Source organism: Canis lupus, chromosome 20 (genome assembly GCF_003254725.2).
Source record: "Canis lupus dingo isolate Sandy chromosome 20, ASM325472v2, whole genome shotgun sequence".
NCBI lineage: Eukaryota > Metazoa > Chordata > Mammalia > Carnivora > Canidae > Canis > Canis lupus.
The window spans coordinates 6,087,250-6,208,239 of NC_064262.1; the positions used below are offsets into that span (position 1 = coordinate 6,087,250).

A 120,990-nucleotide genomic window follows, 5' to 3' on the forward strand; every position below is an offset into this window, starting at 1 on the left:
CTGTTTCTCCCTCTGCCTGTGTCTCTACCTCTCTCTTGGTATCTCTCCTGAATAAATAAAATCTTTAAAAAAAATAAAAATAAATTAAATCTTTGAGTGGGTAAGGCCTTCACATGGTTCTGCAACTAAAAATTATTAAATGTTTAGGAAAAGGAAAAAAGAAAAAAGCTAAATGAATACAAATAAGATATAAAAATGTTTAAAAATTAAAAAGGAAAGAAAACAAAAGAAACAGAAAAGAAAAAAGTAAATAAAAATTATAAAAGGTAAGGCAATGCAAACTATTTTCCCCTCCTATACTCCATATGCCCAGCTTCCACCTTCCCCTTTTCCTGTGATCACCATTAGTAACATTTTGTGTGTCCTTCAGACTTAATTTAAGCAAATGTTTTCTTCCTTTTCCCAAAAAGTAGCATACTGTTCACACTGTTTTGTCCCTTGGTTGGTTTTCTTTTTTCCTTCAACAGTATTTCTTGGCTATCTTTCTGTATCAGTACAGAGAGAGTTCAGAAGAGTTCAGAGTACAGTAAGAGAGTTCATCTTTCACCTAACTGCATGACATTTCTTTGTTTAGATTGCAAGCAATGCAGCAAGGAATAACCTTGTACATACATCATCTCACACACAAGTGTATCTGGAGGATACATTCCCAGGAGACTTTCTTTGACAAAAAGTATACACATTTATAATTTTGATATTACGAACTTGACTTCCATAGAGATTGTTCCAGTGTGTAAGCCTTAAGTAATTTTTGAGAGAGCCCAGGTATTAATTTTGACTTAGTTTCCAAGATGACTGCACTAGTCTTTTCTGTATATGACACAACATGTATTCTGGTTGACACCCCACTAGCTAGCCCCTTAATCACTTCCCCACCTCCATTAAGGACTGCCTCATTATGGCTTAAGAGAGACTGACCCTACGGGAGGTGTCTTTTACCCCTCCAAACCTCCCCTTTACCATTCTCTTCTGCCTCCAACTGAGAACTGCTTGCTGTTTCCCAACTTTTCTGCAAAGTCACATCTCGATGCCTTTGCCCATGTTGTTCCCACCTCCTTCCCACCTTTCTCAGTCTGGAAAATTCTGACTCTTCCTTTAAGACTTAGCTGAAGTGTTGCCTCTGGGGAGGCCTCTGACAGACCAGTCACTCCCTCCCTTCTCTGGTGTGGTACCACATAACTCCGGTCAGCTTGCCCTTAGAGCACATTTGGATCACCAGGTGGGGTAACTGTTTGTTTACAAGGCTCTGTCTCTCCAAGCACCCAGCCCAGGTCAGGCCCACACTTCAAACTCCTCTGTAACTAAAATTAAACTCACTGGAGAGGCAGGGTGGCATGGAAAGACATGGAAGTTGTGGGAGTCAGACTGGGTATGACTCTGTCCTTTGTCCTCTTCCCACCTCGCCCTCCCTCATTCTCTGTGCTCTGACCACACTGGCCCACACTCCTTTCCCACTTGATGGTCTTTCACGTGCTCTTCATCTGGTTTTCTCATCCTTTATTGCCTAGCTTAAGTCTTACTCCCTAAGAGAGGCCTTCCATGGCTGCTGAGCCTAAAAGCACACCCTTTTCCTATTCTATCATTCTCTAATCATTTCCTGTTTTTTTTATTATTTATTATTTATTTATTTATTTATTTATTTATTTATTTATTTATTTATTAATTATAGACACAGAGAGAGGCAGAGACACAGGCGGAGGGAGAAGCAGGCTCCATGCAGGGAGGCCGACATGGGACTCAATCCCGGGTCTCCAGGATCAGGTCCTGGGCTGAAGGTGGCGCTAAACCGCTGAGCCACCAGGGCTGCTCTGATCCTAGTTCTTAAGTCAGTTTATCAGTTTGCCACATGTCCTCTCCCTCTAGACCTTCAAGTCATTGAGGGCAAAGACCTTGGATTATTCACTGCCATAGGTCCAGGGCTAATACAGGACCTGGCACATGTGAGGCACAACAGAAATCTTTATCAACTGAATGATGAATGAATGAACCAACGAACAAGTCCAAATCCCTTCTCCATCACTTCCCAGCTTTGTCCTTGGATTAATTACTCTCTCAGAAGGGTTCCTCATTTGAAGATCAGACATTTCAGGTAGTAATGTTTACTGGCAATTGTATAAAATGCCTGATAAATGAAAAGCCTCCATAAATGGTAGCTATCACTTTTTTTTTTCTTCACCTGAAAAATTAATCTTTTTTTGTCAGGTTTAAAGACTTATTATACATCTTTTGTTGTTGCTGTTTTTGTTTATTTTTTAAATGCATCTTTACAAAGAATTTTTTATTGAGGTGTAACAAATGTATAGAAAGAACACATATCAATTTCTACACACACACACACACACACACATATACACACCCAGGTAACCACCTCCTAAATTAAGTAGAACATTCCAACACCCAGGTAAGTTTCCATATTAGCCTCCCCCAACCAATGACTCCTATTCTTTCCTCTTCTGTTTGAGATCACGGCATGACCATTCTTCCTTCAAACTATTTCCTCTTTCTTTTCTAAAAATCTAGCTCTTTTGATCTTTCCTACCACCAAACCAGAGGTTTTTAGAAGACATAAAAGCCAGTGGGGTGCAAGATGATGCCTGCAATTCTACTCTTAGGTATATGCCTGAAAGAAAATGGGTACTCCAACAGTCTATGTATATGCACGCTCTCAGCAATACTATTATTCACAATAGTCTAAAGATGGAAACAGCCCAAATGCCCATCAACCAATTGTGGTATATACTTATGGTGGAATATTATTTAGTCATAAAAATGAAGTACTGATACATGCTGCCACATGGATGAACCTTGAAGACCTAAGCAAAAAGAACTAGACACAAATGGTCATATCTTGTATGATTCCATTTATATCAAATATCCAGAAAAGATAAATCCTCAGTTATAGAATGCATCTTCATGGTTCTCAGGGACTGGGTGGGAATGGGATGGGAAGAAACTGCTTAATGGGTAGTCGGTTTTACTTCAGAGTGATGGAAATATTTTGTAATTGGAAGCGATTAAATGCTACTGATTTGTTCACTTTAAAATGGTTATGTTTGTGTTTTGCCTTGACAAATTATTTTTGAAAAAATTGAAATAGCTACTCTTGTCAGCTGAGAGGTGTGAATGAAGCACAGGCTCCCTAAGCTTTCTCAGCTGTGAAGTGCTGGGCAAACACCAGCTGGGGGCTACTGAAGGAAAAAATGGCCCCAGGGGTCAGCAAGTGTGTGTGGTTTTGCTGCTCTACTCTACATAGTAATATTATGAGAAGAGATAGCTATAATAATTACAGCTAACACTTCTATGTTTAATATAAGCCAGGCACTGTTCCAAATGCCTTATATCTTAAACTCACAAAATCCTTGTAACTCTTAAGAGGTGGATACTATTATACTTTCTTTACAGATGTGAAAACTGAGGAACCAAGGTTTATTTTTCTAAAAATTTTTAAAAGATTCTATTTATTCATTCATGAGAGACACACAGAGAGAGAGGCAGAGACACAGGCAGAGGGAGAAGCAGGCTTCACGCAGGGAGCCGGATGCAGGACTCGATCCTAGGACTCCAGGATCATGTCCTGAGCCAAAGGCAGAGGGTCAACCACTGAGTGCCGCAGGCGCCCCAGGAACCGAGGTTTAAATCTGAGTCACAGATGGGGGAAGCAGCAGTCCAAATTCGAAACTAGGCAATCAGACTCCAGGTACTCAAGGTCTCATCCCCCTGGCTCTGGGCTCAGTGCTTTCCAAATTTTATTTCACTTAATCCTGTGAGGTAGACATATTACTCTTAAAAAAAAAAAAAAAACCAACCAACCAACCACTCTCATGGACCTTCTATATTCAATGCCCTCTGCTCTTTCCTCTGTATTTATTCTCCTGTCGGTCCTCACGGAGTTGTCTTTATCTCACATCGCTTCACCTTCATTTTTCTATACACTGCACGTTATTACTATTTGAATTTATTATTTTTACTTTCGGTCTCTGTTATAAACTAGAAGGTAGGGCTTCTGATTGTGGCTTTCCCAATACCCAGAACAATGTGTGGTATACAACAGGCTCTCATAGAACATTTAAACAAATGAACGTTGCACACGGCATTGGGTAGTTTCGTGTGCCTGTGTTGGAACGAGTAAGAACGTAGCATACAAAACGTTCTACTCACCAAAAAAAAAAAAAAAAAGTAATGTTTTGGATTAAAAAAAAAAAATCCGTGCATAGATCCTGCTCCTTCCTTTCTTTCATTTCTTTCTTTTTTCAGAGATTCATTTGAGAGAGAGCACAAGCTGGGGGAAGAGTCAGACTCCCGGCGGCGCAGGGCGCCCCAGGCGAGGCTCCATTCCGGGACTCCGGGATCCCGACCTGAGCCCGGGGCGGGGGGGGAGCGCCCCGCCCCACCCCCCGCCCCTGCCCCCCGCGCTGCGGACGTAGCGCTGCTTAGTTATTCCACTCAATTAACTCACATCTTTTCCAGTGTCGTGTCTAATGCAAACAATAGGGCAACACACACCTTAGCACATGCCTGCGTGTGCCATGGGTACACAGGTCTCTAAAATTAGTATCTTAGAAAAGCGAAGTTGCTAGAAACTGAGGCTCAGACAACTCCTCTGGTCGGGAGGCCTGGCGGGCTCCGAGCATGGGACTCCGGATCGCGGAGACTCGCGTTCGCCTCCCACGCAGGCTGTCGGGATTACTTACTTATATAAAGAAACTTAAAAAAAAAAAAAAAAAAAAAAAAAAGGGGGGGCCGTTCCTCTCGCCACGACGCCTCTCGCCCTCCGGGGAGTCCAAACCCCGGCTCTTCCCGGCCTCCTACCCCCTCTCCCGGGCGCCGGCCACCACCGCTCCCACCGCCCCCACGGCCCCGAAATGGCGACGGCGACAGCGCGAGGCCACGCCCCCCGGGAGGCGGGGCCCGCGTTCAGGCTAGAGTGATAGATGCCCGAGCCAAGTGTGCCGTCCGCGGCCAGGCCGGCTCGCGCAGAAGCAGAAAGCCGGTGGCGCCGCAGGTCGGGAGGAGGAGCGCCGAATGCAGGGCTTCTTTGCCGGGGCCGCCCGAGAGGCTCTTCGTCGCGGGCGTTGGGGCCGCCATCTTAGATGGCGGGAGTGAGACGAGGGCGAGCGTGAGACGGGAAGGCTCTCCTGCCGCTCTCCTTGGGCCCGGAAGAGGGCCAGCTGGCCCGGCTTTGGGGCGTGTGCCCCGAGGCGCGGAGCGCGAGTGCGACGATGCGGGGACTGCCCGGGGCCCCGTCCCCTGGGCTGGGGACGCGCCGAATGTGACCGCCTCCCGCTCCCTCACCCGCCGCGGGGAGGAGGAGCGGACCAGACGCCGCCGCCGGACGACGGGACACGGAGGCGGCTCGGCTCCTTCAGGTGGGCGGCAGGGCCGGGCCCTGGGTGCCGGGGGAGCCAGGCGGCGGGGCCGAGGGGGCAGAGTTCCGCGGCGTCCAGGCCTGGGCCGCGCTGATGGAGCTTCCCCGCGGCTGCCGGGGGAGCGCCGGGCCAGGCCGCTGTCACCCCGGGTGGCGCTGGGCGGGCGGGCGCCCTGGGGCCCGGTGTCATGGCCGGCGAGCCGACTTTCCACATCCCCACTCCAATTTCCTTGTGTTTCGGGGAGACGTGCTAGCGCCACCCTGTACTCGGTGCACATTCCTTATATTTTGGCCATGGGAGAAGTCCGCCCCAGAATTGCCCTGTTCTAGGTGTTGTCATTCGGAGGGACTAATTCCTTTTTCTTCTGGGCGCGGAGGGGGTCGCGGTCGCGCATCTGGTCCGAGGCCGTCCCTCAAGTGACACCCTTGCAGGGGGGACGAGAAGAATCGGGGACGAGAGGAGGAGGTGGGTCAGTGCCCCACCAACAAAGGCATAGGGGGCTTTGCCCTGGGTTTGGGGACTCTGTGGGTCACTGATGAAAGGTTTGGAATGCGTATCTTGAGGTTTGGCCCTGGGATGCTTTGGAACGAAGATCCAGCGCTGTCTTTTGTGTAAAGTGAGATCCGCCAGGGCGCTTCGGTTCTGCAGCTGCAGAGGTTTTGCAGAGCTAGTCGATGCCCAGAAAGAGTTTGGACATCAGGAGCGGAGAGGCGGCTGTGTTCATTCATTGTTCTCCTTCCAGGGCCCTGGGTGTGCCCTCTGGTATTCATTTCTCCGGTGGGAAGCGTGTTAGAAGCCCCTCTGTCTGCTTGGGATGTGACCGGGTTCTAGAGGGTCTAATCCAAGGGACGAATTCAGCTCACGTTCATGGAGTATTTCTGCTTGCCTCGTCCTCTGTGGGCTGAGTGGAGGGAACCTGCTCGTCTTTCTTTCCCAAGGCGTGAAAACAATGCACTGTGATAAGGATGGACTTACCGAGCGTAGTGGGAATTTGGAACTGCTAGTTTTGCCTGGGGGAGTCGAGGAAGCCTGAACACTGGAGGGAACTTTTGCGGCCAGTTTTGGACTGACTGATGAGTAAATGCTTACCAGGTGAGGAGGCGGGGAGCGCAGTCTAAGCTGAGGGAGCCGCTGGTACAGAGGCACAGACACGCAAGAGTTGGGATGACTTTGGGGCGCAGCAAGTCATCTAGGGCTCAGGAAGGAAGCGGTGAGGGAGGAGGGTCTAAAAGAAAGGTTGTAAAGGGTCTTTGTTGGAGAGAGTGAACTAGTTGATTTAATTTGGATTATTTTAAATGAATATTCTAATTTTTTCATGGTGATGACTCATTTTCCTCTTGTCTTGATGATGTTGAAGCTGGTAGAAATTGAAAAGATTTACTTTGTTAAACTCATTTAAGAACATTTTTGATAAGCGCTTTATGTCAGATGTTTTGCGCTTACACAGCGGTGAATCAACTGATCTTCATATTCTTAGGTGTTCTAGTAAAAGATTTTTCTAAGGTTTTACTTGCTCACCAAAATGTTGACTTTATGCATGTAGTGCACGCTGCTAATACTGTATTTTAAATGGCCGTTGGCAATAAAAACCACACTCCCCAGTCATGTAGGAATTGGGAGATTATGTGAAACAGTCGAAAGTATTTTTAATTTATTAAGTATGTTGTATATAGTAAACTTGCTTTGCAATGATTCCGTGGTTTCCAATTTTGTTATAAAGTCATTAGCTCTATAAGCATAATTTACCCCAAATCGTTGTATTGTTGTGATTAATGCATATGCTAAAGTGCATTTATTTTGGTCTTAACAGACTTCAGTTAGCAGTTCCTGAGTTTTTCTTGGGTTGTGATGATTATATGCCACTGAAGAACGCTAAAATACTTTTGGCTTGTCTTCATCCTTATCACTTCATGGGCTGTGCTGTTTAAAATGCAACAGAAACATTTGACCCAATTGAACACTGGATACTTGGGAAAATAAACCTGTTAGTGTTTCTGCTGGAAAAGCTTATCTTTTAGGTATGTGGTGTTTGTGATTAAAAATTGTAATGGGGTTGCTTAGCCTTGTTAAAACTTTTGTCAGTAGTTGAAAAGTGTAAGCTTTCAAAGTAGGCTTGAGTGAAATACATTTGAATATATTTTGTGGGATTTGGTTTAGCAGAAGAAAACAGGAAAACAGACTAAGCTGGTTATTTATGATGAAAAGTATCTAAAAGATGAAATGGAGAATGGAACATCACGTATTGTATTACAACTGCTCTGAAACTAGTTGTGTTTAGTTTAAAACATGCCATTTGTGAAATCCAAAGTAGATGGTTTGCTCAGAACATTAAACATCAACTTCTTGGAAGTTAAATTTGACTTTTCCAGAAGTACTAGGTTACTTATTAAATGGAAAATACAGTTAATAACTCTAAATTACTATTTCAGGTATTTTGTTAGTAGTAGATTATAGTATATTTTAATTTCAGATAAAACTGTTAGTAACCTGCCTAAAAATAGAAAAATGTTACATGAGGGAGGGCTTTTGTTTGCATGTTAGGAACATAATAGGCCATACATAATAATCCTGGTCTTGGGAGGAGCTTGTTAGCCAAACAGCATGCCTTAATGTTGACTTGCAGAAGAGAATTTTAAATATTGCTTTTGAAAGGCAGTGGACTGTGTGACAGTAGGGGGTTTATGAAACCACAAAATCAAGCTTGCAAAGGTTTTTTATTTTTCAGATTGAATAGGTCATGGAAGTCATTTCTTTAAAACTATAGTTGGAAAATTGTTCACCTTGACTAAATTAATTGGAAAACTAAGGAACAGTAGGTTTATTTAGGATAAAGTTATATAGAGTTTGAAGTTGTCATACTTTGTGTGTATGTGTTTATGTGTATGGACGGTTAAGAATTCCTATTTGCTAAACTGATTAGGTGCTAAATGTAACGCTGGATTTTTTTTTTTTTTTTAAAGATTTTATTTATTTATTCATGAGAGACACAGAGACAGAGACATAGGTAAAGACCTGCAGGGAACCTGATGTGGGACTGGATCCCAGGACCTGGGAGCCAAAGGCAGATGCTCAACCACTGAGCCACCCAGGTGTCCCAATACTAGATGTTTGTGTTACACTTTAGTTGGTATTTCTGGTGTAGGGCTTAACTACCTTGCCTGTCATCTCTCATTATGGTAATGGCTGGGTATTTTATCCTTGCCTTAAAAGGTGGAATAAAAATACCTTACTTTCATATTAAGATTTTCATCTTTTATTTTTCAATGGTTGAATCATTTCATCCCTCCATTTCTCCCAGAATACTTGTGTAGCTTTCAATGATTTTAGTGGGTAGCTTCAGATCTTTTAGCCTTTTTTCTAAAATTGCTTCTAAAATCTCAGTTTAACGGAGGAAAATGTCAAGTGGGTGTTGTTTCTTTGTTATTGGTTTTGGCCCAGGCTATCTGAAGTCTCTTTGGCAAATCACTCACAAAGTGTGTTAATTGCTTCACATTCCAATCAGTGTACATAGTTTTTCTTGAGGAACACTTGACACATAGTTTTATTTTTAGATCAGATTCTAAGGGATCTTAAGGGGTGAGGATTAACAATCCTAAAGCTAGTTTCGAATTTGAAAATCCTTGTGATTTTGAAATTGTTGGCATTTTTGGTTAATGAATGGGAAGCAGTAGGCAACAATAATCAATGTTTTAAGGGACCCAGTGTGTTTAAATGCTGGTGAGACCTTGTGGACTTTACTGGTGGACTTGCCTCACTTTTATCTGTTCCTCTTCTTTCTACCTGTTGGATTCCATTTATTGTCATATAGTAACAAGCATAAGTACATTTTTACTGTTGGAATCAAGGTCTTCTATTTTCTTCCATCCTGCTACAGAAAGCAAAAGTAGAAAAAAAAAAAAAAAAGAAAGCAAAAATAGTCTGATTTCTTTGAAGCTACTAGGCAACACATTTGGACAGTTTAGTTTTTTCCATCCGTGTACATTGCTGATGGAAGAGTCAGGCTAGTTAACATTTAACTATGTTAATATGTCTGTAAAATTATGAGTTTTTATTTCTCATTTCTTTCTTTTTTTTTTTTTTTAAGATTTTATTTATTCATGAGAGACACAGAGAGAGAGAGAGAGGCAGAGACACAGGCAGAGGGAGAAGCAGGCTGCATGCAGGGAGCCCGATGTGGGACTCGATTCCAGAACTCCAGATCACGCCCTGAGCCAAAGACAAATCCTCAACCACTGAGCCACCCAGGTGTCCCGTGAGCAGGTTACTTAAAGACACTAGCTGTGTATCTTTCAGTAAAGTCTTAGATGGCAAGTAGGTTCAGGCTAGTATGCTTGGTACAGGGTGAACGAAGCAAGTTCCTGCCTTCAAAGACCTTATCTAATGAGGAGAAATTGACACAATTTCCTTACTTTTATCTGTTCCTCTTTTAAGAGCTGTTTTGAACACTATCTTCTAAATATCATCTGATCTTTTTCTCCTTTTCTCATTATTTTGTTTCCTCCCTCGAGCCCCACCTTAAAGCTTCACTTTGCATTTATTTTTCGTATAGCCTTTATCATGTAATCATTTGTGAGTTTACCATCCTGTTGATTGTAAACTGAAATTAATGCTTTCTACTCCATATGCAGTTCCTTCCTATTTATTGATATTTGTAAAATACTTTCCCTTTGAGAGGCTGAGGGACCAGGCTTGTGTGCGTCAGTGAAAGTGTTGAGTCTATATTCCAACACTTAGTATTAAGACTAAGTTTTATAAGACCTTTTATTTAAACTTAAATGTTTTCTTTTTTGGTACTATGCACTATAGATTTTATATGTATATATTGTGATGCCTATTAAAGTATTTGTTTACTCCTTTTCCTAGAAGATTGTATCTTAGTCACTTTTGACTACCCAGAGTTTAGCATAATGGCTTACACCTGATTGCAGCCAAGCTGTTGAATGTAAGATGCTAAAGAGTATTTATTGAATTTAATTTTTTGTGTAGGTACCCTACAATTCTGGCTAGTTCCTTAAAAGTAGGGCATATCTTATTCTTGTTTATAAATCTCCAATTCTTAAAACTTTGTCTTGATTATATAACAATTATTAACTAACTGAATGAGTGGAGATTCAGAGGTTAATCACCTGTGGACTTAGTTCCTTCCTACTGTTCATCACAAATACACAGATGCTTACTATTAAGAGGATATGCTTACTAAGCACTTTGTTGTGTGTGTTTTTTAAAGATTTTATTTATTTATTCATGATAGACACACACAGAGGCAGAGACACAGGCAGAGGGAGAAGCAGGGTCCATGCAGGGAGCCTGATGCGGGACCCGATCCCGGGACCCCAGAATCATGCCCTGGGCCGAAGGCAGGTGTTAAACTGCTGAGCTACCCAGGGATACCCCAACTTAGAAGAACTTTGTAACTTAGGATATCTTTTGAACAAGTTATCTTGCTTAGCTTCCCCTTCTTTTTTTTTTTTTTTTTTAAGATTTATTTATTCATTCATTCAGAGAGCAAAGAGAGAGGCAGAGACACAGGCAGAGGGAGAAGCAGGCTCCATGCAGGGAGCCCGATGCGGGACTCGATCCTGGGTCTCCAGGATCACACCCCGGGCTGCAGGTGGCGCTAAACTGCTGCGCCACCGGGGCTGCCCTTAGCTTCCCCTTCTATAGGGCATTATTTGTAGACTGCTCTGGGTTCTCACTGCTAGCTCCTTGAGGACTTTTGCCTTCTTTAACAGCTCCCTGCTTCATTGGCTCAAGCACTCTTGTCATGCTGGCTATTTCCTTCTGCATTCATAGGCTTTATACATGGAAGAGAATTTTAACCAGAGAGAATGTGAGGGGATATGTGATATTCTACCTTCCTTCAAGTTAGTCTGGACTGGAATTAGAGTGCAATTGTGAATTCTGAATCGTGAGAGTAGAGATCATGACCTTCATGATTCGTATTTAGCTGACCATATGAAATGGGCCCCTTAGGCTTTTTGGGGGGAGTGTGGGCAGGTAAACTATACATAAAATTTACCATTTTAACAATATTTGAGTATACTGTTCATTGGCAGTAAGTACATTCACGGCATTGTGCAACCATCACCACTCTATTTCCGTAATATTTTCATCATCCCAGGCAGAATCCTGTACCCCTTGAATGGAACTCCAATCCTTCTCATTTATTTCTGGTAAATTGGGATCCCTGGGTGGCGCAGCGGTTTGGCGCCTGCCTTTGGCCCAGGGCGCGATCCTGGAGACCCAGGATCGAATCCCACATCAGGCTCCCGGTGCATGGAGCCTGCTTCTCCCTCTGCCTATGTCTCTGCCTCTCTCTCTCTCTCTGTGACTATCATAAATAAATAAAAATTAAAAAAAAAATTTATTTCTGGTAAATTCTACTTTCTCTCTATGAATTTGCCTATTCCAAGTACCTCACATAAGGGAAAATCATACAGAATTTGTGATATTGCATCGGGCTTATTTTACTTAATGTGTTTCCAAGGTCCATCCATTTTGTAACATATATCAAAACTTAATTCCTTTTTATGAATGAATAATATTCCTGTGGGTGTGAGTGTGTGTAAAATATTTTGTTTATCCATTCATCTGATGGATTTTTGGGTTGCTTCTACCTTTGGCTGTTGTGAATAGTTCTATGAATATTGGTTTACAAGTATCTTTTTGAGTCTCTACATTCAATTCTTGAGTGTATGCCTTGGCGTAGAATTGGTGTATCATATAATAAATTGGTTTTAACTCTTTGAGGAACTGCCAAACTATTTTCCACAGCAACTGCATCATTTTACATTTCCACCAATAATACATGAGGGTTCTAGTTTTTTCACATTCTTTTTTTTTTTAATTTTTATTTATTTATGATAGTCACAGAGAGAGAGAGAGAGAAAGAGAGAGAGAGGCAGAGACACAGGCAGAGGGAGAAGCAGGCTCCATGATCCCGGGTCTCTAGGATCGTGCCCTGGGCCACGCCAAACCGCTGCGCCACCCAGGGATCCCGTTTTTTCACATTCTTGTCAACACTTGCTATTTTCCATATTTTGATAACTATCCTAATGGATGTGAAGTGGTGCTAGGCTTTTTTCTTACTGCTAATTAAATCTAATGAGCAAACAAGAGACTTAAAAGTTGGCTATATTTGCATCTTTTTTTTTTTACCCTTATAAATGTATTTGTACATAATGTTCTTTAAATAGATATCACACAACTAGTGACTCATCTTTTTTTGAAAAGAATAAACCTTTTTTTAAAGATTTTATTTATTTATTCACGAGAGACACAAGAGAGAAGCAGAGACATAGGCAGAGGGAGAAGCAGACTCCCTGTGGGTAGCCTGATGGAGGACTCACAATCCCAGGACCCTGAGATCCTGCCCTGAGCCGAATACAGACGTTTAACTGCTGAGCCAACCAGGCGTCCTAGTGCAGTTACCTTCTTAATACCTTATATCCTTTAATCTAAAATGTTTTCTGTGAATCAGTGAAAGATGATTTCAGTTAATCCTGTGTGAAAAGATCTATTAAGTGGAAGAAAAAAATGGATACATATGTCCACAAATGTTGGCAAGGGCCATCTATAGGTTGTTATTTTTTGTATTTTTTCATATTTTTCAGACCCTCCCCCCCATGAACATGTATTATGTAAATAGTGAGGGTTTTTTTTTTATTTTTTTTTAGATTTATATATTTTTTAGAGCACTTATGTGTGAGCACAGGGTGGGAGGGGTAGAGGGAGAGAGAGAATCAGCAGCAGACTGCTTGCTGAGTACAGGGCCCCACGTGGCGCTCAATTCCAGGACTCTGAGATCATGACAGCCAAAAATCAGGGGTTGGCTGCTTAACAGACTGAGCCACGAGATGCCACTGTGATTAGTGTATCTTTTAAGAAACTAATTGGAAAATATAAATTGTCATTAAAAGAGTATGTATTATGTACATATGACATCTGTACAGGATTATAAGCATGAAGAAAATACCAATAATAATAGATTGTTAACATAGGTTACTTGGTGGGGTTAGATGGGGGAAGATAGGGAAGGGTAAAGCAAAGACGGGATTTTAAAAACATGTAGGTGCTATAGAAAAAAAAAAGAGTAAGAGTTTTAGAGGGTATTGAGAATGGGGAGGAGTGCTATTTATATAGTGTTTGCAAATCATTAAATATGAAGATTTAAAATGAAAAGTTGTATAAAAAGTAAAAGACTAGGGGATCCCTGGGTGGCTCAGCGGTTTAGCACCTGCCTTTTTGGCCCAGGGTGTGATCCTGGAGTCCCGGGTTCAAGTCCCACGTCGGGCTCCTGGCATGGAGCCTGCTTCTCTCTCTCCTCCTGTGTCTCTGCCCTCTCTCTCTCTCTCTCTCTCTCTCTCTCTCTATGTCTATCATAAATAAATAAATTAATTAAAAAAAAAAAAGTAAAAGACTACACTATTCTTCATCAGACTTGTTTCCAAGCTTTTCCTGTACTCTTATTCCCTGGATATGCTTTGGCTTTTGTTTTACCTCTGTATCCTCTGTTAAAATGTTACCCCTTCTAGTTCAAGTACTATAATGAAGTCATCCTTGACTGTCCACCTCTTTCTTCACTCAAGCTAGAAGTGACCTTTCCACACTTCAATTTCAGAATTTTCTTAAGGGGCACCTGGATAGCACAGTGGCTTGAGTGATCTGCTGTTGGTTTTGGCTTAGGTTGTGATCCTCAGGATCCTGAAATTGAGTTCAGAGAGGAGTCTGCTTCACATTCCCTCTCCCTCAGCCCCTCCTGCTCATGCTATCAAAGAAATCTTAAAAAAACAAAACAAAACAAGCTCACCCCCCTCCCAAAAGGCTGCCACATTTTGTTGTAGAGGAGTGCCTGTTACCCTGAAAGTTCTTAGCACAATGCCTAGCATATAGTCAGTCTTTGGTAAATGATGGTTCTTTTCTTCTACATTAAAAACTTCTGGAAGGCAAGGGGCAATGTCTTTCTGAATTTTATATTCTTCAAAGCTGCTAATAGTTGAAAGTAGATTCTTAGAAATTGTTGAATGAATAGTGCTCCTTATTCTTTTTTTTCTCTCAGTTCTGTACCTGGTTGCAGTATATAGAAGCATCTGATTCCTTCGATTATATATTAATATTTTTATTTGGTAGATGGTGATTTAGTAATCATGAAAAAGGGTTAGGATAAATATTGTAATTATATCTTTTCTCCATTAGTATTTTATTCAGATATTTGAACACCTAATTTTATGTAAGATGTACTATACTGGATGATGGAGTATGACAAGATGTAGCAAATACACATAGTTCTTTTCCTTAAGGCATTCATACTTTGGTATATAATTACATAGGTTACATTTTCACATTTTGTTTTTTTTAATCCTTGTTTTCCAAGTAGTTGGGTATAATTTAGAGCTTTAATGAATTAATGGTCTAATTACGGGGGAAACTTGTGCGCATGTCCTTTTTTTTTTTTTTAAGATTTTGTTTATTTTTTCATAAGAGACACACACAGAGAGAGGCACAGACACAAGCAGAGGGAGAAGCAGCAGGACTCGATCCTGGGTCCCCAGGACCACACCCTGGGCTGAAGGTGGCGCTAAACCCCTGGGCCACCCGGACTGCCCACATATCCTTGTTTTAAGAAAATTATTCTTGAAAAGTTGGTTTAAAATATACTGAAAAAAAAATACTATCAATTTTTACAGGTGCCGCCTTATAATTCTTTTTTTTTTAAATTTTTTAAATTTTTTAATTTATTTATGACAGTCACACACACAGAGAGAGAGAGAGAGAGGCAGAGACACAGGCAGAGGGAGAAGCAGACTCCATGCACCGGGAGCCCGACATGGGATTCAATCCCGGGTCTCTAGGATCGCGCCCTGGGCCAAAGGCAGGCGCCAAACCGCTGCGCCACCCAGGGATCCCCCACCTTATAATTCTTAAAAGCTCTTCAAGCAAGGAAGGTGGATACCTTTGGCAGTACCACTGAAGACTAAGGAAATCTTTATTATATGAGAGCCATTGACTCTGGAAGGAATTATAGGAGATTTGACTGACTCAGATGGTTACTTCTTGAAATTGTTCTGCCAAGTTGTAAACCTAAAGGAATACCTCCCATCTCCAGGACAAATTCCAGTGTCTGCCTGTGCCAGTTTGCAGAATAGTGGATTTATTTATTTTTTGTTTCATGTCTCTTTTTGAAAGATTTTATTTATTCATGAGAGAGAGAGGCAGAGACATAGGCAGAGGTAGAAGGAGGCTTCCTGCAGGGAGCCTGATGCAGGACTTGATTCCATGACCCGGGGATCACGACCTGAGCCAAAGGCAGATGGCTTTGATCTGAGCCACTGAGCCACTGATGCGTCCCTATATTTTATATCTTTATTCTTGAGGAAGGCAAAATGCTATCTTTTCAGTTACCTGTTGATTATGCAAGATTTGCCACTAAAATTCATGCTTTTTATGTGGACTATAGGGTTGCCTGGCTGGCTTGGTTGGTAGAGCATGCAACACTTGACCTTGGGGTTGTGCGTTAAGCCCCACATTGGGCATAGAGCTTCAATTTCAAAAAAATTATAAATAAATAATTTAGTGGTACAAGGTTAATTAAGTCTGTGTGTCCAGGTATTAGGGTAAAATATCTGGGTGCTTTTTGTTTCCCTTCCTTTCCCTTTGACTATGCAGCCATCTTATTACCTCATTATTACATGGCCATCAGAATGATCATCCTTAAACCAGATTTTATTTGTGCATTGTATATTTTGGTACTTTTGTTAATGGTGTACTTTGTAAATGAGTGTGTTCATTTTAGAATTAGCAGTCACTGTCTAAATAAAGAAAGTGACAGGTTTGGAGATGAGAAGTAAAACTTGGGCTTAAAAAGTGTTAAATACAAAGTGACTTAAATAAAAAATAATGAAAAACTGATTTGTAGCAAGAGTTAAAAATGAAATTGTTCCCAGAGGTCTTTTACTGTGGGGCTGATTGCTTTAACATATTGTTTTGAGCTAGCTGATTTTTAACTTGTATTTTTATCCCAATTACTTTTTAAAAAGTTAGAGTCCTTTCTAAATTTGGGCAGCCCTGGCTTGCTAACTTTTAGAAGGGTAAAGTGTCACATTTCCTCATGTGCCTTTATGCTGCCCAGTCATCTGATGAAGTTGCCAGTTTGTGGTCAGAAATTGAGAAAGAGGAGTGAGGAAACTCAAAATATTGACACACACACCACCTTGCAGTGCATCAAAGTGCCCTTTTGGACTGGTTGGAAAACTGTAACCTAAGCCTTTTCCAAACTAGACATATGATTATTTCCTAGCTTGGATGAGATGACATTTGAGTTTTTAAGTGTTTGAGCATGTCTGTCAGCAGAAACTTTGTGTGAGGGTGATTTTTTTTCAGCGTTGTGTGACCAATTGAATTAAAACAACACTCAAGGAAGCTTGGGGAAATCGTGAAAAAAAATTGATCACCTGATCTCTCAGGTGGAGCAAGACTGGACTGAAGAAAGGAGTGAACTTAAGGGAAAATGAATAGTGAAGTTGCGTTATAAGCACTTTAAAATATGAGTATTCAATTATGTTTTCACTCTGCCAAAAAAATTAAAAGTTTTTTTAATACTGCAGGCAATTTCAGCCACCATTACTCATACTGAGTATATGTTGTGAGATTTTGATTGCATTTGAAAAAAGTGTTCTATTCTTTTGTTATTTTCAATTCTCACAATCTTTTAGTTTGTGGTGCAGTAACTTTCTAAAGATACATTAAAAAAAAAAGCTATTATAAATAATAGCTTACCTTAGTAGGCTACTACCTGCTGTGTTCTTTTAAGAGCTGACCTTAATTCATTTAATCTTCCAACAGTCTGATGATATAGGTAAAATATGATCTTTATTTTAAAGAGGAAGAAAGACATGGAGTAAATACTCTAAATATAGGCCATCTACTTAAGGAGAGATTAAAGGGATTTTCTAGGGTAATTTTGATTCTATCCTAAACCCTCTTTTCACTCTAGAAATTAACCCCTATGTATGATGCAGACTTAGTGTTTTTGTTAGAATTCTGGGAATGCCTTCAACTTCATAATTTCCTTTATGATCCATGGTAGTTTTATTTCCTTCTTACAGGCCTTATACTATTGACCCCGCCTAATCCCCATATTTCTTTCTAAACTAAATTCTGAAGGTAACTGAAGGCAGGGATCCAAGTTTTTTGTTTTTTGTTTTTTTAATTTAAAGATCTTATTTATTTATTCATGAGAGACCTAGACAGAGACACACCCAGGCAGAGAGAGAACCAGGCTCCAGGCAGGGAGCCCGACAACAAGGCGGGACTCGATCCCAGGACTCCAGGACCACGCCCTGGGCTGAAGGCAGGCGCCAAACCGCTGAGCCACCCAGGGATCCCCTGGGATCCAAGTTTTAAACTGATTTGCCTCTCCCAAGCCCTCATTTTTCATAGAACCCTCAGAGATAGCCCCTTTGAAGAGTTTTTTTTTGATCAACTTTCAGTGACTTAAGTGGAAATACTTACTTCCATTATTTTTTTTTCTCTGTAAGATGATAGTCATTTGGTGTAATACTTTATATGTGAGAACTTTTCTTCAATATTTGATTTAGGGATTTAGTTTAATACTAAATCAAAAAATTCTTTCTAAAATGTTTTCACTAATCAATGTTTCATAAACTTTTAAGAAACATCGTTATCACTTGTTTATGTGTAAAGTGTATCCAGTATATGCAAGCACTTCAGGTGAGGATTGTGAGCCTACATGGAAGCCTTTAAAACTTGGAGTGATTAGAGGTACTCCCTTGATGTTTTATCTTAAACATTTAACATTTAATGGAGGGACTTCTCTTTTTGAAAGTTTTCTCTGCAAATTTTGCTAATTCTTATGAGAGTGTTTAGAATGCTTGGAATTTTAGAAGTGTCTGGGTGGCTCAGTCAGTTGAGTTTCTGACTCTTGATTTTAGCTCAGGTCATGATCTGAGGGTCAGGAGATGAAGATTGAGCCCCAGGTCAGCTTCCATGCTGGATGTGCAGACTGCTTCAGATTCTTCTCTCTCTCCTCCTGCCCTTCCCCCTGCTCGTACTCTCTTTCTCTCAATAAATAAATAAATGTATAAAATCTTAAAAAAAAAAGATGCTTGGAATTTTATATGATAGATAATGCTATTAGTCTTTAAAAATTATGAACTACTTTATTTCTTTGTTACCGTTTTTCCTACTTTAAATTCCCAGTCTATTTTCTTTCTTTTTTTTTTTTTTAAAGATTTTATTTATTTATTCATAGACAGAGAGAGGCAGAGACACAGGCAGAGGGAGAAGCAGGCTCCATGCAGGAAGCCGGATGTGGGACTCCATCCCTGGTCTCCAGGATCACACCCCAGGCTGTAGGCGGCGCCAAACCGCTGCACCACTGGGGCTGCCCCCCCCAGTCTATTTTCTAATTTTATGATTTATCAGAAATGATACTTAAGTGTTAGATACTTGAATTAGTTTACTAGTTAAAATATAAACTGACACATAGTGTTAATAGAGCTACTGTTACCCATATTTTACTTAAAGAGCAGTGAGTTAGGATATTTTATATTTTTCTTAAGCATTAAGTCACTATAAGTTATGCATGGCATTTGGCTTATTTTCTCTTTGATATTAAATCTTATTTGTCGTATCCTGGCAAAGAAAAAATAACCTTTTGAGGAAATGATAAATCGAAGCAGAGACTATTTTCCAATAAGTGGTATTGGTTAATTGTAAGTAATTTAGCAGTGTGTTGATGTCATGTACAAGTCCAAGATAGACTAATGGGTAAAGTATCCAGAATTGCCCCATGCAAGCTCTACATAGGATTTCTGGGAATATAGAGACATGTTGCAAAGCACAAATGAATAAGATAGTGTATAGTTAATGTTTTTTTTTTTTTTTAAGATTTTATTTATTTGAGAGAGTGATAGAGCAAGCATGAACAAGGTGTTTGGGGGATGGGCAGAGGGAGAGGGAGAAGCAGACTCCTCTTTGAGCAGGGAGGTGATGCAGGGCTTGATCCCAGGACCCTGGGATCATGACCTGAGCCAAAGGCAGATGCTTAACCACCTGAGCCACCCAGGCACCCCTATAGTTAATGTTATTCTAGTAACGTGAAAGCTAAACAAACCTTTCATAGTTAGTTGATCTGTACTTTGGACCTTGGGGTTTAATATTTGAGTACAGTATACCATAGTGGTTAAGAGCTTTAGGTTTTCAATTTAGAAAAACCTAGGCTGGAGGTTTAAAGGCTATTGGGCAGAGTTCTTGATTATTATAATCAGTAGAACCGCCATTGCTTGTATAATGAGTGATAATGGATAACATTTTCTATCTCAGGCTAACACTATGTGCTTCTCATATATTATTTAACATTAGCATGTTATAAAACATGCCAAGTAGAGGGGAAAGAAATACAAGTAAATCTTAAATTTAGATGTCAGTGAGTAACAGGCTATTTAAAAATATAGACATCTCAAAAAATAAATAAATAAATAAATAAATAAATAAATAAATAAATAAATAAATAAAGGTGGGACGCCTGGGTGGCTTGGTGTTTGAGCATCTGCCTTTGGCTCAGGGCGTTAAATTCTTTCAAAAAACCAATAAATAAATTGTGTTATATAAGGCATGGTATGTATTTTCCTGTCTTCCACATACAGATCTGATGTATTCTTTTTTATTTATGTATTTAAAGATTTCATTTATTTATTCATGAGAGACACAGAGAGAGAGGGAGAGTGAGAAGCAGGCTCCATGCAAGGAGCCTGATGTGGGACTTGATCCCGGAACTCCGGGATCATGCCCTGAGCCGAAGGCAGGCACTCAACTGCTGAGCCACCCACGCGTCCCTGATGCGTTCTTTATAAACAATATTTATTTCAAAGTAGTAGTATAGTAACATCAAGTATTTTTTTGATTTTATTTTTTTAATTTTTTAGAGATTTTATTTATTTGAGGGGGGCGGGGTCTGCGTCAAGGGTGTGTGCACCAAGAGTGTGTGCACATGAGTCGAGGAGGGGCGGAGGGAGAAGAAGGAGAAGGAGAAGCAGACTCCCTGCTGAGCAGGGAGCCCAACACAACACAGGGCTCAATCCCAGGACCTTGAGATAATGACCTGAGCTGAAGGTGGACACTTAACAGACTGAGAGCCACCCAGGCACCCCTAAGTATTTTTTATTTTTTAAGTCAGTGTATTGTAATAGAGATGTAATTTACAATCTGAGGATTTGCAGTTTTGTTTTGCTTCTTTTAATTGTGACTAAACCTTTTGAATTTCACATTTTCTTCATCTAAAAAAGAGATAGGAATAGTACCTGCCTTAGCCTAATTCGAACAATCCTGTGAGGTAATGGAGAGGAGAGCTGAATAAACCGTGAAGCTTATAAAATTTTAAGTTCTCTTTACTGAAAGAGACTTTCTGAAATCAGTCTCAACCATGTAGAATGCATTGCTGTATTCTCAGAAATTAGCTTTTAGATAAATTGCTAAGTTCTTAAAACCTTATTTAACACCAGCATGCTGGCTGCCTTGAGTATATTTGCTTTACCAATTTAATATTTTTAAGTGAAATGTAAGATAGTATTTGAAGAACTCAAAAATGAGATTTTTTCAGAGTGTCTGATTATGGAAGAATATTTAAAAACCGGTGAAGTTTTTACATTGTTTGGGGGTGTGTATGTGTTCTTAGAAAGGCAATAGTAAGATTTATTTGTCACATTGTCTTGGCTGAGGTAGGGAAAAGGTAAAACAAAGTCAGCCTTAACCCCAAGTTTGCCCAACTGCTTCTTGACCCTTAGGGAGAAGTTTAGGACTTTTTGACTTTTTTTAAAAAAAGATTTTATTTGGGCAGCCCCGGTGGCTCAGAGATAGCTCAGAGGTTTAGCGTGCCTTCAGTCCAGGGTGTGATCCTGGAGACCTGGGATCAAGTCCCATGTCGGGCTCCCTGCACCTGCATGGAGCCTGCTTCTCCCTCTGCCTGTGTCTCTGCACCCCCCCCCCCTTTTCTCTCATGAATAAATAAATAAAATCTTTAAAAAAAAAAAAAAGATTTGAGATAGAGCAAGAAAGAGTGAGCTGGGGGAGGGGCAGTGGGAGAGGGAGAAGCGGACTCCCCGCTGAGCAGAGCCCTACTGGATCTCAGGACCCTGGAATCCTGATTTGAGCCAAAGGCAGATGCTTAACCACCTGAGCCACCCAGGCACCCTGTCTTTTTGATTCTTGTATGCTGAATTCCTCAAAAGCTTCCTGGTTTAATCAGGATTGTTAAAATTTATTTTTCTTAACCATGGTTCGAAGGAATGTAACCCAATCTTTCAGGAGAGGAATTGTGATAAGATAATCAATGAGAGGTGTTCAGTGAGTGCTCTAGTTTCTATCTCCAGAAGTTGGTAGAGTAGCATTTCCAGACAAACATTTATGCCTCAGATTAAGCTTTAAGGTGGGAGATGGACCTTGAAGCAGAAGACTCAAAACACAATTATACCTGAAGTACTGGTAGTTGCATTTTCATAATTGTAGTCTTTTCATACTTGACTGTCCTGAGGCTACTTAAAAGTACTTAGTATGTGTGCTGCTTTCTGATAATCTTGTGCCTTAAACATAGTCTTGTTTTCAGAACATTTTTTATACCATTTGCTATACTCAAAATGCAAAAATGAGACTTCCCAGGGCTTTTGAACAGTTTATTTTGTTTTCTAACTTATGTTTTATTAATCTTTCACAATTTATTCATTTTTGGAAAAGCCTCTGAATGCAGCAATTCACTGAAATTATTGCTGGAGCTGGGCCACAGGGTGAGAAAGCTGAAATGAATGTGTTGAGTTTAAAATGCCTTTATCACAACCTGGTGTTCTCCTGAATTATGAGCATCAGAATGTATTATACAAATAGTTTTTCTAAGATCACTTCTCAACAGCTTATTAGGAGTTGTACTAGGAAATAATTTGATGTCTTTAACATTTTTCACATAGGTGGCCCTTAGATTTACTACTCTCTTATATTTTGTTTGATCCTTAACATGTTTACATATCCAGAATGTTTGTTACCTGCTGTAACCGGTTTCTCAGCTACATGGTGCTTTGATAGATTGAGGCATGAGGATTGTGGGAACGTTTCTCAGAATTCTGCAGACTCTCGGGACGCCTGGGTGCCTCAGTGGTTGAGTGTCTGCCTTCAGCTCAGGTCGTGATCCCGGGGTCCTAGGATCAAGTCCTGCATCAGGCTCCCTTTTGGGAGACTGCTTCTCCCTCTGCCTGTGTCTCTGCCTCTCTCTGTGTATCTCTCATGAATAAATAAGTAAAATCTAAAAAAACAAACAAACAAACTTAAAAAAACTCTGCCGACTCTCTGGAAATATAGTACTGCTTTTTGCCTTCCCCAACAAAACTGAAGAAGAGTGGGGGTTGAGTGGTATGTACTATGCTCTTAGTACCCATTTGATTTGTTGCTTGAGGACAGAAGTGCATGGGGAGAATTTATACCTCACCTTACCATTTAGATATTTAAAAAGTTAATCTTACTTTTGGAAAGTGTCAAGATAAAAATCATTGGGCAACCAAGAGAGGTTTCTGCTTGGCATATAGTAGAAAACCTATTGGCTGTACTGGTGTGTGTTCATGGAAATCCTCAGGAATGTATTCCTGATTAAAAAAAAAAATATGAATTTATTGTAAGAGTTGAGTTGTTCTTAATATTCCTGTATTTTTTTTTAACCATTCAGGAAGGAGTTTGAGAAAGTTATGTTGAGCCATAGAAATCAACTAGTTAGTTCTGGCTGATCAAACTGTTGATATTCAACAGTCCCTTGTTTTTATTCATTGAAAAATTGGTTTATCCTTTTACTAAAATGGAGAAGAATTATTCTTAGGGCTCCTATTATGGCCTATGGTATTTGAGCCATAGCAAATACAGAGAAAATAATGACTACTATCCAATTATAGAATCATTTGCAAGCATAATGTGAAAATGTAGCAGCTTCCTCAAACTTTAGCTTTTGCATGTTTTGGAAATTGTTTTTTTCTCCTTAATTTTACTGACCATCTAGGGGGATCCCTGGGTGGCTCAGCGGTTTAGCACCTGCCTTTGGCCCAGGGCATGGTCCTGGAGTCTTGGGATCAAGTCCCATATCAGGCTCCCTGCATGGAGCCTGCTTCTCCCTCTGCCTGTGTCTCTGCCTCTCTCCCTCGCTTTCTGAATAAATAAATAAAATCTTAAAAAAAAAAAATGTTTTTTTACTGACCATCTGGTTGGATTTGTGGTTGATAACATATATGAAGAACATGTTAACATCCAAGAATGTAAACTTTAACTAGTATTGTATGATTATGCTTAAGAAAGCATTCTTGTTTTGGGATATATACTCGGTATACTTGGGGATTGTCATATTTTTTTTTTAAGCTGAACTCTTCCCATTCCCTCATATGAAACCCTTCTCTTTCTAGACATTGTTGCATTCTACGTGATCTTATGCATGTTTAAAAACACATTTCTACATTTCTTTAGTAGGGGCACTGTGGTTTAACACCACTTTTTATTTTCAGTGGTGTATATTTAGGACAAATTGGATATGTGTGTAGGTGGAAAATGTTTATAGTTTGTGTGACGGAGCAGGTGAACAAGAATGGTACTTGGTTTAATTTTTAAAATAAAACAGCTGTGAAGGGAAATGCCAAACAACACTAGTAAATCAAACTTTGTAAATAACTCCAGCATTGTAGAATTCCATAATGGCTTCCATTGGGTGTTAACAGCTGGTTTGTCTATTTGGAATCTGTATGCTGAACTCTTATATGACTTTAGCTGACTGCCAGTCAGCGGTTGTACTGCGCATATCCTACAGTTGAAGAATTCCACAATTGCCAGTGTTCTAGTCCTAGAGTGTAGCCCCTCAGCATAGTGTGGTTCATAAATGACTGCACTGATGATTTCTTTGAGAACTCTGTACTTGGTTGGACTCAGTTGCCAGCATTTGTTACTCAGGAATTGAGGCCAGCAAAGTCTGTATAGGTCATCTCATTGTAGATGTAGAAACTTATTTATGGGCTGGGTTGCATAGTTTAGATTTAAACTCTGGTAAGGCAAAATTATGTAACTTATTTTATGGTTTTATCCTTAATTGAAACAAAGAACATCTTCCTTAGAACTATGTGGATTAAATGAAATAGTGGACACTTGTATACATGCTCGGGGCCTAATTCATAGTAGTTGCCTGGAGGATGCTGGATTTTGTTTTTCTTTATCAACTCTTTTTTATGTCTCATATTACACTTTTTGGAAATTTTGTTTCCCTGGTCCTCATGACAGATGTGTTCCAGAGAAGCAGCTGAACAAGAAAACTTCTGGTATTATGTCCCCTGCCTGGTCATGAGGCTTTAGTCTTCCATATATCATCCCCTGAGATTTGCTAGAGTACAGAGCCAACAAGGATTTAAGAAGATCCATGTTGCTTGCTTGTTTGTCATGGGTGGATGTTATATGAACAGTGGCAATATTTGAGAAGCTTGAAGTTAAATGTATTACCTGAATTTTGATTGTACCTTTTTTGTTTTTAAGATTTTGTTCATTTATTTGAGAGAGAGAGCGCGTCGGTGCACGAGTGAGCTTGTGCAGGCTCATGCCAGAGCATCAGCAGGGGGAGCGGCAGGAGGAGAGGGAGAAGCAGACTCCCTGCTGAGTAGGGAGCCTGATGTGGGGCTCAATCCCAGGACCCTGAGATCACAACCTGAGCCGAAGACAGATGCTTAACTGGCTGAGCCACCCAGGTGCCTCTTGGTTGTACCATTTAAGAGTATGCCCAGTAGGCTAATTTAAGGATTATTTCTCTAAGTTCCCTCCTTTAATCCCTTGATTTCAGTAATTGTCACCTGTAAACTACAGAAGTAGACACCTATTCGTCTCTATCCCCCTCCCCCTTCATGGTAACTGTATCTCATATTTTTCTGTGAGGAAACCCTAATTCCTTGTTACATAGCCATTCAGTTTGTTTTTATTTATTTTTTATTTATTTATGATAGAGAGAGAGAGAGAGAGAGAGAGAGAGAGAGGCAGAGACATAGGCAGAGGGAGAAGCAGGCTCCATGCACCGGGAGCCCGACGTGGGATTCGATCCCGGGTCTCCAGGATCGCGCCCTGGGCCAAAGGCAGGCACTAAACCACTGCGCCACCCAGGGATCCCAGTTAGTTTGTTTTTAAAGATTTATTTATTCATTTGAGAAAGAGAGCACACTCATTGCAAGAGTGTGCAAGTGGGGGGGAGGAGCAGAGGGGAGAGAATCTTGAGCAGACTCTGTGGAGTCTGATGCAGGACTCATCACCAGATACCATGACCTGAGCTGAAACCAAGAGTCCGATGGATGCTTTAACTGACTGAGGCACTCAGGTGTCCCACAGCCATTCAGTTTTAATGACATTGACCTTATCCTTTGCTTTTTAGAGGAGAGTTTGATTAGCTTAAAGCAATCAGTAAAGCCCCGCTATTTGGACATAATGATTTGCTCACAGTGACTCACTGAAGGTCAGTGAGATGTGAAGTCACGTTTGGGGGTTGCTTAATCCTAAGGGTTTCCCTTTTTTTTTTTTTTTTAAAGATTTTATTTATTCATGAGAGACACACAGAGAGGGAGAGAGAGAGAGAGAGAGAGAGGGGTGCAGAGACACAGGCAGAGGGAGAAGCAAGCTCCATGCAGAGAGCCTGACGTGAGACTCTATCCTGGATCTCCAGGATCACACTCTGGGCTGAAGGTGGCGCTAAACTGCTGAGCCACCTGGGCTGCTCCCCTAAGGGCTTCCTTGAGAAATGCTGTTTACCTCCCAGACTTAGATGAGAATGCATGTAGCTCTTAGAATCTGCTTGAAGTTACTAATACTTATGGCTTGGGTTGGGGGATTGCTAGCCTTAGAACAAAACAAACACCAAAGAAGGCAGAGAAGAGAAAGCAGAGGAAATCAGATCTTTAGTGTTATCATTGGGTCATTGGACCAAGCTTTCCTGAAGCCATTATACCTTTGGTCTTGTTATGTTAGTTAAATGACCCAGTAAGTTATTTTTATGTATCCAGTTTGAGTTAGTTTTCTATTACTTACAGCCTCAAAACTTTTATTTATTTTTTAAAGATTTTATTTATTCATGAGAGACAGAGAGAGAAAGAGAGGGAGAGGCAGAGACACAGGCAGAGGGAGAAGCAGGCTGATGTGGGACTTGATCCTGGGTCTCCAGGATCACACCCCGGGCTGAAGGCGGCGCTAAACTGCTAAGCCACCGGGGCTGCCCCCGCATCAAAACTTTTAAATAATAGCACCCAGCTTACTCCTAAACCACCTGTAATTCATTTCAAGTATCTGGGAGCCCATACTTAGGAAGGAGCATGGTGCCAGGTGAGTTAAATTTGTCAGCACATACTGGTTGAGCTGCTCATCCATTCATTCTGTTGTAAGTTTGAGTCCTACTCTGTGTCAGACCTCATGCAAGTTGAGGGAGCTGAAGATTCCCTGCCCTTAGGGAACTGGCAGTTTAGAAGAGGCAAGCCCTATAGGACATTCAGGTAATAAATGTCTTTTTCTTGAAATAAGCTTCTCCCAACCATTGTTTTAATTTTCTTTGTTTTAGATTATGCTACTTGGTCTCTTTTGTATCTCTTTATTGTAATATTTCTACCTTATAGTAGAGTGTATAGTTTTACTCCAGTTACTTAATAAATATGTATCCCCCATCTCATTTGTTAGTCTCCATAAAAATATAATGGGTAAATATACAAATGTACTTGAACTGTTAACGTGTTTACTGGCATATAAAACAGCAAATCAGAAATGAGCAAAGGAAGAGCTGGTCAGAGGGTTTCTAAATTGCTGCTAATCCTTATTCTGGTGATAACTCAGTTCCTTATGGATCATGCATTGCTTTCAAATGTCGATAGAAGCTAAGGATACTCCCTAGAAAGATGTAAATGCACACATGCACAAGATTCCGTATTCAGTTTTTGGGAGTTCTTGAATTCAATAAAACTCTCAGAAGTTGAAGGTCTCAGGTTAACCTCCATACCTGCCACTAAATGATGCTCTAGTTTTTTTGTTTTTTATTAAAGATTTTATTTATTCATTCGAGAGAGAGCGAGACAGAGAGGCTCCATGCAGGGAGCCCGATGTGGTACTCGATCCTGGGTCTCCAGGATCACACCCTGGGCCAAAGGCGGCGCTAAACTACTGAGCTGCCCGGGCTGCCCAGATGCTCTAGGTTTTTTTTTTGTTTTTTTTTTTAAAGATTTCACTTATTTATTCATGACAGGCAGAGAGGCAGAGACACAGGCAGAGGGAGAGAAGCAGGCTCCACCCAGGGAGCCTGACACGGGACTTGATCCCAGGTCCCCAGGATCACACCCCGGGCCAAAGGTGGCGCCAAACCGCTGGGTTACCAGGGCTGCCCAATGCTCTAGTTTTTAAGCTTGCTAGTGAGTATAATACATGAACTCCTTCCACCCCAACTAAGTTCAGCTTCCTACCTAAAAAATTTGTAATAGGAGAGTTCCACAATTTTTGCTCACTTTCAGAATTCTCTGTACTAGACACTAAGCTAGGTACTTTGCATACATTATCTTATTTATTCGTCACTGTGATTTGGTACTGTCTGTACTATTACTGTTTTAATTTTATAGCTGAGGAACTTGAGACCCAGGTAGTTTAAAAGTAAGTCGCTTAAGTTTAGACAAGCCTGTTAAGTAGTGAAGTTGGATTTCAAACCCAGTACCTTTCTTCTTTCCACTAACTGTACTGGTTCTTAAGTAATTGTTAGAAAGTGCTTAGTTTGGTCCCCAGAATGTAGTAAGCAATCAGGTGGTTGCTGCTGCTGCTGTTCATTTATTTAGCAAATATTTTTTTGGGTGACTGCTCTTCATATCTTTACTTCTTAAGGATAGAAATGGTTTTTTCTCAGGACTCTTAGATGCAAGGAACAGAAACCTTTTCAAATTAGATTAAATATAATAGTGAATCTTGTTGTGGGTGGATACTGATGTTTGGGGCAAGAAAAGTTGCAGGATGTGAGAGAGTGGAGTCAGGAAATAGAAAGTTCAGAAACCCATATGGTCCTTACTGAATTACTACAGACCTGCTTTTTTTGCTTTTTAGGTAACGGTTTTATTGAGGTATCATTCACTTACCATGTATTTCACCCATCTAAAGTATAAAATTGAGTGTTTTGGGGGGGTATATTAACAGAGTTGTACACTAATACCACAGTCAAATTTAGAACATTTCCATCACCCCCCAAAAAGAAAGTCCTTAGGTATAACCCTCCAAACCTTTCTATCTCAGCCAGCCCTAGACAACCACTAATCTACTTGGTATCTCTATAGGTTTACTTCTTCTGGGCATTCATAGGAGTGGAATTATGTATTATGGATTTTTGTGATTAGCGTATTTCATCATCCATGTTGAGACATGTATCAGTACTTCATTCCTTTTTATGACTAAGTGATATTGCATCATTTGGATATTCATTCCTCAGTTGATTGGGTGTTTTTGATATTAGGAATAATGCTTCTAATGAACGTTCTAGTATTCTAAGGTTCTAATAACCTACAAGTACAACCTAAAGGCCTGTAATACTAATCTGTAGAAAAGAGAGAAGCCTGATGTTTTTTATTGCTTTGGACAGTTTGGAAAGAATTTTATTAGGTTTTATTTGGAAATACTGAAAGTAACAGGATACTTTTTTTTTTTTTTTCTTTAAACATTGGAGTCCCCAGGGGTTGCGAGACTCTAAGCTAGGAGTAGAATTTACCTCATCTTAATATAAGATGAAATCACAAAGTCCAGGAAGTGTATGGGCTTCCCCAGTGCTTCCAGATTTAGTATCAGTGACTTTAATAGTTTTTTGATCTGTAATAATTAACATGCTATTTTTTTTTAAATGACAGTAGATTTAGGTAACTATAGACATTCTTTTCTTAAAAACAGTTTATCGTGAGGCACCTGGCTGGCTCAGTGGTTGAGCATCTGCCTTCGGTTCAGATCGTGATCCCACGGCTTTGGGATTGAGTAATGCATCAGACTCCTTGAGGAGAGCCTGCGTCTCCCTCTGCCTATGTCTCTGCTTCTCTCTGTCTCTTTCATGAATAAATAAAATCATAAAAAAACAAAAAACCTTTCTGTGGTAAAATATACGTTATGTAAATTTATTCCTTTAACCATTTTATGGCATTAAGTACTGTTTTGGACCTGCATGAACCAACATCATATCTTTTAGCTTCTGAGTTTACGTGTTTTCAGTTCAGAGGACCATTCATTCTATCTAGTCTCTCGATTTCATATCAACTCCCTAGCCTGGATTCTTGCTGCATTCAGTTGTAGTGTGGGATCTAGAGGGACAGGGTCATGAATATGAACATAGAAACATTGCTGCTCTGGGCTTATTCCTGTGGATGAAGGAAGTTCTCAAAAGAGGAGTGTGGGATTGTGAAACAACATGGAGTTGTCCAGCATGCTTTTCACTAATGGAGGCAGTAATTCAGGGTAGAAAAGCTGTGGAACACTTGTAAAATACAGTGAAATAGAGCCTTGCAGTATATCCATGGTTGAGGTAGGAGGAAGAATAGAAGCCAGCAAAACAGATGGAAGAGGTACAGTTGGAGACAGAAGAAATCCCTGGAAGTGCAGTATAATGGAAGTCTGTCTCTGCCTTTAAATTTTCTTTTTTTTATTGAAGTATAGTTGACATACAATCTTACCTTATTTTCAGGTGTACAGCATAGTGATTATATGTTTTGCTATGTTCAACACAAGTGTAGCTACCATCTGTCACCATACAATGCTATTAAAACACCATTGAGCATATTCCTGTGTTGTACCTTTTATCCTCATGACTTACTCATTTCACAACTGGAATGAAAGTCTCTTCAGGAGGAAGGCAGAAGGAGCATTAGGCTGAGAAAAACCTCCAGATGTGATTGCTAGGACTTTATTGATGATTAGACTTACTTAAAAGCCTGACAAAGGGGCACCTGAGTGGCTCAGTGGTTGAGCATCTGCCTTTGTCTCAGGTCTTGATCCCCAGGTTCTAGGATCGAGTCCCGTATCGGTCTCCCCGCAGGCAGCCTGCTTCTCCCTCTGCCTGTGTCTCCGCCTCTCTCTCTGTGTCTTTCATGAATAAATAAATAAAATCACTAAAAAAGCATGACAGATAAGTAATGGCAAAGTAAAGACTTGTTTATTTACAGAACACATTGCCTGTTTTAGACAAAGATGTTCAACAAAACTAATCAGAGAAATGTGAATCAAAACCACAATGAGATTATCACCCCACTGGCAGAATGGCTATTATCAAAAAGACATGAATTAACAAGTGTAGGTGAGGATCTGGAGAGAAGGGAGCCCTCATATATTGTTGGTGGGAATGTAAATTAGTACAGCCACTATGGAAACTAGTATGGAAGTTCTTTAAAAAAATTAAGATGGGGTGCCTGAGTGGCTCAGTCGATTGAGCATCTGCTTTTGGCTCAGGTCATGATCCTGGGGTCTTGGGATGAGTCCCTACCATAGAGTTCTCTGCTCAGTAGGGAGCTTTCTTTCTCTCTTCCTCTGCCCCTACCCACCTCCTCCCCTCCGTCGTTCTCTTTTGCTATCTCTCTCTCTCAAATAAGATCTTTAAAAAATTTTTTTAAAGTAAAGATAGAACTGCCAAATGATTCAGCAATACCTCTTCTGGGTATTTATCTGAAGAAAATGAAAACACTAATTTGAAAAGACCTGCTCTCCAATGTTTTAGCATTATTTACATAGTAGCTAAGATACGGAAGCAGTGTAAGTGTCCATCAGATTAATAGATAAAGATGTGGCAAATAGATGGAGGGGATTAAAAGGTACAAACTTCCAGTTATACATAAGACATGGGATATAATGTATGGCATAGGAAATATAGTTAGTGATATTGTAGAAACTATGGATGGTGACAGACTGTAAGTAGACTTACACAGTGATCATTTCATAATGTATATAAATAATTACTATGGTGTATACCTGAAATTAATATAATATTGTATGTCAAATATATTTCAATAAACAAAAAATGTATTGCCTTTGCTATTAGTGTTTTCACTGACTTCACTCAGGTACTACCTTCCTTTACTAGGACAGAGAATCACCTATTACTTAATATTTAAAAATATATATTTATTTATTCATGAGAGACAGAGGCTGAGGCAGAGACACAGGCAGAGGGAGAAGTAGGCTCCATGCAGGGAGCCCAATGTGGGACTGGATCCTGGGACCCTGGGCATATGCCCTGAGTAGAAGGCAGATGCTCAACTGCTGAGCCACCCAGGCGTACCACTTATTTAATATTTTATTTTAAATAGTTTATGTTTAAAAATTAAGTACATTTATTTACTTATTTATTTTAAGAAGATTTAATTTATTTATTCATGAGAGAAAGAGAGTGGCAGACATAGGCAGAGGGAGAAGCAGGCTCCCTGCAGGGAGCCTGATGTGGGACTTGATCCCAGAGACCTGAGCAAAAGCAGACACTCAACCACTGAGCCACTCAGGCGTCCCAGTATATTTATTTTTTAAAGGAAACTTTATTTTTTTTTTAAGATTTTAAAATTTATTCATTTGAGAAAGAGAGACGAGAGCACAGGGAGAGGGAGAAACAGACCCTGCTAAGCAGGGAGCCCCATGTGAGGCTTGATCCTAGGATCTGGAGATCATGACCTGAGCCGAAGACAGATGCTGGCCACCTGAGCCACCCAGGTGCTGCATTAAAGGAAACTTTAAAACATTATCATATGTAGAAAACCTGTATAGGTATTTCTGTCACAATGCGATAAATGTTCCTGAAAATCCACACATTTTGTTGAATCATACAACAAAAATAACAGGGCTCATGAGTAAAATGAGGACAGACTACTTATACTTAACATCTGTTCAGTTTAAGACTCCTAATATAATGTAATATAAATTCTAACATAAATATTAGTATAGTTCAAAAGAGTTTAAATTCTTAATAAATATATAACATAGTAAATATAGAACTTTGAATTTTTTTTAAAGATTTTATTAATTTATTCATGAGAGACACAGAGAGAGAAAGGCAGAGATGCAGGCAGAGCCAGAAGCAGGCTCCAAGCAGGGAGCCTGACGCGATCCCGGGTCTCCAGGATCAGGCCATGGGCTGAAGGTGGCACTAAACCGCTGAGCCCCCCAGGCTGCCCTGAAAGTATTTTTAAAAGAACTTTAACTTTTAAAAAGGTGAAAGTAGTTTGATACTGTTGAGTTACAGAGTTAAGGGCAGAATAATAATGTTATCCTGAAATGCGGAAGAAAAGCAGGTGCCAGCTTCTTTGCTGGAAATGTAGCGATGTATTGAGGGTGGATGGATGTGACTCAGTATGGCATGTTATTTCTTTTTTGCAAAAATGGAGAGAACCATGCTAAAATTCATGATTCAGGGGCTCCTGGGTGGCTCAGTTGATTAAGCCTCTGCCTTCGGCTCAGGTCATGATGGCTCAGGTCATGATCCTGGGGTTCTGGGACCCATCCAGCCTAGCCTTGCTGGCTTCCTCAACAGGGAGTCTGCTGCTCCCTCTGCCCCTCCCCACTGCGCACACTCGCACTTCTCTTTCTCTCCTCCCTTTCTCTTGCTGTCTCAAATACAAACATACATAAATAAAATCTTAAAAAAAAATACACGGTTCAAAATACATAGTTAAGATGAACCCAGAAGGAGCTGCCTGGAGAATAGGAATTACATGTAGTACTAGATTGCTTTGCTGCTGTTTTCGTGAGACAACACTATTAATTTTTAGTTAGATATTATGGTCTGTCAATGGCTTTGAGTTGAAAATCTTTTTTTTTAAATTCCTTTTTATTAAAAAAAAAGATTAGGAAGAAGTATTAAAGATAGCAAACTGAGACTTCTCCCTTAACATGATCTTTATCTGTGTTATTTTATGTCCTGTCCACAAATTTCCTAAAATTATTTTGTAAGCCAAGAATAATATATAGGCCATGCCTTGGGAAACCCTATGCTGTTAAGACCTTTTCATTGATATTGTTTAACTATATAGAGTATCGCAAGATCCAGCACAGGTCTCACTACTTTCTCTATAAGAGTATACTTAAAGGGGCATAGGATCATGTAAAACTTTAAAAATGTGAGCTTTCCTGCTACCTTCTCTATAAATTCTCCAAAGAAAAGAAAAAGCCATCCTATGGATAAGTGCTGTTGGTGGTAGTTAGAGGTTGCTAATCATGTAGTTATGGCTTTTTTGTCTTTGATGCAAAATTGTTATCTAGGGATTTCCCTCTGGTGGCCTCCTGGCAATTCTGTTTGCTTCTTTCCTGTGTGGATGCCATTTCCTAAGATCTCAACTTTTTCTCTTTGTTGGTTTACTTTTATTCATCTAACATTCCTTTTTTTTTTTTTAAACTTTATTTATTCATGAGAGACACACACAGAGAGAGAGAGGCAGAGACACAGCCAGAGGGAGAAGCAGGCTCCATGCAGGGAGCCTGATGTGGGACTGGATCCCCATCCTGGGTCTCCAGGATCAGGCCCTGGGCTGAAGGCGGTGCTAAACCGCTGAGCCACCTGGGCTGCGCCGCCCCCCCCCCCCCCCCCCCCGCTTTTTTAAAAGTCATCTAACAAATTCCTTGAGAAAAAGATTGTGAAGAGTAAACATTTTGTAATTTTGAATGTCTGAAAATAGCTCTCTTCTACCTTTTATTGGTAGTTTGCTGATTATTCTATGTTGGAAATCATTTTCCTTTAGAATTTAGAAGACTTTGCTATGTTATGTCTAATAGTGTTGGGAAATTTGAAGCCATTCTTTTTTTTTTTTTTTTTCTTTTTTTGAAAGATTTTATTTTTAGGGTGCTTTGGGTGGCTTTTTCTGTTAAGCATCTGCCTTCGGCTCAGGTCATGATCTTAGGGTCCTAGGATCCTGGGATTGGGGCCCCACATCAGGGAGCTTGCTTCTCCCTCTCCCTCTGCTGTTGCCCCTTCCTTTGCTGTCACACACTCTCTCTAGTAAATAAAGAAAATCTTTAAAAAAAAAAAAAAAAGTTTTATTTTTAAGTCTGCACTCAATGTGGGGGTCGAACCCACGATCCAAAAGATCATGAGTCACAGGCTCCACTGACTGAGCCAGCCAGGTGCTCCTGAAGTCATTCTTACTCCTGGTTCTTTGTATTTTTTTTCTCTAGAAGTTTATAGAATTCTCTGGTCTCCTATTGTAAAATTTAATGTAGTAGGCATTTAATAGGCTCTCTTCTGATAGCTCAAGTCATTCAGTTGTGTTTTTTTTTCTCTGTTTTGGTCCTTTTCATCAGTGGTAGAGGCTTTCCTGAAATGTCTGGTAATCCTTAGTAGTCCGTATTTTTACTTTTAAAAGGATAGGATTAAAGAGCTGATTGGAATCTTTGAGTACAATGGGTGGGCTCAAGGCTTTTTGACTTTGGGCTTTATTGTAAGGTAGGGAAACTCCTATCACTTTCATTGAGCCTGGTTGCCCAGCTCTGAAGAAGCTGTTGGTCTCTGCATTCAGTTAGCATTGTTTTTAGAATGGTGTGCATGCTTTTTCACCTGCACCTGGCTTTCTGTTTTACCTTTTCCAGGAATGAAGACCTGGGCCATCTTATTAGAAGGGTTTCAGAGAGCTCTTTGGGGACTAGGCTTTTGAGTTCTACTTCTCTTTGAAGGAGTATAAAAATCACAAAATAATCTCACTCAAAACTTAACTTGTTGATGGAAAGCTGACCTAGAATGAAATTCTTACAAATTGTACGCCTACTGATGTTGGCCTTTATCAGTCTGGATCTTTACCCTTTCTAAACTTTTAGAAGCTATTGTCACTTCTAAGAACTTGAAGTAGCATCACAACCCCCCTTTTCTGGGTTAAACCTCCCCCTACCAAAAATAAAAAAGAAAACAGAGTGGCCAGTTACTTCAGAAAATGAACCTATCTTAAAAACAAAGTCACTCAAGGCCAATTTTAAAATATTAAAAATATAACAGTAGCACCCTCATACGTAATTTTTTTTTACTGAGTAATTCCATGCCTAAGGTGTTAGGCAAGATGCCTCTTATCTGAAGGTGTTTATTTCATGTTCTCTGTTAGGACAAATCACACTGTTGTTTGTAATTTTGTAAGATGGGTTCTGATTTCAGAGATTTTAAAATTTGAAAAAATATGTGACTTAATAATAGTAAGAATTACATCCACAATGGAGTATCATTACAGAAATAATGATGGAATATTTAAAATTAAGTTGGAAAGAGAATAATGTAGCACAGAATTTGGATCGAAAATGCAGTTGTGCATATGGATGGATGAGGATTAAGACCCAACTAGCGAAGGCAACATTGCTAAATAGCAAAAGGTTCATAGCTCAGATAGCAGGGCTGCTGCCTTCATATGAATTAGGAGAATCCCCTTCCTCTAGATTGATGCTGAGTATTGGGCACATTGCTTATCAAATGAAGCATGCGCAGAATTTCTACTTTCATTTCCTATGCTGGGTGTGCTTGTGTAAGGCAGAAGCTATAAACAGTTATCACTTACTATCTGTAAGGTACAATGCTTAGTGCTTACAAACATTGGACAATTTTCATAACAACTCTGTGAAGTAAGTGTTGTTATCTTCTTTCGCAGTTAATTCTTCAGGTCAGGCATCTTCTGAACTCCATAATTATGTACCTGCTGCTTGTGTAGCTAATTTGCAGTATAGCAGCTAGAGTTAGTCCTTTTATTAACATCTAAGACAGATTGTGTGTCTTCTCTGCTCCGAAGGCTTCCCATTTCACTCAGGAAAAGGTAAAGTCTTGACAGTGACACACAAGGCAATATGTTATCTGCTTTGTCCCCCTCCCCTCAACTGTACTTTGACTTCACTGAATTTTATGATCTCTTTGCTGTTCTTTGTGCACAGGACACTCCTGCATTAGAGTTTTCTCTGGCTGTTCCTTGTGTCTTGAATGTTCTCTGAGCTATCTGCAAGTCAAACTCCCTGACTTCCAAGTCTTGGCTCAGCTGTTACCTCCTCATTGAGGCCGCTCTGACAATATAAATTGCAACTTCCCTTTATTCCCCCAGCAGCGATTATAACCCATTATCATATAATTTACCATGTGTGTTTCTGCTGGAAGATGTACTTCTAATACCAGGGATCTTTGTCTCTCATTCATGAGGTAACCTAAGCATCTAGAACAGCACTCTAGTTAGTAGTGAGTGTTCAGTAATGTTTATTGCATGAATGATTGAGTGAAAATGGTGTGGGAGAAGTTAAGCATTTTGGCAAAAGTCTGCATAGCTAATAAAGGTGGAGGTAGATTTTTAAAAAATTATTTATTTGAGAGAGTGAGCATGAGAGAGCACAAGCCTGGGGGAGGGGCAGAAAAGGAGAAGGGGAAGCCAGCATGGGGCTTGATCCCAGGACTCTGGGACCATGACCTGAGCTGAAGGCAGACACCCAACTGACTGAGCCACCCAGGCACCCCAGTGGAGGTAGATTTTGAAGTGGTATTTGTGTGTTGTGTTTCTACTGTTAGAAGATAATATCCAGGGCAGCCCCGGTGGCGCAGCGGTTTAGCGCCGCCTGCAGCCCTGGGTGTGATCCTGGAGACCCAGGATCGAGTCCCATGTTGGGCTCCCTGCGTGCAGCCTGCTTCTCTCTCTGCCTGTGTCTCTGCCTCTCTTTCGCTCTCTCTGAATAAATAAATAAATAAATCTTAAAAAAAAATAGAAGATAATATCCAAAGAGTGTGTGTTAAGATGAATAAGATTATGGATAACTTTTTTCTTTTATCCTCCCTCCCCAAATTTAATTTCTATTATGTCCTATTTTAAATGAAAGTATAATTAAAAAATAAGTTACCTGAGTAGAAGGAAAAAGCCAGCTATCAGGAAGCTAAGAGCAGGCAGCCACAAAGTTGAAATCTGGTACCACATCTGAGGAAGAGCTTGTCTCACAAATCCACTGATCTTATCTGCCTTAAGAATAAAGAATGATGGTGTGATAAAGTCCTGGTAAAAGTTGTGAGTGCTTTTGACCTTAGATATTTTGTGAGTAACCATAGACAATTTCATTTAACCTTTTTGGCCCTTCAAAATCAGGATAATAGTCTTGCTTAGAAGAGTTGTTGGGAGGATTAAATATGGTATGTGAAGAACTGATACTTATGTACATATTGATATGTAAAGAGCTCAATATTATTATACATAATTTCTCAGTAGTGTTGTACACACTGAAATGTAAAGAACTCAATAGCTATTAGCCAGTGTCATTATTATTTCTATTGCTGCTACTTATTTGGTACAGGATTTTTAGAAATTTTAGAAATATTTGATGTGTGTATCTTGTTGTCTAGTGAGTTTTGGCACATGGTAGAGAGCAAACTAATATTGTTCAGACAGCTATACAGGCTTTGTTAAACTTGCTTTTTGTGGATACTTGTTTGGGGTTCTAATTCTATATCTTAAAATTAGCCATTGTTTCCTTAATAATTTACATAAATTTTAGATTCTATAACTACCATCCATTGGTTTTGAAGTCTTGGTTGAGTAACTCCAGTGGGTCAGGTGTCCTACTAAGTTCTAGGAGAGCAAAGTAGAATTAAGAAGGCATGTACTGTATCTTTAAGGAGCTTACAGGTAGGGAGCTTGGGTGGCTTAGGGTTTGAGCCTCTGCCTTCACGCTCGGGGCGTGATCCTGGGGTCCTGGGATTGAGTCCCGCATCGGGCTCCCTGCATGGAGCCTGCTTTTTCTTCTGCCTGTGTCTCTGCCTCTCTCTCTGTGTCTCTCATGAATAAATAAATAAAATCGTTTTTTTTTTTTTTTAAAGGAGCTTACAGGTAGATATGTAGGCAGATAATGTAAGTAAGTATGATACAAGGTGGGAAGTGCTCTTAATACATATGTACATAATATGACTATGAAAAAGTAGAGAGTAGTAAATGCTTTATGAATAGGGAGCCAAGAAGGGAGGCTTTATGAGGGAGAATTTCAGGTGCTTTGCCTAAAGAACATTATAGAGGACCCAAAGCCTCAATAGGAGCATACACAATTCTACTGAGGACTGCCTTCAAAGAGACCTCTGGAAACCAAGCAGGGAGCCTGATGTGGGGCTCGATCCCAGGACCCTGAGATCATGACCTGTGTTGTGTCAAAGGCAGATGGCTTAACCCACTGAGCCACCCAGGTGCCTCAAGACTGCAATCTCTGAAACCATCCAGAAGAGACTTTTTTTTTAATTAAACTTGCAAGACTAAATGAGTATAATCTTTTGTTGTGTGCACTTTGGAGAAGGATATAAACTGGGGAAGGAATCTAAGTAAGTTCATTGAAATAGTTAACACCACACTCTCATTTGGTATTTTCTTTGAAAGCAGAAAAGAACATCATCTCAGCAGGCAGGAAATAGAAGGCCTCGTGGCAACAAAGATCGTTATAAGAAATGATCAGCGAGAAAGAGGAAGGCCTATTTTTAGAGAGAGATGAATATTAGAAATTTAATACTTAATTTAGTAAATAAGACTATATATAGTGTAAGAACCATGGGTATATACTTTCCATGCCTTAAAGATGGTGTATTATTGGGGGGCCTGAGTGGCTCAGTTGGTTAAATGCCTGAGTTGGTTTCCACTCAGATCATGATCCTAGGGTTGTGAAATTGAAGCCTGCATTGGGCTCCACTCTCAGCATGGAATCTGTTTGAGATTCTCTCTCCCTCTGCCCCTCTCCCCTCTAAAAAATGGCATATTAATTAAAATCTAGTAAACCATGTAACCCAGTTAGCATTGGAGAAGTCTCAGATTATTCAGTGTATACATTATTAAAGTAGATATCTTCATAGTAAATTTGAATGATAAATAATGACACAAAATAACTGTACCTGAGGAAAGATTGAGAGTTACATTACATAGCAATGTAATACAGGAATATGGGAAGAATTACATAAAGTAGGAGATACTACTATTTCTAAATGTAATGAAAGGTAGAATTAGCACACATAGAGAGTTCATTGGAAGGGCTAAGAAAGACACTTTAGGACTAGATGGATCCTTAAAAAAGTGATCATTCAAGTGTAAGAAGATGTATTTTGTATGGGTTACTGCATTTGGAAAGATTGATGTAAGGTCTCCTAGGGATTCTGAACTTTCAGACTTAGTGGTTTACACTAAACAGTACTTAAATTTTTTTTATTAAAGTAATTGCTGCACCCCACATGGAGCTTGAATGCACAACCCTGAGATCAAGAGTCACCCACTCCTCCGACTGAGCCAGCCAGGCACCCCAAAATGTACATTTTTAGAATGTGTGTGTATCTGAATCAAAGATTCTCAAAAATGTAAAAAAAAATGTAATACATTCTGTTCTATCTTATTTTTGAAGAAAGCTGGTTAAACTCACCAAAATGATTTCCTGACAACTAATGGAATATATCCCATAGTTTGAAAAAGTACTAAGTTATACTCTTGAAAGAAACGGACTTGAGTTTATGAGGTCTCTTTTCTGAACAGTCTGGCTGTTAAAGTGCTGATTTTTGGGGTGCCTGTCTGGGTCAGTCAGAGCATGTGACTTTTGATCTTGGGGTTGTGAGTTGGCTGTAGAGATTAGAGATTACTTAAAAAGTTAAAAAAAAAACACGATACTGATTCTGTCCCTTTTTGAAACCATATTGGCACTATATTAGTTATACCCCAAAAGGGGCTCAGCCTGCTTCACTAAACAAGTGTTTAAGGTCAGGGAACTTTTGTGATAAAAAAACTTCTATTTTGGGGATCCCTGGGTGGCTCAGTGGTCTAGCGCCTGCCTTTGTTCCAGACGTGGTCCTGGAGTCCTGGGATCAAGTCCCACATGGAGCCTGCTTCTCCCTCTGTCTCTGTCTCTGTCTCTCTGTCTCTCATGAATGAATAAATAAAATATTTAAAAAAAGAAAAAAGCTTCTATTTTGTACATATGAAGAGAGTTATCTAAAAAAACTTATTTTAAAATTAGATTCCATATAAACTTGTTACCAAATGATCTTCAAATCGTGTACTTAACAACCCTCTTTTAAACAATATACTTTTATATAAGAGTTGAAAAGACTGGATAAATACCAAGAAATACATTATGAGCAATTTTAATTTATCTTTTTTTTTAAAAAAGATTTATTTATGTATTCATGATAGAGAAAGAGAGAGAGGCAGAGACACAGGAGGAGGAGAAGCAGGCTCCATGCTGGGAGCCTGACGTGGGACTTGATCCCGGGACTCCAGGACTGCGCCCTGGGCCAAAGGCAGGCGCCAAACTGCTGAGCCACCCAGGGATCCCCAATTTATCTTTTTTTTTTGATGTTTACTTTTGACACTACACAACATGTGTAGTCTTTTATTATTTTTTTAGTTAATTTATTTTAGAGGGAGGGAGGGAGAGAGAGGGAGAGAGAAGGAATCTCCCCAGACTCCCTGGTGAGTGAGGAGCCAGATGTGGAGCTTGATCTCACAACCCCGAGATCACGACCTAAGGCAAAATCAAGAGTCAGATGCTCAACCGACTGAACCATCCAGGTGCCCTTATAGTTCTTTTTTTTTTTTTTTTTCTTATCGTTCTTTAAAGTATTTTTTAAAAGATTTTATTCATTTATTCATGAGAGACACACAGAGAGAGAGGGGCAAAGAGGGAGAAGCAGACTCCTCATGGGGAGCCCGATGTGGGACTCGATCCCTGGACCTGGGATCATGCCCTGAGTCAAAAGCAGAGGTTCAACCACTGAGTGACCCAGGCGTCCCTTTTTAAAGTATTTAAAAAATTTATTGCTGGCAGACACATGACATTGGCTCTGTTATTATGGAAAATAATTTACCATTTTAGCAGTGAAACCCAATAGTTTTTTCCCCCCTTTACGTGTGAAAGTGTATAAAATACTCCCTATTTAAAACTTCAAAAATTTCTTTTTAAAAAGTCTTCTCAGACAAAACAAAGTAGGATTTTTTAATAACTTTTTAAAAAATATTTATTTATTCATGAGAGACACAGAGGCAGAGACACAGGCAGAGGGAGAAGTAGGCTCCATGCAGGAAGCCCAATGTGGGATTCGATCCCTGGACTCCAGGATCACACCCTGAGCTGAAGGCAGACGCCCAACCGCTGAGCCACCCAGGCATCCCTTTTATAACTTTTCATAGTGTTTTTTCTTAGGGAAAAATAAGTCTGGTTAAATATTCTTTATTTTTAAAATTTAAAATTTTTTAGTTGACGTGTAATTGACTAATAGTTTCAGCTGTACAACATACTGAATGGGCATTTATATACATTACAAAATGTTTACCATGGTAAGTGTAGTTCTAATCTGTCACCATACAGTTATTACAGTATTATTGACTATATTCCCTAGTGCTGTACTTTTCATCCCTGTGACTTGTTTTATAACTGGAAGTTTGTACTTAATCTCTTTCACGTATTTGGCCCATTCTACCACTCCCCTCTCCTTTGGAAACCACCAGGTTGTTTTCTGTATGTAGAGTCTGTTTCTGTGTTTTGTTTTTTAGATTACACATTTAAGTGAAATCATACGGTATTTGTCTTTCTTTGATTTATTTCATTTAACCTACTACCCTCTAGGTCCATCCATGCATCCATGTTGTCATAAATGGCTGAGTGTAGTATTCATGTAGGGTGTGTGTGTGTTTGTACACCACATCTTGATCCTTTCATCTGTCGGTGGACACTTAGGTTGCTTCCATATCTTGGCTGCTGTAAATAATGCTACAGTGAATATAGGGGTGCAATATCTTTTTATATTCATCTTTTTGTTTTCTTTGGATAAATACCCAGAAGTGAAATTACTGGATCATGTGGATCATCATCTATTTTTACTTTTTTTAGGAACTCCCATATTGTTTTACATCGTGGCTGCACCAGTTTACATTTCCAACAACAGTTGCACAAGGGTTCTCTTTCCTCACAGTCTCACCAATATATGTAGATTTCCTCACAGTCTCACCTATATATATATAAATAATTAGAAATGTCTTCAAGTCCTCTGCCCATTTTTAAATCAGATTATTTGAGGCTTTTTTTTTTTTTTTTTTTTGAGGCTTTTTTTGGTGTTGAGTTCTTTGAATTCTTTATGTATTTTGGGTATTGACCGCTTATTGGATATGTTATTTGCAAATATCTTCTCCCATTTAGTAGGTTGCCTTTCATTTTGTTGATAGTTTCCTTCGCTATGCAAACACTTTTTAGTTTTTTTTTTTTTTTATGGTGAAAAAATTTATATTTAGATTTATAGCCGGCTGGACTCAGTTTAGGTGATCCCAGTTTTGTTGGCAACATCCAAAGCATCATAGTCAGGAGCCAGTCGAACATATGCTTTCTTCTCTCCCTCAGGCCTGATCAAGGTGTTGACCTTGGCCACATCAGTGTTATAGAGCTTCTTCACAGCCTGTTTGATCTCGTGCTTATTGGCCTTGACGTCCACAATGAACACAAGTGTGTTGTTGTCTTCTATTTTCTTCATGGCTGACTCAGTAGTTAAGGGGAACTTGATGATGGCATAGTGATCAAGCTTGTTTCTTCTGGGGGCGCTCTTTCGAGGATATTTGGGCTGCCTTTGGAGACACAGGGTCTTGGGTCTTGGGTCCTTGGAATGTAGGTGACTGTGCACGCCTTTCAGCACCGCTTTCTTAGATTTCAAAGCCTTTGCTTTGGCTTCTGCTTTGGGAGGGGCAGGGGCTTCCTTCTACGCCTTCGGTGCTATCTTTGTGAAAGGGCAAACACTTTTTAGTTTGACGTGATCCCAATTGTTTAATTTTGCTTTTGTTGCCCTTGCCTAAGAAGACAGATCCAAAAAATATTGCTAAGACCAATGTCCAAGAATTTACTGCCTATGTTTTCTTTTAAGAATTTTATAGTTTCAGGGCTTATATTTAGGTCTTTAATCCAATTTGGGTTTGTGTGTGTGTGTTGTAAGAAAATTTCACTCCAGTTTTCCCACCACTACTTATTGAAAAGACTCTTCACTATTGTATATTCTTGCCTCCTTTGTCGTAGATTGATTGCCGGTATAACTGGGGGTTTATTTCTGGGTGTTCTATTCTGTTCCATTGGTGTCTGTTTTTGTGTTAGTTTCATACTGTTTTGATTATTATAGCTTTGTAGTATGATTTAAAATCCATCTTTTTCTTTCTCAAGATTGCTTTGGCTATTTGGAATCTTTTGTGGTTTTATATAAATTATAGGATTATTTGTTTTATTCTGTGAGAAATGCTGTTGATACTTTGTTAGGAATTGCATTGAATCTTTAGATTGTTTTGGGGAATATGGGCATTTTAACAATATTCTTCCAATTTATGAGCATGGTATATTTTTTCATTTATTAATTGGCTTCATTTTCTTTCTTCAGTGTCTTACAGTTTTTAGGGTACAGATCTTTCACCACCTTGATTAAATTTATTCCTTGATATTTTGTTCTTAAATTTTTTTTTTTTTTTTTTTTTTTAAGATTTATTCATTAGAGAGAGAGCAAGGGAGGGAGGGCGAGAATTCTATGGAGTCTCCCCTCTGGACATGGAGCCCAATGCAGGGCTTGATCCCAGTACCCTGAGACCATGATCTAATCTGAAACCAGAAATCAGATGCTCAGCCGACTGAACTACCTAGGTGCAACACTGGATATTTTATTCTTTTTAATGCAATTGTAAATGGGATTATTTTCCTAATTTCTCTTTCTGCTAGCTTGTTATTAACGTATTGAACAGCAGATTTTTGTATAATGATTTTGTACTGAATTCATTTTAAGTTTTTTTTTTTTTTTGAGGGGGGGAGTGGTCTTCAGGGTTTTCTATATATAGTATCATGTCATTTGCAAATAGTGATAATTTCACTTCTTCCTTGACAATTTTGTCACTTTTATTTCTTGTCTGATTGGTGTGGCTAGGACTTGCAGTGCTATGTTGAATAAAAAGTGGTTATAGTGGACATCCTTGTCTTGTTCCTCATCTTACAGGAAAAACTTTTAGCTTTTTGCTGTTGAGTATCATCTTAGTGGTGGGTGTTATATATGGTCTTATTATGTTAAGGTTTATTTCCTCTGTATCCACTTTATCGAGAGTTTTTATTTTTAATCATGAATGGATGCTGAGTTTTGTTAAATGCCTTTTCTGTATATATTGACATGATTATATGATTTTTTCTTTTAAAGATTTTATTTATTCATGAGAGACACAGAGAGTAGAGAGAGAGAGACACAGGCAGAGGGAGAAGCAGGCTCCATGCAGGGAGCCCAACATGGAACTTGATTCCGGGTCTCCAAGATCACACCCTGGGCTGAAGGGGGCGCTAAACCACTGAGCCACCCAGGCTGCCCTGATTATATGATTTTTATCATTGACTTACTAATGTGGTGTATCAGATAGTTGCAGATATTGAACCATCCTTGTATCCCTAAAGTAAATTCCACTTGATCACTTGAATGATCCTTTTAATGTCTTGTTCAATTTGATTTGCTAATATTTTATTATTTTATAGCCATGTTTATTGGGGATATTGGCCTGTAGTTATCTTTTTTTTTTTTTTTTTTTTTTTTTTTTTTGGTAGTGACTTTGGTTTTGGTATCAGGGTATGCTGGCTTCATAGAATGAATTTCTTAAAAGCATTCCTTTCTCTTCAGTTTTTTGAAATAGTTTGAAAGGGATAGGTATTAAGCCTTCTTTAAATGTTTGGTAGAATCTGAGGCACCTGGGTGGTGCGGTTTGAGTGACTCTTGATTTTGGCTCAGGTTGTTATCTCAGGATTGTGAGACTAAGCTCTGCGTTGGGCTCGGAGCTGAACACAGAATCTGCTTTAGATTCTCTGTCCCTTTCCGTTTGCTCCTCTTTCTCATGTGTGCGAGCTCTCTCTCCCTCAAATAAATATATCTTTTTTTTTTTTTTAAGAAAAAGATATATAGTAGAATTTACCTGTGAAGGCCTGGGTCCTGAACTTTTTGTTTTTTAGGAGTTTTTTAAATTATTGATTTCATTACTAGAAATGGTCTATTGAGATTTTCTGCTTCTTCCTGATTTGGTTTTCTAAGTTCATGTATTTCTAGGAATTTATCCATTTCTTCTAGGTTGTCAAATTTATTGGTATATAATTTTTCATAGTCTCTACATCTTTTCTATTTTTGGGGGGGAGTCTCAGTTTATTTCTGCTCTTTATTATTTCCTTCTTTCTACTAACTTTGGACTCTTATTTTTCTAGTTTCCTTAGGTGTGTGTAAGATAGGATTGTGATTTTTCTTGTTTCTTGAGATAAGCCTGTATTGCTATAAACATCCTGCTAGCACTGCTTTTGCTGTGTCCCATAGATTTTGGAACATTGGCTTTCTACTTTCATTTGTCAATTTTTTTTGTTGATTCATTGGTTTGTTGTGCCCAAGATTGTGAATCCGAGAAACCACCAAGGAGCCCGCACCGATGCAAGCGCACAAGGGTTTATTAGCAAGCTCGAGCTTGGGTCCAAGTATACCCGACACAGCGGAGCAGGGACTTGAACTCCAAAGTGGGTTACAGCTGGGTTTTTTATAGTCTGGTCTAGGGGATTTTCAGAAGGGGTGGAGGAATTTCTCAAGTTCTGTTTACATTCTGATATGGGGCTTAAGGGCATTGAGCTCTGTTCTCATTCTAATATGGGACTTTCTACCAGGGGCGTGGGCTCTGTTGTCTTTCTGATATGGGATTCTCTGCCCAGGGCAATTCTGAGCTCTGTTGTCTTTCTGATATGGGATTCCCTGCCAAGGACATTGAGGACATTCTGCAGTTTTTCCTGTAAAGTTCAGCTCTTATTCACAGGGGCCTAAGATGGCTGTACTTGTGCTAATGCTAAACTTTAGGTGGGATGGCCTTAATTTTTCTCGGCCTCCACAGGTTGTTTAGTAGCATATTGTGTAGCCTCCACATGTTTGTGTGTTTTTTCCTGTAAATGATTGCTAGTTTCATTCCTTTGTGGTCAGAAAAGATGTTTGATAGGATTTCAGTCTTCTTAAATTTATTGATACTTGTTTTGTGGCCTACCGTGGGATCTATCCTGGAGAATGTTCCATGTGCATTTGAAAAGAATGTACACTCTGCTGTTGGATGGAATTTTCTGTATATACACATGTTAAGTCCATCTGGTAATGTGTCATTTAAAGCTACTGTTTCCTTATTGATTTTTGGTCTGTATGCTCTATAATTGATGTAAATGGGATGTTAAAGTCCCTTACTATTATTGGATTACTGTCAATCCTCCCTCCCTCCTTTCCATAAACTCTGTGCCCAACATGGAGTCTGAACTCACAACCCTGAGATCAGCAGTTGCATGCTCTGCTAACTGAGCTAGCCAGGTACCCCTGTCAACTTCTTTCTTTATGTTTGTTAATATTTGCTTTAAGTATTTAGGTGCTCCTATGTTGGGTGCATAAATATTTACAATTGTTATGTCCTCTTGTTGGATTGATCCCTTTATCATTATGTAATGCCATTCTTTTTTTTTTTTTTAAGACTTTATTTATTCACGAGAGACACACACAGAGAGAGAGAGGCAGAGACAAAGGCAGAGGGAGAAGCAGGCTCCATGCAGGGGGCCTGAAGCGGGACTCGATCCTGGGTTCCCAGGATCAGGCCCTGGGCTGAAGGCAGTGCAGAACCGCTGAGCCACCCAGCCTGCCCTGTAATGCCCTTCTTTGTCTTGTTACAGTCTTTTGTTTCAAAGATTATTTTGTCTGATACATGTTGCTGCTCCTCCCTTTTTTCATTTCTATTTGCATAAAATATCCATTTTTACCATTCACTTTCAGTCTGTATTTTTAGGTCTGAAGTGAGTGTCTTCTAGGCATTATATAGCTGGTTTTTTGTTTTTTGTTATTTTAATCCATCCATTCATTCATTCATTCATTCACCTTATGTCTTTTGACTAGGGTGTTTAGGTCATTTACATTTATAATTATTGGTATGTATATACTTACTGCCATTTTGTTCATTGTTTTCCTGTTGTGTAGTTCTGTTCCTTTTTCCTTCTCTTCCTCTCTCGTGACTTGGCGACTTTTTTAGTGTTATGCTTGAAACCCTTTCTCTTAATTTTTTTGTATCAGAGGTTTTGGCTTGTGGTTATCATAAGGTCCATATATAATGTCTTTTGTATATAGCAGTTTCTTTTAAGTTGATGGTCACTTAAGTTCATACGTTCTAAAAACACTGCCATTTGTATTCTTTCCATTTTTTTTTTTTTTAAGATTTTATTTATTATGAGAGACAGAGAGAGAGAGAGAGAGAGGAGGAGAGAGAGAGGCAGAAACACAGGCAGAGGGAGAAGCAGGCTCCATGCAGGGAGCCCAACACGGTACTTGATCCTAGGTCTCCAGGATCAGGCTCTGGGCCAAAGGCGGGCGCTAAACCACTGAGCCACCCGGGCTGCCCTGTTTTTTGTTTTTTGTTTTTTTTTTTATTAATGTATTTATTTATTTGAGAATGAACGAAAACAATTGGGAAGGGCAACGGGAGAAGGAGAGAGAATCTCTAGCAGACTCCGTGTTAAGCACAGATCCTGGCATGGGGCTTGATCTCACAAATCTGAGATCAGAACCTGAGCTGACACACCAGGAGTTGGATGCTTAACCAACTGGGCCACCCAGGCACCCCCTCCCTCCATGTTTTATGAATATTATGTCATACTTTACATCTTTTTATTTTGTCTATCCTTTAACTGATTATTGTAGATATAAATGATTTTTTTTGTCTTTTAATCTTTATACTAGCTTTATAAGTGATTGATTTATCTTTATCTTTACTATGTTGACTTTTAGTGAAAATTTTCTTTCTTTCTTTTTAAAAAGTTTTGTTTATTCATAAGAGACACAGAGAGAGAGAGGCAGAGAGACATAGGCAGAGTGAGAAGCAGGGTCCCTGTGGGGATCCTGATGTGGGACTCAATCCCAGGGCCCTGGGACCATGACCTGAGCCAAAGGTAGATGCTCAACCACTGAGCCACCCAGGTGCCCCAGGATAGGAAAGTTTTTATTGTAGGCTCCACACCCAGCATGGAGCCCAATGTAGGGCTTGAATTCACAACCCTGAGATTGAGACCTGAACCAAGATTAAGAGAGTCAGAGACTTAACCAACTGAGCCAGCCACCCAGGCACTCCCGGGATGGGGAAATTTTTAGTTGTTACTTCTTCAGATAAGTTTTCTGCTCCCTTCCCTCTCTCTTCTCCTCTGGGACCCCTAATGTTATTACAGTTGAAATTGTTTCAGAGTTCTTTTAACCTATCTTCATTAAGAAAATTTTTCCTCTTTTTTTGCTATTTAGTTTAGTGATCCTGCTACTCTGTCTCCAGATTAATGATCTGTATTTCTGCATCCTCTGATCTGCTGTTGATCTCCTCTAGTGTATTTTTCATTTATTGTATTCTTCAGCTCTGATTGGTTCTTTTTATATATTTTCTCTTTGTTGAAGTTCTCACTGAGTTCATCCACTCTTCTCTCAAGTCTTTATAACCATTACTTTGTTTCATTTAGTTTTTTTTTTTTCCTGAGGTTTTATCTTATTCTTTGATTTGGAACATTTTCTTCCATCCCCTTATTTTGTCTGAGTCTCTGTGTTTCTGTGTATTAGAGAGGTCAGCTGTATCTCTTGGTCTTCAAAATAGTGGCTTTAAGTAAAAGGTGACTTGTGGATCCTAGTAGCTCAGTCTTGCCTGGTTACTGCAACCAGGTGTTTCATGGGTGTCTCATGTGTGGCCTTCATGTTACAACTGGGCTGTGACTGCTCTAGGCATGTTAATGGTTGGTTCTAGTCCCCAGCTCGGCTGGCTGCAGTGACTGGGTGTGATAACTGTGTCCTACCCTGGTTGGTAGGACTGGCCCCTGGCACAGCTGGCTGTTGCAGGCATGCTGGTAGGAGGGGCACTAGTCCTGTCTGGAGCTGCCCCACTGGGTGTGGTAGGCCAGTAATTGTTTTAGGGTATTGCTGGTCTCCACTGAGGGTGTCCACTGGGTGTGGCAGGGTGGGAGCAGCTTTGGAGTGATGGGGCAGGTCCATTGGGAAGTGCTGGAGCAGGTGACTGTTGGTAACAAGATGGAAAGAGAGTGTCAGGACTAGTTCCCACCAGTTAGGCTGAAGGAAGGCAAAAAAAAAAAAAAAAAAAAAAATGCCCACCAGCCCTTTCCTTCCTGAAGAAAGTTCCTACAGATCCTGCCCCTTTAGCACACACCCTAAAATTAGTCAATAAATCTCCTTCACATATAATCCAGATGCTTTTCAAACTGCTGCCTTTGTGTTGGGTCTTGGAGTGACTGATAAAGTATGCTGGCCATTTAAGCCAAATGTCATGGGGGCTTGTCTTGTTGATAAAGATCTGGGGTAAGAGTTGCCTTATGTAGGGCTAGTTTGGTTTGCTCCCCAGGGAAGACCTGTGTGCCTGTGAAATCCATCCTATTTGTGAGTCAACGACACTGGGGGTTTCAGAGGTTCGCAGGGTCTCTGCCTCTCTTAACCTTTTCAATATGGCCCTTTAAAATATATCTTTAACTGAAAATACTACTTTGCTAGTCTTTGGGTGGTTTTCAGAGGGAGTTGCACTTACGTAGTTGTAGCCTTGATGTGTCTTTAGGAGCAGGTGAGCTCAGAATCCTCTTGGAGCAGGTGAGCTCAGAATCCTCTTACCTCACTGTTTTCCTGAGCTTCCCTGGATAAATATTCTTTAAATTATACCTTTAACCAGTGTGTTTGGGTAGCCATCCTTTCCTGGGAGGTCTTGTTTTTGTAAACTAGTCTTACTTTAAATGGTTTCTAGTTTTATGGCTTTGGCTCTGAAGTGGTTTGGTTTATTGACATTACAAATAATGCTGCAGTAAGTATTCCTTAATAGTGCTAGGTATTTCTGTAGTGCTGGCTGTTCTGTTCCCCCTGTAGGATAGATTGTCAGATGGTATAGAAATTCAATATTTAAACAGCTCAGAGACACTATTAGATAGACTGTTGCGGTTTACATTCTTATCAGCAAGTAGGAGAGGTAGATTTCCTCAAATGCCTGTGATGGGTATTTTCATTTTCAGTCTTCTAAATTTTATGAATCTGATGCTAAAAATATTATTTTGCTTTTCAAAATTTGCAGTTCTCTACTAGGTATGTATATATACACATAAACACATATGTGTTTCTATTCTGTGAATAGATAAACACATACATAAACACATGTGTTTCTATTCTGTGAATTTAATTCTCAGTTTTTCCTGTGACACTGTTCATGTTTTTTGTTAATTTTTAGGAGTTCTTTGTATATTAGGAGTAGTAATCCTTTATATATAGAGAGAGGTAGCTTTTGAAAAATGGATTTCTTCCAACATAGTGAATTTCTCCATTCATCAGAGAAAGCATTTGTTTTGAAACTTTTCTTTGGAATAGTGAAAGATTTCACATTTAGAATCTCATTTCTTTGGGCTCTCTAGTTTTAGTATGTCTCTAGGTATGTATTATGAGTGTATATGGTTTTTTTTTTTTTTTTTTTAAGATTTTATTCATGAGAGACAGAGAGAGAGAGAGAGAGAGAGAGGCTGAGACACAGGCAGAGGGAGAAGTAGGCTCCATGCAGGGAGCCTGACTTGGGGCTGGATCGCGGGACTCCAGGATCAGGCCCTGGGCTGAAGGCAGCACTAAACCACTGAACCACCTGGGCTGCCCCGTGAGTGTATGTGTTTTTTTAGCTGAGATTTGGTCAACATATCAGAAGGAGAGATCAGAATATTAGCTAGGTTTGCATTTATGTTACAGTTGTATATTTTTTCAAAGATTTTGAGAGTGAGAGCACAAGCAGGGAGACGTGATAGAGGGAGAAGCAGGCTTCCTGCTGAGCAGGGAGCCGGAAGTGGGGCTTGATCCAGGGCCCTGAAATCATGACATGAGCCAAAGGCAGACATTTAACTGACTGAGCCACCCAGGTGCCCCATTTATATTTATTTGAGAGTAGAATCAATGGGATTTCTGAATGTCTCCAGTTAAGACAAGTGTGTTGATGCTGAATGGCTTTTAGAAACTGACTTTTTCTTGTTTTCAGATGTGTGCCCTTTAGTAAATTGATTAAGGAAAACCTTAGAATAGAACTTCTATAATGAACAGATTAATGGTATATCCATCATCCTTGGGGCAGTTGGTAGGGCCCTTGGTCTTCCTAGCCTGTCTGCTGATCTCAGCATTCCTTACAAATATGGTTCATCATTGTGTATGAGTGACATGATAAAGGTTGGAAAACATTGACTTAACATGCTTCTTAGCCTAGTAAGTGGTCTTAGAAAAATAAAATAATGAAAGAATTTAAGTGGGTTTGCTTTGATCACTTTTAATGAAGTTATTGTAGTATGTTCTATACTAAGCACCAGCACTATTTTGTAAGTGCCTTCAAGACTTAAAATTCATCATTAAATAAGTATGCTCTTGGATTTAGGCCGCATTTAAGCCTTGTAAGTGGGTTCTTTAGCTAGTAGTTTATAGTACAGTCTCTACACCCCCTCCCCCAATTAAATACAGTACGCTGCTTACTGCAGTTCGTCATCTGCTGAATGGTAGATATTTTTTAAAGATGTACCACTAAATGGAGATTTAACTAACATTTACTAGTTCTGACAGGTCTATTCTATTAAAAAATTAAAATCAATCAAGCAGTTTATCTTTTAAAAAGTAAGAGTGGTGGGGGGCACCTGGGTGGGTCAGTTGGTTGAGTGTCTAGCTCTTGATTTTTGGTTCAGGTCAAGATCTCAGGGTCCTGGGAATTGAGCTCTGTGTCCAGCCCCACACTTTGTGGGGAGTCTGCTTGAGGACTCTCTCCCTCTCCCTCTGTCCCTCTTCCTGCTCATGGATGTGTGTGTGCTCTTTCTCAGTAAAGCTTTAAAAAAATTGTTTTGCAGCAGTATTCTGGTTTCTAACCTAATTCATTTAATAAGTATTTGAGTGCCCTCAGGTTCTAAGTACTATATTAAGGACTAAGAATACAGTAGTTAACAGGATTCGGCAGTGTCAAAATCAAAAGCATCTCTAAAGTGATCTTTTAGGTGAAGGCCTTAATAATGGGAAAGGCCTTCCAGGTGGAGGGAACAAGAAGTTCAAAAGTCCTGAAACTTTCAGCTTGACATGTTTGTTCAGAAAGGAGTAGTTTAGCTTATATTCTGAGTCTTAATTGGGGAAGAATATGTTGAGCTGCATCTTTAAGATAGATTGCTCTGGTTGCTCTGTATCTCTAGATGAAGGGAATCATATCATTTCAGGCTAATGGGATGCTCAGATGAGCCCTCTTCATCTTTTTCTGTCATCTGGTTCTAAACTTCATCTCTTCCTTCTTTTAGTTGGGGGAAAAAAGATCTAGGGAAATGAGGTGCCCCTAAAAAGTGACCTTATGGTAGTGAAAGGATGCCTCTAAAAAGTGACCTGATGGTAACGAATGAATAGAATTAGGAGTGTGAAGGGCCTCGGGTTTAGGTGCCAGAGGAGGTAGAAGGCAGTATGCCATGGTCCTGCCACTTGAAAGCTATGGTATCTTGTCCTACCTCTGTCCCTTACACAAATAAAAGACTTTATAGACGTTACTGTTGTAATAGTAAAACACGAACAGAAAGTAGGATTTAATATATAGAAAATAAAAATTCCTCACAATCCTGCTGAATTAATCACTGATCTAATCTAATCTAATTCTAATCTAATTCTAGATTTTCTCACCTCTTTATGATTCTGCATTTTTCTTTTTCCTAGATTAATACGAAAGAGGTTAAAACTATATTTTTCATTTTTTGTTTTGTCTTGGATAGCTTTTTTCCATCTGCACATATAGAGTACTTCATTTATCACATAGACATTAGTATTTAATTCCCTATTAGGTATTTGGTCTTCCCCCAGTTTTTCAAGGATATGAACCGTGCTATAATGAAGATGCTTGTACATGTAGCTTTTCTCTTTTTTAAGTTTTTATTTAAATTCCAGTTTTTATTTAACTTACAGTGTAATACTAGTTTCAGGTGTACAATTTAGTAGTTCAAGATGTATATACATCACGAGGTACTCAAAACAATAAGTATACTCCTTACTCCCCATCACCTATTTCACCCATCCCCCTGCCCACCTGTCCTCTGGTGACACTGACTGGGCCAATCACTTTGTTCTCTGTAGTTACTCCCCATCACCTATTTCACCCATCCCCCTGCCCACCTGTCCTCTGGTGACACTGACTGGGCCAATCACTTTATTCTCTGTATTTAAGAGTCTCTGTCTTGGTTTGCACCCTACCCTTTTTTTCCTCTATATTTGTTTGTATATATCATTATACACTTGCCTTATACTTCTGTAGGTTAAATTCATAGAGTGCAATTGAATTACGAGGTCAGTCTTTAAATTTTCTCATCTATAAAGTGGAGATGTAAGTCTTACCTAGAGTGTTTTTCTCTAAGGATTATTTTGGATAATATGAGTGGGTTGTATGCAGTATATACTTCCTCATAATATTAGGCACATAGTAAATGGTAGGTACTATTAATAAGACAAAGCAAGTTTCTAAGGGAAGAAGGTATGAGAAGGATGGGATTTCCTGTCAACCTTACCATTTTCTAAAGAAGGAGAATAAACCTCACTTCTGCATGATTACTGACTCCCAGTCAATACCAGAGTATGGTGTGTCCTGACTGTACAGTATCTGACTTTATCATCATTGTGTGACTGTTGTGGACTTCTATTGCAGTTTTCTTGTTCCCCACTTAAAACATTTGATTATTTTTTGGCTAGGTGTCTCTGCTTACTCCTGTTTATAAGTTCATTTTTGTACCAAAACTGAACTGTGAATGTTATGGAAAACTCATGGACTTTAAATTTAAATATACATAGAATCTGGTTATTTTATGTATGTATATTTAAATATACATAGAATCTGGTTATTTTACGTATTTTATGTATTTTGAGTTCTTGGACAAGTGTGATTTCTTTGTACCTTATTTGTTTAAAGGGTGAGTGGAGGATGGGATTTAAACTCTAGTTAAAAAAAAATAAACTCTAGTTATACACATTAAATGAGATCATTTATATATCAAGTTGTTTAATACACATCCTAGAAATAATTTACCTTCCTTTAAGCAGAAAATTGTGGCTTACAGTTCTTTTTTTCTTTTAATTTCACTTCTCATCGTACTTAACATGTTACTCATACCCAAGGGTAGTCACTTGCACTTAATATACAGTAACTAAAGAAGAAGAGAAATGTAATTTAAAAAATATTAGACTAGAAGTCAGGAGACCTGGGCCCATGTTCCAGGTTGGCTTTTAAATGGTAGTATAACCCTTGATGAATCTTGATTTCTAGTCCCTATTTTGCTCATTTTTGAGTTGTCTATGAAATATTTTTATAGAAATATATGAATATAGAAGTTTTCTGACTTAAGCAGAGAATGTCACTTAAGAGAAAGTCCACATACTATTTTCTAATTATATATTATATCGTTGAATTGGTTGCTTTTGTTCTAGATTAAGTTTTTTTTCTTTTTTTGAACAGGTTTAAGTGTTGTGTAAGCTGCATCAATGGAGCACATACAGGGGGCCTGGAAGACGATCAGCAATGGTTTTGGATTCAAAGACACAGTGTTTGATGGCCCCAGCTGCATCTCCCCTACAATAGTTCAGCCGTTTGGCTTTCAGCGCCGGGCGTCAGATGATGGCAAACTTACGGACTCGTCTAAGACAAGCAACACTATCCGTGTTTTCTTGCCAAACAAGCAAAGAACAGTGGTATGTAAACATTCCTCTCAGAAAATTTTGCTGTCCATCTGCCTATAAAAAACATTTTGGATAATTTTATTCACCTTGTAGATGGGCAAAATCTTCACTGTCATTTAGGTCTTTATTAATTGGATTTCCAGTTGCAGATTTTATTGCTTTATATTGCTGTATTCCTTTTTTTTTTTTTTTTTAAAGATTTTATTTATTTATTCATGATAGTCACACAGAGAGAGAGAGGCAGAGACACAGGCAGAGGGAGAAGCAGGCTCCATGCAGGGAGCCCGACGTGGGACTCGATCCCGGGTCTCCAGGATCGTGCCCCGGGCCAAAGGCAGGTGCCAAACCGCTGCGCCACCCAGGAATCCCTATATTGCTGTATTCCTTTCACACTCCCAACTTTCGTCTCACTCCTTGGCCTTTTATTATTATTCCTGCTTGGAAGTCATCTTATCTGCCACTTCATTCAAACAATTTGTACATTTTTATGAGGGTTTTCTTGATTTTTCTTTTGAAAAGCTCCCTTAAACCTTTCCAGCTAATTTTATGTATGCATGTATTATGGATATTAAAATGCCCACTAAATTTTTTTTGATGTTATAGTCAAGTATACAGAAGAAAATAAAATTACCTAGAAAAAATGTTGGTAAATTTTGTAGGCCCCAGGCAAAGCTGGAGTGCAGGTAGCTTAGAAAGTACAGCACCTTAGAAACTGCCACTTGGTTTTCTGACACAGAATCCCAACTTTTCCAAGAAATTACTGCTCAAAATAGTTTCTTACTATCCCAGTGGAAAAAAACTCACCTGGTTAAAACAGGAAAGTAAAGTTGTGCTAACTTTGTTTGGTGGGACATTTCAGAAAACCTTAGTTCAAAACTTTCATGCCTCCTCCTTTCCAGCCCCTATTTGAGTAAAATCAGCGTATTGTGTTTTTTTCTTTGTACCTGGATGAGACAAAGTTCTGAGGTTGGGAAGTCCAGTCCAGAATTTTTTCTTTGTTTCTGACAGTTCTACTCTCTCCCCAGTTTACTTAATAAAATCCTTTATACTACTTTTTTGAACTTCAGGACCCTGCCAGTTGTAGTGTTGTATAGTCATGTGCATTTTGAACTGAAGGCAAACATAAGAGGTATTTAAAGTTTGAGTACATTTATTTTTGTTTCCCTTCCTAAAAAAAAGTTTAATGGCAAAATAAACAGTAATCTCCTTATTTCAACAGTGGCCTTTCATTTGCAAGGTGATTTTGCCTATTGTTACTCATTAATTTTCTTTAACCTTAAATGGAGCCCAGATGGGAAGTGTGAATGTAACGGGAAGCTGAAGGCAGGCTGAAGACCACAGGAAGTTAGTGTACCTGTCTCTCTGATTCTTTACTACCACGTTGCCTAGAAGAATGAAAAACTTTGTTTGGCATAATGATTATGTGTATGGACCTCTAATACAACCAGACCCCAATTTAAATCCCTATATTGCCTTCTATTAGCTGTATCATCTAGACAAGTTACATAATATTTTGAGCCTCTTTTTGCTGACCTTAATGAAATGAGGCTCATGCTAAGTACAATAGCTAATTTATAAGTAAAATGGTAGCTATGATTATTTGAGTTTTTTCTACATCTGTGTAGCTTTCGACAGCTTTCAGTTGAGCACAGCTGGTAGTTTGGAACCAGTGATTTAGAGGCTTGACTCCTCTTACAGCTTATGAGAAGGCTCTAGCAGATAAAGTTAGTTTCTCCTATTCCTTTGATCAGAGATGGACCATTGCTCTCTGGAAGAACCATATTCTTTCAGCAGGCATCCATCTTTAGGGAAGCATAGGAGGTAGGAGTCCCTTGCTGGCCAGCAGGTTGAGTTAGTATTTTCTAATCATCCTTAGGTTGCTTCACTGCTTGGAACCCAGAATGACTCATAATCACTTAGTGGGTTCCAGAAATTAGTCAGATTTAACTGAATTCAACATGTGTCCACGGAGAGTTGTAGAGAGGAAAGTGACCAAAAGGATATGTATATTATTTAAATAGTTGTAGATGTATAATTGGTAGTTGATTGAAAAACCTTGTCATTTATTTTGTACATATGTGTACAAATATGTACACTGCCTACTTATTGGGTGGGTGCTTAGACCACAGCTGAGGACCATTAATGACCATTAGAATCAGGGGATCCCTGGGTGGCGCAGCGGTTTGGCGCCTGCCTTTGGCCCAGGGCGCGATCCTGGAGACCCGGGATCGAATCCCACGTCGGGCTCCCGGTGCATGGAGCCTGCTTCTCCCTCTGCCTGTGTCTCTGCCTCTCTCTCTCTCTCTCTCACTCTCTGACTATCATAAATAAATAAAAATTAAAAAAAATGACCATTAGAATCACCTGACACAGGTTAAAATATAGATTCTTGGGCTTCATTCAAAATCAGGTGAAGCAGAATCCTTGGATGTATTGGAGTGGGGAGGCTGGGAATCTATATTTTCATAAGCTCCTTGGATGATTCTAATGCCAGCCACATTTGTGAACCCCACTGAATTAGAGGATATTTATTTAAAGAACTGTCTAACTCTTAGAGTCTGTGACTTTTTTTTTTTTTGGTACAGATTTTATGTATTTATTCATGAGACACACAGTGAGGGGCAGAAACACAGGCAGAGGGAGAAGTAGGCTCCTCGCAGGGAGCCTGATTTGGGACTCCGTCCCTGGAGTGGGATCACGCTGTGAGCCAAAGGCAGACACTCAACCACTTGAGCCATCTGGGCGTCCTTAGAGTCTGTGACTTTTAATGAAGATTAATGGTATAACACAGCACTATAGTTTTCAAGGCCCTGTTGCACAGTATTTGATGCAAGTAATGATTTGGTTAGTGTGTATGTATTCCTTTTCATTGTCCTCATTCTTGATGTCTTGTCTTCATAGTTCAGATTCATATATCTCACTTAGTTTTGTTTCTGAAAAGCAAGAAGTTAATGGATCTGAGAGTATAACTGCTTCAAGAAATCTAAAATAAAGTTGCCATGGAACATTTTAAATACTTCAGACTTTTAAAATGGATCCAAACATACACTCACCTCCTCTGGATTGGCCACTGTCAGCTGTCACACTTTCACTGAGCACAGGAACTCTACTGTGGGCAATTCACAAGCCCTGCAAATCTATATTCTGTTCTCCTACTGGCCGTACTGACTCTAGTTGCCTCACTTTTAATTAACTTTATTGCCTTTGAAAACAAAATGTATGAGGGGCTCCTGGGTGGTTGAGTTGGTTGAGAGGCCAACTCTTGATTTTGGCTCAGGTCAAAATGATGTTGATGTTGTGGGATCGAGTCCTGTGTTGGGCTCTGTGCAAGGTGTGGAGCCTGCTTGGGATTTTCTTTCTCCCTCTTCCTTTTCCCCTCCGTTTCCACCCCCCCCCCCTTTTGCGTGCTCTCTCTCTCTCTCTCCAAAAAATAAAAGAAAAACAAAATGAATGGGGCTTTTATAAAAACTTTTAAAGTCTTAGTCGAAATTTTATATAGCTGCTATTATTAGCACCCTGACTACTCACACTTACACTGGGTCTCTGAGTACCTGCCTAGCTTTTGAAGATTGGGTATGGAAGAGTGTGGAAGGACATACACTGAGGCTACCTGGAATGGTGTGCACATTTATTTAAATTAGTAGTGTTTGTTTTTGTAGCAGGGCAGAAGCTCTGTTTCCTCTCCTTGCTTGCCCTTACAGTTGTGAAGTGTGTATGAAATGGAATTTTTGTCAGGAAGATAAATCATCTTGTTTCAAACATGGTTGAAATACAAGTTTTCGTCAGAAAAACTCTTGTTTGCTTATAGATTAGATTGGTTTATTTTCCTTTCTGGTGGATGTTCATGCTTGCATGTACATTTCAGCAAGTTTTTTTTTTTTTTAAAGAGATTTTATTTATTTATTTATTAATGAGAGACACAGAGAGGCAGAAACATAGGCAGAGGGAGAAGCAGGCTCCCCTCAGGGAGCCCGATGTGGGACTTGATCTGAGCTGAAAGCAGAGCTTAATTGCTGAGCCATCCAGGTGTCCCTCAGCAAATTAAAATAGAGTTGTGTGAAGGGAAGTTTGATCATTTTATCTCTCTCAGCCACTCTCTTGATGTTAATAGCTAGAGATATATCTTTTCAGACTCATACAACATATATAAATATATATAGGTTTCCTGCCCTTTGAATAATCTCTTTGTATTATTCTGAAAAATATTTTCTCATAATTAACATATGGGCACCCCTCCCTCTAGGTCATTGTAAATAATATAGTAGTGACATACACACATATTCTAGGCTTTATCCAAGCCTATTGGACATTAGGCTTTTACCTATTATTGGACATTCCAGCTATTTTCTGTGTGCATTTATATTTACCATTACAAATAATGCTGTCATAAATCTGCATATATCTTTATAGACTGGTACATTTATTTCTTTGCTCACCAAGGGATGTGCAGCTGTTGTTGGTTCTAAAGATGGTCTTTTGTTTGTAGGTCAATGTGCGAAATGGAATGAGTTTGCATGATTGCCTTATGAAAGCACTCAAGGTGAGAGGCCTGCAGCCAGAGTGCTGTGCTGTGTTCAGACTTCTCCATGAACATAAAGGGTAAGAAATTAAAAGTCAACTCTTTTTTCATACAAGTAAGGAAGCTGATGACTTCAAATAATAATAGTTCTTTTTTTAAAAAGTATACTAGTTTCCTATAGAATATTATGTATTTATATTCCCTTGTGCATAGACAACTCAGAAAATTAAAATATTAAGAACTTGAAATTATTGTTTAAACATTGCATTGAGAAAAAGAATACATATTAGGTGTTGATAATATTCCATAAATGGAAGCAGTAGTGTCAGGTAATGTTTTCTTTAGAGTAAAAAATTTTTCTGTTTCCTGGAATGCAGTGGACAGAATGGGTACTCAGAAAGTGTTTGCATTATTATTTATAGTTAAAGAATCTTATCCTCAAGAGAGTAATAACTCTTATATAATTCATTTATTTAAAAGTTTTTACCTAAGTTATCTCTCCATTCATTGTGGGGCCTTGATCTCAGGACCTTGAGATCAAGAGTTGCATGCTTTTCTGACTGAGCCAGCCAGGTGCACCTCATTCATTCATTTATTTATTATATGGTTAATGCTTACTGAGTCCCTGCAATTTGGCAGACAAAGGACTAAAAGATGCAGGAGAATTTCTGCTTCAAGGAAGATCCATAGTTAATCTTAGTTCTAATGGTGGTGGCAAGATAGAAGCATCCCATCAAAGGCTAGGAGCAATATTCCATAGCTTCTATTATCCATTATTATCCCCCTGAATTTGGGGGGAGTAATCTCTTGGAAAATGCTAGTTTCTTCTTTCTTCTTGGAAAATGCTAGTTCTGCTACTGATCTCCAGCTTGCATTTTTTCTGTTTCAAGGAGTTCTCCAGTTTGAGGGAATAGTCTAGGAAATGAGTCAACTCAAAGGGGCCAATTTAGATTCCGCTATACTACTCCCTCTATCTTAGGAAGCAGTTTGTTGAAGTGTAGATCTTTGAAGCAGCAGATGTCAGCATTATCTGGGTTTAGGCCCCAGGTTGGTCCCAAGCTAATCTCTAGTGCCTATTAAAGACTAGAGGGATTCTGGGACAGTGAGGGGCTGTCCACTCTCCTCTAAGGCCACACTGGTGTAGAGCTGCCTTAGCTTTTCTCTTAGACAGATGGAACCTGAAGACTGATGGAAACACAGAGCTGCCCCTCTCTCTCTTCATTAGGGCAAAACATGATCTTGGAGTCCTTGTATAGGGAATTATATTAAGGAATGAGTTATTTGCTATGGATAACCAAAAAAATGGCTGGAATAGGCTTCTGGTAGGCAAGGGAGAAGTTTGAATGTGTATGTTTGTGTTCTCTCCCTACCTGAGGATATTCTTCCTTCATTCAGGAAGTGGGCCTGATGAATTAACTACATAAGACATGAGAAAAGAGCATTTTTTTTGAAGCTAATTTTTAATTCATTGTATCTTTTTCTATGTTGTTTAGGCACAGATTGCTAGGTTGAAGTCTATTGAAGAGTAAATATTGCTATTACAGCAGTATTTATACCCCCTTTAGGATTTTAGAATTTTTATAGGATTTCAGTGTCACAAAGCCCAACTTACTGCATATTTACTTTATCATGAGATTGTTATTGTTCATCTTTTTATACTTTTTTTTTAAGAGAAAAAGAGCATGACACATCATACCAAAATCAAGAGTCAAGACACATAATGGACTGAGCCACTTAGGGGCCCCATTATAGTTCATTATTTTAAAAGAAACTTTATTCTGAGAGCATAAGCTTTGAAGTCCACCTGAGCTGGGTTCCAGCCTTTACACTCACTGTATGGTCTTAAGCAAGTTATTTTCTTAGGGTCCCCATTCTCTCATTTTTAAATAAGATGGGGATAATCGTACTTTGTAGGTTTGTCATATGAATTAAATAAGATAGTGTTGTATGGGATTTTTATGTTTATGTAGTATGAGGTAAATGGTAGCCATCATTACTATTGGCCTTGAACTCTTACCTTGTTTAAACATTTCCTTTTTATTTTACGTTTAAAAAAAAAAAATCCCCTTCAGTAAGAAAGCACGCTTAGATTGGAATACTGATGCCGCTTCGTTGATTGGAGAAGAACTTCAAGTAGATTTCCTGGATCATGTTCCCCTTACAACACACAACTTTGTAAGTAGCAGAGCTCTTTTTGTGGCATGTTGGATGCTTTGGCTGGTATAGTAGCACTTTCTTGGGGGTACTAGGCATATGTATTGTTGGATTGTTTAAAGCTGTCATTATGCCATTGTTTACAGTGAGACAATTTAGGTTTAATTAGGCATGAATTTTACAAATGTCAGACATTAACTACCTTCCTTCCTTCCTTCCTATTTATTTATTTATTTATTTATTTATTTATTTATTTTTTACAATTCTTCACATAAGACCTCTTGGAAACCAAGAAGGAAATTACTTTGTCTTTTGTAGTCTTTCCTTTTTTTCAACAGAATTTATACCTGTGTTCCTGTTCCAGGCTCGGAAGACCTTCCTGAAGCTTGCCTTCTGTGACATCTGTCAGAAGTTCCTGCTAAATGGATTTCGTTGTCAGACTTGTGGCTACAAATTTCATGAGCACTGTAGCACCAAAGTACCTACTATGTGTGTGGACTGGAGTAATATCAGACAACTCTTGTAAGGCACCATTCTTATTTCAAGGAATATAAATAGTATAAACTCTTTTGAAGGTGCTTATTGTATATTTGGCTGACAAGTGTGGGTTTTAGACTTACTAAATGAATTATCGTGAACTGGCAACCATCAACTTTAGAAACATGACAGTTCTGAAACTAATGAGTTTTAGTGTGGTATCACTTCTAAAACAAGCAGGTAGGACTGTTAACAAATAGAGATTGACTACTGTGATTCAATAAGCAAAGAACGAAAGGATATGAAAACCAAGACTTTTGGCTTTTCTCTCTCAGTATCATCTATTAGATTGTTAGTAGACACTACTCTTTATTTTGTTGAATATGTTAAACAGACCTTTGTTATTGAGAAGGAGCAGAAAGCATAGTTGGTGCTATTTTCTTCACCTCAAATTGGAGAAAACATTAGTTTTAAAGTGATATAAATGTAAAACCTCAAAAGATACTTGTTTTTAGTAAGGTTTAAATTGAAAATACATGTTCCAAATTGCCTTTTAAGGACTGTTAATGGGGGTATGAAAAGTCAGTTTTATCTCTTTTTGAGAGTACTAGAAAAATAAAGGGAGTGTTGTCATTAAATTGCAGTGGGAATGCCTTTTCTGCTTTCATGTTTGTCACATTGCTTTTGTTCCTCTGACCTAAGTGGCACAAACTAGGAATTAGCAGGCATGAGTGAGAATCTCAGCCTTACCATTAATAAACTGTAACCACCACTAAGCCTCAGTCCACCCATCTGGAGAAAAAGAGTATTAGCTTCCTTGCAGGGTTCCCTTGAGGATTAACTGGGGTAGCTAACCTGTGAAATTTCTGAGCACAAGTGCTCATGTCATGGAAAAAAGATGCCCGTTGATGCTAATATCATTTTTCCTCTTATTTATGATGTTTGGTTCTGAATGACACTTATTTTCCATATTCAGTCTTCTCATTGTGTGTTTCCAAGAAAGAATATTTCCAGAAAAGTTCAATGTGATTTACGTTATCATGTGCCCTATAGTAGTATTGTTAAAACACATTATTTGATATAACTGGATATTGGCCCAGTGCTTTTTAGAAATGCTCACTGGATCCTATATGTTCATTGGCAGGTCAGTGTTGTTAACATTTTGTACTCATTCAAACCCAGATATTTGGGTAGTCTAAAATGGCTGAGGAAGATGAGACTAGAAAATGTTCACTTTGAGTAACTGTTAGCAAAAGTTGCAAGGCAAGCCAGTCTGACTCTAAAATTACTGTAATTCTAATAAACCTACTTTCCTCTGATTTCATGTAGATTGTTTCCAAATTCTACTATTGGTGATAGTGGGGTCCCAGCACTGCCTTCTTTGACAATGCGTCGGATGCGAGAGTCGGTTTCCCGGATGCCTGTTAGGTAATTTTTTTGGTTACAGCTTTTCTTTGGAAAAAACTATGTTGGGGTGGGTGGGACTGAAAGTCTGAATCCAAAAGACCAGAGTGCCTTTGTATCCCCTTCTCTTCCCTTGTGAGCCCCTCATTACTTCTCTGGAACTTAATATTGGTGCTAGAGCAAAATGTGGTCCTGTAGCCTTTACGTTCTGGAAAGTGACTCTGACTGCAGTTTTCTTCTGTTATCATAGCCTGTCCTTTAGTAGCTCATCCCATTTTAAAACCTTCAGATTTTGCCTCCTTCAGGATGGTAGCAAATTGAGCGTCAAGGGAAGGGTCCCAAAACTATCTACAGTGATCCAATAAAAATGAAACTTCTGACTGAAATGCTAATCATGGCCTTGCATTGCCAAAACCATGGTATTTAATAGACTGTGATCCCTAAGAAGAGTCTAATTAGATCTTTAATATAAATATCCTTTCTAACGTGCCTGTGAGTTTATGAGAGACATATTTTCCCCTCCCTTCCCCTCCCCTCCCCTCCCCTCCCCTCCCCTCTTTTATTTATTTATTTATGAGAGAGGGCAAAGACATGGGCAGAGGCAGAAGCAGGCTCTCTGCAGGGAGCCTGATGTGGGACTTGATTCCAGGACCCTGGAATCACGACCTGAGCCAAAGGCAGACACTCACCACTGAGCCAGCCAGGTGCCCCCATGGCTTTATTCTGTTCTCCACTTTTTTTTTTTTTTTTAATTTTATTTATTTATGATAGTCACAGAGAGAGAGAGAGAGAGAGAGGCAGAGACATAGGCAGAGGGAGAAGCAGGCTCCATGCACCGGGAGCCCGACGTGGGATTCGATCCCGGGTCTCCAGGATCGCGCCCTGGGCCAAAGGCAGGCGCCAAACCGCTGCGCCACCCAGGGATCCCATGTTCTCCACTTTTAAAGTCAGAGCTTTGTTGAGTTCACTTGTCTTGTTCAGTGTTACACATGAATTTGGAACCCAGAATAAAATCTACATTTTTGTCAAAATATCTGTCTTTACTGTATTTGAATAACATATAATAACCTTTTAAAAACTACCATGGAGGGATGCCTGGATGCCTCAGTGGTTGAGGATCTGCCTGTGGCTCAGGGCAGATCCTGGAGTACCAGGATTGAGTTCCATGTCGGGCTCCCTGCATGAAGCCTGCCTCTGCCTCTCTCTCTCTCTCTCTCTCTCTCTCTCTCTCTCATTCATTCATACATACATACATACATAAATAAGTAAATAAATAAGTATCTTAAAAAAATAACTACCATGGAAATTGCTAAAGGCAGCATATCTTAGAACAAGGACTGGGTATACATTTGTGTAGGACTTATTTTTCTTGATAATTTGAAAAGCAAGTCTGACCAAAAATTGTACATGCTTCTGAAGATTTCATACTAGAAGACAAGCTTCTGAAGGCTTCAACATTCAGTTACCTGAAAAGGCAATTTTTCAAGGCAGTAGAACAATTTCTCATAGAAAAACTAGCATTTTATTCCTTAAATTTGTGTATGGTGTTACTTGAATCTGAACAAAACTCAAAATAATCTGTAGAGTCAATAATGAAAATGTTTTACTCACTGCATGTTCCCAGTGTGGTTGATGGTGGAATGGGGTTGGCTGGAAGAGACCAGTGATTATTTCACAGTTGGGCATTAGCATCCTGAAAACTGAAGTCACATTACCTGACTTTGAGAGCCTGTTGAGTAGGGAGATGGTGCATAGTGGCTAAAATGCTGACATTTTTGCAGAGATGCTCAGTAGTCTGTCTTAAATCTAAGACTCTTCCTTCAAGCTCTCTAAATCAGTCTGTAAACTGGGCAGGTGCTAACTAGCTTGGGAGATGGTGGCATGGTTGGCATATATTAACCTGTTCTTCCTAGAGATGGTCTAAAAATTTGGTGTATTCTGTAGAGGGGATTTATTAAAAAGAAGGCATCTTAAAAATGTATTGTTTTCATGTGAATTCCCAGCGGATGTATTATTTCCTTTTCAAAAATTGGCATGCAGGGGCGTCTGGGTGGCTCAGTCGGTTAAGCATCTGCCTTTGGCTCAGGTTGTGATCTCAGGGTCCTGGGATTGAGCCCCAGGTTGGGCTCCATGGGGAGTTTGCTTTTCCCTCTGCTCCTCCTCCCACTCTCTCAAATAATACATAAAATCTTTAAAAAGCAAAACAAAAAATGGCATGCAAAAGCACCTAGATATAAGAAAATTTTAAATGGTGCCTGTTGAAAGAAAGGAACATTTTGTCCAAGGTTTTAGTACAAGTAGAATTTGCCCCTGAGTGTCTTACTGAAGTAAGTAGCTGAAAGACTTTACCAGTGGGGAGGCCAGAGTGTCATTCACAGAGTTTTCTTTCTCCTCATCTAGTTCCCAGCACAGATACTCCACACCCCATGCCTTCACATTCAACTCCTCCAGCCCCTCCTCTGAAGGTTCCCTCTCCCAGAGGCAGAGGTCGACATCCACACCTAATGTCCACATGGTCAGCACCACTCTGCCTGTGGATAGCAGGATGATCGAGGTAATGGGGCCCCTTGCGGGTGGTGAGGAGTATCAATCGGTTATTGAGGTGGGGTTGACTGTTGTGTCAGAGTTTTGGGTTTCAAACCTGATAAAGAATGTAGCTATACTTTCTCAGGACCCTGGGCTTTGTGAATTTATCTTTTAACCACTACTTATGTAGACAGGCTAAATAATCCAATTGTGAGGTATATATCATTCAAGTGGAAAACTAAGATTTTCTGAAGAAATGTTAACATTTGAACTCATTCTTCCCATTTTAGATTTGAATAGGACTTGAGTAAACTAGTGAATTAGCTATATAAAGAGTAGTTTCATTTTGATGTGGGAAAGAAAATAATAGTGATAGAGAACTACAAACACTGTGAGAGACTCTTTATTTAAAAGGGCGGAGTCATTGGATTACTAAACCGGTTATTTAGGGAGATGTAAAAGTCTCCAAAGCTACTGTTTTCAAACTGCTTTTTCTTTTCTTGGCTTTTTGGTGTGTTCTATTTGTTTGGTTTGCTTTCTAATTCATCTTTAATAACAACTGAATACACTTAAAATACTTCCTTTGTTCTTTATTCTTCTTTATTTCTCATTGCTTTGGACTAGAATAACAGCCTGAATGCTTCTCCCAGGGCGTGGTCCAGACGATTTTGTTTGAGGGGAAGAGTAGGTATTCTTCTTCATGCCTTTGCTTTCTTGTAAATTAACAGGATTGCTAAGACTGTCAGACAGTAGCCTATCAAAATTGAAACAGTCACTAAGTTAAATTTTATATTTCTTGCCAAACTTGTTTTCCTGTTTCTTTTTTGACAATAGAGTATATAGGAGTTTTTGGGTTTTTTTTTAATACTGTATGTGGGATTGCTGACAGGTGAAATGAGTTTCTCGACATTTTGAGGCCAAGTGCATTAAAATAAAAAAAAATTAATTCCAGCTAAAGACTAATGCTAGATTTATTTAGTTGATGCTCAGAGCATCACTATTGTATTTATACCTCATTTAGAAACCTGGTGTGTCCATTTGGTTGATATGCCCTGAAAAATCTTTTACTAAAAGCATATCAGAGACCAGTGTGTTCTCTCTGCATTATGAATTGTTCCTTGAAAAACCTTAGGGACACCTGCCACTTTGGGTACAACTGTACCTAACTTAGACCTTGAATTACTTTCCATATGCTTGTCCTACAGCTCAGAAGTGGCAGGGACTCAATAAAAATGTTGGCTTCTGAATGTGGGGCCTGAACTGGCCCATTTGGAGGGCACTTTTAATATCACAAGATTATTGTGAGGAGATCGTGTGTATGCAAGCTATGAATTTTGTTATTTCTATTCTATCACGATTAGCCCCAATAATAAAATGATATACTAGTGACTTCTGTTATAACAATGATTTCTGTGTAAACACTCTAATTAAAAGTGAAAATTCTTGAATTTTTGTTAAAAAATAGCATTATTGTGTTAATTCTCTCTATACGTCAGAGGCAGAGCAAATTTTGATTCCTTTTTTTAAATCACCTGATTCAGGCTTTTTAAAGTATACATTCTTTATTTAAACCATTTGTAGTTCTCTCTAATATTTAGATTCCAAGATGTTTGAAAATTTCCTTTTGGATAAATCCAGCTGTAGAAATTAGCACAAAATAAAATATGAGGTATATAATGGATACAGGGAAGAAAATTACTGTGACATTAAAAAAAAATCTAGTGCATGGGAATATGATTCTGGTCAGTAAAAATATATTGTGACATTCTTTGACTAAAAACAAAAAAGTAGATTAGTTGAATAATAAAGCTTTAGCTGGTGAATATTCTTTTGAAGTTCAGGTTACTTTTGGCCAGTGTTTTGCACACCTGGCAGTCATCTGTCTACTTAAAATCAGATTCCTGGGCTTCCCTCTTCTGTCCCAGAAATACATAATCCTGGTTGAGGGGAGGAGGAGACTGTATTCTTAAACACCTCTCCAAGTGATTCTGAAAGACTGGTCAGGTTTGGGAACCCCAGATCCAGGCTCTATTGCTTGGGTGGGGCTGCCAGAGATTGGGGGAGGGGTAGCTTCATTTATGATTCCTTTTATCTTGTAAAAATGTTAATTGAGTAGAAACATTCCATTAATAGTTGGGTGAAAAACTTTTCTTGTCTTTCCTGTGGCTACACAAAGAAAAAAGAGTTGGGGTTCCCAGAAAAATACCCTTTTGACAATATGGAGGAGGCCAAATGGTTTTATATAATAATTATTTATATATTCCAAGTGAGGATTTATAAAATGAGTATTTAGGTCTATGGAAGGCCTTGTGATTTGAACTGCTCTACCCAAACAGTTTTAATAAGTTCTAAAGGTAGCCTTGGACTTTTCACCTAAGTAGAATTTAACTAATTTCAGAGCTTACCCATGTGGTAAATGAGCTCAGGGCTGAGGTCCATGGGTGATGGTTTCTGGTTCTGCCACTTACTGGCTGTGTGATCCTGGCCAAGTCTCTTTATCTGTTTATATGTGTTTTCTTATATATAAAACATAGGTTTTGGACTAAGGGATTTATGGTTCTTCCAGTGTTTCCTGATTTTAGGCTTGGATACAGTTACGTTGTCATGGTACTTATTACCCTTATCAAATCCAGCTTCTGGTCAGTGTGCCCTGAACTCCTAGATAGAAGAATAAGAGTGAACTTGCCACCTAATCCCCAGGTTTTGTTTTGTTGTGTTTTTTTTTTTTTTTTTTTTTTTTTTTGCCTCAGTAGAGCAAGGTCCCCTAATCATTGGAAAGATCTCAGCTGATAGTAACTTTGCTAACATTCCTGCATGAATATCACTTTGCTATATGCATTGCTTTCTTCTGAGAAAAAGAATGTGGTATATGAAAAGCTAACATCAATTCTAATAATTGATGATAATCTTGGAGATAATTGGCCACTGACATTTGGTAAATTTAATCAAAGGAAAGTTAGAGTATATACTTAGACCTTTTGTATTTTAGAGTTTTTATAATTTACTTTGTTCCTGCAAGTTCTCCCCCCACCCCCTTTCCTTCCCCCGGAGGACATCTTTTCTGGTGCAGAAATTGACCAGCTTTCCTTTTTTGTTTCAGGATGCAATTCGAAGCCACAGTGAATCAGGTACTTGTCCGAAGTTACTTAGCAAATAATAATGAGCCTTTTCTCTTTATGCTGTGTATCTTCTGTTGGCTTATCCACGTGTGGATTCTGTTTGTCTTGTCTATTAAGCCTCACCTTCAGCCTTGTCCAGCAGCCCTAACAATCTGAGCCCAACCGGCTGGTCACAGCCCAAAACCCCTGTGCCAGCACAGAGAGAGCGGGCACCAGGATCTGGGACCCAGGAGAAAAACAAAATTGTGAGTATGGCTTACAGTATCTCCTGCCTGGAGGTTTTACTAAGGATTTTACTAGGATTTACTAAGAAAAACCTGGTTAGAAACGAGAATACTTTTAATTGGGGGGGGGGTGCTCTAATAAAAAAACATTTAATGAAGGATATTATAAATGTCAGCACCGTTTTTGGCATGCTTGCATTGGAGAATTTGTTGGCTTGCTGTAAGGCAGAGCACAACTAAAAAAAATTTTTTTTCTTCGAAATATCGGAAATACAGTTAGTGTCCATCTTTAAAAGATGGAGGAATGGGTGGATTTGGGTTGCTCTTTTCTTTGACACCCTTCCTAAACAGAGCTTTACCATTCCATGGAGTATGTTAATGATCTCTGCTGGTTTCAGAGGCCTCGTGGACAGAGAGATTCAAGCTATTACTGGGAAATTGAAGCCAGTGAAGTGATGCTCTCCACTCGGATTGGGTCAGGCTCCTTTGGAACAGTGTATAAGGGCAAGTGGCACGGTACGTTTGGGGCACTCCCTCTACCACAAGGCCCAGAGAGGGCGAAGAAGGGGATACAATTCACTGTGGGTGCAGCTCACTGTGGCGCTCTCCAGGGACACTTGATTGCATCTGAAGATTGAACTCTTAGTATCTCAGTGATATTTCATAGCATTCTTTTTAGATTCAGTGATGCTATAATTGATATGATAGGGTTTCTAGGATAATTAGAAATTGATGAACAAGAGTTGAGCCTTAGAGTCAAGTTTCAGGAACTGATTAAATACAGGCTACATGATGGACATGCTTTCAGGTTCCTTAGTTGAGCAAGATTCTGCTGCTGTGAGGCGGGCATGGATTCTAGAAACAAAATTGGAAAGAACCTTAGAGATTTGCATGCAGAAAACTGAGGTTCCAAAAGGGGAACTAACATACATGCCTATGGTCAAAAAGCTGGGCTCAGGAAGGCCAGGAGTCTCCTGAAGCAGGGTTTCTTTGCCCTGCTCTGGGTTGGAGGGGGGGATCCCCATCAAGCAGGGAACCCATATACTTCATTCTTGAATCTATGTGGAGTGTTAGTGTTCTTATTGTAATGGAAACATTTTGTCACTTGGAAGAAATGTACTATTTTAATATCCATGGCCATAGCTTGTATATTTTGGCAACACACTTAACATTTCTTCCTCAGATTTTTAATGCCTCTGGCTTTAGGATGTTAGCAAATATAGGGAGTATTTTTTTGAAAATACTACGTTTCCCAAAAGGCATCCTTCTAAATTCACATTTTAATGAAGAAAAAAAAAAAAAAAAACCCTAAAGTGCCTACATACTATGTTTCTAGTTTGGATGGTATCATGCTTATCTTTATACATACAGGGGCAGAGATTGAGAGAAGTTAAGATCATCACATGAACAGAGCATTAAAATCAAGGTGTTGAAAACTGAGAAACACCTCCAGTCTTCTGAGTACCTTAATGTTAATTAATATATATGGTTTACAAATTTAATTAATCATCTCATAAACTTGTTCTTTAAGGAGACTGGCATGGGACTTTTTGATTCCTTTTCCTTTGAAAATTGCATCCGGTATACTACTGGCCTTCCTCCTGGGTCAGAGAGAATTTATGCTATTGCAGAATATTTCCCAAATAGATAATTAGGGATGCCTGGGTGTTTCAGCAGTTGAGTGTCTGCCTTACTTAGGCTCAGGGTGTGATCCTGGAGTCCCAGGATCAAGTCCCACATCGGGCTCCCTGCATGGAGCCCACTTCTCCCATGTGTCTCTGTCCTCTGCCCCCCGCCTTGTGTCTCTCATGAATAAATAAATAAATAATCTTTATATATTTTACTACTGAAGTATAGTTGACCTACAATGTTCTGTAGTTTCATGTGTACAACATAGTGATTTGACAATCCTATACATAATGCTCACCACACTAAGTATAGCTATCATCTCTCTGTCACCATATAGTGTTACCATGATCTTATTGACTATATTCCCAATGCTGTGGCTTACTTATTTTATAACTGGAGTTTGTACCTCTTAATATCCATCCCCTGTTAGGCTGTTCTCCTACTCCCCTCTGGCACTGCCAGTTCTCTGTATTAAGCCTTTTTGTTGTTCACTTCTTTTTATTTTTTTAGATGCCACATGTAAGTGAAATCATGTGGTATTGGTCTTTCTCAGATTTATTTCACTTAGCATAATACCTTCTCGGTCCATACATGTCATTTAAAATGGCAAGACCCCCCCCTTTTTATGGCTGAATAATATTCCTCTCTCTCTCTCTCTGTGTGTGTGTGTGTGTGTGTGTGTGTGTGTGTGTGTGTGTGTATATCTCAATCTCACATCTTCACTCATCTATGGATGAACACTTAAGTTGCTTCCATATCTTGGTTATTGTAAAAAATGTTGCTATGAATGTGTGGGTGTAGATATCTTTTCTGAATTAGTGTTTTTGTCTTCTTTGGGTAAATACCTAGTAGTTATAATTACTGGATCTTATGATAGTTCTATTTTTAATCTTTTAAGGAACTTCTGTACTGTTTTCCACAGTGGCCACACCAATTTACATTCCTATAAACAGGGCACAAGGGTTCCTTTTATTCCATATCTTTTCCAACTCTTGTTATTTGTCTTTTTAATTTTAGCCATTCTGACGAGTGTGAGGTGATATTCCATTGTAGTTTTGATCTACGTTTCCCTGATAATTAGTGATAGAGCACCTTTTCATGTATCTGTTGGCCTTCTATGTATCTTTGGAGAAATGCTTCTGTATAGCCTCTGTCCGTTTTAAAATCAGATTGTCTTTTTGGTGTTGAGTTGTGTGAGTTCTTCATATTATTTTGGATATTAACCCCTTATCATATAAACCATTTGCAAATACCTTCTTCCATTTGGTAGATTTTCTTTTTGTTTTGTGGATAGTTTCTTTTGCCTTGCAAAAGCTTTTATTTTGGTATAGTCCCATGGAAGAACAGAATTTTATGGGATAGAGTGCTTGTATCTGAGACAAGGCTATTAGTCATTGTAGGAGGTAGAGGAGTGAATATTGCTTTTAATGCTTTCATTAGGAGTACTTAAGCATTTTTTTAAAAGATACATTTTAGAGGGGGGGAGGAGCAGAGGAAGAGGGAAAGAGAATCTCCAGCAGACTCCCTGCTCAGTGCAGAGCCTCACATAGGGCTTGATCCCAAGACCCTGAAGTCATGACCTGAGTCAGATGCTTAACCAGCTGAGCCACCCAGGCTCCCCTGCACTTAGTAATTTTTATACTACGTTTTTAAAGCATCAGCTGAAAGCCAATAGATATAATTAAGTTGTACTCTCAACTTGAAGCTGCTGCTTCTTGAGGAATTCATAATTTTTCAAAGCATTGGTTATGTTTGCCACAGTACTACCTATGAGCTTATGTTTTCTCTCAATTCTGTAAGCTTTTGTTGGACTATTGTAAGGGGATGTATTTGTTATAGTGTTACTTCCATAAAGACTTGTTAGAATGTAGATCACATGTCTAATACCTTTAAGATTCTAGTTTCTTCTAAGTTAAATGTTTCAAAAGTCAGAGGAGCAAGAAGCAATGGACTTTTGTGTCTGCCCCTCAGAAAGCAAGCCAGTGGTCTGTCTATAAATGAATAAAACAAGAGGTCCAGGGAAACCATAATTTCTGGATTGTTTGTGCTATACTACTTTGTGTGTTGGGGGTATGTGTGTGTGTGTAGTTGCTGCTTTTCTGGTTCCTGTATACAATATAATATTCAGTTTCTTAAAAGTTACAGTTGTTATTTTTCAAAATTTTGGTTCTGCCTGGGAGCTGTGAAAGTAGAATCTCAGAGCAGTCAAGATGGGGACCTCAGATCCATGAACTAAAGCTCACTTACTTGGTGTAAGGAAACTGACCTTGGGCTCACACACAGAGCATAAGTTTGGGATCTGATTTGCCAACCTCTGCAAATGATAGACAGCACATTACAAGGGATGCAGACAGCAGTACTGATGGTAGCCAGGACTGTGACTGATGGCATGAGGAGAAGGTAGTGAACCCCTTGGTCTTGAGCCACTTAGTGTTGAGGCCCCCAGCCTGGTGGAACCCACATCTAAGTCCCCATCCCAGCCTAATGCTGAGGTTTATAACTTTTGAGTCAGAAGAGTGAGAGGTGTTCATTCTGTTCTCTTCTAGGAAGCAAGGATATACCTAACAGGTTTTAAATAACCCTAAATGTTTAAAACAGGAAATGGGTGTTTAAAAAAAGGTAAAACATTCCAAATTTACCAACTGATAAAGCTCTTTCTTCTCCAGTGGTAGCTGACTGAGATATCAACTTAAAATCTTATTAAAAACATGATAATCCATAGGAATGTGTCTTTAGTTATTTGTACTACATTTGCCTCTGACTTTACAATCAAGGGAAAATAAGAAGTTCTGGTGTCATGAAAAGTAACTACTTCTGGGGCACCTAGGTGGCTCAGTGGTTGAGTGTCTGCCCTCAGCTTAGGTCATGATCCTGGGGTCCTGAGATTGAGTCCCTCATCGGGCTTCCTTGAGGGAGCCTGCTTCTCCCTCTGCCTATGTCTCTTTCTCTGATGTCTCATAAATAAAAATCTTAAAAGCAACTACTTCCTGCAGTTTTTACCTATCCTCTATAACATGTTTCCTGGCCATTTACATCTGTCATTATATTACTTGCTAAAAGAAGTAAGTACCATCCCTCTTATGTTGTAAGATTGCTAGCCATAAAGGTGTGTGGATAATTCCAGAAGGAAAAGAAATGTTAATACTGGACAATTTTCTGGTCATCTTAGAAACATGCCCAAAAGAAGAGATTAGCAATAAGCAGTATTACTGGATGGAGTGCTGGAGAGGTGAACTTGAATGGTGTACTTGGCCCTGAGGACTGCCAGGGCAGGTTGGAGAGCAGCCTTTGTGTGAGGCCCAGACCTGATTGTGTACGCTTGGGGGCCTTCTGTTGGGCACTGTGTCTCAGCTTCCCTGCCAGAAACTGACTCCTGACCTGTGCTGCGAGCAACTGGGGCCCTAGTATTGCGTGTCGGCAGCAGTCCCCGTTGCCTACTCCAGAGCTCCAAAAGAGCTTGTCAGTTCATAATATGCCTTGCTGACTGTTGCACCTTAGGATTCATTCGTTTCTTTATCTGGTGTTTCCTGAACATTCTTCTAATACCAAGCATTCTTATAGGGGCTACAAGTGAAGCAGTGAACAAAACAGATAAAAATTCTTTCTCTTAATGGAGTTTCTGTTCTGGTGGGAACAGTAACCAAGCAAAGTAAAGTAAAAACTGTGTTATAAGTGCTAAAGAGGAAAAAAAAATGGAGGAAAGCAGGTAGGGAGTGGCAGGCTCTGTGCACCGTTTCTGGTAGAAGTTAGTAGGGAGGGACTCTGCTGAGGAAGTAGCACTTGCATGATGCTCAGGTGTGGGCACATACCCAGGGAAGCAGCAACGGGGCTATGAATTGGGCTACTCACCTGACCTGTTTGAGGACCTCAAGGAGGCTAATAGTGAGGTCCAGGAATGGAGAGTTGTAGGGTTCCTTAAAGACTTTGGATATCAGTGGGTCTCAGACTGTGCAAGACCTTCAAGAGTCTTGGTGAGCCTTGGCCTGAAATTCAGAATATTGGGGAGCTTGTTACCCAAGAACTCGTTCTTCTTTGAGGCAGTCCTACCAGTACAAAACTGTTCTTTTTTTTTTTTTAATTTTTAATTTTTATTTTATTTATTCATAGAGACAGAGAGAGGGAGAGAGAGAGAGAGAGGCAGAGACACAGACACAGGCAGAGGGAGAAGCAGGCTCCATGCAGGGAGCCCGACATGGGACTCGATCCTGGGTCTCCAGGATCACGCCCTGGGCTGCAGGCGGCGCTAAACCGCTGCGCCACCGGGGCTGCCCCTACAAAACTGTTCTTTACAGGTATTGAAATCCATTTTCCTAGCAGATTGAATCCCTATTAATGCAGTGCTTGGACTATTTGCATGAAAGTGAAGGAATGCTATAGTTTACAGTCTCTGGGTTTCAGTCAGAAATTGCATATAATCTGTTCTTTTAACTCTTCACTGTGAGCTGTCAGGCAGGATGGGGCCTTGTAGGTGCCATAGGGGCCCTGTCTTTGGTTCGACCCTGTTGAGTCTTCTCACCAGTGACCTGCATGAAGGCATAGGTGTAGCAGAGACTTCTGCAGAGCCATAGTGCAGATTTGAGTAACAGGGTTTAGAAAGATGAGAGGATTTGAACTGGCTTTGGTGATGGAACAGACTGTATGAACTCTGAACAGGGATAAGAAGTCCTGCTCACTGTGCCAAAAAGTAGAGGCTGGAGGTGGAGGATGTTCATCTGACTGCAAGGTCAGAGTGAGTCACTATAAGTGGGCTTTGGCTGCTGGTGAACCTTCTGAGCTCTGAGGTTACATTATGATCAGGTCTAAAATGGGTGAAACAGAAGGCAAGTTCAGTGACAACTGGAGAGCGCCCCAGGGAGAGCTGTAAAAAAGAGGGAGACCTTGCAAAACTAGGCTTGTGAACTAGGAAGGTCCCAAGGAGCAACCCCCTCCTGAGGGCCTATCCAGCATCTCTCCAAGCCTTCCTCTACCCACCCTGGCCTATCCCTTTAAAGCCCTGCCTAGTGCCTGGGGCACCACTATTGTCATCTCCTGGCCCCGCCACTCAGTTGACTGCCATGGCAGATCAGCCTACCTTCCTGGGGTTTCTTTTTTTCTTTTTTAAAGATTTTATTTATTCATGAGAGGGACAGAGAGAGAGAGAGGTAGAGACACAGAGGGGAGAAGCAGGCTCCATGCAGGGAGCCCGACATGGGACTCGATCCCAGGTCTCCAGGATCACACCCTGGGCTGAAGGCAGTGCTAAACCGCTGGACCACCGGGACTGCCCCTACCTGGGGTTTCTTGCCTACTACCCCCCTCACTGTTGCCTGTATGTTGTCTGCAGATGCAGGGCTCTTGGGGCAAGACTTTTCCCTGGCCTTTGTCCTAGTCTGCAGGGGCCCGGGTCGCAAACTAGAGTTCCCCCAACCTAGCTCATGTTTCTTTCATCCCCTTTACCTTACCTTTGTTCCTGGTGTATCTAGTTTGGAACAGCTTGTCCCATTTAGTTAAGTCCTTCCCTTGGCTTCTATCCCATTTGTTTCAGAAAACCTTTCTACGTCCTCCCTCAGACACATCTACTGTCCTCTGTCCCTTGCCCCCAGCATTCTACCTTGGCTCAGACTGCTCCAGAATGAGCAATTCTGCAGAAGACTCTTACCCTCTTCCTCAGTCATCAGGAACCTTGGGCCGGGGTGGGGGGGTGGGGGGGTGGCAAATGGTTTACCAGCTCCATCTTCCTGGATAGTAGGCAGCCCTGACCGTAGCATGTATCTCTTCCATCCAAAGTCAGCAGCACCTTCAGAGGCAGCCCTGGGCCCTCAGTAAATCCGTGTGCTGGTGAATTGCATGAACTCCTGCTATTAAGTGGGGACTTTAGCTTGCGATGATAAAACCAGAGATCCCAGGGCAGCAGTTTGGGACCTGTCATAAGAACCATCTCTTTACCAGTTGGCACTCAAGGGCACTGCCGAAGGGACGTGTTTGATGAGTGGAAGAATTCCGTTACCTCCAAGTTGTCATCAGCTAGCTCCTACTTTGTTTGATCCTCAGAAGTCTGTGTTTTAGTAAAATTCATTTCCCTAGAGAATTTGAGGTCCTTATAGAGCTTCATGTAATTTATTATAATTACTATTATAAATTTAGCATAGAAACACTTCGGAAAGTGGCTTCTAAATCTAGTGGCTTCTAGCACCATAGAGTAGAATCCATCTCTGGATGTTTCTAAGGCTATGTAATAGGCTAACAGTGTGCAATCTGTTGTCAGTATGGAAGTTAGAAGGGCAGCCGTTGGAGTTAGACTGGGGTTCTGATCCAGGCTCTAGCACTTCTGGTTTTTGGCTGCATGACCTTGGACGTGACTGAGCTTCTGTGTTGCCTGTGAAATTAGGGTAACAGTATTTACATCATAGGGCAGCTATGAGGACTGAAGGTGATAATGCCTGTGAGGGCACCCGCTGTGCCAGGGCACAGTAGGCAAGCAGTGTGAATCACGAGGATTACTTCTTTGTAGTATTAAAGGCAAAGAAGCTTAATTTCAATATTATCTTTGAATTTGCACAAGGCATGGCCTCAGGTCTCATTAAAATGTGGTTGCTGAGTTTGGCATCAGCTACTTGCTAAATGGCCTGTCTCCTGGCCCCGAAGACCAAGTGTTTGCTGGCCCACTCCACACCTGCCTGCCAGCGCCACACTGTCACAGTCCTGCGTTTGACCCGTCACACGTGACTTCACGGCTGGGGAGGCCAGGCTTGATAGGAAGAGTTGAAACCAAACCTGTTCAAGGCTTGTGTGGTGGTATTTAAAGGATAGTAGTAGTGGCTTTTCTCAGCCACTTGTGTAATTTAGAAATTTGCGTGTTCCATTTGTGTGGTACATGTTATCTGAATAAGTGATTCACTCTGTCTTTTTCAAAACTAGGGTATATGAAAAATAACAAAGTAAGGTCATTCATCTGATTGCACTGACTACAAACTAATTTGCAGGAGATGTCGCGGTAAAAATCCTAAAGGTTGTTGACCCCACACCAGAGCAGTTCCAGGCCTTCAGGAACGAGGTGGCTGTCCTTCGGTAAGTAGGAAGCTGGCCTTTCCAGCCTCCCTGGAGCGGCAGGGGATGGGTGTGGGTGCTGGTCTGTGAGCCAGAGGAAGTGGGCTGCACAACCTGTGGACTGGTCTCTGTGGGCCCGTGGCTGGGGACTGGTGCTTAGCAAATGTTTGCTGCAGAGTCCTATGGTTGAAACTCCTTCCTCAGGAGGGAAAGGGAGTGGGAGGTTTCTTTCCAGCTTACATGGTTGTCCCACCTCTAGAAGAGCCACCTTTGAGGAGCACCTACTCTTCCACTCCTGCAGGTATCTGGGCTCACTATACTCAACAGCCCAGGGTCTTCTTGGGGTTTTGGTTTGAGATAGGGAGAAATGGGTTCTATTTTCACATTTATTCCTAAGAGTTCTTTTTATGGCTAGTTTCCCTTACTCTGGACTTCAAAACCTTCAGCTTTTAAGTCCTTGAGTTGTTATTTAGACTTGTAGGAATAAGGTGAATAATGATGGATTTCACAGATGAAGGGACCTGTGGCTCCCATGGGAGGAATCGTAGTGTTCATTGGAGAGAATGTCTTCTCTCTAATGGCCAGCACTGTGGTGAATAATGGTAGGGCCCTTTGTCGTAACACCAACTCGATTATCAGCAGTCTTGCGCATTTGCTTTGCCATCCACCCAGATCATAAGCATGGTGGCGTGTCAAGGACACAACGGGATCCTGCATCAGTGGGAAAGCAGAGTAGATCTGTCTTCTGCAGCAACTGAAGATTCACAGCCCTTTTTCTCCTCCCTCCTCCAGCAAAACACGGCACGTGAACATCCTGCTCTTCATGGGATACATGACGAAGGACAACCTGGCAATTGTGACCCAGTGGTGCGAGGGCAGCAGCCTCTATAAACACTTGCATGTCCAGGAGACTAAGTTCCAGATGTTCCAGTTGATTGACATCGCCCGCCAGACTGCTCAGGGAATGGAGTGAGTAGATAGATGGCTTGTGGACTAGAGAGTCTGGGGTTCAGGTATCAACCTGCCCTATATTGGGACCTGGGCTAAGTGGTTTCTGTGCTATTGTTTCACATCTGGAAAGTAAGCCTCTGGGGTGGGCCAAAGGAGTGAGAACTCCAGGTTCCTCACCCAAGCTGAGGCCACCTGCCTTGGGGCTCAGATTCAGGTTCAAGCCACTGCCCTCAGAATTCACCCAGACACCCAAGAGCATAGTTGTGGGCTCAGAACCCTCTGCTTGGACAGCCGTGGCACTGCCCTCTGCAGGTGGGTGTGCTCTGAGGCATGGCCCCCAGCAGGTGTGCTTGTTCCACAGGAGGGTCTGAGCAGATGTTTTTGGAGAATTCATTTTCCTTTTGGAGAATGCTTAAAAGTCATCCCTAGTAGCTGTAGGTAACACTACCTCTTTTGAGTCTTTTGCTTGAACACATTTCTCTGTGTAGGGGTGTGGTGGTGGTGTGTGTATGTGTGTGTCAAGGTCCTTTTTACATGGAACAGCGGCAACTCCTCATAGCCCCAGATGTCTGGAGGCATAAGCTAAAGCTGCGCTTGCCAGTACTATGTAAAATCTCACATTCTACTTAAAAATTCATATGAGATTTATGTACTACACATTTTAAGAAATAACTAGTCAGAATTACTTTTTAAAAAATGGATATAATCCACATATTGTAAAATTCACCCCTCAAATGTGTACAAGTCAGTGGTTTTTAGTACATCACAGAGTTGTACAGATGTTCCCACTATCTAATTTTAGAAGATTAGTCAAGATGAGGTTGGGACATATGGGTGGCTCAGTCGGTTGAGCATCTGACTCTTGGTTTTAGCTCAGGTCATGACCTCAGGGTCACGGGATTGAGCCCTGCATCAGGCTCTGTGCTCAGCATGGAGTGTTTATCCCCGTTTCCCTCCCTCCATCCCCACTTGCTCACTCTCTTAAATAAATAGATGGAAAGAACCATGAGGTCTTTTGTGTCTGGCTTGATTTAGCATAACGGTGTTGAGCAGCTCATCCGTGCTGTATGTAGCACGGGTCAGTACCTCACTCTCTTCTCTAGCCGAGTAATACTGTTATATGGGTAGGCCACCCTTCATCTCTGCATTCATTAGCTGATGGACATTTGGGTTGTCAATTACTTTGAGTAGAAGTGATGTTTAAATCACTGTGGACTCACCTCCAGATAAGGTGCGATGTGGCCTAGCCTGCTTCAGTGCCCACCTGGTCCCCACCTTTAGTTCCTCGCCAGGTGACAGGCTTTCAGGTGGCTTCCTTCCTAGCTGTAATTTGAAGCACTTTCTAACCATGTCCCTCAGACTGTTTTTAATAGATTTATTTTCCTTCACAGCTATTTGCATGCAAAGAACATCATCCACAGAGACATGAAATCCAACAGTATCCTTTGATGGTTGTTTCATTGGACTGCTCAGTTCTAAATATAGAAAAACAGAAGGGAGACTTTAAAGTTTATCCCAGCAAAAAAGTGACTTTCGAAAGATTTCCACAAGAGTAGGGTTGAGATACATGTTTGGGTCATGCTAGAAAGTTTTATTATACTACTCCTTACTAAATTTAACTTAGAGGGATGGGGCTTTTGTCTTCCATGTTTATTTCTAGCACATAGATACTGTGTATCTGGTCAGAAGGTAGCTGCAGGCCAGATGTTGCGATTGTCAAAGCAACTACTAAAAACTGTCTTTTTTGAATGTACAGAAATGGTTTCTTTGGTCACTGTCAGAACCAGCCCGTCGCCTTTCTGAGACTTACTGTGTTCCTATAGAAGGGGAATGAACACTGGAGTTTTCATGCTGTAGGGCAGGAAGCATAACCTGGGAACATCTGCCTCCCCCCTGCAGCCTTTCTCTTGTAGAGGAGTGTAAGTGGCATTATAGCCTCACTCTGCTGCTTGGCCAGTGAGAGGGCAGCAGCCTCTGAGTCGGATTGTACGATGTGGCTATTTGGGCAACGTGTCTGAGGCACGGGGTACCTTTTAGTGATAAGTTTTTGGGAGCGACACGTAAGCCATCATGAGAGCAGACCCCGCAGATTTTGAAGGAGGTATTGGGCATTGGCAGATCCCAAGTCGGCCTTAAACTGCCTGACTTCTTTATCCAGAAATGAGGTGAGTTTGGTCCTGGTTGGAAGTCCCCAAGTGGTACCTATTAGGACAGCATGCAGTGCTCAGTGAGGGACTTGCTGTTTTGTTCTTCACGTTTCAGTCATTTGAGGGCACAAAGCAGGCAGAAACAAATATAAGCAAGCCATCACAGGCCAGGCCTGGCTCCAAGGTGCAGCAGATGGCAGCCCATGCTCTTAGAAATCTTGGGGTTTGGGGATCCCTGGGTGGCTCAGCGGTTTGGCGCCTGCCTTCGGCCTGGGGCGTGATCCTGGAGTCCCGGGATCGAGTCCCACGTCGGGCTCCCTGCATGGAGCCTGCTTCTCCCTCTGCCTGTGTCTCTGCTTCTCTCTATATATATCTCTCATGAATAAGTAAATCTTTAAAAAAAAAAAAAAAGAAAGAAATCTTGGGAGTTTAAGGCACCTAGGTCCTATGGGAAGGTCAGGCCAGCAATTTAGCACCTAGATATGGAAACAGGGAGAAGCAGCACAGGGAAACTGCCTTATTTTTGCCTGGAGCCAAATAATCTGGTGCCCTGAAACAATTGCTGTGTGCTTCCTAGAAGGACTATTTCAGAGGCATTTTCTAAAACTAGAAATTCAAGCAAATCAGTGCAGAAAAGGCTGGAGACTGATGGGGGACAGAGAGATGCTGTGCTCTTTAACACCTTTGGGAAGTGTTTCAAAATTAACTTGACCATTCTTTTGAAACCAGAGTCCTTAACAAGCATTGAGATATATTTCTCCATGAAGGCCTGACGGTGAAAATCGGAGATTTTGGTTTGGCAACAGTAAAGTCGCGCTGGAGCGGTTCTCAGCAGGTTGAACAACCCACTGGCTCTATCCTGTGGATGGTAAGGAGGCGACACTCATACTAGCAGGGTGCAGGGCCAAAGGGGTGCCCTGGATGGAGGTCTATGTGCAAACTTACCGAATTCCTTGCTATTTCCCCGAAGTCCAGATACCTCAGGGAGGCCTTCAGTGACATCAGACAGCCTGAGGCAAATTTGGGTTTCCCAGAAGCTAGTGATCAGAACCATGCAGAGGCATAGGTGCTGAGTCCCCGTGACGAGGCTTCCTGAGCTTGTGTTAATCTGACCTGAGGGGGGAAGGACTCTCCTACCCAGGGGGAGGGACAGCTTGGTGCCTAGATGTTTGTGGGGCTCAGATGGTGAGGACTGAATGTGTTTTGTTGCGTAGGCCCCCGAGGTGATCCGAATGCAGGATAATAATCCATTCAGCTTCCAGTCCGACGTCTACTCCTACGGCATTGTGCTCTATGAGCTCATGACGGGGGAGCTCCCTTACTCCCACATCAATAACCGTGATCAGGTATGGGCCCTGGTGCTGGCCGGTGGGACCGGGCTGCAGGAGCCCCTGGGCCTCCTGCCGGCTTGAGCAGCAGGAGGGTTAGAAATTGCTGCTGTCACTCTTGTCCTCCTCCCCGCCCTGTTTCCTTCCTCCCAGATCATCTTCATGGTGGGCCGAGGGTACGCCTCCCCAGACCTCAGTAAGCTATATAAGAACTGCCCCAAAGCAATGAAGAGGCTGGTAGCCGACTGTGTGAAAAAGGTGAAGGAAGAGAGGCCGCTTTTTCCCCAGGTAAGACTTGGCTCAGGCGCCCAGCAACAGATTCGAGTAGGACTTCCTAATGAGAGGAACGTAGGGGTGGGCTCGCCAGCTCGGCCAGGCGGTGCAGGTGGGGTGGGCAGGGCCTTTGTTTGGGCTCCTCCCTCTGTGACACCAAGGCCACCTCCTGACACTGCATTTCAGATCCTGTCTTCCATCGAGCTGCTCCAGCACTCTCTGCCGAAGATCAACAGGAGCGCTTCTGAGCCGTCCCTGCATCGGGCGGCCCACACTGAGGACATCAACGCCTGCACGCTGACCACGTCCCCCAGACTGCCTGTCTTCTAGCTGACTTTGCACCTGCACTCAGGCCACCAGGGGAGGAAGGGCAGTCGGCAGGCACCACCTTTCTGCTCCCTTTCCATGGAGGCAGAGAGCTCATTTTCAGAGAAGCTGCTGCTAAGGACCTTCTAGACTACTCACAGGGCCTTAACTTCATGTTGCCTTCTTTTCTACCCTTCCTGGCCCTGGGAGAAGGAAGCCATTCGAAACGCCGGTTTGTCCTGCTCCCTTTCCCTGCATCCCCCGTTCTCTTGAGCCGATGCACCCATAGCTGCCAGATGGCAGTATGTGATCTGGGGCCCCAGCTGTTGGCTGAGTATTTTTAGGGCAAGGAAAAGCACTCAGAGGGGAAACGAAGGTAGCAGACAGACCAGCCCTGATATGGACACGTGGACCGTGGGTATCAGCCCTCGGAGGAAGGTTTATCATGGGAAGGACGGTTCTTCAGAGATAGCGGTGTGGCGTCAAACAGGTAGTTTTGCACATAACACACCAAACGGCCCAGTACAGGACTGTCGAGAGACCACGGCCGCCTGAAGGAGCCTGTGTTGGTACTAATGGACCTTGAATTTGGGGACACTCCTTGGAGGTCTCCAGCGCAGTGGGACGGTTTTCCAGAAGAGGCGAGTGGCCCGCCCCTCCCAGTCTCCGCCCTCAGGGAGCAGTCCTCCATCGTGCTGAATCTGTCTTCCAGGAGCTGCCCCTGTGGGGCGGGGTTGCCGGGCCAGCCTTTCTCTTCAGCCACATCTTGTGTATGCAAGGAAGCCAGGAATACAGGTTTTCTTGATGATTTGGGTTTTAATTTTGTTTTTATTGCGCCGGACAAAATACAGTTATCTGATGGTTCTTCAATTATGTTATTTTAATAAAATAAATTAAATGTAGGTTTAATGGCTGTTTCTTCCTTTTACTGAGCTCATAGCTTGAGCTCTCCCATTTGCTCATCCCTCCTGGAGCAAGAACTCAAGCAGCAGGAAATGGGCCCAGAGCCTCTGCTGGGAAGGAATCTAAGCCTTTGTGCTGTCACCCTCACTAAAGACTTAACTATAAAAATTACGCAAGCACTCTAAACTCAGGTAAGAATAGACCTTTTTCTACCCACACTTTAATGCATTTTATAAAATATTTGGTATCTATAACTGTTTATAAAAATAGATTAATTCAGGCTTGGGGTGGGTTTGTTTTGATTCACAAAGTTATTATGTTCCTTCAGTTAAAGTCACAAGACAGATGACTTGTTTTCAGGAGCACTGCCACCAGGTCATAGAAACTTTGTTGGGTGCTGTTAACTTTTTACAGAATTTCAAATCAAAGCCAAGCTTTACAGGTCGAATACATGGCTTTGAGTAGGGGCCACACATTGAGAGCACGTGTGCGCCGAACCCAGTAAAATGACCCTTGGGGCCTGAGCCCCAGGAAAGCCCACAGGTGACAGTCGGGGATGTGTTTCTTTTTGTGGAGCATGCGGCCCCACGACACCAACCAGAAATGAGGGGCTAGGCCTCTGCTTTGCTGCCCTACACTTGCTGCTACTCCAAGCACCCCCACCCTTGCAGGGAAGGTTTTTACTAGTTTATTGAACACACAGACGACAAGACTCCTGCTCTGATTTGGGACACAAGAACACGCTACAGGTTTTATGCTAAGGTGTGCAGTGCCCACATTAAGTTGATTTATACAGAGCTTTTCGAGAAACAGATTTTGACTACACACTATTTAGGTACAGGAGGGAAATCCACTATAGAGGAATCGTCTTACAGGGGTGAAGAATCCTTTGTTGTCAAGAAAAATCTGCTTTAAGGGCAGTTACAAGGTGACTGTTTCTAGGGAGCTAAAGCTCACGAAGGACAGGAGCCAGGCTGCTTTTAAAAGCAATCAATCAAAACTCTGGCTGGTTAGCTGGTCCCCTCGAGGAGCTTGGGGTGCACTAAAGAGATCAACTATAAAAGTAGCAATTCCATATACGTGTTGGGTTATTTTATATCCTCACTCCTCCCACGGCTGTAGTAATGGAGAGGGGATGAGACCGAGTAAGTACAACTCCCTCCAACCCAAGCATCGCGCCACCTCAGGTTGCAGTAAAGGAAGCTCTGCACGCTCTAGCTTGGGGAATGCTCGGCCGGCAGAGCCAAGGTGCAGGGGAACCCATCTACTCCTTAGGGTTCTGACGACTCCACTCCAGAGAGGTGCATGAAGAGGTCCCCGAGCTCTGTCATGTCGACATCTTCAGTGCTGGGCACATGCTGGCTTTCTCGATTCTCGATGAAATCCCAGAGCCGCACTGAATTAAAGAACTGCGGAAACAGCCAGCAAACATGCCTGATGTTACTAATGGCGACACGAAGGCCGGACAGTTTATTTTTCATTGGCTTGCCCCATTCCTGCTGCCCAGGCAATCAGAAGGAGCTAGGAGCAGCACCTGGACATGCCACCAGGTAAGTGTCCTTGACCGAGATGTCAGAGTCCTTACCCTCACGGTGCCCTCAGAACTGAGCTGCTTCCGGGGCTTCTCAGGCTCTGCCAGCCGCCCGTCAGGGTAAGCGTGGCGGTAAAGGCATTTGCTTCCAAATGGGCAGGTCCCCTTGCCTTGCTCAAAGTATTTACAAGCTTTTTTTCTGAAAAACAGAAAGGAAACGTCAAAAGGATATTGGGAGAACCTGGGGCCCGGGAGAACCAAGGCCGCCTTCCATCCCTGCCTGCGATGCTGGAGCTAGATGAGCCTTATTTTATTGGTGGGGAAGTTGAGGCTCAGTGAAGTTGGGACGCTGATTCCCAATCTGCCACTGTGATAGGCAGCCGCACACAGAACATAACCTGCACAGGGACCCCAGTATTTTGAGCTCCCAGTGCTCCTCCACAAAGGCCTTCAGGGGAGTACAGGCCTGACGGCTCCTCTGGGCCAGCTGTCTGGGCTCTATGCTCCTAAAGCCTCAGCTAGAAGTCGCAGCAGGAGCCCCACCCAGGGACATTTCCCTTCCTCCTGGCCAGCAGTGATGTCAGGGGTGAGGGAGACTTGACTTAGGCACAGAAAAGCCAGGACTATTAGCTGCCCAAAGTTACATGTCTCATTCCAATTTTATTTGGTCTTCACCTTCTAGATCTAGAGCAGGGCTTCTTAACTCCGTATGTTGACTATGGGCCCCTTTCTTGGAACAGTGTTTTTAAATGGATAAAATAAAACACACGGTAAAAAAAATTAACTTTCTGCTGTTTTATAGACCGATCTTCACATTCCATTCATAGATCTCTATGTTAAGAGCCCCTGCTCCTGAGGAAAAATACAACCAACTAGAAAATTACCATTTCTTGCTTAAATGAAATTTGACTTCTACGATCATACATGATCCCATGGTGGAGACACCCAAGTAGGCAAGAGGGCATCTGGGAGTGCCAAGGAAGGGAAGTGGCGCAGCAGAAAGGGCAGACCGCTACCAGGGGTAGCTGGGGTACGTGACCATGGCAGACAAGGATGGGGATCTTCAGTGTTGGTCTATCTTCTCAGACAAGGGGATGGCAGAGACCGGTGACGAGGACCTCTGAGACCCCAGAGCAGCATAGAGTAAGCTCCCCAACAACCATCCACTGAGGGAAACAGCACGGTGCTAGCTGGGGGCCCGTACCTGCCACGGCCCCCACCCTAGCGGCTCAGAGTAAACCTTCAAATGACTGCTCAAGCAGCCAGTTCTCACCAGGTCGCTAGACACTGGCTTTAATAAACCCAACAGGTTGAAAAAAATCACTCTCTAGTCCTGCCCCCCCCAAATAACTCTTCCTCCTTCCCCAGCCTTACCTGGTCACCAAGGATAAAAGCCTCTAGTGCACGCAGACTGCCTCTTTGTTCTCAGTTCTCCTATCCAATTGTTACCCCTGCTTACAGAGCCCGTTCCCAGTCACCCCGTCCCTCCTGTTCCCACTGCCACAGTCTTTTTTTTAAGATTTTATTTATTTATTCATGAGAGACACAGAGACAGAGGCAGAAACACAGGCAGAGGGAGAAGCAGGCTCCATGCAGGGAGCCTGACGTGGGAATCAATCCTGGGTCTCCAGGATCACACCCTAGGCCGAAGGCGGCACTAAACCGCTGAGCCACCCAGGCTGCCCTGCCACAGTCATTTCTTAACTGGCCTCCTTCCCATCAGGTTCTGGTCTTCACACTACGACTGAGGAGTGTGCCAGTGTGTCACTTGGTCTGTCCCCTTAGATCTCACTCCAGTCTGTCTCTGGACATCCTTCCACACACACCTCTTTTAACCCCAGGGCCACTTGCACTGCTCCCCAAATGCAGCATTTGTATCCCTCCCTCTCACATAGATCGTTGTTCATGCTTCATGGCTCAGCTTCCCATACTGCTTTCTCTGATGCTCCCAGAGGGATCCAAGTGCTCTCTCTGTTGTGACGTGTGGCTTGGGCCTCTCATAAAGAATTGTCACCAGAAAACATGTATCACAATTGCCATTTTGCAATTTCCCATGAAATTATCTTACTAATCTATACTCTATGTCCCCCACTGTGCTTAGCTTGAGGGTGCCTAGCCTCTACTAGGTGCCCATTAAATGTGTGAAATTCATAACACCATCATCAATGAAAACTAAGGCCAGGAAAGACCTAAACAGAAATAACAAGAATTTCCAGACCATTCCAGCATAGCTGCTTCCTACAGGTTGGCCCGGCTGCCTTGCCACTCCTGCCCTCTGGTGGACAGATAACTTCACATGGGCAGGGACACTGGTAAACCAGGAAAGTATTAAGCCTTTAGTTAATAGGCAATCTGAAAGTGACATATGGTATCCTTTAGTAGTACTGCCAAGCACCCTTCTACCAGCCCCGACCCTCCTGCAGATAACTAGCAACAGAAATTTTTAAAAGACCTGAAGGCACTGGAGAATGAACAATAGCAGAAGGGCTGGAAGAACAGGATGGCAAGAAGGGAGTTCTAGCTTTTGGCCCACAGCAAGCCGAAGTTAGGTGTCTAAACTAGAGGAGCAAATCTAGTCTCCCTGGCCCGAAGGACCAACAGAGGTGGGAGGAAATCACCCACTGGAAAGCGAGGAAGCAATCCTGCTCAGAGAAGGGCGGGAGTGGGAGGACTCCAGATACTATGTATTATTAATTCAGCCCAATGGCTGACTGGGACATCAGTACAGCAGAGGCTCATAGCAACTTAGTGGAGGATAAGAAACCAAACAGATTAGAACTGCTGCCCAAGACCTGGAACTTAAACACTTTTACCTGCATATAAAAACATCAATGCTTTATTGTTTAAAAGAATCCAGGATTTCTACCATCCAGGTTAACATTGGCAGTGTTTAGGCTATGATCCCAATCATTCAACATATGAATAATCAGGAAAACATGACCTAGAAATGAACTTCTAGATGACAAGGAGTTCAGCTACTCTTGGAGAAGATGAACAGTGAGGTGGAAAAAATTTGAAAGAAATTAACAGGGCCCAATGCCTGTGGGGCAGTAGCAAAAAGTCTAGTACATGTTATTAAGAGTCCCAGCAGAGGAGTACCTGGGCAGCTCAGTCGGTTAAACCTCTGCCTTGGCTCGAGTCATGATCCCAGGGTCCTGGGATGGAGACCAGCAGCAGTCAGACTTTCTGCTCAGCAGGGAGTCTGCTTCTCTGCCTCTGCCATGCCTTGTGCTCTGGGTCAAATGCTCTCTGCCTCTGCCATGCCTTGTGCTCTGGGTCAAATGAATAAATAAAGTGGGGGTGGGGGAGCAAGAGAAGAAAAAACAGGGCAGGAGAAAAATTTGATGGTCAAAATGATAAAATCTTATGGATTCAGAGAAAACCACTCCCAGGCAAAAGAGCAAACTGCTGATAACCAAGATAAAGAGACAATCTTGAAAGCAACCCCAGAAAAATGACATATTACAATCTGAATTACCACTAACTTCTCAGAAACTAGAGGCCAGAATATAGTGGAACAACATTTGCAAAATACTAAAAGAAAATAAAGAAACAAACTATTAACCCAGAATTGTACTCACTGAAAAAGGAGACAAAGATGTAAACAGGACCAATCTGACCAAAATATTCAATGAAAATATCCTTTAAGGATGAAAAGAAAAGCTCTTTCTGCTAAAAAGAAAACTACGACTTCATCACCACATCAACAAATGCTGAAGGCAGTTCTTGAGGCTGAAAGTAAAATTATATACCAAATCAAAGAGCACTGGAAATAGTATCTCAGTAAATATAAAAAACTTTTATTTTTCTCTTAAATACATAAGCTTTCAAAGGCAAAAATCATAGTAATACCTTGCTGGGTTCTAATGTATGTAAATATTACATCCATACCTTATAATAGTAAAGTTGCAAGATACAAGATCAATATATAAAAAATCAGTTGCCACTATAGACTAACAATGAACTACCAGAAAGAGAAATTAAGAAAACAACCTCATCTATAATTGCACGAAAAAGAATAAAATACTTAGGACTAAATTAAGCAGAAGTGAAACTGACTTGTATGCTTAAGACAAGATGAAAGAAATGAAAGGCATAAGTAAATGGTAAGTATCCCATGCTTAAGGACTAGAAGAATGCTGTTAAGATGTCTACACTCCCCAATGCAATCTCCAGATTGAAAACAATCCTATCAAAATTCCAAAGGCATTTTTCTCAGAAATAGGACAAACAACTCCAAAATTTGTATAGTGCCACAAAAGACCCCAAACAGCCAAAGCTGTTTCTGTTGTTTTCCTGAGAAACAACAACAAAGCTGGAGACAGCCCATTTCCTGATTTCAAGCTGTACTACAAAGCTATAGTAATCCAAACAATTACAGTACTAGCAGAAAAACAGACACACATATCAGTGGAACAGAACAGAGGGCCCAGAAATAAGCCCACGCAGATAAGGTCAATTTATCTTGACCCTGACAAAGGAGCCAGGGACATTGAATGAGGAAGAAACAACCTGTCCAATAAAGGATGTTGGGGAAACTGGACCACTGTCTTCTACTATACACAAAAATCAGCTCAAAATTGATTGAAGACTTGAATGTAAGCCCCGAAACAATAAAAACTCCTAGAAGACAACAAAGACGGTAAGCTCCTGGACATTGGTCTTGGTGATGCTTTGTGGATTTGCCACTAAATACAAAGGCAACAAAAGCAAAAATAAACAATTGGGACTACATCAAACTAAGAAGTTTCTGCACAGCAAAGGAAACCAAACAAAATGAAAAAGCAATCTGCTAAATGGGAGAAAATATTTGCAAATCATCTATCTGGATAAGGGGGTAATATCCAATATATTTAAAGAACTCATATAAGAGCAAAAAACAGGGACGCCTGGGTGGCTCAGCGGTTGGGCACGTCTGCCTTTAGCCCAGGGCATGATCCTGGAGTCCTGGGATTGAGTCCCACATCGGGATCCCTGTGAGGAGCCTGCTTCTCCCTCTGCCTATGTCTCTGCCTCTGTGTCTCTCATGAAAAAATACATTAAAAAATCTAAAAAAAAAAAAAAAAAAAAAAAAAACCCACCACCACATTCCACCTAAAGATGGGCAGAGGAACCAAACAGACATTTTCCCAAAGAAGACATCAAAATGTCTAACAGACACATGACAATGTGCTCAACATCACAAAAAATCATGGAAATGCAAATCACAACCACAATGAGCTAACACTTCATGCCTGTTAGATATCTACACTTCCATATTTGCTGTAACATTAATCATAACAGCCAAGACATGGAAACGACCCAAGTGTCTGTCAACAGATGAATGGATAAAGAAGATATGGAATATACATGCAATGGAATAGTATTCAGCCTTGGCAAAGAAGGAAATCTTGTCACTTGTGACAACATGGATGGACTTTGAGGGCATTATGCTAAGTGAAATAAGCCAGACAGAGAAAAACAAATGCTGTATGAGATCACTTACATGTGGAATCTAAAAACAAACCCAAACACACACAGTCAAACTCACGTAGTAAAAAAGGAGTTCCCGGAGAGGCCAAGAGGTGGGGTTAATAAGGAAAAAGTTGATAAAAGGATACAAACTTTCACCTATATGAATAAAGATCTCATGTGAAACATGGTGACTATAGTTAACACTGTTTATAAAACTGAAATTTGCTAATAAGGGAGTAGAACTTGGAAGGTTTTCTACACACACACACACACACACACACACACACACACACACACAGTAATGGATGTGTTAATTAACTAGATGGGAGTATCCTCCCACAATGTTGATCAAATCACCATGACACTTTAAATATCTTACAATTTTATTTGTTAGTTAGAACTCAAAGCTGAAATTTCAAAAATTACATTATTACCTTGTGGGGTTCAAAGGTATGTAAATATAATGCATCTGCCAGGCAGGCACCGGGATCATGTCTAAAGTCAAAGTACTTACCCCATTCCCTGTTTGAAAGCTTCAATCAACTCATTCTTTTTATTCTGATCTTCTACCCAATACACACTTGGAATTACAAACTCTGATATCACACGGCATTCTGGACAAGACCTGAAATTACAATCAAGGTTAGTATGGGAGAGATGAAGTTACAAATCCTGTGTACACTGAACCAGCAAACTCCTTGCTCAAATACATGACCACTCCAGATGTTTCCTAACCAAAAATTCCAAAAGGTGCAATCATAATCACCTAAGAACCTTCTTTACTGTTTTCTTTTTCAAGTTTTATTTAAATTCCACTTAGTTAACATATAGTATAATATTAGTTTAGGTGTAGAACCTTATTTACTGCTAAAAACATGTTCTTCTCAACAATAAGAGGACAACCCAATTTGGGGCACCTGGCTGGCTCAGTCAGTGGAAGAAGCAACTCCCGATCTCAGGGTTGTGAGTTTAAGCCCCACCTTTTGTAAAGTGATTACTTAAAAATAAAATCTTTAGGGGCACCTGGTTGGCTTAGTTGGTTAAATGTCTGCCTTTGGCTCAGGTCATGATCCCAAGGTTCTGGGATCAAGCCCCACATTGGGTTCCCTATTCAGCGGGGAGCCTGCTTCTCCCTCTCCCTCTGCTGCTCCCCCTGCTTGTGCTTATTCTCTCTCTGTCAAATAAATCTTTTTAAAAAATTAAAAAAAATCTTTAAAACAAACCCAATTGTAAAATGGGCAGGAGATTTAAGTAGGCCATTTCTCCAAAATGGCCAAAAAATATAGAAAAAGATGCTCAAGATCATTAGTTAGCAGGGAAATCCAAGATACCACTTCAAACCTGACAGGATGGCTAAAATCAGAAATAGAGTAACAAGAGTTGCTGAGTGTGGGGAGCAGCAGGTCCCTTCCTGTGTTGATGGTGTGGCCGCTGTGGAAAGCAGCCCAGCACTTCCTTAAAATGCTGAATAGTTACCGTATGGCCCAACAATCCCACTCCTAGGTATCTACCCAAAAGAAATAAAAACCGTCCACACAACAACTTGTCCATGAGTATTCACAGTAGCATTATTCACAATAACCAAAAGAAGGAAACAATCCAAATGCCTGTCAACTGATGACAAAATAAAATATGGGTATCTACACGAGGCCATGTTATTTGGCTAGGACCAGGAACAAGGCACCAGCACACACATGGCAGATGAGTGAACTCCAAGAGTAGTATGCCAAGGGAAAGAAGCTGGACAAAGAAAGGCTACATACTATATGACTCCATTTCCAATCAGCATCCAAACAGGCAAAGCTGGAGGGCAGAAAGTAGAGGAGGGGCTGCCAGGGGCTGGAAGCAGCAGGGAGGAAATGGGCAGTGAAGGCAAACAGAGGTTTCTTTTTGGGAGGATAAAAATGTAAAATGAGACTGAAGTAATGGTTGCACAACTGTGAAAATACTAAAAACCACTGAACTACACACTTTTATCTCAATAAAGCTATTTTACCACACAAACATGTGACTCTGGGCACATTACTTGACTTCACTCTACCACAGTTTCCTTATCTGTAAATGAGAATGATCACTGGGTCTGAGAGAATTAGAAGCTAATTTACGTGAAGAGTTTCTAACAGTACACAGCACACATTAACTCTTCAGTATGAGTAAGCTCTTCCCCTGTCCCCTCTGCAAAATTTAAGACTCCTGTGTTGTTATATGTCAGATATCTCAATAAAGCCAGGGGAAAAAAGAAGCTTGTGCTGGCTCCATGGAGCACATCCTATGTATCATACACTACGTAAAATGTGTTAGATGCATTATTCCATTTAATCCTCAAACAATCCTATTTTATAGATGAAAAAAAAAAAATAAAGGCTGAAAATATAAAAGGCAATCAGCCTAAGGGACAGCCACTAGTAACTGTTGGTGTTGGAGCCAAAAGGCCAGTGCCATTAACACTTTCTCACACAGATGATCCCTGCCGAGTGGCCCCAATCACCCTGACAGTTGGCAGGAGCTGTTACCCATATTTTAAAGGAAAAGGCACATATTTTAAAAAAGAAGGCTACTTGACATGCCTAGGCTCCTGCAGTTAGGGGCTAGGACTCACTAGTTATTTTCACACTGGAGGCCAAGGGAGAAATTAAAAGTAGATAGAAGAAGGCCCCAAATCTAACTCCCCAGCTCCCACACCTAAGACCCCTAGCTGGACTTACTTAATGATTGGGTTCTCAAACTGCTTGGCACATCTCCACTGCCGGATGCAGGACAAGCAGTACGTGTGATTGCAGTTGGAGAGAATCCCAAATCTCCTCTCAGAAGCAGATGCCTTCTCAAGGACCACTTCCATGCAGATACTGCATACTTTATCCTGACTTGCTTGGAAGGCAAAGGCCTTTTCCATCTCGTGTTCAAATGTCGACATGCAGATCTGAAGTACAGAGAGAAAGGAGGGCAACGCTATTAGGCTGCTGGGGAGAGGCAAGAGCCAGGGAGCAACGGTGGCCACACTGCCACACCCAAGATCAGGAAGGCACGCACACCATGAATGCCTGAGGTGGAGCCCAGCAGCCCCTGGCTTCAAGACACAAAGCTCTCTCAGACCACAAAAAGAACTTCAAAAATCACCTGCCCAGCCTCTTGTTTTCCTAGCATGCTATGGTCACCGCCAGTTTAGAGGACCAGCCTGGGATCACAGAGTTCACAGAGCCTAGGACCCCCATTTCCAGGCTTTTCTGGGGCATTGTCTTCCCACTCTGATTTATACCAGTATCAGAAATGCTGAACAATCCTTAACTTAAAACACTAGGATGGTCGTTCAGAGTCAGAGGTAAGCAGCACCACTTCTCAAGAGAACAAGTCATTGGGCAGCCCGGGTGGCTCAGCGGTTTAGCACCGCCTTCAGCCCAGGGCATGATCCTGGAGACCCGGGATGGAGTCCCACATCGGGCTCCCTGTATGGAGCCTGCTTCTCCCTCTGCCTGTGTCTCTGCCTCTCTCTGTGTGTGTCTCTCTTGAATAGATAAATAAAATCTTAAAAAAAAAAAAAAAAGAACAAGCCATTTAATGAATGTATTCATTCAGTAAGTAGTTGCTGAATACCCCCCATGTGAGGCACTGTGTATCAGGCATGAGAGTCAATGCAGAGTCTGAAGCCCCAGGTTCTGCCCTGGGAAGCTCATGGTGGACACGGATGGGAGATAAACCAATACGTGCAGCACAAAAACCTCAGCACACCTGGGCGCAGAGGAAAGCTCTAATTTCGTGCTCTCCTGAACACCCCTAGGAAGGCAGTGGGAAGGAACAGACTCAGCCCTCAACACCCCATGGCCTGCTCACCGTCATAAGCTCTAACACTGTAGCTATGGGCTCCTTTCCATCTCTCTTACCCATCTTCACACTGAGCCTAGTGTGAGGCAGAGCCTCCAGAAATATTGCGGACCTGATGACCTGAAAGGTCCCTTCCAATACTTGGCTCCTCAAATTCTCCAGAACTCAGCCAGGCTGGACCTCAAGCATGAGGATATGTAAACATACGGAGGATGTGTATGTAATGCATCTCTCCTCTTTTATACACATACCCACCCATCCATCCATACTCTTGAGTTAGATTTGTTCTCTGAACTTTGCATTGCTTTGTTTCTGGTGCCTCTTCCCTTTTCCTTCATTCTAAATAATTAAAAACGGTCAAAATGACAACAGGGAAAAGGACTTGAAAATAGGGTTATGGGGTGCATGGGTGGTTCAGTTGGTTAAGCATCTGCCTTTGGCTCAGATCACGATCCTGGGGTCCTGGAATCAAACCCCACATGGGGCTCCCTGCTCAGTGGGGAGTTTGCTTCTTCCTCCTCCCCTGCCCTCCCCCTGGCTTGTGGTCTCTCACTCTGTCAAATAAAATCTTTAAAAAAAAATAGGATTATAAATATGCCAGGTACATATTGCAGGTATTATTGGCAGAGGGATGCTTATAGGAACACCAACAATTTTGTCACTTAGTGCGTTTCAAATTTCTTAAAAATAAGTTCATGCAAAGGCTTGCAATTTTACCTTCTCATGAGCTTTCCTTTGCTCTGGGTCGAAGGGATGCAGGACTCGTAACCTACAGATTTCACACACTTCCCCATGCAGGTAGACACAAGCATCCCCAAACCGGCACTCCCCAGCAGCTGCATAGGGGCACAGCTGCTGTTCACTGCTGTAGGAGCTGCTGGCTTCTAAATCATCAAGGCCACTCCTGATCGCATCGAGGTAGGAATGCGGCTTCATTTCTGGGCTGTTCTGGAGATCACTGCAGCCTCCTGAATTACTCACCACACTTGGGCAAGTCTTTTCTTCAGCCATGCCAGAGAGATCTTAATACAAAACATAATAACACACACACAAGTGAAAACTGGCCCAAACTTTCTGGTAAGCAGTTAGTCAAAACCTAACAAATTAAGTAACCCTGACCTTGGGAATTCCACTCTTTGGATCATACAGAAAAAAAAATAGGCCAAGAGGGAAAAATAGAAGGAACAGTATAAATGTTTATAATGATATTATTATGATTTTTTTTTTTAAAAAAGGAAAAAACATAATTGGCAATACAGGAAATTAGCAAAATGGACCACGATCTATTTAAATGAAAGAACTATAAAGTTTCTATTTAAAAATGACAAATACGGAAATGTCAACCCATGGACCAGTTAACACTAAAAAATTAGTAATAATTTTTTTTAAACACCAAAATATACGTCAATGGGGATTTAGAATGAAGTCAATAAAATACAGCATTTTCCTTTATATTAGAAGTTATCTATCATTTTACAGTAAACTAGAATGAAAATTTAGTGAGTCTTTGGGTCCTGAGGCCAGTGTGGAACTCCTCTATGGCATTCCCACCTCACACACTTCTGGCCTTTTTAGAAAGGACATTGGACTAGAACAATTACTTGTTTGCTTAGGATGGAATCTACCTATCTTATGTCACACAATTCCAAGAACCAGAAATCCTTTTACTCGTTGAGGACTAGCCAATAAAAATAACTTTTATGATTTGTAGTCCTACCACCTCCTCCCCAAACCCCGGTCCAAGGTACAAACCACTCCCGAAACCCCAATATTATCAGAGTTGCAACCTAAAATACCAAATACTGGCTAAGCATAATAACTAAGACTCTGAACTGACCTAGAAATAAAACAGTGAAACATGTACTTTATCAAAATATGTAGCTTTGAAATGAGCAGCCGGGTGCTTCTCAGAATTGGGGAAGCACCCCATGGCAGCCACACACTGACAAAAAGTCACTCTGTAGCTCTTGCCAGGCCAAATTTGGCAGTGACCCAGCCTGTAGGCCCAACGCATCACCTGCATGCTCAGCAGCCAAATGAAGCTGTTCTCAGGACAGTTCTGGGGTCTACACTTGAACAGCTGGGAGGGAGACTAGGTTAGGAGCCCTCTGACAAGGGAGGGCCAGAAAGAAGCATCACGAGCAAACAACACTGCTTTTCAAAAAGAGGCAATGAAATGACTCTGCTCACTCACTTCGGTCTCTAAGTACTAATGTTCTCTTCTCACGTTTCCCAGGCTCGTGTAAGTTAGTTTTCACAATAGATGCAGTGAGGTCGGAAGCAGAGTGAGGACTATGGAAACCCGGGGAGGACACACCGTGAGGCATGGTGCCCACAGCACCACCAGCTGCAGCAGAAGGCCTCGTGTGATCATATCTAAACAAAACACACAGAAAATGCATTATGGACACAGCACCTGCGCATGCCTCCCACACTTCTAGACGTGGACCATCTTTTCTTCTGTTCCATTTGTGGAGGTGGAAAATGAGAATCTTTTCCCACATGTTAAATGATAAAAGGCTTATCAATTGGTAAGAAATGCCTGGTGATTCTAAGAGAGTAGTAGGTACACTGCTGTCTATCATGTACACTTAAGTGTCCTAGGGGGATGTGAGTGGGACAGGCAAAATATCCCAGAACACAGAGAAATCCTGAGAATTCCAGCCAGATGTTGAAGTGAAATCTCTCCAAGCCAGTGTTCTTCTGGCAGAAGTCCCTGAAAAGTTAATGATGGCCAATGTAATAGCTGGAGACCAGTCTTCCTGGACTCTCCGGGGTACCCACTGGCATGGCAGGGCCAACTTCTACACCCTCCAGTCAGCACAGGAAAGAACATATAAGCTCTTCAGTATAAAAGCACCTGATCAGGTTTCTGGAATGTTTTCCTGTTTAGAATTTACAAAATTTCCCTACAGACACTGAGTGGGAAAAAGGCAGACTCTGTATGCATATAAATGTTCACTGCAGGGGTACTCACAGCAAAAAAAAAAAAGAAAAAAAAAACCTGGAAACCACTTAACTTTCTTTCTTTCTTTCTTTTCTTTTCTTTTTTTTTTTTTTAAAGATTTTATTTATTTATTCATGAGAGACGGGGTGGGGGACACACGACATAGGCAGAGGGAGAAACAGGCTCCATGCAGGGAACTTGATGTGGGACTTGATCCCTGAACTCCAGGACCACGCCCTGAGCTGAAAGCAGAGCTTAACTGCTGAGCTATCCAGGCATCCCTATCACTTAACTTTCTGAGAGAGGAATAGTTAATAAGATGATGGCATGTTAACATCATGAAACATAAAATTACAAGTAGGAAATAAAGTAGCAGCTTAGGTAAAAGCTTGTGACATGTTAAGTGGGGAAAAAGGCAAGATATATATACTGTGGGTGCAATTTTTAAAAGTCTCATTAAGAAAAAAAGAAAATCTCATAAGAATAAGGCCTGAAAAGTGATTTTGAAAAATTAAAATTATGGTAATGAAACTTATATTTCAAAATGATCTGCTGTACTTTTTATTGTTAAATTACTTTCAAATTAAAATTTGCCTGGATGGCTCAGTTGGTTATGCAACTGACTCTTGATTTTGGCTCAGGTCATGATATCAGGGTCATGAGATTGAGCCCGAGTCAGGCTCTACGCTGGACATGGAGGCTGTTTAGGAATCTCTTCCTCCCCCTCTGCCCCTTACCCCTCTACACTCTCTCTCTAAAAAAAAAATCTTAAAAAAAAAAAAAAAAATTCCCCTCATCGACACCCATGCTCCAAATGAAGGATCTGAGTTTCTGATAATATTTAATTTGATAGGACAGTTGGAAGCAGCTGTAGATCTTGCCTGCATCGAGTCCCATAGGCGCAGTAGCCCTTCTGATAGTATTTGCAGATGGTGGATGGCTTGCTGTTTGCCAAGTCATGTGAAAACAGGCACTGGTTTCCTTCCCGACAGACACCATGCATAAAATACCTGGAGAGGCAAGCGGAGGCATAAAACTTTTAGAGACATTTTGCTTTACAAAATTACCATATTCTTGAATCTAGCATACAAATGCTTATTATATATGTATTATGTATCAAGGCTCTATTAGGCCCTGGAGATAAACATATTTCCTTGATTCTAAAACAGTGATGGGTGGCTCAGTGCTTTAGCGCCACCTTCGGCCCAGGACCTGATCCTGGGGACCCGGGATCGAGTCCCACGTCGGGCTCCCTACATGGAGCCTGCTTCTCCCTCTGCCTGGGTCTCTGCCTCTCTCCCTCTGTGTCTCTCATGAATAAATAAATAAAATCTTTAAAAAATAAAAATAAAACATAATAGTGATTTTTGATGCACCACAACTAATTCAATGACCGTTTTCTGGAAGAAAAATAATGCCATAAATTTGTTTTAAGATATACCCTCTTGATTTGAGATGTTACATATGTAAATGTGAGACTCAAAACTGAGAGAATACTCTGAAAAACTGTTCTCTCTGTTCTCATGGAGTTTAAAGGGTATGGCTGTATATGGATCAGAGACCTGGGCCCAAGATCCAGCAAGTCACAAAACAAACCTCACTACCTTCATCCATAAAATGAAAATAACACTATCTACTTTACTGGGTTGTAGCAAGGATCAAATTAGAAAATGCAGCACAAAAGATACATATATAAGAATGTTCCACTGCAATGTCTAGTACAGGTTCTCATGAAATAACTGGGAGGTTTTATAATTCTGTCCAGCGAGAGTACAGAGACCTGGCTGAAAACTCAGAGCAAACAGTAGAGTGATCTCAAAGGCACATGCCTTGGTACTAGGTGTAAAGAGACCGAACGAGGATTTTAGACCCGCCCTAACAAAGCTTAAAAGCAAGTTTCAAAAGGACAGAGCTGATAGCGAATAACTGTCAGCCAAAACATACTTTAACATCTTTGAAGGAAGACAATAAAATACAAATGCTCAAAAACATTCACACTGGCATCCAGTAAAAAAATAAGCAGCTATGCCAAAAGCAGACAAATGTGACCCATGACCAGGAGAAAAATTAGTCAGTTATAGGAATGACAGATGATGGAATCAGTAGATAGGACTTTAAAAACAGCTACTATAAATATGTTCAATTATGCTGAGTATGAAGAGAATTAGAAAATATAAACCAAATGGAACTTTCAGAAATGAAAAGTGCAATATCTGAAATGAAGATTTCACTAGACACACTTACTGTAAATTAGACAGGATGAAAGAAAATCTCAGAAGACCTGAAGACACAGCAATAGAAACTATTCAAACTGAAGAGGAGAGGAAAAAAAAAGAACAGATTTTTGCTTCTAGCTGTGAAGGAGCATAGAACCTGCCCTCCAATGTAAAAAAGCTAGCTAACAGAACAAAATATATGAAACAAGTGCAACAAGGGAAAGCCTGGCTTTCTTCTGGGAGGCGTACCCTGGATCTCAGTGCAAGGAGGTGAGTCCTGAGCAGAGCACAGCAGTCTTGCTGGGCTGAAGAGACAGAGAATAGAGTTCAAGGAGTTGGAGGGAAGCTCTTTAAAGAGCTTGTAAATAGTGATACACACATGAAGCTGACTTTTGATAAGCCTGTCTGGGTAATTCAATGGGGGAAAAGAATAATATTTTCAAATACAAAAGATGGACATAGTACCTACATGGAAAAAAAAAAAAAAAAGGAAGTTCAAATATTATGTGTCTGCTGATGTGACCCAATATGAATTAAGTATACAACATAGCCTGTGATACATTCTAGCCAAAAACATTGAACTCGAATCCAACAAAACTCCAGATCTAACTCCTACAAAACTCCAGATCTAACTCCTACTTTATAGGAAATACAGGTGATTGGGAACAAGCTCAAAGCCATAAGGAGAAAGCAACCAGATAAATATAAAAACAAGAGGTGGTATGGACCAGGGGTTTCTTTAACAAGTGTCATGGAAGGTAGGCAAGGGGAACAGGACTCTGAAAAAAAGATTGGTGTTTTTTTAGACTTAAATTTACCATTATGACTCAACAATTTCACTCCTATTTACTCAAGAAAAATAAAAACATACATTCCTACAAATACTTGTAAATGGATGTTCATAGAAGTATCATTCATAATGGCCAGAAAGTGACAAGTTACATAATTCCTTCAACTGGTGAATGGGTAAGTAAAACATAATATATCCATAAAATGGGGTATTATTTGGCAATAGAAAGGAATGAAGTACTGATGTGTGCTGTAACACAGACAAACCTCAAACACATTAAGCGAAACGACCCAGACACAAAATACCACATTTTGAGTGATTCCATTTAAATACAGGATCAAAAAAAGGGGCAGAGGCACCTGGCTGGCTCAGTCAGTAGAGCACACGACTCTTGATCTTGGGGTCATGGGTTCAAGCCCCAAGGTGGGTATAGAGCTTACACTAAAAAGGCAGGGGTGGGGGTGGGGGGACAAATCCGTAGGAACAAAAAGTAGATAAATGGTTCCCTAGGTTGGGAGAAGGGGTAATGAGGAATGAATGACTGCGAATGAGCACAAGAGGTCATTTTGGGGGTGATGAAAATGTTCTTAAATTTAATTATGGTATTGTACAACTTTAACTTGACGAAAAATCTTTGGCTTGTATGCTTAAAATGAGCAAATTTTGTAGTATGTAAATTCTACTTTTATAAAGCTGTTGAGAAAAATTTAGGGGTGCCTGGGTGGCTCACTCGTTAAGTGTCCAACTTGATTTCAGCTCAGGTCATGATCTCAGGGTTGTGAGATCAAGCCCCACTGGCTCCGAGCTCATCAGGGAGTCTTTTTCTCTCTCTCTCTCTCTGCCCTCCTCTTGCTAGTGTGAGCTCTCTCTTTAATGAATAAATCTTAAAAAAAAAAAAAAAAAAATTAAAAAGGAAGGAGCTGGGATCCCTGGGTGGCGCAGTGGTTTGGCGCCTGCCTTTGGCCCAGGGCGCGATCCTGGAGACCCGGGGTCGAATCCCACGTCGGGCTCCCGGTGCATGGAGCCTGCTTCTCCCTCTGCCTGTGTCTCTGCCTCTCTCTCTCTCTCTCTGTGTGACTATCATGAATAAATAAATTTAAAAAGAAAAAAATTTAAAAAAAAAAAGGAAGGAGCTGTGCTAGGTTAGTAGAAATTACATAAGGTATGTAATAACCAGATGCAATATTTAGTCTAGGATTATGATTTTTTTTAAGATTTTATTTATTTATTCATAAGAGACAGAGAGAGAGAGAGAGAAAAAAAGAGAGGCAGAGACAAAGGCAGAGGGAGAAGCAGGCTCCATGCAGGGAGCCCAAGGTGGGACTCCATCCCAAGACTCCAGGATCACACCCTGAGCTGAAGGCAGATGCACCCAACTACTGAGCTATCCAGGTGTCCCTTAGTCTAGGATTATATCTTGGTTTGAACAAACCAGATATAAAGGCATTTTTGGGGATCCCTGGGTGGCGCAGCGGTTTGGCACCTGCCTTTGGTCCAGGGCGTGATCCTGGAGACCCAGGATCGAATCCCACATTGGGCTCCCGGTGCATGGAGCCTGCTTCTCCTTCTGCCTATGTCTCTCTCTCTCTCTCTCTCTCTCTCTGTGACTATCATAAATAAATAAAAAATTAAAAAAAAAATAAAGGCATTTTTGGAACAAATCAGGGTGAACTGGGTATTAGGTAAAATGACATGGGAAGTTGAAGATTAACTGGAAGAAGGAGATTATAAAACACCATTTACAGTAAAATGGTGCAGTCACTATGGAAAACAGTATAGTGGTTCCTCAAAGAATTAAAAATAGAATTATCATATGACCCAGCAATTCCACTTTCGGATACAAAAAAAAAACCCCAAAAGCAAGGACTCAAGTATTTGTATACCCATATTCCTAGCAGCATTATTCCAGTAGCCAGAAGGAAGGAACAATCCAAGTGTTTATCGATGGATTAATGGAGAAATAAAATGTAGCACATACATACAATGAATTATTATTCTGCTTTATAAAGGAAGGAAACTGACACATTCTACAGCATGATGAATTTTGAGGACACTGTGCTAAGTAAAATAAGTCAGACACCAAAGGACATATACTGTATGATCCCACTTACATGAGATGAGGTTCCTATAATAGTTAGATTCCCAGAGACAGAAGCAGCATGGTGGCTGCCAGGGGCTGGGATGAGGAGGGATGGGGAGTGGGGAGTTAGTGTTTAATGGGGACAGAGTTTCAGCTTGAAAAGATGAAAAAGTTCTGGAGACGGATGGTAGTGATGGTTCCACAACAGTGTGAATATATTTAATACTCCTGAATTGTACACTTAAAAATGGTTAAGATGATAAACTCATGTATATTTTACCACAATTAAAAATTTTGAAAATAACACACAGTACATTCTCATTTTGGAAAAATCAATTTTTAAAAATACACATACATACATGAGTTTTAAAAATCTACAAATATATAATTGCACATTATGAGAGGCAATCCTTATGAGTAAGGTATATAGTAATTTTATTTTTGCAGAGCTGTATTTTTTAAAGAACTTATTTTTTAAAATTTATTTATTTATTTATTTATTTATTTATTTATTTATTTATTTATTTATTTAACAGACAGACAGAGCATAAGTGGGGACAGAGGGAGAAGCAGACTCCCTGCTGAGCAGGGAGCCCAATGTGGGGATTGGATCTCAAAACCCTGGGATCATGACTTGAGCCACAGGCAGATGCTTAACCAACTGAGCTACTCAGGCGCCCCGCTGATGTGTACATTTCTAACATTTCCACCATGAACGTACACTGCTTTTATAATAAATGGTTATTTTAGTTTAAAAAAAATAAATACATACTGGTGAGGGTAAAAAGGTAAATAAAAATGCATAGTTCAGTATCTATCTCACAATAGGTACCCCCAAAAGTTCGGCTGTTATTAAGGTGCAGTAAAGCACAATGACAATTAAGCTGACAGTTACAAAAGTGACCTGTGCCTTATCACAAAGCATGCAGATTGCTGAGGAAACACATACCATGAACTGAGACAGGGCAACATCCCAGAGGATGTCAGGCTGAAGCACAGTCTGCAAAGTAGTGGGGGTACCAATGGGAGAGAGGAAAGAGAAGATAGCAAGAAAAATGCACAGAAGGGAGGCTGTGAGGGGCTGCAAACAGGCCTGTCGAGAGACAAGGCTGGAATATCATTTAATTGTGCTTCAAGTTACCCTGGTGTCAGGGGAAATACTGATGAGTGCATCTGAAAATGAGAGATAACAAAAGGGCCTGGAGTCAAGTCAACTTAGGAAATGGCACAGTCTAATCTTCTCAGAGATTTACACAGACAGTAGCAGAGGAAAGGTTCTAAGCATCCTGTCGTACAGAAAACTGTCCACAAGCTTTATTTATTGTGCTTTACAGATACTGCATTTTATAAACTGAAGGTTTGTTGCAACACACATGTTTACACACATGTCTCTGTGTCACATTTTGGTAATTCTTGCAATACTTTAAGCTTTTTCATTATTATTATATTTGTTATGGTGATCTGTAATCCATTATCTTTGATGTTACTATTGTAATTGTTTTGGGGTACCATGAACCATGTCCATATAAGATGGAGAATTTAATCAATAAATGTATGTGTTCTGACTGCTACACCACTCTCTCCCTCTCCTTGGGTGGCTCCCCATTCCCTGACACACAATATTGAAATCAGGCCAATAATCCTACAGTGGCCTCTAACTGTTTGAGTGAAACAAAGAGTCACACGTCTCTCACTTTACATTAAAAGCCAAGTATGTATGATTCATATTAGTGAGGAAGGTATGTCAAAAACTGAGACCAAAAGCTAAGCCTCTTGCACCAAACAGTTAGCCAAGTGGTGGATGCAAAGGAAAAGTTCTTGAAGGAAATTAAAAGTGCTACTTCAGTGAAAATACAAATGATAAGAAAGTGTGACAACCTGGGCAGCCTGGGTGGCTCAGCAATTTAGCGCTGCCTTCAGCCCAGGGTGTGATCCTGGAGACCTGGGATGGAGTCCCACATCAGGTTTCCAGCATGGAGCCTGCTTCTCCCTCTGCCTGTGTCTCTGTCTCTGTGTGTGTGTGTGTGTGTGTGTGTCTCATGAATAAATAAATAAAATCTTTAAAAAAAAAAAAAGAAAAGTGTGACAACCTAAATGCTAATTTGGAGAAGGTTTTAGTGGTCTGGAGAGAAGACACCACCACCCACCAGCACTTAACGCCAAAGCCTAATGGAGAGCAAGGTCCAAACTCTCTTTAATTCTGTAAAGACTGAGACAGGTGAGCAAGCTGCAGAAAAGAAGTCTGAAGCTAGTAGACATGGTTCATGAGGGTTAAGGAAGAAGCCATCTTCATAACATAAAAGTGCAAAGCGAAGTACTAAGTGCTGATATAGAAGCTGCAGCAAATCATCCAGATCTAGCTGAGATCATTAAATGAAGGTGTCTATACTACTTCCAATGCAGATGAAACAGCCAGCCTTCTGTTGGAAGACGACGACATCTAGGACTTTCATAGCTACAGAAGAGAAGTCAATGCCTAGCTTCAAAGCTTCAAAGGACAGGCTGACTCTCTTGTTAGAACCTAATACAGCTGGTGACTTTAAGTTGAAGCCAGTGCTCAATTTACTATTTGAAAGTCCCAGTGCCCTTAGGAATTATGCTAAATCTCCTCTGCCTGTGCTCTATAAATGAAACAGCAAAGCCCGAATGACAACACATCTGTTTACTATGTGGTCTATGGTTTCAGTCTATTGTTGAGACCTACTGCTCAGAAAAAAACAATTCCTTTCAAAATACTATTGCTTACTGACAAAGAACCTGGTCACCCAAGAATTTTAGTGGGAGATGTGTAAGATTAATGTTGTTTTCATGCCTGCTACAACATCCATTCTGCAGCCCAGGGGTCAGGGAGTGATTTCAACTTTCAATTCTAAGAAATACATTATGTAAATCTGTAACGGCCATCTGCCATAGACAGTGACTCCTCTGATGAATCTGAGCAGAGTCCATTGAGAACCTTCCAGTAATGATGCCCCATTCTAGATTCCATTAACAACATTTGTGATTTATGAGAAGTCAAAGTATCAACATTAATAGGAATCTGGAAGAAGCTGATTCTGACTCTCACGGAGAACTTCAAGGGGCTCAGGACTTCCCTGGAGGGAACAACTGCAGACGTGACAAGAGCAAAAGACCTATAATCAGAGGTAGACCATGAAGACGTGACTGAACTGCTGTGACCTCATGATAAAACTAGAATGGATGAGGAGTTGCTTCTTATGGATGAGCAAAGAAAGTGGTTTTGTGACATCTCCTTGGTGAAGATGCTTAAAAACTGCTGAAATGACAAAAAAGATTTACAATATGACATAAAGTTAGTTGATAAAGTAGCAGAGTTTGAGAGGATGGACTCCAATTTTTAAAGAAGTTCTACTGCAGGTGAAATGCTATCAAACAGCATCACATGCTACAGAAAAATTGTTTATGAAAGAGGTCAGTGTGGCAGACCTCGTTGTCTTCTTTTAAGAAACTGCTGCAGCCACGCCAGCCTTCAGCAACTACTATGGCGATCAGTCAGTAGTCATCAGCATTGAGGCAACACGGTCCACTAGCAAAAAGATTACAACTTGCTGAATGCTCAGATGATGGTTAGAATTTAGCAAGAAAGTATTTTCAAATTAAGTTATGTGCATGGTTTTAGATATAATGCTATTGCACACTTAACAGACTACAGTATAAACATAACTTTTATAAGGCACTGGGAAACCAAAAAGTTCATTTGATTCACTTTATTGCAAAATTTGCTATATTGCATTGGCCTGGTACTGAACATGCACTATTTCTGATGCATGCCTACATGGTTATTACACATACCCTTCCCCAGGCTTTTTTCAGAAAAAGCCACTTGAGTTGCAGGGTGGAAGACAGATTTGGAGAGGGCTGAAAATGAAGGGGAGGAGACTGTTAGGAGGTTGCTTTGTAAAGGAGCTTTATCTATGAACCCATGTTTTAACTTATTTTCAAAAGACTTTTATGGAAAATTTCAAACATATACAGAAATAAACTAAAGGGCAGAATGAACTCTCAAGACGTCCCAGGCTGAGGCTCAAAGAGGAGAGATGACTTACATACAGAAGGTCAAACTGCTAGGGAAGGGACCCCAACTCTGGTCTTCCCAGATAGCTCTGAGCTTCTCCCACCACAGCTGACTTCCCTGTCACTCTGCCTTTGCCCTTAGTGTGGCTCCTGTCAAAACACTGTACCCCATCTTTCACTGCACTGAACTGTTATAAGCCGCCTTCCTTCATGGACCAGACTTCTCACCCTCCAGGCTACTGTGCACTTTCCCTTCTTCAATGCAGAAGACTGACTAGTGGCAGCCATACACTATGGTGCTTCCCAGTTGGAGGCCTTTGACCCAAGAGGGCTAGTGCTCTTAAACACACAGTTGGGAACATCTGGTCTCTAATGAAGAAACCTGGGAACAACTTCAGAAAGGCATATCTGGAACATAACTAAATGCAAATGAACATAGAAAGCCTAAACCTAACCAATTACATGGCTCTGCCTGGAATTGGAAATAGGCTTGGCAACAGAAGGCAGGCAATGGTCTCTAAGGTAAGTCAGAAAGGCTCAAGAGGCCCAGACTGCCCTTTCCAGAGGAAGGATGCCAGAGAACACAAATGACAATTCATGCTGCACATCAGCTTCTGTGATGGCCCTGGAGGCTGCCTCAGCTGGAGGCCACAAGATTTGAAGACCTTCAAACCCTCCTTACTCATTAAACATAATTCCAATTTTCCTCACCTGTTCATCTGCCCAAAAGCAGAGAAAGTATTGACAAGGTCCACCTAACAGTTTCTTTTCTCTAAGGAAAATTAGAAAAGGGTATCTAGTTTTTAGGTTTCTCTTGAGTTAAGCTAGCAGAGCCACCTCTAAGTACATTAAGAGAATCAAATTTCTGAACCTACAAAGATGAGAACAGGACCCTGCAACTTAGTGACTATACAGAGGTGCCATCCCATGGCGTTCTTCCTAGGTGATCAGCTAGGTTTTTCTCAGCAACACTCCGTCAGGGTCTTCCACGAGATCAGAGGCTATACAGTAACTTGTTTTAAGGCAGCTGCAGGTGAACTTGGAAAAAAAAAAAAAAAAAAACACACACAGCATAGAACCTGACAAATTATACAAAAGAGTATTTTTTTATTAGAAAGGAACTTAAAAAAATAAGGCCTATATCAAAAGGATTTTTTATTCACAGTACCGACTTTAGTGCACAGGAAAGAGTTAACCAGCAGGTCTGAGCCTGCTATCCTTAGAAAAGCCTATTTACAAACTGGCCTCTGCCTAGTATCTGCAACTTGACTGGTAAAATGTCTGCTACATGGTTAGAAAATTTCCCTAAGTGATAAGAATGGCTCACTGTGCTTAAACTCTACAATGTGGTTTATGCTGAACATCTGCTTTCCTTCTGGGAATCTGGAATTTTGGTAGATCCTAGGCAGAGAGTGACCAGCCTAGGCACTGAATCTCTGCACATGTTGCTGCATTTTTGTTGTTGGGGGAAGAGTATGTTGGGTGACCTTTTATGGGAAGGAGTGAAGGCAGGATGTTTGAGCACAGGTTCCTCCAGATGCTTGCTACCTGTGCCTTTTTCCCATATGATCTAGCCCTGACTTCTTGCGATATCACTGTAGTAAATCTAAGCGTTCAGTACAATTATATGTGCTGAGTCCTGTGGAGTCTTTCTAGCCAATCTCTGGATGGAGGGGTGGTCTTGTGGAACCTGGACACAAAAGTACATTACACTTTAAAGAGTTTAACAATTCTTTTGAGAAATGCTATAAAACTGCATTATTTCAGTAGTCCTTAAATATGGCAATTTGTGAAGCTATAGAAGTTAAAAAAAATTCAGCACCAAGAGCCAACTCTGAATGACAAAGAGGGATCAGGATTAGTAAACTTATAAATACTGGAAGAGAACAGGCTCAAAGTGGCTATATGAACAGCTCCACAAAAGTAAGATCTAATAAATACTTCATTATAGTTTATTTTAGGGAAACTAAACAAGAAGAGTTCCTTAAAAAGGGGGGGGGGGGGTGAGTGGAGGTAGGAGACAACTAGAGGTTCTTTACCAAATACTATTTGTTAACCAGGCATGAAAGAGGACAGATTCTTAGCGGTGATCCTACAAGGGTGCCTGTTATAATTCTACGGCCTCCCAGAAGTCCTTTTCAGACAACCTGCCTTTCAAACTCTACTATCTTTCTCATTAAGAAAACAAATATATATATATATATAAAAGAAAAGAAAACAAATATATAACCATCAACTAGAGCTTCTAGTTAGTTTTGTCACCTATAAACTGGTGACTTCATGCAAGTGATTAATCACTTCTGTAAGTGATTAAGCTGAGATTTAAACAGCTTCAAAAATAACCTCTAGACCACCATCAGTGCCTTCAAGAAAGGGGAGCATGAAACAAGCGTTATGTAAGAGATGAAGCCAGCCCAGTCCTATTTTTGTAGCATATGTCATCATTTCCACTCCCCAGTGACAAACACAAAACTAGCTTGAACATATCCTGCTTGTCCTTTGGGGCAGCTTGTCAACTGCTTAGAGCTATCCCTCCCCATCTATGTTATATTAAGCTTAATCCAGGCCTATTTCATATTGTACCCTGTAATGAACTTCTTAACAGCTCAATCTTCCTGATGGTCAAGCCATCCCTTATATCTTTCTAGAAGACAGAGACATGAATTGGGGTGGGGAGTGGGGGGCAGGTAGTATGAGGGGAAGTGTATTGCAGAGTAGGAAGATTTCTGGGGGACATTCCAAAAGGGTGTGTTATACTGGGTGACCCCAAAGGGCCGTTTCAGACAGTGTGGCTATTATATGTTGCAAAGGACACTGGGTTCACTTTAAGCCACAGAACCACTAGCAGCTCAAACTGCAGCTGAGGGCTGAGTCAAACAAAATCAATCTAGTTTCTTACACACCTTTCAACAGTGCTTAACTCTAGCAAAAACGCTTCTGCAAATTGTATCTGACTATATGGGTAATTTGCATTCTCATTCTCAGTGTCACTTTTCTTTACATATTTTCAGACTTAAATTCTATGGCTGTACTGCATGCAGATCTACTGAGGGGGAAAAGGGTTAATGCTGGGCCCAGTGGTAGACCTGAAATAAATATGAGAGGTAAGGCTGAGGTACAGTGTAGTGGTTAACACTCTGAAATCAGAGAACTTGCTATGTGACCTCAAGCAAGTTATTTAAATTTTCAATTTTCCCATCCATAATATAATAATTGTACTTCATAGACTGCTGTCACAGACTACTCTAAAGTTTGGCTGAGACAATGCATGCAAGTGCTTAGCCTACTACACCAAAAGTATGCTCATCTGTTGTTACTGTCTAATCGGTTAACCAACCCTGCTCGTTAGGTATTACCTTGTTCATTTTACAGATGAGGAAGTTGTGGCACAGGTGGTACCAGGATCAGAATCCAGAACTGCCCAACTCCAGAACTCAAGCTCTTCTACCACTTACTAGCTGATAGGGTCCTTTATGTCTTGTGACTTCCAAAGAATTAAAAGCTCTAAGCTTGATGCTCCTAAGGAAACAAATCCTACATCTTCACCTAGTGATGATAAGACAAAAGGACCTCTAGCACAAGAGGAAGAAAAGAAAGTGTTACTAAGCTATCATAAAGGCCTGCATCAGGGCTTTGAAAACAGATTGGAAGACTCGGGGAAGTAGTCAGCAAGAAGAACCAGCAAAAAATAATCGCCAACTTGAGATCTGGGTTAGAATGACATGCTGAGAAATCGAGAGAACAGACTGACAGCACAACTGTGTAAGCAGCCACTCTTGCCATTCCACGCAATAAACATATGAAATGTCTTTGTCATTAAACTTGCAAAACCTAGCGTTTCATATCTAACTATTGGAGAGACATCTGTGTATCAGAATAGAAGCAAAACTATAACATTTTGTGCTGCTATTAATATTAAGTATGTACATCACATCCCGCAGCCAGGAAAACAAAGCAAAAAACACTGCACCCTCAGATAAATCAGAAACATCTGAGCACCCCATTAAAATCCAGTCCCCAAAATAAACTGTATCTTGAACATTTCCTTTGAGTTATCAATGTCTGGAGATAAGACTTTAGTGAAAAAGATCATAGAGTGAGAAGCTTTTCCACCATGAAATACTAATATAAACTTGATATTCTAGGTAATATTGCTGTTTTTTTCATTTAAATGTGTTCTGTGGGGACGCCTGGGTGGCTCAGCGTTGAGCACCTGCCTCTGGCCCACAGTGGGATCCTGGAATCCCGGGATCAAGTTCCATATCAGGCTCCCTGCATGGAGCCTGCTTCTCTCTCTGCCTATGTCTCTGCCTCTCTCTCTGTCTCTCATGAATAAGTAAGTAAAATCTTAAAAAAAAAAAAAAAAAAAGTGTTTTTCAGCTCAGGTCGTGATCGCGGCATCCAGGGATCCAGCGCCATGTTGGATCTCAGCAAGGAGTCTGCTCCAGATTCTCTCCCTCAGCCCTTGCCCCAGCTTGTGCACATGGGTACTCTCTTTCAAATAAATCAGTCTTAAAAAAAAAAAAAAAAAAAAGTGTTCTGTTTTTTATTTAGTGAGGCAATCCTTGTGAAATTTGACTCCTTCACACCCTTTTGCAAGTAAACTTCTTTTACTTTCTATGGTTTTGCACACATTTTCCTTTCATATGCACATGTGAAGAGCTTTAAAAATTCCTGCAGTGAAGAAACTTTGGCAACTCCCAAGTTTATTTGGAGGCCATCCAGTCAAAGTATAGACACTGATGCCACACGTTGGCCACTTAGAAGCTGAATGACCTGGAGCAATCACTTCAGTGCTGAGCCTCAGTTTCACAATCTGTGGAACAGTGAGGATTACTGGGTTACACCTGAAATGGCTGGAGCACTCAGTACATTGTACGGGCCCCACCAAACAACAGTACTTAAACAGAAGTAATGATCCCTTTGCAACATTCCAACCCAATCTTGACTTTATGTGCAACAACATCCTGCAGGAGTCCCCCTTTTTGGGAACCACTGATTTAAAAGTCTTCAGGTTACGCCATCTCCCAATGCAGAAAGAGAAAGCCAAAATGATCCTGATTTAAGTTTTTGTTTCTGCATTTAGATATGAAGTCTCAAGTCCTTCTGAACATAAGATTTATTGTCTGTAAAACTAGATAGCACACAAGAGTTGAGATTCACTTATAAAGCATCACCAAAATGTGTGCTCTTCTTTTGTGGACACATTTTAAGAGGAGTAACCAGAATTTACTATACAATTACTCAGAACACTTGCTTCATACAAATAAAAATGATCACACACACACACACAAAGATCACACGTAGGTCTTCACAAAAGATCTTCTAGCACAAAAATAACCTAGTGAGGGGGATCCCTGGGTGGCTCAGCGGTTGCGCTGCCGTCGGCTCAGGGCATGATCCTGGAGACCCGGGATCGAGTCCCACATCGGGATCCCTGCATGGAGCCTGCTTCTCCCTCTGCCTGTGTCTCTGCCTCTGTGTGTGTCTCTCATGAACAAATAATTTTTTAAAAATTTTCAACCCCCCCCTAAATAAAGTATTAAAAAAAAAAAACCTAGTGAAATTACTTTCTATAGACACTAAGTGCAAATTCCTGACAACTGCTTCCTATAGGCCACCAGGGCTTTGGATAAACTGAACAGTTAATATATGCTAATACTAACAGAGAACTTTCTACATAGTCCCTTCTCAATTATTCATGCTAATCAAGAGAAGTAACCACATAGATGATAAACTGTTTATTACATAATCAAACCATACGACTGGGGTTTGGGGGGGGGGAGGGGCAATGTTTCCCACACAGGTTTTACCGAAACCGATTAATTATTAAAATAAAACGTGTACTCTCCAAGTAGCATCAGTTCCGTAAGACTAGGAACCCAGTAGGGAGGAGCCACAGGTTCGCGAGGGACGAGGGTGTTACACAACCAGGCTCTTATTGCCTCGCAGCAGTCACGGTGCGGCCTCCGGCTCTGGATTTTCTACCGCCTGCATCCGTCGTCGCGGTATTTCTCCTCGTCAATGGCTGTCTCGCTAAGAGTATCGCTTAATTTCTTTCCGTCTGGACGTCCTGCACTGTAAAGGGGCATCCTATCTGCCCGGCAGCCGTGCCAAGTGCGGCGACAACGCGTACCGAGCACCTGGAAACAGGCTCGCAACGAACGCCACCCGCCATGATCATCTCCCGCACCGAATCCTCGCTTGCCGACTCCCCGCACGAGCAGGCGGCACCGGAGTTCCAAAACCTCCCGGGGAACAAGCCCACCTCGGGCCCCAGCTCCTTCGGGGCCCTTGGTCATCGGTCGACGACCACTCCCTGCGCGGCGTCCCCGTCTGCAAACGGCCACTGAGCTTCCCCTTCCCCGGCCCCCATCTCCCCTTCCCGCTGAACTCCAAGCCCCGGAGCCCCGCCCCCGCGCCCGCGCCCGCCCCCGCCGCGGGCCCCAGCGCCGCGCACGCCCCGCCGGCCCCCCGGCCCCCAGGCCCCCGCGCCCGCGCCGCCCGCGGATCTCCGCCCCAACACGCCGCCCCCCGCAGGCCGGCCGCCCGGGTCCCGCCGCAGCGCGCCGCGACCCGCTGGGCAACTTGGCGAGAATCCGCTCCAGCCTCAGTTTCCCTGGCGGGGAAGCGGGGTGCGCTGGCTGCCCAAGGCCGCCCAAGGCCCGGCGCGGAGCGGGGGGCTGTGCCGAGCGGGCGAGGGGAAGCCAAGGGGCCCGGCCGCCCCCGGCGCCGCGCACTGACCTGCAAGTGACCTGCTTGGTGCTCATGGTGGTCGGGCGTGAGGGCCCCCGCGTCCCAGCCTCGTCCAGCGCTCGCCGCCGTCGCCGCCTCGGCGTCGGCCCTGCCCATCCCGCGCGGCCGCGTCACGCCGGCGCGCGCCGCCCCTCCCGTGTGGCACCGTGTAGCGCCGGCGGGAAACCTGGTCGCCGTCATAATTGGTTCCGCCTGGGGGGCTGAGGCCCGGCCGGCCCCGCAGCCCCGCGCTCGGGGTCAGGCGTTTCCGAGGCCCCCGGGCGGCGCCTGCCTGGCGGGCACCCGAGTCCCCGCAGTCTTTATCCCTGTGGGGGTCCCTACGCGCCGCCCCGGTCGGGTCCTCACGGACGCCTCACTCCTCTCCCGCCTCTCCCAGACCTGCGAATCCAAACTTGCAGCCTTGAGCCCGTTTCTCAGGCTCGCCCCCGCTGCTCCCCGCAGACCTCGCCTCCCCCTTAAGGAATTCCGTGGCTCGCTCGCAGTTTGATCTTTTCCAAGGTCTCCCACTCCCAAGTTTTAGTTCATTTTACGCACCCGCCCCCCCGCCCCCGGCATTCCTCTGCTGTTCGTCTTCCATTTCCTATGGTGGATACCCAAAAAGCTACGTGGGACCTTCCCTCTGCTCCTCTACATCCTTTAGGTCTGCTCCACCCCTCCCTCCGGTGCGCCAGCTCGGCGTCCCCCGTCTCCCGGTTCCACCGCAAGCAGCCATCCCTTCTAGCCTAGGCCCAGGAGGTCACACAGCCTCTTACCTGGTTGTCCTGCTTCTGCTCCCGCCCTCTTCCAATAGGTTTTTGCTCAAGACGTATTTATATTTTTCTTGTAACAAGACGTATTTTTAAAATAAATTAATCATGAGAGACACACACACACACACACAGAGAAGCAGAAACACAGGCAGAGGGAGAAGCAGGCTCCCTGCAAGAAGCCTGGTGCAGGCCTCGATCCCAGGACCCCGGGATCAGGACCTGAGCTGAAGGCAGATGCGCAACGACTGAGCCACCCAGACGTCCCCAAAACGTATTTTTAAAACATTAAATAGGATCGTGTCACTGAGCTCCTTTAACCCTTTCAATGGTTTCCCATTGCTTTAAAAAAAATTCCTTTAAAAATTTTTAAACGTTGAGATAGAACAGTATAAAATGCGCAAAACACACGTATGCCTAGATTTTTTCACATGTGTATACACTCATAAATTCATCAGATCAAAATGAAGAACATTGTCTATACCGCAGAGGGCTCACTTACGTGCTTTCTCAGTCAATACCTCCCAAAGGTAACTGCTTGTTTTCACCTTTGTCAACACCACTAGTTTCAATTGATCTTGATCTTGATATAAATGGTATCATTCAATATGCAGTCTTTTGTCTTTTTATTTATTTATTTATTTGAGAAAGAGTGAGTGAGAGAAACCATGTGAGCAAACAAGCCAGAGAAGAGGCAGAGGAGAGGGAGAGGTCTCCCCGCTGAGCTGCGAGCCCCATGTGGAGCTTAATCCCAAGACCCTGGGATCTTGACCTGAGCCAAAGGCGATGTGTAACCAACTGAACCACCTAGACACCCCTTTTGCCTGTCTACTTTTTGGCCAACATCATGTCTATGAGATCTGTGTTGTTGTATATAGTTGTATATTATTCTTTCTTTCACTTTGCTGTAAAAATATTAAATCTTCCAATGAATGAGCATGATATATACTTCCACTTACTTAAAACTTGAAATTGTCTTAGAAATTTAGGAAGCATATTGCAAAATTCAGTGTGCAGGTCTTCAATGACTTTTATTAGATTTATTCCTAGGTATCTGGATGAGTTTTTTGATGCTATTTTATTAAAAGATTTTATTTAGGGCAGCCCTGGTGGCGCAGCGGTTTAGCGCCGCCTGCAGCCCAGGGCGTGATCCTGGAGACCCTGGATCAAGTCCCACGTCAGGCTCCCTGCATGGAGCCTGCTTCTCCCTCTGCCTGTGTCTCTGCCTCTCTCTCTCTGTCTCTATGAATAAATTTTTTAAAAAATCTAAAAAATAAAAAATAAATAAAAGATTTTACTTATTTGAGAGAGAGAGAGAGATAGGAAGAGAGAGAGCAGGAGCCAGGAGAAAAGGGAGAAAAGGGAGCAGTAGCAGGCTTTCCTCAGTGGGGAGCCTGCTACTGGCTTCATCCCAGGAGACCTGGATCATGACTTGAGCTGAAGGGAGACACTTAACCAACTAAGCCACCCAGGCAACCCTTTTGTGCTATTTTAAATGCTTTTTAAAAAAATGTCCTAATTGTTTGTTGCTTGCCCCATGCCAAATTCATTTATTAATTCTAGCATGTTGTTTGTTCATTGTTTTGGATTTTCTACACACACAATCATGCCATCAGCAAAGAATGACAGTTTTCAATCTTTATATCTTGTATTTTTTTTCTTGCCTTAGGGCACTATTGAGAACCTTCGGTGTAACCTTAAATAGAAGTGGTAATAGTCGATATCGTTCTCTTGTTCCTGAATTCTGGGAAAGTTTTTAATATTTCACCATTAATTAAAATGGTAGCCCAAGAGTTTTTGAAGTCATTTTCAAATTAAGGAAGTTATTTCTCTTTCAAGTTTTCTTAGAGTTTTTTTTTTTTTTAATTATGAATGTGTCTTTCTTTTAAATCAAAATCGTTTTTTTTCAGGCAGCCCCGGTGGCCCAGTGGTTTAGCACCACCTTAACCCCCGGGGTGTGATCCTGGGGACCCGGGATCGAGTCCCACGTCGGGCTCCCTGCATGGAGCCTGCTTCTTCCTCTGCCTGTATCTCTGCTTCTCTCTTTCTCTCTGTGTCTGTCGTGAATAAATAAATAAAATATTTTTTTAAATTTTTTTAATCTTTTTTCCCCATCTATTGAGAAAACCATATTGTTTTATCATTTCTTCTGTGTTAAATTATATTGACCAATATTTAAATATTAAACCAACCTTGAATTCCTTAGACAAACACCACTTGCCATATTATTCTTTCTATAAATCATCAGATGTTATTTGTTAATATTGTGTTTAGGAGTTTTTTTTTTAAGGTTTTATTCATTTATTCATGAGAGGCAGAGTTATAGTTAGAGGGAGAAGCAGACTCCCCTGGGGAGCCTGATGGACTCGATCCCAGGACCCTGGGATCACAGCCTGAGCCAAAGGCAGATGCTCAACCACAGAGCCACCCAGGTGCCACCAATACTGTGTTTAGGAGTTCTGCATCCTTTTTTTGAGAGATATTGGTCTGTAGTGTTCCTTTCTAGTAATGTCCATGTCAGGTCTCAGTATTTGAAATATGCATAAAATGAATTCAGTGGCCTCTCTCTTCTCTTATCTCTGGAAAAGTCTGTGTAATATAGGTATTAATTTTTTCCTTAAATATTTGGAAGAGGGATGCCTGGTGGCTCAGTGGTTGAGTATCTGCCTTGGGCTCAGGGTGTGATCCTGGAGTCCCAGATCGAGTCCCACATTGGGCTCCCTGCGAGGAGTCTGCTTCTCCCTCTGCCTATGTCTCTGCCTTCTCTGTGTCTCTCATGAATAAATAAATAAAATCTTTTAAAAAAATAAAATGGAGAATTAAAAAAAAGTATTTGGAAGAATTTACCACTGAAACCATCTCAACCCGCAGTTTATAGGACAATATTTGATTAAAGATTTAATTGCTGTATTACATATAGGACTCCAGATTTTCTCTCTGTGTGACAGGTTTGGAAAGCTCCTCTGCCCAAACCATAATCAGTCCATTTCATCTAAGTTGTTGAATTTATTTTCATGGAGTTGTTCATATCTTTTTTAAAAAATGTCCATTAGATCTATAATAATGTCTCCTTTTCACTATTGATACTAATATTAATGTTTTATCTCTTTTTAAAAATCAGACTAGATGTTTATCAATTTTTATTAATCTTTTCAATGAACACCTTTTAGCCTTGCTCATTTTCACTACTGTAAATGTGTCTTCTATTTCACTGATTTCTGCTTATATCTTTACTATTTCCTTTTCCCGTGTTCTTTGCAGCCAAATTGCTCATTTTAGTATATGTGCTGCCGAAGCAGGCACAAATTGCTCATTTTCTATCTTCTTGAGATGGAAGCTTAGATTACAAATTTTCTTTTTTTTTTTTTAAGATTTATTTGTTTATTAGAGAGAGAGAGAGAGAGCGCACAGAGGGAGAGAGGAAAAAGCAGATTCCTCACTGAGCAGGGAGCCAGATGTGGGGCTTGATCCCAGGACCCTGCAATCATGACCTGAGCTGAAGGTAGATGCTGAACGAACTGAGCCACCCAGGTGCCCCTAGATTACAAATTTTCAAAAGTTCTTTTTTATGTATTTAAAGCTATACTATTCCCTCTAAGCAGCTTTTAGTTGTATTTCACGAGTTTTTATGTCATATTTTCCTTACCATTTAGTTCAAAATATCTCCTTATTCCCATTGTTATTTATTCTTTGACCTATAAGTTATTTAGAAGTGTGTTGCTTAATTTCTAAACTACTGAGGATTTTCTAGTCATCTTCTTCTTATTGATTGATTTCCATTTCTAGTATAATCCCACTGTAGAATTGTCTATTCTTTTAGTTTAGCTTACATTTGATTTATATATTTTGAAGCTTTGTTTTTAGTTTCAAACAAATGTAAGATTGCTAAATTTTCTGTTTGCCAACACATATGACTAAGAAATGTCCCTCTTTGTGCTAGTTGCATATGCGAATCACGATGGTGCTACATCAGTATTTACTACACTACTGTATGTGTAAGACACGTGTATGAAAGGTACTTCTTTCTTTCTTTTTTTTTTGAAAGGTATTTCTAAGAATGCTAGTAATTTCTTTCATCAGGATGGTGTTTTCAGTGAAAGAATGTGTAGATCACACTGTAATGTATGTAATACACTGTGTAAAGACATATATAAAAGATGTTCCTGAGAATGCTAGTTTAAAAAGGAAATGTCTAGAAGTGTACTTTGTCTGATATTAACACAATCGTATCAACTTTCTTTCAGACACTGTTTGTGTGGTATACCTTTTTCCATACTTTTATTTTCAACTTACTGGGTGTTTTTATATCTACACTGTATTTCTTATAAATGGCATATAGTTGATTAATTTTCCAGTATTTGTTTTTGAATTAGATTATTTAGCCCACGTACATTATATCTAATAGAGTTGGATTTAAATCTACCATCTTGTTATTAATTTTCCATTTATATGATTTGTTTTTTGTTCCTTATTCTTCCTTTCTTGTATTCCTTTGGATTAAGTATTTTCCATTATTCTACACTTTTCTTCATTGGTTACACACTTTTAAGTACACATTTAAAAAATTATCTATAGGGGATCTCTGATGGCTCAGCGGTTGAGCGACTGCCTTTGGCTCAGGGTGTGGTCCTGGAGTTCTGGGATCGAGTCCCGCATCGGGCTCCCTGCATGGAGCCTGCTTCTCCCTCTGTCTGTGTCTCTGCCTCTCTCTCTCTCTCTCTCTCTGTCTCTTATGAATAAATAAATTAAAATTAAAATTAAAAATTATCTATATTTAAGTATATATTAAAAAATGCCTGGCTGGTTCAGTCGGTAGAGCATGTGACTCTTGATCTTTGAGTAGTGAGTTTGAACCCCACATTGGGTATGGAGATTACTTAAATAAATAAGTGAACTTTAAAAAATTATTCTTTAGTGATTACCCTGGACATCACAATATGTATCTAAGACTTACTAGAGTCCACTTTAAATTAGTACTATTACCAGTTCCTAAACAATGCAAAAACCCTACAACAGCTTGTCTGCATTTACTCTCCTCCCCACTTTTGTGCTACTGTTGTCATAATGTTTTATGTCTGCATATGTTTGAACACAACAACATATTGTAATAAATGTTTTAAAATTTGGTATTCTTCATTCCTTTCAATCATTTTATGTTTCCATTTAGATTCGGTTCTTTTTTTTTAGCCAGAAGAACTCTTTTAGTATTTCTTATACTGAAGATCTCCCAAGAATTAATTTTCTTAGCTTTTATTACTTGAGAAAATATTCTCCAAACTTTAAAATATTCTTTTAATTTAAAAAATTTTAGATTTACAGAAAGTTGTGAAGATAGTATAGACTTCCCATATACTTCACAACGTTTCTCCTATTATTAGTGTCTTAGTATATATGTCATCATTAATGAAACCATATTAATACATTATTAACTAAAGTCCACACTTTATGCAAATGTCCTTACTTTACACCTTTTTCTATTCCAGGATCCCATCCAGGATACTACATTGCCTCTAGTAATAACGTCTCCTTAGGCTCCTCTTGGCTGTGACAATTTCTGAAGTTCTCCTAGTGTTTGATGACCATGACAGTTTTGAAGAGTTCTGGTAAGATATTTTATATAATATCTCTCCAGTGGGATTTGTCTGATACTTTTCTCATGATTAGACTGGAATTACAGGTTTTGGAATGAAGAAGCTGGACCTAAAATGCCATTCTTAACACATCATATAAAGGGTATATACTGGGGCACCTGGGTGGCACAGTTAGTTAAACATCCAACTCTTGGTTTTGGCTTGGGTCATGATCTCAGGGTCCTGGGATTGAGCCCCACATCAGGCTCCATGCTCATTGTGGAGTTTGCTTGAGATTCTCTCTCTCCCTCTGACCCTCCCACTTATGCTCTCTTTCTCTAAAATAAATAAACAAAATCATTTTTTTAATATTTTGTTTATTTATTCATGACAGACAAAGAGAGAGAGAGGCAGAGACACAGGCAGAGGAGCCCGATGTGGGACTCGATCCCAGGACTCCGGGATCATGACCTGACCAAAGGTAGATGTTCAACTGCTGAACTACTCATGTGTCCCTAAATAAACAAAATCTTAAAAAATATATAGAGTACATATGACCAAGATGATTATCACTACTGATGTCAACCTTGGTCACCTGGATGAGGTAGTATTTGTCAGGTTTTTAACTAAAGTTTCCTTATTTCCATACTGTCCTCTTTCAAAGGAAGTCACTACGCACAGCCCACATTTAGGCAGTGGGGGTGTTATACTCCACCTCCTTGACAGTGGAGTAAATTCATAGATTATGTGGAGTTTTTCTGCATGGAAGATCTGCCTATTACTCCCGTATTTATTTAGTAATTTATGTATGTCAATATGGACTGTGGATATTTATCTTAAATTTTGGCTTATAACCTAATACTAATTTATTTACTTTATTGTTCAAATTGTCCTGTTTCTGTCCACTGGGAGCTTTTTCACTTGGCTCTTGAAAATACTACCTTAATTGTAAG

General features: G+C 41.0%; 3 protein-coding genes and 1 long non-coding RNA gene across 10 annotated transcripts; 1 reads left to right on the plus strand and 3 right to left on the minus strand.

Moving 5' to 3' along the window:
* Positions 1-1,707: 1,707 nt before the first annotated feature.
* Positions 1,708-6,483, minus strand: LOC125753198 (transcription initiation factor TFIID subunit 4-like). Its single transcript, XM_049098534.1, has 2 exons — positions 4,457-6,483; positions 1,708-3,761 (listed from the first exon to the last, which is right to left on the minus strand). Exon 1 carries the CDS (start codon positions 5,641-5,643, stop codon positions 4,915-4,917), a length of 729 nt encoding a protein of 242 aa, XP_048954491.1. The 5' UTR covers positions 5,644-6,483; the 3' UTR covers positions 1,708-3,761; positions 4,457-4,914.
* RAF1 (Raf-1 proto-oncogene, serine/threonine kinase) lies at positions 5,228-84,092 on the plus strand. 6 transcript variants are annotated; one of them, XM_049098533.1, is made up of 19 exons: positions 5,231-5,366; positions 7,177-7,384; positions 54,887-55,119; positions 59,594-59,706; positions 61,699-61,801; positions 62,145-62,302; positions 63,587-63,685; positions 66,062-66,215; positions 66,812-66,871; positions 69,288-69,315; positions 69,424-69,551; positions 69,929-70,046; positions 78,122-78,206; positions 78,978-79,154; positions 80,528-80,574; positions 82,033-82,151; positions 82,498-82,629; positions 82,765-82,899; positions 83,071-84,092. In XM_049098533.1, exons 3-19 carry the CDS (start codon positions 54,913-54,915, stop codon positions 83,212-83,214), a joined length of 2,007 nt encoding a protein of 668 aa, XP_048954490.1. In that variant the 5' UTR covers positions 5,231-5,366; positions 7,177-7,384; positions 54,887-54,912; the 3' UTR covers positions 83,215-84,092. The 6 variants fall into 6 exon arrangements, with proteins under 6 accessions (XP_025305235.1, XP_025305238.1, XP_048954490.1 ...); XM_025449450.3 differs by lacking the exon at positions 7,177-7,384 and having other exon boundaries at positions 5,228-5,366; XM_035702652.1 differs by lacking the exon at positions 66,812-66,871.
* Positions 70,042-80,531, minus strand: LOC118351599 (uncharacterized). Its single transcript, XR_004807260.2, has 3 exons — positions 80,357-80,531; positions 75,009-75,142; positions 70,042-70,385 (listed from the first exon to the last, which is right to left on the minus strand). It is a non-coding gene; the product is annotated as an uncharacterized LOC118351599 (long non-coding RNA).
* On the minus strand, positions 83,987-113,864 carry MKRN2 (makorin ring finger protein 2). Of its 2 annotated transcripts, XM_025449473.3 has the most exons (9): positions 113,710-113,864; positions 112,813-113,043; positions 98,726-98,854; positions 97,092-97,273; positions 95,615-95,919; positions 93,784-93,998; positions 91,593-91,703; positions 85,679-85,823; positions 83,987-85,502 (listed from the first exon to the last, which is right to left on the minus strand). In XM_025449473.3, the coding sequence occupies exons 2-9, from the start codon at positions 112,824-112,826 to the stop codon at positions 85,365-85,367; spliced, it is 1,239 nt and encodes a 412-aa protein (XP_025305258.1). In that variant the 5' UTR covers positions 112,827-113,043; positions 113,710-113,864; the 3' UTR covers positions 83,987-85,364. The 2 variants fall into 2 exon arrangements, with proteins under 2 accessions (XP_025305258.1, XP_025305251.1); XM_025449466.3 differs by lacking the exon at positions 112,813-113,043 and having other exon boundaries at positions 113,710-113,859.
* Positions 113,865-120,990: the final 7,126 nt, after the last annotated feature.

Coding starts and splice junctions, on each gene's coding strand:
- LOC125753198 (XM_049098534.1), bottom strand. CDS start 5,643: ATGTGCACCGAGTACAGGGTGGCGCTAGCACGTCTCCCCGAAACACAA.
- RAF1 (XM_025449450.3), top strand. CDS start 54,913: ATGGAGCACATACAGGGGGCCTGGAAGACGATCAGCAATGGTTTTGGA. Junction 59,707..61,698: donor CTTCTCCATGAACATAAAGG/GTAAGAAATTAA, acceptor AATCCCCTTCAG/TAAGAAAGCACGCTTAGATT. Junction 82,630..82,764: donor ACATCAATAACCGTGATCAG/GTATGGGCCCTG, acceptor CCTTCCTCCCAG/ATCATCTTCATGGTGGGCCG.
- MKRN2 (XM_025449466.3), bottom strand. CDS start 113,735: ATGAGCACCAAGCAGGTCACTTGCAG. Junction 97,274..98,725: donor GCCTATGGGACTCGATGCAG/GCAAGATCTACA, acceptor TGTTTTGTTTAG/ATATGATCACACGAGGCCTT. Junction 85,824..91,592: donor GCTTTCAAACAGGGAATGGG/GTAAGTACTTTG, acceptor TCTGTTTTTCAG/AAAAAAAGCTTGTAAATACT.